This window comes from Panthera onca, chromosome E2 (assembly GCF_046562875.1).
Source record: "Panthera onca isolate mPanOnc1 chromosome E2, mPanOnc1 haplotype 2, whole genome shotgun sequence".
Lineage (NCBI taxonomy): Eukaryota > Metazoa > Chordata > Mammalia > Carnivora > Felidae > Panthera > Panthera onca.
In genome coordinates this window covers 14385671-14497266 of record NC_138353.1, presented here as the reverse complement: position 1 = coordinate 14497266, position 111596 = coordinate 14385671, and the positions used below count along the sequence as shown (strand labels likewise).

Genomic DNA, 111596 nt, shown 5'->3' with positions numbered 1-111596 from the left:
TAAGTATGAAAGATACTTATAGGCTCACGTAACTGAAACGGGTTAAGTTTGCCGTGGACCCGGGGCCAAGGAGGTAGGTGGTCTGGATTCTCTCTTACTCTCTCCAGCCCTCACTCTGCCTTCCTGTGTTGTCTTCATTTGCAGGCGAGCTTGCCTCTCACACTGGCGCCCAGCTGCTCTAGCCTTAGATTCCACAGCAGGGAACCACATCACAAAAGGAGATAGATCCCCTTTCTTCCTATCTCAGCCCCCCCGGGCTCTCACCGGCCAGGCCAGGGCCACCAACCCACTGCTGAACAATCATTGTGGGCAGGGAGGTGGAAGATTCTCACGATCAGGCCTGGGTTACGGGCTCGTCCCCAGAGAGATGGGCTCAGCTGCATCCAAAACATAGACCGACAGCGTGTGTGTGTGTGTGTGTGTGTGTGTGTGTGTGTGTCTATGAGAATTCGGGGTAACCAGAAAAGGGAATGGAGGCTGGACAGACCAATATAACCAATGTCTACTATACCACCCTCAAAGGACAGGGTGCCGGAAAGCCAAAATGTGTACCTACTCCTTAAAACTCCCTTAAGATGGGCCCAAGCACAGAGATCGTGGTAAAAGAGAAAACCCAGAAGTTGATGCACTTTACTATTTCATTTATATAAAGAATCAGGCAAAAAAACAAAACAAAACAAAACAAAAAAACACCAAAAAACAAAAAAACCTATGATGTTAGCAATCAGCAGAGTGGTTATCGGTGGGGAGGGGGGGGTGTATCAGTTATTTTTCCTACATAACAAGCTTCCCTCAACTTAGTGACATAAGACAATGATAATGGATCACTGGTACCACTCATGTTTCTGGAAGTTAGCTGAGCTCAGCCAAGTAGTTTTTGCTTGGGGTTTCTCATGTGGTTATAGTCAGACGGTGGTCAGAGCTGGGGTCATCTTTTATTTTCTTTTTTTTTTTAAAGTTTATTTATTTTTGAGAAGGAGAAGGGGAGAGAGAGAGAGAGAGAGAGAGAGAGAGAGAGAGAGAGAGAGAGAATGAGCGGGGGAGGGGCAGAGAGAGAGGCAAACAGAGAATCTGAAGCAGGCTCCAGGCTCTGAGCTGTCAGCTCTGAGCCCGATGCAGGTCTCAAACCCACAAACTGTGAGATCATGACCTGAGCTGAAGTCGGACGCTTAACTGACTGAGCCACCCAGGCGCCCCAGAGCTGGGGTCATCTTGAAGGCTCCCTCATTCACAGGTTTGGCAGTTGATGCCGACTATTGGCCAGAAGGCTCCCACATTTGCCATCCACGTACCCTGGTCTCCCTCACATGCCGGCTGGGTTCCAAAGGTAAGCATTCCGAGAGAACCAGGCAGGAACTGCGCTGTTTTTTATGGCGTCAGATGTCACATAGTGTCATTTCTGCCATACTCTCTTGGTCATAAATGTCTGCCCAGGATCAAGAGGAGTGGTCATCTCTTCATGTGGCATGTTGTGCAAAGAGCATGTGGAGCAGGAGACGTGGGTATAAACATTTCTAGAAACTATAATATGCCACAGGGAGGTAAGGGCTGGGGGGGGGGGGCTTCTGGGACCTAGCTACACTGTTTCTTTTTGGGTTTTTTTTTTTTAAGTTTATTTTTATTTATTTTGAGAGAGGGAGAGCAAGTGGGGGAGGGGCAGAGAGGGAGACAGAATCCCAAGGAGGCTCCACCTCGCTGCCAGCACAGAACTCGACGGGGCTCGAACTCACAAACCATGAGATCATGACCTGAGCCCAAATCAAGAGTCGAACGCTTAACCGACTAAGCCACCCAGGTGCTCTACCCACACTGTTTCTTAATCTGGATGCTGTTGGGGCGCCTGGGTAGCTCAGTCGGTTAAGCGTCCGACTTTGGCTCGGCCATGATCTCACGGTCCGTGAGTTAGAGCCCGCGTGGGGCTCTGTGCTGACAGCTCAGAGCCTGGAGCCTGCTTCACATTCTGTGTCTCCCTCTCTCTCTGACCCTCCCCCATTCATGCTCCGTCTCTCTCTGTCTCAAAAATAAATAAACATTAAAAAAACCCCTGGATGCTGTTTACAACCAGTTGCATATTTTAAAATATCTTTTTTAAAAAGTTTATTTGTTGAGAGAGATAGAGAGAGAACGAGAGAGAGAGAGAGAGAGATCGTACGTAAGTGGGGTAAGGGCAGAGAGAGAGAATCCTAAGCAGGCTCTGCACTGCCAGCACGGAGCCCGATGCAGGGCTTGAACCCACGAACCATGAGAACATGACCTGAGCTGAAATCAAGAGTCAGACAGTCACCCACTTGAGCCACCCACTCACCCCAAGTTGCATTTTTTTTTTAACTGCACCACAATGTCATTTCTGGAGTCTCTGTGCATAAAGTTTGAGATTTTTCTCATCCTTCATATCTCAGCTTTACTGTCCTCTCCTCCAGAAAACCACCAACGACATCCCCCATCCCTCACCCCTTCCAATCCCCAGTCCTTTCAATGCCATGGGGGCTAGTGATGCCTCGACTATAATACCACCTTACCTTCAGTTGTCACGTTTGTGTCTCCCCCTAACTCTAGACCAGAAGACCTCTGACCTTCTGACCACATACCCCCCAGAAGTTTCCCGTTCGCATCTCCACTATATGTGTGTAATCGACAAGTTGCACTATACTAATATGTACCATATAAGACATGTACTAAAATACAAATATTTGAAGGAGGAGATAAAAGCAGTTCTGAATAGGCTTTCTGTTTTCCTACACCCAGAAGGTTTGTCTAGAAAACCCCCAGAGAACCAGACCGCTCCTCAGAGACCAGTAACTTGACCGTGAGTGTCACAAGGACAGGTGATGATCTGTCTCGCACACCTCAGTAGTCCCAGCCATGGAGCTGGATGTGGAAATGTATTCACCTACACTAAACTTAAGATTTGTGCACTTTATAGCATGTATTATTATGCTCTAGTAAAAAAAAAAAAAAACTTAACAATGAAAAGGTAAAATTTTCAAAGCTGAAGGACATCAGAGAAAAGTCCGATCGAGTGAAACCTTAAACCGCCTCTGGCCCTCCCAACAGAAGGCCTGATGCCAGGTGAAGGTTCTGGCTGGAAGCCCTGGAGATAGTGGCACCATGGAGAGAGAGGGAAGGAAGAAAGGATGCGGCTCAATGCTTGGCCATTCCTGGTGATGAGTCATAACAAACTGTAAAATGTCAATGTAAGCAGACACCTGGAGTGTCTTCTCCCATCAAGAGATGATTGGCGGGAGGCAGCGGGGGAAGGGGGGGTACCTGGGTGGCTCAGTCAGTTAAGCGTCTGACTTCGGCTCAGGTCAGGATTTTGTGGTTCATGAGTTCGAGCCCTGAATTGGGCTCTGCTATCAGCACAGAGCCCGCTTTGGATCCTCTGTCTCTCTGCCTCTCCCCTACTCTCTCTCTCTCAAAAATAAATCCACACTTAAAAAGAGAGAGAGAGAGAGGTGCACTTGGGTGGTTCAGTCAGTTAAGCGTCTGACTTTGGCTCAGGTCATGATCTCACAGTTTGTGAGTTCGAGCCCCGCATCGGGCTCTGTGCTGACAGCTTAGAGCCTGGAGCTTGCTGCAGATTCTGTGTCTTCCTTTCTCTCTGACCCTCTCCCACTTGCCCTCTGTCTCTGTCTCTCTCTCTCTCAAAAATGAATAAACATTTAGAGAAAGAGAGAGAAAGAGAGAGATGATCAGGTGCCCTCTCCCTGGATCCAGCCTGCCCTTCCTGATTTACCAAGCGAATACAGAGGAAATGACCCTCTGGGCCTCTGAGGCTAGATTGTAAGAAGCCTTCCAGTTTCTGATTGGGTCTTTTGGAAAGCTCACTCCTGGAATGCTGCCTCTTGGAGCCACCATGCTGAGAAGCCCAACAGAGCCACATATGGGCACTCCAGCCACAGCCCACGGCCACAGTCAATGTCAACTGCCAGCCATGTGAGCGAGCCATCTTGACATCCAGCCAGTCAGGACTCAGGTAACTGCAGACCCAGCTGATGTCCAACTGCAATGGCAGGAGTGTCCTTAAGCAAGAACTGCCCAGTGGAGCCCAGTCAACCCACAGAAGCAAGCGACATAATAATAAATTGTTTCAAGCCGCTAAGATTTGGGGTGGTTTGTTATGTTGTAGATAACGGGAACCACTGGGATGCCTCCAGTGGCTCTTATAAGGTGAATACAGAAAACTTTCCTTTGATCTTAAATATGTGACTGAAATATTAGAACTCCTTGAAGGTGATGGTGGGCACAGCAGTGTGTCTAGACGCAGGAGGCATCCAATGGATGGCAAGACCAAGCACGACCATCTGCAGTCCTTTTAGGACGCACTCAGTTAAATGGAGGACCCAAAACTAACCTCACAGGGGTGTTGTGAAAATTCAAAGAAGTCATGCAGGTAAAGCCCTCGACACAGTGCCTGACACATAGCAGGACCCCCTAAAATGTTAGCGGTAACTCATTCACCATGTGCGTCACCTGTTATGATGCATTTGGTTGCACGTAAGAGGACCCAAATCGAAAGGGCTTGAATCAGAAGGAAATGCATTATTTCACAGAGCAAGAAAGCCAGGGGTAAGGTGTCCCAGGGTTGTGAAATTCAATCATTTAAGATCAAATTTAATTAAATTATACTTCAATACAAATTTTACTTAAAATTGCACATTTATTGAATGCCAACTAATTGCCAGGCACCGTTCTAGAAGCTGGAGATAAAAAGCAAAGAGAGGGGCGCCTGGGTGGCTCAGTCGGTTAAGCGTCCGACTTCGGCTCAGGTCATGATCTCGCGGTCCGTGAGCTCGAGCCCCGCATCGGGCTCTGTGCTGACAGCTCAGAGCCTGGAGCCTGTTTCAGATTCTGTGTCTCCCTCTCTCTGACCCACCCCCATTCATGCTCTGTCTCTCTCTGTCTCAAAAATAAATAAACGTTTAAAAAATAAAAATAAAAAGCAAAGAGAGCAAAGTCCTCGGGAATGCAAGCTGGTGCAGCCACTCTGGAAAACAGTATGGAGGTTCCTCAAAAAACTAAAAATAGAACTACCCTATGACCCAGCAATTGCACTATTAGGTATCTATCCAAGGGATACATACAGGTGTGCTGTTTCGAAGGGACACATGAACCCCCATGTTTATAGCAGCACCATCAACAATAGCCAAAGTATGGAAAGAGCCCAAATGTCCATCGATGGATGAATGGATAAGGAAGATGTGGTATGTATACACAATGGAGTATTACTCGGGAATCAAAAAGAATGAAATCTTGCCATTTGCAACTACGTGGATGGAACTGGAGGGTATTATGCTAAGTGAAATTAGTCAGTCAGAGAAAGACAAATATCATATGACTTCACTCATATGAAGACTTTAAGAGACAAAACAGATGAACGTAAGGGAAGGGAAACTAATATAAAAACAGGGAGGGGGACAAAACATAAGATACTCTTAAATATGGAGCACAAACAGAGGGTTACTGGAGAGGTTGTGGGAGTGGGGATGGGCTAAATGGGTAAGGGGCACTAAGGAATCTACTCCTGAAATCATTGTTGCACTATGGGCTAACTAACTTGGATGTAAATTAAAAAAAAAAAAAAAAAAAAAAAAAAGCAAGCAAGCAAAGTTCTTTGGTGGGGGTCTATTCACTCAATGTTATCCTCATGCCTTTGTAGGTCTGTCCTGCTACATTATACTCTTCTGTGCGAATATACCACAATTCATCCATTCTCATGTATTTTATTAATTATTTATTCATTTATTCATTCTGAGAGAGAGAGAGAGAGAGAGAGAGAGAGAGAGAGAGAGAATCTCAAGCAGGCTCCATGCTTAGTGTGGAGTCTGACACGGGGTTCGATCTCACGACCATGAGATCATGACCTGAGCTGAAATCAAGAGTCGGACGCTTAACCAACTGGGCCACCCAGGCGCCCCTAACCATTCTCCTTTTAATGGACATCAGGTTTCCAATTTGCTGTTGGTGAATCACTACAAACATTGTTGGGACGCCTCACCCAGCGCGCACGCTCACGTTTCTTCTCGTTAAGCATCCAGGAATGGAGATGCTGAGTATAAGGGACTCAAAGCTTCAACATGGCTGAATTTTTCAAATACCAAATGATTGTCCAGATGGTTGCACTGACTTCCTCCTTCACCTGGAGTGCATGAGGTGCCCTGCTAATCCCCATTGTCACCTACAGTCATCTGAAGTTTTGCTCATTTGAAGACATAAAATGGAATCTCAGTGTGGCCCTCTCTTTTCCCCTCTAGGTGTTTCTACAATTACCGGCTGGCTTTGGTCAGCTGGGTGGGATCAAGATAGAGGAAGAAGGGAACTTAGTGATTATAATTTTTTAATTTTAATTTTTAAAAAATCTTTATTTGTTTTTGAGAGAGAGACAGAGACAGAGACAGAGGGCAGGCGGGGGAGGAACAGAGAGAGAGGGAGACACAGAATCTGAAGCAGGCTCCAGGCTCCGAGCCGTCAGCACAGAGCCCGACACGGGGCTTGAACTCACGGACCGTGAACCGTGGGGTCATGACCTGAGCTGAAGTCGGACGCCCAACCGACTGAGCCACCCAGGCACCCCATTAGTGATTATAATTTTGAGTCTAGGATGGGTAGGGACTTGGGCAGGGTGGGGATGACAAAGCAGGGATGTGATGCATGGGGGCGGGGAGAGTGTGGCAACCAAGTCCAGGGCGACGCTGACAGTGGGGGGCCTGCAGCGAGGACACATGAACAAGCAGGCTGGACTGGGAGGAAGATGACCTCAGTGCCATCTTTGTTGGTCTTCCTCTGATTACTGATGAAGTGGAGCATCTCTTTGTATCAAATTAATTACAAAACTACTGAAGCATAGAAGGGTCTCAAAGGAGAAGACCAACAAACTATTTCTTAATGACCACTTTTTAAAAGCAATGTTTCTTTTTTTTTAAGTTTATTTATTTTGAGAGGAAGAGAGAGAGGGAGAGGGAGAGGGAGGGAGGGAGGGAGGGAGGGAGGGAGAGAGAAAGAAAGTGTGCATACGAGCAGGAGAGGGGCAGACAGAGAGGGAGAGAGAGAGAATCCCAAGTAGGCTCTGTGCTGTCATTGCAGAGAGGCGGGGCTCAATCCCACAAATCGTGAGATCATGACCTGAGCCTAAATCAAGAGTCGGAAGCTTAACCGACTGAGCCACCCAGGCGCCCCTAAAAGCAATGTTTCTGTGCAAATAAGAGAAAAAGAAATCTCAGACTGGGGGAAATCGTTATCAAAATTTGTGTCGTACCAGCAACAGCTTGTGTGAATTAACAAAGGTGTCCTCATTCAGAGCTGTGCCACCAGCAGAGGACACACGCTAAGACGGGAGCCCCAGGCAGCTCAGGGGCAGAAGCAGGACAATTCTACGGAGGGACCGAGGAGACCCACCATGTGTCTACTGCACCCCCAGCGAAACCGGGAAAGCAGCGATGATGCTGTGCAGGTGGCGGGCACATCGAAACAAGACCTCTAAAGCTGGCTTCCCAGTGCGGTTCCAGAGCTGTAACATGAGGACGGCCCACTTCTTGTCACTTCTTCATTCCGTTAACAAATATTTAGTCATTCTGGGCCAGGTTCTGGAGATAAAATGGTGACCAGCACAGGCTTTGTCCGCATCCTCGTGGATTTATCGGTCTCGAGAGGGAGGCAGACATGAGACGCTGACATCACAGACGGTCAGGGCTGAGATGGGGGAAAGCCGGAGTTGTAGAAGCCCAGAAGGGGCACCTGACCCACCCTGGGGGTCAAGGAAGGCTTTCTGGAGGAGGAGACATCGAGACCCAAAAGCTGTACGGAGTTAGTTGTGAAGAGGCGATCAGGAGAAAGAGCGGTGCTCCAAAAGGTGGAAAGAGCATGTGCAAATGTTTAGAGGTGAGAGGGAGTGTGGAATGTTCTAGACCAGCACCATCCAACAGAAACATAATGAGAACCCCACCTGTGAGTCACAACGTAATTAAAAAATTTTTAGTAGCCACGTTAAAAAGAAACAGTTGAAATGAATTTTAATAATCTATTTTATTTAACCTGATATAGCCAAAATATTACCATATTAACATGTGATCAATATAAAAGTTATTAATGAGATATTTTACATTCTCTTTTTTTTTGTACTAAGTCTTTGAAATCTGGCGGGCATCTTACACTGCGGGTACATCTCAGTTCACACTGGCCACATTTCAAGTGCTCGACAGCCACGTGCTGCACTGAGCAGCACAGCTAGACCCTTGCTACCCAAAGCACTGGCGTCAGTGGGGAGCTCGCTAGAAGTACAGAATCGCAGGCCCTCCCTAGCCCCACTAACTCAGGATCTCCATTTTCACAGGATCCCAGGGGATTCGTACGCAGTTGAGTTTTGAGAAAAATGGGTCCAGTTCTGTCTGAAACACTTCCGTGGCTTCCTGTTGCCCTCGTGACAAACACTCAGCTACTGACCTTGGCAATCATTCATTCATTAGTGCATCACCACTCCTGAGCGCCTACTGCATCCCAGGCCCTGTGCTCGGTGATGCTGGGGACACAGCAGGGACAAGGACAGACCTGATTCCTGACCTCATGGAGCCCCTAGGCAATTAATAGAGAAGGACCCAAATCCCTGTTTCATTCTGACCATGGTAAGGATGCGTGCTTAAAGTGGGGTTACTGTGTACAAGTTCAGGAGGCCTGACCTGGGTTGAGTGGAGAGGGCATCCAGAAAATAACCCAAATAAGGGCAGAGGCCACTATCATGGCAAAACGCCACAAGCAGATTAAATGTCCCATTGCAGAGGCTGGGCAGGACAAACAACACCAGCATGTCCGTGGTCACTAAGAGGGATAGTTTTCAGGCTCGAGAAGCGCCTGGGGGGTAGGGTTACAGGAAAGGAGCCAGGGACAGAGCCTGGTGATAGTGGCACACCGCACACAGATCCGTCTGCATTTGGAAAACGAGGGGAAAGGGAACAGAGAATCGGGAAGGCGGTCAATTTGCCAAAGGGGGGAGGACTGGAGGCAAGGAATGGTAGGTGACCTTTTCTTTAAAAAAGGCCTTTTAATATGACATACTTGTATTTACTGTAGAGTAACTGAGCAGGGGAGAAAATGTGCAGGATATGGATGGAACAAGAATGGCCGTGACTGTTGAAGCTGAGAGATGGGACATTCATTAGACTTTTCCCTCCGCTTGTTTGTTTGAAATTTTCCTTAAAAGCGAAAAAACGTTCTTTATAAATAGTTGCGGATGTCAAAAAAGATTTTCGCAGATGGAGAAGCTCACTGAAGCCCTTCTTCCGAAAAGAAGAAATCGCATGATCAGAAATGTGGTCATCCTCTAAGAATGGAATCCGGGAGGAAGGTGGGTCAAGGCAGATTCCAACTCTTGGGTTCGAATCCTGGTGCTGTCACTTACTAGCTAGGGAACCTGAAGTCCCCGATGTCAACTCTCACACCTCATGGAAACCCAGGGATGACAACAGTAGCTGCCCGAGGGCTGAGGATCACTGAATTCATGCATGGAAAGGGCTTAGGAAGGCACCCGGCATGAAGAAGGCGCCAGGTAAATGCAGGCAGTTGTCATGATAAAGCACATGCCAGCCAGGTTCAAAACCACAGGGTGTCTCCATGCAGATGTGTTCCTACTTCCTTTACATGGAGTTCACTGTCCCAATAGTCCCTGGTATCAGAGTAAAGACAAGAATTCTCCCTAGGTCGATATACTTCAGTTGCCTTCCTTCACACCTATGAAACCCTGTTATATAGGACAGTTGTTCCAAACGCTTGCATCACACCATTTAGAGAAGTTACACAAGTTGTGTTTACAATCGCTGTGAAAATCAGTAGGAGAAAAATCCCCTTAGCTGGGTATTTGCAATTCCATTCTGGCCTGATGACAGAGAAAGACCGCGCTTTTCCTGCCGCTGCAGAATGTTTAAAGTTATAAGACGCTTCCTGAACGTTTTTTCCTCTTAAAATTCAAACATGATGGGATTTTCTCCCTTGCTAGCTTTTTCTCCCACAACTACTGTTGGTGTTATGTTGGTGTTCAATGAAAGCAGTCACTGCAAAAAATTTCTTAAAAGTAAAGGCCCTTGCCCCCTTCCGACACTCAGAAATGACCACTGGTTACATTTTGTTCATCGTCCTTATAGATGATGATGTCTGGGATCCTTTCAAAATTTATGCGTGGGAAGACCGTGGGTGGAGTGTGGGTTGGGCGGGATTGACTAGACTGGAGGGGGCGGGGCAGGGGGAGGGGCCACGCACAGGCCCAGGTGAGAGAGCTGGTGACTTCACGTTCTGTGTGTCTGGAGCTTAGACAGTTGGGGAGACAGGCAGAGTGATGGTCAGGGGCCACATCACACCAGGCCTTCAGGATCAGTTAGAACCTTGTCCTTAGGATGCTGGAGAAACACGGAAAGGCTTCAAGCAGGAACACGTGATCAGATTGGTGTTTTACCGAACTCCCTCTACCTGCCAAGCGGAGGTGGGTGAAAGTGAGAAAAAGGAGGCCAGGGGCCCAGGGAGGAGGCCAGGCGAGATGAGGTGGGAGAGGTGGGGTTGGACCAAGGCAGGGCCATGAAAGGGGAGAAGAGGGCAGGTGGGAGAGGTATCTAGGAGGCCTAGTGCACAAGCCATGGAGGCTGATGGGTCGGGCTGGGCGCGTGCGCACGCGCGTGTGCTGGGGAGGAAAGCATCAAGGATGAGGCCCAGGGTTCTTTGTGGAAACTTGGGATATGGAGGGGCCACCCCTGGAGGAGAAGGTTTGGAATTTGGGACACACTGAGTGTTAAGGGCCCAGGGGTCACTCAGGGCTGAGGGTGACGGGCCTTTATGAAGCCGCAGGATGCCCAAGTGTGGGGCTAAAGGTAGAGGTTGGGGCTAAGGACAGAGAACGGGCATCACCAGCACAGAGACAGGAAACAGACCATAAAAGTGGATAAGATGGCCCAGGGGCTGGGAGGAGAGAAGAGCCCCCAACACTTAAGGAATTGGTGGAATCAGAGGAACTTATTGCAAAGAAACAAGACAGAGGAGAAAAATCAGGGGACAGCAGCATCACAGAAACCAAGGGGAGAGTGTCCTTAGAGAAGGCAGGAATGGCCAAAACTGCTGATTTTTGCCACAGTGGCCAACAAGATGAGCACTAAAAGGCGCCCACTGAGCCAGGTTCTCATTGTCAGAGAAAGAAGTTACAAAGAAAGCAAGGGCGGGGCGGGGGGCGGGTAGGCAGGAGTGGACCTTCCAGGGCTAGAGTAGAGTCAGAGCTGGCCAGTGTGCACTCATCAGCATTGACACAGACATCCACCTGCACACACACGCTCAGAGATGCAGATGTGTATGTACACGTCGGTTTGTATACAGACATACATCTCCTAGCTTTGTCAGCTGAGAGCGACTGGAAGCAGTGACACCCGGCAATGAAAACACCCAGGGCGCAGACCTTGGTTCCTACTACCATTCTCCAGCAAAAGGACCAGGGAGAGTGCCAGATAAGCCTGGGGCTCCTTACAGTGCTGGAAAGTAAAGAGGTGCTTGAGGGAGAAAAAAAAAAGGAGTAAAGAACACAGGAGCCAACCTGACAGGGCCTCTAGGCCAAACCTGTAAAAATCTGAGTGAAAAAATTTTGATGGTATTGGGTTATACCGAAAGAATACAAAAAATATCCGTCAGTCCATACTGATATAAATCAATGACTGTACAAATAAAATAAATGGGGTGGAGTGGACAAATCTTCATACAGAAGAACTCCAAATAAAATACAGGGAAGAACTGAGGGAAACAGAAAAGCAGCGTCATTAGAACACCACAGTAGGGGTGCCTGGCTGGCATAGTCGGTAGAGCGTGCAGCTCTTGATCTCAGGGTCACGAGTTCAAACCCCATGTTGGGCGTTGAGCCTACTTAAAAAAAAAAAAAAAAAAAAAAAGACAACCACCATATTAACTGTCCCAGGCAAGATCCATTGATGGATGCCAATATCAGGGGGAGGAACTCTGAGGAGACCAGACATCTGCACAGCCTCAAAGTATCTTCCCACATTTATTAATTACTGTGGTGGTTTTTATATATGAAGACAATATCTGACATTTTTCCCTCAAGGAAACGGAATTTAAGTCACGCTGGATGCTGTGACTTGCTCCTAACACACGCATGGTAAGGAAAGGGTAGAACAGTAATACCGCGGGCAAGATACCTGGTGGATGCCACCTTCATGAAATGAGGTCACCTGAGTCTCAGTGGGATTCATCCCCAGCCTATAGTCTAACTGGGAGAACATGAAAAAAACCAGACTGAGGGACAGTCTACAAAATACCTGACCAATATGCCTCAAAACTGTCAAGATCATGAAAGACAGGGAAAGACTGAGAAACTGTCACAGATTGGAGGAGACCAAGGAGACAGGACGAGTAAATGCAACGGGGTATCCTGGATTGGATCCTGGAACAGAAAAAGAACATTAGTGGAACAACGGGGGGGGATATGAATAAAGTTCGGAGTTCTGTTAATCCAACACTAACCAATGTTAACGTCTTGGTTTTGACAAATGTAAAACTATTGTTATGTAAGATGTTAACGTGCGGGGGAGCTGGGTGTAGGATGTACGGGAAGTCTCTGTAGTATCTTTGCAATCTTTCTGTAAACCCAAAATTATTAAGTAAAAACATTTTAAAGTAGCCGTGGACTTGGCTATGAGTTGGCCCAGCAGAGTCCCTCGCTCCCTTCATCTGGCTCTTCAGATCTCACCTCCTGTGTTCTCTACTCTGGGGAGTCCTTCCTGACACCTTAGACCAGGTCACGTGCTTCCTCTGGGCTCCTCTGGGGAGGCCGCCGCGGCCGTGTGTCTCCCCAGGAGCGATGAGTGTCTCCCTGACTAGGAACTGTCAATGCTGATGGCGGCAGAAGCTGCACCAGATCCCCATGACTTCTCCCAACCTGACCCTTCCCCTTCTGAGCCCAGAGCCTGCCGGATTCCCATCTTCATGGTCTCCCCGACCCCATTCACCCGAGGCAGGGCACATCTGAGGCCACACGGATGGTCTGTCCCACCCACCTATCAAAACAGCACCAAATCATTCCCCTTGCCCACATGCCGGCCTTCCATACACTGAGCGCCAGAAACACTCCATGAGTGTGGACACTGAAGGTGACTGCCCAGTGCACACCCCTCCCAGAAGGAATCTTCCAGCTACAACAGGTTCAGCTGGGTTGGACACTGGACCCCAATTCGATTCTCATCTGGGGAATCTGGAATGGGGCCCGAGGGGCTGTAGGGCACTGCCCTGGAAGGTCACACAGAGTAGGGGCAAGAGTCTACTCTGGGCCAGCCTAGCTGCCTGCAGAATGCAAAGGGAGGCGGGGACCACAGGGCCCAGGGGAAAGAGGAAAGCAGAGTCACTGCCCCGTGTTCAGACTTGATCCTGCCCTCACCAGGCCCCAGTCCATTTCTCTCCATCATCACCCATGACCAATCTACTGTGGGCTCTGTCTTCCAGATGTTTCCAGAGCACTGCTCACTCCTGCCCCTGCCCTGGTGCAGGCCACTGTGATCTCTCACCTAGATTACTGCATTAACTCCTCATGGGCCCCCTGCTCTCCACCTCCACTCACCCTTAGCAACCTCATCCTGGGCCTTACAACTGCGAAAATGCCAGTGACTCCCACGTTTGTATCTCTAGCTCAGATCTAGCCCTGAATGCCAGACTCATACGTCCCACGTGCTCGGCCAGTCCACAGGGACATTCCACAGACCCGCAGCCTCTCCAGGTCTCCCCCAGGCAGTTCCTGGTACTACTTCCTCCCAAACTTAGAGCCGTTGGCTCCTCTTTCTCACCCCACACCTGTACCCCAAGTCCTGTCCACTCTTCCTTCAAATTATGTCCTAAATTCGGCCACACCCCTGGCCAAACCACCACCATCTCTCAGCTGGAGAGATGCAGCCTCTGCGCTGCTTCCACCCTGGTGCCCACGCAGTGGCCAAAGGAACCCTACAAAGATGGTAGATGGCATCGCTCTTGAGCCCCAAACGCACTGCATGTCTGCCCCCCTCACTGTGAACCGAATTCGAGTCCGCCAACCAAGCTCGTATGGCCTGGACCCTCATCCCCTTCCCGTCCACTGGTTCACTCTGGTCCAGTTCACTCTTTCCTGCTCCTCCAACACATCCCCGCATACCTGGGGCCTCTGAATTTGCTCTCTACTTTTACTTGGAATGTCCTTCCCAAAACACACGCACAGCTGGCTTCCTCCCTTTTGGCCAGGTCTCTCCTCCATTAACATTTCCACAAAACTTATTTAGGCCCCCTCCCCTCCCCCTGTGTGTCACTCTCCACCCCTCCTCTCCTCAACCCCCCTCCCCCCAACAATCTCCCAGGCTCTTATCCCCAACACTGATTTCCCGACCATCCACCTTCCCCAGGAGAATGGATGTTGCAACAAGGTCAGAGCTTGGGAGGACCTTGTTTACTACTATAACACCAGCACCTGAAACAGTGCCTGGAATGCAGTAGGTATTCAGTAGCTGATGAATCAAAAAATAAATGAATAAAACGCTAGAATCAGTTAGGATGCTGGTTCCAAGTAACGGAAAGCCAGCTCAACTTGGCGTAAATGATAGCCAGGTTTACTGGTTTCCCTAATGACAAAGTCCAGAAGGAACCCACTCCAGGTGAAGCCTGATGCAGCACTTCAACAATATCACCAATGACCTGTCTGTCTCTCCACTAGAACTTCCAAGAAATTGGCTTCCTCCTGTGGTCCTAAGGTCACTGTCTACAATAATCTTGGCTGTATGCTTCATAGTAATTATCCCTGCCATATGCTAGGCGCTTGCTAAGTCAGACCCTGAGACGAATATTGTTATAATCTCCGTTTTACAATGACAAAATTGAGCCTTGGAGAGAGGAAGTCACTTACCTAAAATCATACCACTAGTAAATGGGTTAATAATGCTTGTATCATCTTACTATCCCTTCTTTAACGATTATGAACATTTTCATGCTAACGACTAATAGCTATCACAAACTCAGCACTTACTACGTGCTAGATATCTTGCCAGTACTCCATTAACTTCTCTGTGCCCTCAGTTCCTCATCTGTGTAACGGGAATAACAATTATTACCACACAGGGTGACTGTGAGGCTTACGTGAGCTAATATACAAAATGATAAGATATCAGGAAGCTTGTTTCAGTGAGCTATCGCTGAGTAACAAATCATCCCATAACACAGTGGCTTAAAATAGCAGCCATTTATTTGCTCATGATTCTGGAATTTGAGCAAAGCGGGGAGGGCAAGGTGAGTCTCCATTCTACTTGGTGTCAGATGGGAACTTGGCTAGAACATCCAAGATGGCATCACTCTTGTCTTGCACATCAGCTAAAACAGCGGAACAGCTGGGGGGTGGCTGGGCCTCTCTCTGTACGCATCTCTCTCCAGTGGAGTAGCTGGACTTCTTTGTAAAGCAGCCCAGGGCCCAAGAAAGTGAAAGCAGTACTGCGGGCCTCTTGAGGCCCCCGACCAGCACAGCATCACTTCCACTGCACTCTACTGGTTAAGACAAATCATGGGCCAGCCTAGATTAGAGGGCAGAGAGACTCCACTTCTTGATGGGAGGAACAAAGATGTGTGGCCTTCGGTAGAGGAGGCTATTTTAATCTCAGGAGAGCAGCCTTTTCACAGGCTTTTCACTACTTCAATCTTTAACCCCCTTGTCAGTTCCCCCACACGACATGTCGCCAGAGGGATCTTGTAACATACAGAACTGACAGCACCTCCTCTCACTGCTTAAAGTTCTTTGAGAGTCTCCATTACGCATGGGGTTAAGGACCCAACTCCTTACAGGGTCCACATTACCAGGCTTCTTGCTCCCCATCAGCCTCTGGGCTCCGACCATCACACACCCACACCCACACCCACACCCCTTTTAATGGAGTGCCTAATGCCTACACCTTCATCACTTCAATCCCACTTCCTAGGATCTAGATTAGAGTTCTGGCCAAGTGCTCTTATGGCACTTTCTGCATTTCTTTGTAATTTCATATCTGTGTGATTAGCTGACGATTTGAACCTCTACCCCTGACACTGTGAATTCTCGGGGAACAGGGAAACCGTTTTGTTCTCTGCTGTATTCCTGATGCTGAGCACAAAGCAGAAGCAAGATGAAATCCTTGCTGAATGTCTGAGACCTCAGAAAATTTTAAGGCAGTCCTCTGAAGTTCTGTGGAAGAGGGATGGGCAGAGTCCCTGCGACACCGGGGTAAGGATCTACATTCTGAAATCACCCACTGACTCGTCCCTTCAATAAACTGTTACTGAGCCCCTACTATGTGCCAAGAGCTCTTCCAGATGTTAAAGATAAAATATGAAGTAGATAAAAGCCCCTGCCCTCATGAAGTTTATGGTCTGCTGTGGGTGCAGAGGAGAGACAGACAATAAACAAGATAACCTATACAGTGAGTCAAACAGTGATATGATTAATGCTACGGAACAGTTAAAGGGAAATTAATATATGAATGTTAGTAGTATAGTTCTAGAAGGGTGGCCAAAGAAGTTCTCAAGGAGGAGATGATATCTGAGTAAAAACTAAAGGAGATGAAGGTGAGCCTTGACATCTGGAGAAGAGTGTTCCAGGTAAAGAGAGGAAGTGCAAAGGCCCTGAGGCTAGTGTAGCTGGAGCAGAGTGAGCAGGGTAAAAGGACCAGGTGGAGAAGTAACAGGGACAGATCATGCAGGGATCAAGGGCCTTGCAAAGGCCATGGAAAGAACACTGGCATTTGCTGTGTGAGATAGCGCCACAGGAGGGTACTGAGCAAGAGAGAAATGTGACCTGATACAGGTATTCAGTGTCACCCTGCTGCATATAAGAAAGACTGTGGGGAGCACAGAGACCACTGAGGAGGCTGCCGTGATGGTCTAGGCAGGATATAGAGTGGACAGGACCAGGGTGACAAGAGTGGAAGTGGGAAGAAAGGATCAGGTTCTGAACACACTTTGAAGGAATTTGCTGATGGACCAGACACGAATATAAGACAATGAAGGAGGAGGCATTTACTGAGAATGTGGGAAGAACAGGTTTTGGTGAAAAGACCAGAGTTCAATTTGGTCAAGATACCTTGGTCTCCAGAGGACTACAGCTATCTTGAGAGAGGAGGTATCATGTGGGCAGTCAGCAGGTCAGGGAGAGGTTCTGGGCTGGATATTGAAATGTGGGATATACATTTCCACACTTATCCCAAATTCCTACATGACTGGATCCTGATGATGTCTCGAAGCTCATCTTGCACGTTGCTAAGTCAAAGGCGCACACATGCGCGAGCACACACACAATCTTGGGCCTTCCACTTGCTAACTATGTGATCTTGGTTAAATTACTTAACCTTCTCTGTGCTCAGCATCCTTGTTTGCAAAATGGAGATCATAATAGTCTCTGCCTCCTAGAACTGTCCATTAAATTTTTTTTTTCTTATTAAGCATCTATAATATGCCAGATACTGTTCTACCTGCTGGAGATACCCCTTTCCCGCCCCTCTCTGCCTCCCCCTTCCACACAGCCTGTAAAGCCATACATTCTGTCAACTCAGCCTTCTGGACGTCTCTCCCACCAACATCCTGTCTCCCCTCCCAGCCAAGACTCCTGCCCTGGTTCATCCCCAACATCTCTTGCCTCGGAACGTGCCACAGCCACCACCCTGGGCTCCCAGACCCTAGTCTCGTTCCCATCAACCTGTTCCTAGATGGCAGCAAACTGGGCCATGCCCCTTCCCTTCTAGAAATCCTCTCGTGGCTCCTCGATGTCTTTAGGACAAAATCCAAGCTACCTAATCAGGCCAACAAAATCTTCCACGATCAAATTCATACAGAACTTTCAATTAGCTCTCCAACACCTCATCACCCGCAGTTCATATTCACACAACAGGCTGTTTCTCGTCGCTGCGCTGCAAACCACCGCACCACCGCCACCCCAAACATCCGGTCTTCGGGTCTCAGCTCAAACAGCTCCTCCTCCTCCGGGAATGTTCCCTACCCGTGCCTCGTCTGGGGTCCCCTCAGCGTTCCACACTGCGCCCCCTCCCGAACACCCGCAGGTCCGTAACGGCGTCCACCCTTCTCTCCTACCGACCGGGGATTCCTGTGAGCTGGGCCAGACACCGCGGCTGGTGATGCTCTGTGCGATGGGGCCGCTTCAGGCCTCAGCGCCTCCCTCCTGCTCTGTGACCGCGGACGCCTAACCTGCTCAGTCTCGGGGAGCAGCACAGTGGCCCACCTTCCGCACGCCTGACAGAACTCAACACCGGCGAACAGCCTGACCAACGCCACCCAATCACGGTTTTTTCCTTCTCTACAGCCCGCCTCAAGCATCCGGGCCCCGTCCACCTCTGACTACCTATTGGCTGCCTGAGACTGGCCCTAACTCGTGAGCGAAAAGAATTCTGGTCTTTGTAGTCCCCTGACGAAAAGCGGCAAAAGGGATTGCAACGTATAACTCCATTTCCCAGGAAGCGCCGCGCCCCAATGGCGGGAGACGGTAGGTACCTTTGAATCAGGAGGCTCTTGACTGGCCGGTTGGGAGACTTAAGTTTCCAAATTGCTATGGAAACAGACCCACTTACCTGAAACCCCGGGAATATCTTTCTGCCAGAGAATCTCAAAATGCTTTGCTCCGTCACGGTTCCAAAGGGTAAGACCAGACATGGGGGTGGGGGTGGGGTAAAGTCTGTACTTTACACTACCTGCCTGCCATTCCCCAGATGGCATTAATAAGGCCTGCTGCAAGCATTCGGCACCTACTAGATGCCTGCCTGGCATAAGGAGCCACTCCTGTGCAGACTCTGTGGAAGCCCTGGCTTATTAGGGCAGATCCTGATGTTTTCCAGAGACAGGCCACAGCTGGGCGTGTACTCGTTCAGGGTCTGTGTTTACCACGTTAAAGACAAACATGGGCTAGGATCCTATCCAGGATCTCTCGTCTAGGATTCCGTAGCCCCAGACTTCCTGCAGCCCCGTGTCTGCGCCAATAGCCATAACTTCCCCAGGGATGCATCCCTCATGACAGAGCTTTTCTGGCACCCCCTCCCAAACACCGTTCCCCACCACGCCTCTGAGGGCCAGGTGAGGGGAGCCGAGGCCTTGCAAACTCTCAGGCAGGCGTGTGAGAAAGCTCTTTACTGGGGGGTACAGCAAGGAGGAGCAAGGCCATCTCCCCCTACCTGCCCCCACCCCCTCCTAGGGCCCTAGGGTGAAGGGGGTCTCCCCCCGACACCGGACCACCACTGTCTTTGGTACAATAAATAGAAAACAAGGGGGGGGGGGAGAGGGGGCCAAGGGTCCAGTCCTTAGTGAGGAGGGTGTGCCTAAACCCCTCTCCTTGACCCCCTGCCCCAGGCCCCAATCAGTGCAGGCCTCACCCACCCCAGCTGGGTAGCAGCAATTCCAGTCAAGGGGAGAGATGAGGATGGGAGCCCAGGGCCCCCAGATGGGGGGTATGGCTTCAGGAGGGGCCCCAGGGAGGGGGCTGGGTCATGAGCTGGCTGCCGTGCTCTGGGGTACACCACGGAGGCCCAAGCGAGGCCCCAGAGTGGCAGGGTCATCAGGGGGTGGGAGGGGTGGACGACCTCCTGTCATCCGAGTCCGGAGGGCTGAGGCAGCCGGGTGCTGGGGGGCAGGCGCCGGGTGAGGTGGGGAGCAGTCCGGAGGGCCGCCCACCAGGCTCACATCCATCAGCTCCGGGGGTGGTGGTGAGGTTGGTGATGGGGGACGGCCAAGGCATCGGGGTTGAGGGGGTAACTGGGCCCCGGCCCCTGGCAGTGACGAGGCGGAGGCAGGGGCCTGATGTGTCTTGTGGGGCACATCACCCCCTGCCCAGGGGCGCAGCGGCTGGGAGGGTGGGACCTAAAGGAGCAGAGGAATAGTGGGTGATGGAGACCCAGGTCCTGAAGCCCAGATAACCCACTATCCACCTCCCAGGTCCCCAAGGCCCCAGTACCTGGGGGCTGTTCATCTCACAGTCAGTGATGGGGGGCCCGGGGCCCCCACAATATCGGTTGCTGTATCGGTAGGTCCGGTTGTCACTGGAGGAGCCGCTGGAGCCTCCTGGAAGTGCCAGGGGAGGAAATGAGGAGAAGCCTTAGGGTGAGGAGAGGTGGTGGCTGGGTTTTCGGGTGGCTGAGTCTGGCTGGCGACTCAGGCCCACGCCTGGGCTTTGGGATCAGAGCCTATCTGAAGGATGGGCCCAATTCTGAGATTAAGGATCAGAGCTCAGTTTTGGCTTTCAGAGTCAGAAGCAGTTTCAGAGGTGTGAGCCCAAGCGCAATTTCAGAGATCAGGTCACAGCCAGGCAGAGCTCTCTTGCCCCACCCGTTCCAGAGTCCAGGATCCCACAATTTCAAAGCTCTAGATGAAGGCCCAGTGGCAAGGTCCCCCAGGTCAGGCCAAACCCATGTTGCCCACCCTCCTGTTCCAGCCCACCTGGCACTGGGCACCCACCAGAGCTGGAGATGGAGCTGGCGGTGCTGGAGGAGGGGCAGGTATCAAGGGGTGCGGGCGAGGTGGAGGCACTGCTGCCTGCCGGGCCCGTGTTGGTGGCCTCATCAGCCGTGCGGCGGAAGAAGCCGTGCTGCAGAGCCCCCAGTGGGCTGATGCGGGCGGCGGGCTCATACTCCAGCATGCGCAGCACCAGGTCCTGGAAGCGGAGGTAGTCGGCGGGGCTGTGGCCCGGCTCCCCCGCCCGCCGGCCCCCGGGCCCGCCCGTCTGCACGCCCAGCACCTCCTGCAGCCGCCGTGTCCCGGGGCCCTGGTAATCCTGGCAGGGAGGGGGTGGGAGGGGGGGCAAGAGAGTGGCCGTCAGTGGGCAGGAGGGGCAGGGAGACACACACGGGGAAACAGAGGCACAAGAGAGAAAGTGAAAGGAGAGAAGCTAAGAAGAGTTGTGGGGTGGGTAGGAGAGACGGGGGAGGGGGGGTGGGCTGGGACGAAGGAGAGGACAGGCAAGGGGGAGAGGAAGGAAGGGAAAGACACAAGGGAGAGGAAGCAGGGAGAGAGGAAGCCCCAAGTGTGAGAGAGTGAGGGGCCACCAGGGTGGGAGGAGCGGCGTGGGGCAGGGGCCGCACCTTCCTGAGTTCCTTTGTCCTTCGTAGGGTCCAGCCACCCCCAGGCAGCCGTTCAAAGTACTTGCGAGCCTTGGGTGCCTGGTCCAGCATGGGGGCTGGTGGGATGCCCAGCACCTCCACAATCCGGTTCATCTGGTCCACCTGTGGAGCAGTCAGGTGGGCAGTCAGGGTCATCAGGCCAACCAGGCCTCTGTCCCCTCCAGCACACCCCCTCCTCGGGAGCACACCTCATTGGAGCCACTGAAGAGGGGCTCTCCAGTGTGCATCTCCACCAGGATGCAGCCCAGGGACCACATATCAATGGCCAGGTCGTAGGGTGTGCCCAGAAGCACCTCAGGCGACCGATAGAAGCGGCTCTGGATGTACTGGTAGATCTGGGGGGCGGAGCAGGGAAGAAGGCAGCAGTCAGAGGTCCCAGCTCCCCTAGTGGTGCCATGGCCATACCCCAAGCTGAGACAAGCTTCCTTTCACCAAAACCGGGGACGGAGGTTCCAAACTTGGATGTTACCAGCACCCCTGCTTTCCAGGAGCCACTACCATCATCTTATTCACCAGCCTCAGAAGTCTCTGCTGACCTAGTCTCACCCTGATCTCCATCCCAAAGCCTGACCCTGGTCATCAGAGACTGGCAGTCTGCAAGCCCAGGCCCTTCCCACCCCCGCAATCCAGACCCTTTCCAAGCCATCTCAAATGTCTGCTCACATGAAGCTGCAAAACTAAAGCACCCGTCCCCTCTGAAGGGCACAGGGCAAACAACTTAGCAAAGCATCACTCCAAGCTCAAAGCCAACCCAACTTCACTCTACCCACATCTGGCAGCCTCAACACTGGCGCTGCCTCCTCAGGCCTCACGCTTCCTTTCCTACTGGGAACTACATCCTGTGGCACTTTTACCCCCCCCCCCCCCCCCCCCCCCACTCCGTACAGCCAACACCTCATCCCGATACTACCCTTCAGGCACCCGCCAGGCCACTTCAGGCTGGGCCCTGCAACCCCATCCCCAGCCTAGCTCCGCCCCTCGGGCTCCAGCCACCGGTGCCCCCGCCCCTGCCACACCCACGCCGCGAGCCCCGCCCCCGGGCCGTGCCGCGCCGCACCCGCTGGCCAAGCTGGCAGGAGCTGCCGAAGTCCACGATCTTGATGGCGCTACGCTTGGGATTGCAGAGCAGGATGTTCTCGGGCTTGAGGTCGCAGTGAATGATGCTGAGCTCAGGCGTGGCCAGGAAGAGCAGCGCTGTGCAGAGCTGCTGCGCCAGCTTCCGCGTCAGGTTCAACGAGACTCCGCGGAAGTGCGTGTTGCGCAGGAGGTCGTACAGGTTGTAGGAAAGCAGCTCGAACACCAGGCACAGGTGGTTCCGAAACATGAAGTGCCGCTTTAGGTGCACTGCGGGGAAGGAGGCAGAAATGGGCCGCTGGTGAAGCGGAGCCTCAGAGAGGGCCAGTGGCAGCCGGGGACACACAGTAATAGGGAGAGAGGCCACAAGCAGATCTGACTCTGCCGTGTGAGCACCGGACAGATAGTGGTGTGCCCACGGGAGGCAGCTGCTGGTCAGGGTGCTTCCATTCGGTCTGTAACTTGATTCACGTCAAGAAAAATATTTTCTTGATTAAGAGAAGTTCATTTTTTTCAAGTCTCTCTCCAACTTCCTGATAAATGAAAGAGAACGTTTCTCTTTGGTGCTGATGGGTCTTTAATACCCTTCGCCATGTCCTTAATTTTGTAACATTGTTTTAGTCTCAGTTCTGTTTATTTTTGTGGCAGAGGACACTCGCTTTCCATTTACTGTAACCATATGTATTTCAAGAAACACACTCTCTAATCTACTCTTGCTTTTTCTAAGAGGAATCAGTGTGGGAAAGAGGAAAAAGACTGACACAGACGTCAGGAGTAAAGGCCCTGGAGTCTACTGCCTGGTGACATTATAGCTCCACTGAGTACAAACTTGGTGGCCTTTGGCAAGTGATAGCGCCCGAATACTTCCTTTTCTACTCCAAGCTGTGGGCCATGATGCCCCTTCCCCCCAGGGCTGTGGTCATATGGAAACCAGTTGATTCAATGTGTGCTTGCAATAAGCCTGACCCTTAGTGAGCACCCAATAAATTCTGCACTATAAATTCCCAGCACTATGCTGGGAATAGGTCAGAAATCATGAAGGCGGCAAGAGAATCACTGATGTCAGGGAATTACAGACCAGAGCCTGCCCTGAAGACACTAGCCCCATCCTGTACCGGGTGTATGGCTGCCCCAGGCCTCACCTATGTAGTACTTCATCTCTGTGTCGTGCTGGTTCATCAGCTCTAGCAGCCGCAGCTCAATCTGGGCCTGGTTCAGGAAGGCCTTTTTGTTCTTGATGATCTTGATGGCCACCAGCTCCTGGGTCTGATGATCATAGGCTTTCACCACCTGCCAGGGCAGGACATGTCACAAAGTGAGGAATGGGGGTGGGGGATGGGGAGGAGGGGATGGGAAGGGGGATGGGGGACAGAACAAAGCACCACTTTTCTGTGGGTCAATACCAGTGGGTGCCCATGCCCCCCAATCCCTGGGTCAGGGTGTGCGTCCCACACCTGGCCGAAGGAGCCTTTGCCAATGAGTGAGTCAATCTCGTAGCGCTCCAGCCAGCGCTCGCCACTGCGCACAATGTAGTCGTGGTTGTCATCGTCATAACCATGGTTCAGGACCTTTTTCTCCTTCTTGGTGCTCGAGTCCTGAGGTGGCGCCTGCTGGGCCCGCCGCTTCTTCTTCGCATAGTATACCTGCCCAGCCGGCCAGCAGATAAGGACTGCTGAGTGACCTGTGCTGGCAGCCAGGACCCCTCAGCACCCAGCCGGGCCCCCGCCCACCTCATTGATGTGCTTGTAGGTCTTGATGAGGTCCACGGAGAGCTTGCGCAGCGGGGCTGAGGTCGCATCCCGAAAGGCCAAGGGCAGCCTCCGTGGCAACAGCCGCACATCAGGCAATACCTGCAGAGCAGGGCGAGGGGTGGGCACTGAGGACAGGCGTGCACTTCTGACCTCCAGAGGGAGAGCTGTATGGGTGGCTGGGTCATCATGGTTACACACGCACATAGTTACTCGGTCATCATGTGACAACCCCACTAGGATAGAAATTCCCCAAGGGCAGAGACTCTCTGGTTCTTGCTGCATTTCCGGTGCCTGGAGCAGGACCTGGCACATAGCGGACAGTCATTGGAGATTTGCCGAGTGAATGAATGGGGAACTGTTTACCCCTCACCTTCCATCCCACACCTTTACTCCTTTCCGAACCTCAGTGGGAGAGATCAGACAGAAAACGTGGGCTCTGCCCTTTGCGGTCCTTCGCCGAGAGACCCTCCATTCTGGGTGTCCCATCTTGAGGGCTCCCTTCTTGCCTTACCCTTGTCCCGTTGAGTCTTCTCATCCCTCACCCCCAACTCTGCACCATTTTTCCCAGTGTTTCAGGATCCAGCACCTTGATCTTCTACGCCGTCCCACTTTAAGCTCTACATTTCAGAGCCTTAAACAGTCTCTACCCCTGAATGTCTTTACTCTGCACCCTAAGGTGCTGCTGGCTCCAGGATCCTTTGGGTTCGACCTTCACCCACTTTCACCCCACCTCCCTCCCCCAACTTTCACTCTGGAACTTTTTTCCTTAGTGAACATTCATTGAGTGTTTTCGACGTGCCAGGCACTGTTCTCGGCATTTTATGTGCATTTCATTAACTTGTTTAATTCTCACAACACCCCTGTGAGGTAGGTATCATTACTCGCTCCATTTTACAGAATTCTAGAAAACTGAAGCAGGGAGAACCTAAGTAATTTAACCACCATGTCAGGATTTGAACCCAGGCTCTCTAAACAGATTCTGCCAGCAACTCCTCTATTATTTTCCACTCCAGATGGACCCTTCATGCCCCAAGGAAACTGTTTTGGGCAACCAAACTATCTTTCACCCCCCAGACCCTTCTGTCCCCAGCCTCCCCCTACCCCAGGCAGGTAAGGAGCCAGCTGAAAGCATACCTGCGTGTGCTCCTGGGGCCCTGGGAAGCCAGAGAAGGGACCATGGCCTGGTGGGACGGCCATGGTGGGCTCAGAGGGCCACAGGGGAGCGAGGCCTGGAGCGGGAGCCCGGCCGGGGGGCGCCTTCTCGCATCCTGCACCTCGGCTGCCACCGCCGCTGAGACCTGAGAGCAGGCAGGAGGCAGGGGAACAACATGGAACAAGGGGATGTATGGGACAGTACGAAGCAGGAAAGAGGTAGACATCAGAAAGAAGGCAGGGCACAGGGAGAGGAGAAAAAGAGCAACAGGTGGTAATGAGAAGGGACAGAGAGAAGCGGTGGGGGTGGGAGCACAGCGGAGTCCCTCAACAGATGATTACCAAATAAATGAAGTAGGTGGCACAAAGAGGGGAACATGTGAACGGGAATGATTGCAATCCAGGCAGGGATATAGACCATGACAAGAAAGAACAGAAAGACACCAATAATTGGGGGGAGGAAAAGAAAAAGATAGAAACCACAGACAGTATAGAGAGTAGGATTCACTGTTCGCTTCCCATTTCTACTTGTGGCCCTCCCCGACGCCCCCTCACACAAGATCTTGCCCTCCTGCAGTCTTCCCTGATCATCAGGATCTCCTCGTATCACAGCAAGGTCCCTCCACTTCAAGATCTACCCTTCCCGGTAGATCCCTCAATCCAGAGAGCTCTAGGATCCCCCCAAACCACATGAGACAACTCTGGGCCCCCTCCAAACCCACGACAGAGTCCTCTGCAGGCCCCTAAAACCACATCAGGGTCCTGGGGACCACACCAAGATTAACCTGTTATATAGGATTATCTCCATACAACAGAGTCCCACCCCATGGCATTCCCATCCACCAGCCCCCACCCCCCAGGGGACCCACCCCATATCATGCCAAGACCTCTTCCCTATAACATTTCCTCCCACACCAGGGACCACTGCTCCAGGTAGTTGCTCCCGTGGCACATCGGGGCTCTTCTCCGTATTTCTTCATGGTCCCCCTCAGAAGCAAGGCTCACTTTCCCTGATGGGAGCAAGGAGGCTTCTCTTCCCTCGCCCTTCTCTCCCCTACACTGGATCTTCCCCTCCTCCTCCCATCCAAGATTTCTACCAGGGCCCTTTCTCCAGTTACTCTTCTCTACACCAGGGTCAATACACAACTGTGCCAATTCCTAGAAGGCCCCCAGAACCAAATTCTCCAAATATCACATAGAGTTCTCCCCTCACAGAGTACCTGTCACACCAAAATCCTCTCCCCACAGGCCTTCTCCCATGGCATTCCCTTTCTTCTATGCCAAGCCTTGCCACTCCACGATCCCTCCTCTCTCTTGGAGCTCCCCCGCCCCTCGCCCGAAACAACCTCTTCCCCGGGGCCCTCCCACGGCAGGACCTTCTCTCCAAGCACCCACCCCCTACCCGGGTCAGGGCTGGCGCGGGGCCCACGGGGGGCTGGGGCGCGGTGGGGCCCCCAGTGGGGTGGGCGAGCAGCCAGCATGGCGGCGGCGGTGGCAGAGAGGAGACGGCCGCCTGTCCCGGCCCGGCCGGCCCGGCAAGCCCCGCGGCGGGGAGGGCAAGCGGGACAGGCGGCCCGGTGGGTGACAACAGCAGCAGCCGCCGCCGCCGGGGGTGGGGAGAGGAGGGAACGAGGGTCAGCCCGGGGCACGCGGGGGAAGGGGAAAGCAGGTGGACGGGGGAGGGGTGGGTTAACCCTCGCCCCGCCGGCCCCGCCCCGCGCAGCCACCCGCCCCTGGGGACCCAGGCGTCCCGCCCCCCACCCTGGAGGCCCGCCCCGGTCGGCGGAGCCCCGGCGGGCGGGGCCGGCTGAGCAGAGCTTGGCAGTCCGCACCTGCCATGGCAACAACCGTGCCATTGGCCGCTGCTGCCAAGAGCTCAGCCAATCGCAGTCCAGAACAGCTGTTGCTAGGCGACGACGATGCAGCCGGAGGAGTCGAGCCCAAACAAAGGGCGGGAGCGGGGCCCCGCTACCCCCTCCCAGCCTCACTCCCAAGACTGCTCCCTCGGGCTCGGCCCCTTCCAAGAATGCGACTATGAATAGCCAGGCACGGCCTGCACCTGCCCGCCGCCCCCCTGCCCTCCTCCCTCGGCCTCGTGCTAAGTCTCGCGGCGACGCGGGCAGGGCGGGTCCGTACTGCTCCCTCCCCGCGAGCTCGTGCTACCCCACCTGTAGCCGCGTTGTTACCTGAGGGCGCGGGCAAGGGGACTCAAGCTGCTCGGGAAGCCCGAGCTCAGACCTGCCCACTGGCTGAAAGTATCCGGCGGACGCGGCGAGCCAGGGCCCCGATTACCCAGTAATGCAACCAGCAAAATGGCGACCACAACAAACCGGCCCCCACCTCCCGCCTCGGGCTCCGCCCCCACTCCCCCCCCCCATTCGCTTCACCCACGTGACCCAAGGTAACACTCCGCGCCTGCGCGCAGCGGAGCTTACCGGTAGACGCGCACAGTAAGCTACCAACCCCGCCCAAACGCCGAAACCCGGGTTGCGACTGCGCAAAAGGCAGCCAAGAAAGGAACATGCGCACGTGTGACCGGATGAGCTCGTCCACCCCCACCACCGCGCCAGTTGACCAAGGGAGCATGCGCTCTGTTGAATGGAGGTCGCTGAGCAATCAGCAGACGGGAGCAATGGATGAGTCTTTTAATAGAAAAACACACGTGTAACAGTAGCAACACAATCTCTCGCAATCCAGATGGCGCTGGGGTTCAGTTCTTCACCTTGGGAGGTGGCCTGTGAGAGGAAGGAGAGAGGGGATTCAGAGCCTGTCACCATTTTCCGGCACTCCTACCAAGGGCTAAGGCGCAGGGCTGTCTTGGTGGCTTCCAGGGCCCCCTGCTCACCTGTACACGCCCACCACCACAGCGTGGTCTCTTTCGTAAGGCTCTAAGGTCAACTGTTCCTGGGGCTTCATGTTCTCCTGCTGCATCTTTTTCACTTCAGAGGCAAACACGGCCTCAGCAGAGGCTGTGGAGTCAATGCAGTTGGCCTGCAGAAGAGAGAACTTGGAAGTCTGCAGCAAGGCTTTGGGCTTCTTTTTTTTTCTTTTGCTCTTTAAACCACAGGTATTTGTTTTTTATTGGAAACTCAGTGAAACTCAGGTTTTGGGAGTGGAGGGAAAAGACTTCATCACAGAAATTTCTTCAAGTTGGTTTGGACTTACAACAGAAGACTTTAACAGAGACCTATTTATCTAAAAGCTAGTGTTTAAATTTTATACCCAGGGTTGTTTTTGTTTTTATTTTCTCTTTCTTTAACAATAGTAATGCTGAGAATACAAAAACAAATGTAACAAAAGGCCAACAAATGGTGAATCTGGCTGAGGATCTTTATTTTAAAATACAACGTTTTTGAAAACGCACCGAACATTTACCTAAAACTTATTTTCTACCATGCTGTTCTAAACACTTCATATATATTGATAAATTTAATCCTTACAGACAACACTGAAAGAGATATGACTAATGAAGAAACAGGTACCCAGGTTAGGTAACTTGCTCAAAGTCACAGAGCAAGCTGGAATTCAAACTCAAATGGTCAGACTCCACAATTATTCACTTGACCAGTACCTTCTATTGCCAAACCCAAAGCCTTTTCGTTTTGCAGACATTTTTCACCATGTGCTATACGACTGGGGCAGGGATAGAGCTGGCTGGATGAGGCATCCGAGAATGGAGGCCTCCTCGTTTTGACTGACTGCTTGGCAGTTACAGAGAAGACATGACCACCCCACCTTAGATTCCACCAAGCCCTGTACCTTAATGGAAATCACAAAGTGTCCTCCATTACGAAGGAAGGTGTGGGCATTCAGTGCTACAATCCGGGTCTGGTCTGGCTGGGCCACATCGGCAAAGATCACATCCACCATCGCTAGGGAGAAAGAAGTGGCAGTTACAAATTGGATGTTAGATCTTCTCGGCTCCTCCCATGAGGCCTGTGCCCTGTTACCAGCAGGTTCCTGGCAGTCTCCCCTGCTTCCAGTCTCACATCCCCACCACTGATCTCCCTCCCTCTGCAGTACCCCCAGGATGGGTCCAAGAAACCCAGTCACACCATCTATTCATTCCTCTTGTAAGTCACGATTGCCACCTACTCTGTGGCCAGCCCCGGGCCGGGTGTGGGGGACACAGAGATGAGTCAGACCCAGACCTGGTCCTCGAGATGCTCCCAGGTCTTGGGATGGGGGGTAAACAGACACTCATCAAAAAGGCAAGTAAAGGGGCGCCTGGGTGGCTCAGTCAGTTAAGCGTCTGACTGGCCTAGGTCATGATCTCACAAATTCTGAGTTTGAGCCCCACGTCGGGCTCTGTGCTGACAGCTTGGAGCCTGGAGCCTGCTGCAGATTCTGTGTCTCCCTCTCTCTCTCTGCCCCTCCCCTGTTCATGCTCTCTGTCTTTCGAAAATAAATAAATGCTAAAAAAATTCATTTAAGTAAAAGGCAAGTAAAGGAAAGCACTTACAGGCCAGAGTCCCTGCAGGATTGTCTAAATAAATAAATAAATAAATAAATAAATAAATAAGTAAGTTGCAGGACAAAGGGTATTGTATGAATGCATGGGGGAAAAAAAAACTCCAGAGAAAACCAGCGAAATGCAAAGTTTTGTGTGTGTGTGGGTTTTTTTTTTTTTTTTTGCAAAGTCTTATTTTTAAGCTGGTATGATTAGAAAAAAAAAAAAAAAAAGAGGGTATAATGAAAACTGACTTTTTGAAATTGGGAAAAGCAGCTTTTTAAATTGCTCCTATCAGTTACCTCTGAGGGTTGTTTATAAGGAGTTCCAGTTTTACATCATGCTTCCCAATTCTTTTTTTAAAACAAAGTAATATTCACAACGGCCCTCTCAGCCAAGGCCACACTCAGGTTGTGCTTTCTGGGTTATGATCTCACCAGACAACGAGGAGGATGGGGGCTTTTATACATAAGCCAGGGGGCAGCGTGAAAAGTACCATGTTCTGGAGGGAGGCAGGAAGTATGGGGGTGCCTAGGGAGAGGCGCAGGAGATTGAAGGAGGTTGGCCCTTCAGGCCTGCCAAACACCCAAATTCCACAACTTCACCTGCCTCCCCCTCCCCTTCCCCCCCTTCATTCCTGCAGACTCAGGAGGCCTGCTCATTCACTCTGCTTCCACTCAGATCGGGATTCTGGCCACCTTTCCCAGGAAACCTGGAGTGGCCTGGACTACACAATCCTGGACCCCTACCTATGAGCATGCGGTATTTGTGTGGGTGCCGAGCATCTTCAATAACAGGAATAATGTTGGTCCTCTTCTTGGCCAAGTTAATGAGGTCACGGCCAGAGCGGTGGGAGAACTCAACTGCATAGACTAGACCGTCCTACAATAAATCAAAAAATAGAAACACTGATACTGGTTCTTAGATGGAACACCCACTATGGGCCCAAACACTGCATGTGGCCATGCAAATCCCCATATCAAAACCCTACCATTTAACAACTATTGTTATGTCCATCTTACAGATGAATAAAGTGAGAGCCAGAGACATGAAGTCACCGGCCAACAGTGATTCAATCCTGCTTTGCTCGATTCAATCCCGCTTTGCTCATCTGAGAGCCGAGTCCCTCAATACGGCCTTAAAACGAAGAAGCTAGGGCACTGAGATGAAGTCTTAACAGCTAAGAACACTTACAATGGGCCAGGCACCGCTCTGTTATTTTACAGGAATTTACTCGTTTATCTTCACAGTAACCCTATTTTCCAGAGGGATAAACGGAGGCTCAGACAGGTTAAGTTATTAACTGCTGAAAGCCACCTCACTGTTAAATGCCACACCAGAGTCCGGGGTTTTTAACCACTAAATTATACAGCTCCTTTCCCTCCAGGCTAAGAACTCAGGAGTGAGGCTGAACAAGGCTTTGGAGACCAGGCGTTCAAGCTGCTCCTTCCACCCACAGGCACTTTGAAGACGGAGGGCCTAGCCCCAAGCTACACGGTACAGGGAGGCAGCCAAGGCCACTGCCTCCAGGCTGGCAGGGGCAGCCTCTCCCTTCCTTCCACCTCATCACCAGCCTTTACTCACCCCTCCATCCACTCACCGGGCCTACGATGTCAGACACGTGGGAGACAGTGGTGCCGGACGCAGCCCCGAGGTAGAGCACCTTGGCCCCTGGCTTGATGTGGATCTGGTCCACGCCGCCCAGGATTGCTGCTGCCAGCTTGGAGCGGAAGGGGTTCCAGGCACGGTACTCGATTTTGTCATCTCCCTCCTGGGCCGGGAGAGATGGGGATGGAAGTCAGTGCTGGGCTCTTGTGCTAGACCCCACTGCCCTCATCCCCAGGGCCCCAGGCGCTCATTCATTGTTCAAGAAATGAACACAGGTGGAAACCTGGGTGGCTCAGTCAGTTAAACATCTGACTTGGGCTCAGGTCATGATCTTATGGTTCCTGAGTTCAAGCCCCACATCGGGCAAGCACAAGCCCTGCTTCTCTCTCTCTCTCAAGAGAGAAGAGAGAGAGAAATGAACACAGGTACACATCAATGACCACAACACATGCAGGACCTGCCCACTCATGGAGGTTACTGATTCAGGTAGAAGGGGCAGGGACAGACGATCAACACAGAGATAAGATCATACGAGACAACAGCAGGACCTGTGCGATCAATCAACAACCATTCACTGTGCCGGCACGCCCAGTGTGCCAGACTCTACGCCAGGCATCGGGGATGCACAGAGAATGAGACAACGACCCTTGTCCTCAAGGACTAAGTACGCACAGAACTAACACATATGGTACAGGAACCAGTGACAGGTGCTAAGGTGAAAAGATCAAGCCAGGAAAGAGGACATGAAGTATGGGGTGTGGGCTAAGGAGCAGGTGAAAACGAGAAAGGGTGGCCAGGGAAGAGCCCAGGAGACATCTGCAGTAGACCCTGAGGGAGGCAGGGACTGTGCAACTCGTCTGGAGAAGTACATTCTAGGCAGCAGGAGAGGACACAGAAAGGCCCTGAGCAGGAGTGGGCCTGGCCATTAAGAAAATGGGATAACAGGGCAGAGGGTGGGCAGTGAGGACTGCTTCTGACAGACTGGGTGGTGCAAGGTGGCATTGTGAGAAAGACAAGGTGACATCCGACCAGAGACACTGGGGGTGAAAGGAACCAGCCACACACACAACTGGGGGATGAGCAAGGAGGTCCGTGTGGCTGGAAGATGCGAGGTGAGGGAGTAGGGAGGGGGAGCTGGAATGCACACAGTCCTCTGGGCCACACTGAGGACCTGGGACTTTGACCTGAAGGCCACAGGGATCGGACTCGGGTATTAAGATGACCCTCTGGCTGGCCTGCACAGGATGCACAGTGGGGCGGGAGGGAGACCAGACGGCTGGCTACCCCATCAGCTAGGGCCCTGGTCTCACCAAAATGGAGACTCTCTTCTCTCCATAAACTGACTCTCCAGGGACCAGATTCTTGGTGACAAGCGCATCTTCCTTTCCTCGACAAATGAAGACACCTAAGTGAGGGGACCAGTGCAGGGTGAAGACTCCGGGCTGCACCCCACCGCACCCCACCCTCAGCAGCTCCCCGCCTTCCTCACTCACCTTCATGCCGATGGGGTTCGACCATCACATTCTTCCCCGACTGGTTTCCTCTTTTTCCTCCCCGGCCACGACCCCGGTTGCCACCAGACTGGAACCCTCCACCTACAAGGCAGAGATGCAGTGACACAGGGACATCCCATCTCTTCCTTCCTGAGCCCCAAGCCCAGGCACTGCCTCCAGACTGCATCCCCCCTACAAGGTCACTCACCACCTCGTCCTCCTCCTCCTCCTCCTCCTCGGCCACGGCCCCTGAAGCCTCCACCACGACCTCTGCCCCCACCAAAGCCTCCTCGACCTCCACCACGTCCACCACGGTCACCAAAGCCTCCTCGGCCACCGAAGCCGCCCCCACGGGGGCTGAAACCTGTCGTGGCAACAGAAACAGGAATCAGGGCAACGAAGTTTGAGATGTTATTATTCCTATATCTGGTAATTCCACTGGAGGGTGTCCACAAATATCCACAGTAGCCAAAAAATCGGGCCCAACCCAGATGTCCATCGGCAGAATGGGCAAATAAAACGGGCACATTCATAATCAACAATGACGGGATCTACAGTTACACACAACAGATAGATTATGAAAATCTTAGGGTCATAATGTTAAGTGAAAAAGCAAGTTGAAGAAAACCACACCCAACATAGTATCTTTTATAAAGTTCAGCAACAATTAAAATTAAACAATGCCATGCCGTGTTGATATATGTGGTAATCCACGCCCCATGCCCCCTCCCCCCACCAAAATAGAGGCCAAGGGGATAAATGCAAAACTCATACAATACTGAGTATCGAAAGGGAGAAAAATTACAGGGTGCGGGTAGGGGAGATGTAGGTTACTGTTAACATCCTGCTTTTCTCCGTTGGGTAGCAGATTGGCAGGATCCATTGTATTTTCCCTTCCTTCCTTCCTTCCTCCCTCCCAACCTCCCTCCCTTCCTTCCTTAAAGCGGGCTCTGCGCTGCCAGCAGTGAGCCCGATGCAGGGCTCGAACTCACGAACCATGGGATCACGACCTGAGCCGAAGTCAGACACTTAACCGACTAAGTCACTAGGTGCTCCTCCATTCTATTTTCAGTATTAGTCTGGAGAAGCGCAAATACCCGCCTGTGCGCATGCACCGTGGCAGCAAGGTCCCTCAGACCTTGGAAACATTTCCATGCCCTCCCTCGTCTGGAAGAAAAGTGCCAACCCCCAAACAGAGGGGAGGTCGGCATGATGTATCCTTTCTGCTATCTGACCCCCCTGCTTGCAAACTTGCAGAAGTCCCTCCCAGCTCAGGGGTAAAAAAAACAAAGAGAAAAACTCTTGAATTGTCCTTTATGGATGGGCGACAGTGCCTAAGCAGTGTAGGGCTTGTGGACGTCATGCAAAGTCAGGAGGAAAAAAAAAGAGATTCAGAGAGGCTTTATTTTCACAAGCTCAGGTCAGGGCAAACTCGTTCCCTTCACTGAGCACAAAACAACGGCAGAGGCGGACGGAATTCGGGTACTAACAGATTCAGTATTTTCCTGTGGCGGTTCCCTAAGCTCTGCCGTACTTTCAGCCAATCACACAAGTTATAAAATAATAGTGCGAAAATTAGTGATGCTTTAAAAAATAATCTCACTTGATATAAAACTGTTTAGTAGTAAGCTTGCTAGGGTTTTGGGAAAGGCACATCATATTCACCTCTATGAAAGCTTCATGCCTCGTAATGGCGTTAAAGATGAAAACGCAGAACTTTTCAGCGCCATTCCTGATTGAAGTGTTAAAAATGGACAGTTTCAGAACTCCCCAGACACGACTCAGAGGTGCCTACCTTTCTCCTCCCTCTACTCCTGCAGTCTCCTGTCCACATGGCAGCTAGCGACTGACCTTTTTCAAACTGCAAATTGGATCTCTTCATGCCCCTGCCCAAATCCCTTCAACGGTTTTCCATCCCATTGAAAATGAAACCCAGGGGCACCTGGGTGGCTCAGTCAGTTAAGTGTCCGACTTCGGTTCAGGTCATGATCTTGCAGTTTGCGAGTTTGAGCCCAGCATCGGGCTCACTGCTGGCAGCGCAGAGCCCACTTTGGACCCTGTCTCCCTCTCTCTCTATCCCTCCCCCACTCTCTCAAAAATAAATAAACATGGAAGGAAGGAAGGAAGGAAGGAAGGAAGGAAGGAAGGAAGGAAGGAAGGAAGGGAAAAAATACAATGGATCCTGCCAATCTGCTACCCAACCGAGAAAAGCAGGATGTTAACAGTAACCTACATCAACCCCATGTCAGGCTGTGCTGACAGCTCAGAGCCTTGAGCCTGCTTCGGATTCCGTGTCTGTCTCTCTCTGCCCCTCCCCTGCTTGTGCTCTCTTTTTCTCTCAAAAGCAAAAATAAACATTGAAAAAAAGAAAAGAAAAAAAAAAAAAAAGGAAAATGAAACCCAAATTCCTTTCTCTGGCTTCCAAAGCCCCAGATCAGTGGGCCTCACCTTTGGCTAATCCCTGGGACTTAGAGTGATTCTGATTAGTTGTCCAGTGTAGGGGCCTGACCATAGGGCTTTTTAAAGTTCCTCAGGGGGCGCCTGGGTGGCTCAGTCGGTTGAGTATCCGACTTCGGCTCAGGTCATGATCTCACAGTTTGTGAGTTCGAGCCCCGCATCGGGCTCTGTGCTGACAGCTCAGAGCCTGGAGCCTGCTTCGGATTCTGTGTCCCCCTCTCTCTCCACCTCACCCCTGCTTGTGCTCTGTCTCTCTCTTTCAAAAATGAATAAACATTAAAAAAATTAAAAATAAATAAATAAATAAATAAAGTTCCTCAGGAGATTCTAAACGTGCAGCCCAAACTAAGAACCGCCGTCACCAGGCTCCGGCCTCGGCTGACTTTTCTGACCTCACTCTTTCTATGCTGGGCCTCACGCTCTTCCTCCTCATGCTCGTCCTCCAGCTTCTAAACCTTTAACATTTGCTGTTCCCACTTCCTGGCTCCTGCAGACATTTGCTGGGCTCACCCACTTCTTCACTGCACTCGAGTCTCTGGTGAAACATTCCTTCCTCAGAAGGGTCTTTGGGCTCCCTACCTTGACCTGGCTTTCTTGTTCTTCCTGGCAATTATCATACGTGGCAGTTTTTACGTTATTACTGCCTGACTCCTGCACCAGAATCAAGGCCAAAAGGAACGGGGATGTTTTAACTGTTTCGGTCACACTGCACCCCCCAGCACCGTGCACACACTTGGCACAAAGTGTGGCGGGCTTGGTAAGCATTTAATCAACTGTCTGGTCTGCTGAAGACTCCTAAACCCCCAGGTTCTGCCTCCAGGAAAAAGCACCCTCTCCGTTCATTCAGGAAGCGGGTGATGACATGGTGACCAGAGTGCCCTGGTCCCCTCCCCTCAAGCAGTTCGTGTATCCCCTACAGGGCGATGGCCATGCCATTCACGGCCCTAGAGAGTAGGGAAGGTTCATGGGGATCTTGAAAACCTCATCTTTAAGACGGAGATACAGCTGTAACACAGTGCCCGCCTCGCAGAGCTGTAAAGAATAAGCAAATGGCTTAATATACACAAATCGCTTCCTCTCAATACACAGCCTGGCACACAGTTTGAGTATTCAGTGAGGGGACAGTGAGTCCCCCTTCCTCCTACTTAGGGGAGAAACCACCAGGCCTAAGAGACTCAACCCAGGCCTGATGGAACTGAGACCTGAGAAGTGTGGGCATGGCATGGGGTGCAGTGGGCAGGAGTCTCAAAACCTAGCCTAATCCATTTCAGCTCCAGGAGCCCAGAGAAATGTACTAGGAGTACCGGTTCCTCGGGAAAACACACGTTCACACACACTTTCCCAGAAGTTTGGGGGGGGCGGGGAGAGGGGCCAACGGACCCCAAGTTTAAAACCTGCTCTCCTCTCCTCCCACAACCTTCCCCCATCTCAAAACCGGACACTCCATCCTTCCAGTTACACATGCCCAAACCCTTAGTTATCCTTGACCCCTCTCTTAGACCCACATACAAGCTGCTGGCTCCATCTTCAAAACAGATTTCCAAACTGTGACAATTTGTCAGGCTACCACCCTGGGCCACACCCCATCATCTCCTACTAGATCACGGCAACAGACTTCCCACTGATGTGCCCGCTTCCACTTCTGCTATCCTGACGTCCTTCACACACAGAAGCCAGAAGCTGATCCTTTTAAAGCTGTGTATCAGACTGCATCCCGTCCCTGCTCAAAACCCCCCAAAGGATTCTTCTCTCAATCAGACTCAAATCCTTAGTGAAGGGCCGACTCTAGACAACTTCGGCAACTTGAAATCCTAACACAATGAGGGAAGGGTTGGGAGGAAGGTGTATCGGATCACAGGGTCAGAGGTACACAGCCCAGCAGCCTCCACACCATTTCATCAGGAGATCCCCAAATGCTGAAGAGAAGGGGAGCTTGGGAGGGGGCATGGATCCACAAACCCTCCCCCCTCCCACCAGATGACCCCATCTCTCCACACATGGAATAAAGAAAAAAAAGAAAAAAAAGAAAAAAACAAACGAGGAAAACCTGCACTAGGAAATACCTTCTGGGTCACAGTGGAAGATTCCCCTAAACTCTAGTGGAGCAAATTGGGGGAGGGGCACAGCCTGATTTAAGAAGATCTGAGACACCAGGGAGAGGAACCTTTGTTCCTCTTGAGAAGAAACATACAGATAACAATGAGAGGCAATACTATTATGTCAAGCACTGTGCTATTTTTCCTCAGCTTTACTGGGATGTAATTGACATACAACATCGTGTGAGGTTACCACGTACAACCTGTTGATCTGTACACTTAGCACTGCAAATGATTACTGCAGTATGCTAGTTTTCTCTTAACACGATCTTGCTAAATTATAACTGGGCGCCATTTTACTGATGAGATAACCGACTCAGAGAGGTAAAGCCACTTGCCCAAGGCCACACAGTAGCTTCAGAAGAAAAGAACTGAATTAAATTGACACCTTTCTGCTGTCAAAGCCAGCACTCCTCAATCTGCCACGAGGGAAGGAGGGGTGGGTTCATCAGAGTCTCGGGGAATATCAAATGAATAAAATCACTCCTCTCCTGTGACTATCTCTCCCCCGCCACCCCACACGAATCGTATCTTGGGCTTGTGAAAGTTCTCACCGCGGATTATTCTGATCACTCAAACCTCAGGGATCCGCCCCCTCGTGAGAGTAGAGAGCGGGAAAGTGGGACAGAGAAGGCCACAAACTATCAAGCCGGGAGTCCTCATTCACCACGGCCCTCTCGGAGAAGCCAGGCTGGGGGCTAAGGGGACGATCGTTGCGGCGGGGATACAGAAGGCTAAGGGGGTTGGTTTTCCCCGAGCCCAAATCGGGACTCTCCACTTCTGAACCAAGACATTATCCCCAAATCTCAAGGCTAGAGATCCAAGACACCAGATGCCTGGATCCAGACTCTGGATCAGCACCCCCGACTGCCACCCCCTGTCCAATTCCCAAGACCCCTAATGATGGCCTCAGTGAGATGAATCTTAGTTCAGGAACCCCCATTTCAGGCCCAGGACCCTCGACTCACGACCGTGACCTCCGAAGCCAGTCACACATCTCCAGACCAGGAACCCGACCCCCCGGCTCAGTGTCGGTCACAAGGCTGAACCAAGACCCCCTCGCCACAGAAGACCGGAACTAGGATCCCCCTCCCCACAAGAGACCGGATCCCCTGCCCCTAGGCCCCGCCCCTCCGATTCCGGTCTGGCCCCTCGATTCGTGCCGGCTCCAGTCCCAGACCCCGGACCCCACACCCGGCCTGCACCTGGCTTCATGGAGAGAGTTCAGCTCGGCGGGTCAGGACTCTGGAGCGTCCCAGACTACACGAGTCCGCTGCTTTCGCACGTGGAAAGGAACGCATGCGCGGCGACGTACGGCGTGTGACGCAGCCTCGCAGCCCCGCCCCTCGGAGCCCCAGCCGGGGCCGGGGCCGGGGCCGGGAGCGCGCTGTGGGCGGGGCTTCGCCAGTCTCTCAGGGCCCCGCCTTGTCGGTGGCTTAACGCGCTGCTTGTTGAGAGATCGCTTCCTTGAATGCGCTTCTTGCTTCTTCTTAACCCACCCCACCTCCAATCCCGTAATCAGGGCTCACCCCAGGCTTTGCCCTCTGTCCCTCTTCTCTATTTCCAATTAACTCCTTAAGGATCCTTCTACACCCAAAAGCCTTCCCTGACCTATATCCACCCCTAAGAACAGGGACCATACTGGGCTCCCGTTCATGCACTGGTAAAAGCATTTAGGCACTGTTGTAGGCACTGAATACAGCAATGAACAAGACATACAAATCCCCACCCTCCTGGAGTTCATCTTCTAGTGGGAGTTATTAGAAGGCAGTAAGTGCTTTGGAGAAAATAACAGAAGGAAAGGAAAATAGAACTGTGGTGGGGGGGGGGGGGGGGCGGTGACATTTCTTAATCAGTGGTCAAGGAATGCATCAGGTGATTTGAGCAAAGAGCTTAAAGGTGAGGAGTGAGGCATGCACCTACGTGGGGGGAAAAGAATTCTAGGTAGAGAGGATTATAGGTGCAAAGGCCCTGAGGCAGGAAGGGCATGGAGGGTTGGAGACGCAGAGAGGGGTGTGATTGGGGCAGAGTTAGCAGGGAGAGTGGAAGGAGAGGAGAGCAGGGAGGTAACATGGGAAGTTGCGCTGGGCCTTCTGTGCCATGACGAGGACTTTGCCCTTTACTCGGAGTGACATGGAGCTATGGAAGTTTCCTGAACTGAGAAGGGATGTGATCTGACAGGGGATCACAGTGCATGTGGGAAACAGTGTGGAAGTAGCCATGAGAGCAGGAAGACCAAGGAGGGGCCTAAGGCAGTGGATCAGGCAGCAGATGAGGATAGACGACATCAGGGTGCAGGCAGAGGAAGGAGTGAGGAGTGAGCAGAGTCTACATAAGCGTGGGGGAATTTTGTACTTTGTAATTTAATGATGTTAATATTCATCCCGCAAAGCCAAACAAGTGCTACTATGAGAAATTACTAAAAACCTGCAAGAGAATGCACCAGTCTGTTCCATTCATTGCTGTATCGCTCTGTGCCTAGAACTGGGCCTGGCACAGAGAAGGTCCTCAGTAAATGTTACCAAGTGAATGAAAAAACCCATGCTGTTTTGCGTTCTATGTGCGGGGTGTTCCAGCCACACAGAAGCATTTCTGAAAATCTGTTTAAATATTAAGATGGAGAATCTGCTAAGTTCATTCGGCATTTCTGGAGGCTGTGTAATAATCAGATGGCTCCAGTTGGGGATCATGTCACCTACTTCTTATGGATTTTTACTATTTCCCTTCCAATTAACAGGATCTTTTTTTAAAGGACGAAAATACTGAGAGGACAGGGCAGATTTAGGGTTGCCAGCCCTATTTTCTGGAATCCTGGCACCATCTCCTGGCTCTGAGGTGTTTCACCTGCCAGCTTGCTCCGCAGCCCTGAAATTGGCAATTCCGGTGAGTAGTCAGTGGGCGCCTTCTGGTCTGGTGCCGGGGACACAATGGTGGCTGCAAGAGTCCTAGGCCCCGCCCTCTTGGAGCAGACAGGTGCCCTGACAGTGTCAGCCCAGAGTGGTCGGGGCCAGGATGGGGACAGTACAGAACACCCGGGGCTGAGAAGGGGGGAGCACCGAGGGCTTTCCCCAGTTTTCTCCTATGCCCAACTCCCTCTGAACCTACCTTTTAGCTTCCTGCTCTGACCGCAACACAGTTCTGCCCGGAAGGCATGCCCTCCGTCCAGCCCTTCCAGGAAGGGGCTGTTTTCTTCAACTCAGCCCTCAAGCCACCAGGCCTGCAGATGGGGTGAGACCCTCCTAGCTCCTCATTGCCTAGCTCCCAGAACTCCAGAATAAACTCTCCTCTGCATCTTCCTACCGTGTCCTCTCTGCCTCCTCCCTAAGCCTCTGACTTTGAAGTCTGTGCACTCACACTGTAGCCCCAGCTCCCATTCCTGTTGCCTGTTCTCCAAAGTCACCGGGGCTCACCTCATAACTTTTGCTCCGGGCCTGCTGTCAATAAGGCTCCTCTTACCGTGATTCTTGGTGATTTCAACTGTTCTGGCCCCTCAGTGCCTTGACCTTCTCTCCTCTAGTGATCTTGTCCTCCACCCAACCCTTCCTTCCCATGCTCACACCCCAGGTGGGGTGGGGACACAGTGGTGACTGTGGCAGCCCAGAGGTCCTAGCCCAGTGGGGGAGAAAGACCCCTCCCCAGAGAGCGATACCCCCGCCCAAACCACAGCCCCTTCAGAATCGAGTTCCATGCGTCTCAGTGTCTGCCCATCGCGTCAGGTCTCTCCAACTCACGCCCTCTAAAACTACTGTTCCAATGACCCTTTGGCCATCAATCCGTTAAACTAACCTCTTCCCTGTCCCTCACCCCCTTCATGATCACACCATTCCCACCGCCCAGGATGATTCCTCATCCATCCTTACTACCACTCCGTGGCTCACACCCTCACGCTTTGTACTTGTTTCTTTTCTTTTTTTTTTACCCAACTGAGTCTACCCTCTCTCTCCTCTGCACTTGCATCCTGGCAGCTGAATGTGGATAGAGAAAAACCCACACTCTGGCTGGCTGGTCTCACTTTGGATTCATGATGACAAACCCAAGTGGGCCCTAATACTGCCCAGCCAATCCTACCACGTGCCCTGAATCCATTCATTCTCCCATTTTCTTTCTTTTTCTTTCTTTCTTCTTTCTTTCTTTCTCTTTCTTTCTTTCTTTCCTTCCTTCCTTCCTTCCTTCCTTCCTTCCTTCCTTCCTTCTCTCTTTCTTTTTCTTTTTTTAAATACTTATTTATTTGTTTTTGAGGGAGAGAGAGCGAGCGTGCGAGCATGACTGGGGGAGAGCAGAGAGAGAGGAAGGCAGAGAGAATCCCAAGCAGGCTCCGCACTGTCAGGGCACAGCCTGACGTGGGGCTGGAACCCACAAATCGTGAGATCACGACCTGAGCCGAGATCATAGAGACTGATGCTTCACTAACTGAGCCACCCAGACGCCCCTCCCATTTTCTTATTTTCCCTATTAGTAGTATCGGCAACATGTTAATTTTTAAATGATATGTCAAAGCATAATTTACATATCATAAAATCCGTAAGTATATGTATGGTTCAGTGAATTTTAGGAAATTTATGTAATTGTACAACCATCACCTGACCCAGTTTCAGAATACTTCCGTCTTCCCATTTCCTACAGATGGAATCACACAATGATGGGCATTTGAGTTGTTTCCAGTTTTTGGTTATTACGAATAATGCCGCTAGGTACATTCATGTACAGATAGTTGTGTGGAAATATGCTTTCTTTTTTTTTTTTTTTGGTAAAGAGTTCTAGGAGTCAAGTGACTGAGTCCTATTGTAAGAGTATGCTTACCTTTGAAAGGACCTATTTTATTAAAAAATTTTTTTAAATGTTTTATTTTTTTGAGAGACAGCGAGAGATAGAGAGCAAACAGGGGAAGCGCAGAAAGAGAGGGAAACACAAAATCCAAAGCAGTCTCCAGGCTCAAAGCTGTCAGCACAGAGCCTGATGCGAGGCTCGAACTCACAGACCACGAGATCATGACCCGAGCTGAAAGTCAGACGCTTAACTGATTGAGCCTCCCAGGAGCCCCTCTCTTTCCCTTTTTGACCCTTCCCTCCATCCAATTGTTCATCTTCTCTTCATCCACTCTTTTAATCATCCATTTCCTCCTCTTCCCATTTCTCCACCCCTCATTCACCCATTCATGTCCCCTTCCTCCCTCCCTCCCTTCCCCCTCCTTTTCACCCATCCACCCATCCTTTCACCCCCCAATAAATATTCATTGTGTGCCAGATGCCCCAGGCATCTGACAGCTGCTGTGCAAGAAGGAGAGTCATGGAGGAGAAGGCATAAGGCACACACATCAGCATGCAGGTTAGCCCAAGATATTTATTCAGTGCTTTCACAGTTGGCCTCAGTGGCTCATCAAAGGGGTAGAACAGGGTAGGGGCACACAGGGACACTGTGCACTCTCCAATTATTTCAGTCTCCAGGAGGGTCAGGTCCTGAAGTCCTCATTCCTGGTGGATGGCTGATCAGCTGTGACTGTAAAAGACAGACTCTTAGCACTTCCTCTTGCAGACTGAGCACCTACCCCGACCTTCTGCTTCCCACGAGGGCCCCAGTGCCCCTGCCCCAAGTGGCCTGGCTTCCATGCTACATCCCTCACCATGCGGAGAAGTCCTGTGCTCTCCAGCTCTCCAATGTTGTCTTCTGGGAGTCATGCCCATCATTGGTCTGGTCCCCGTCAAAGTTTCCGCAGGCCCCACACAGCTTCCCAGCATGGTCACTGCTGACCATCACGGCCAGCTGCCCGTTGGTGCCAAGCCACACCTGGACCCCTGCCTTCTGCTGGACTAGCACAGAGCCATCGGGGTTCTGACGCACGGACACAGATGTTAATACCTCAGCTGGGAGAGCCACTTGGAGACCATTGACCTGGTGGTGGTTGAGGAAAACACAGAGTGTTACCAGGATGGAGACTCCAAGCAAGACAAGAAGTTCAAGGAGCAAAAAAAAGAGACGCAGGTGCTGAAAGCAATGAAGATGTGGATGGATGCACTGAATGGAGAGATGCATACACAGCTAGCTGGGGATTTGGGCAGAGGTTCAAAGGACAGAGGACAGATGGACAAAGAGACGCATCAGTGGATAAATGGTCATGCACAAAGCATTCTAAGGGCAGCCAGGATGGTGGGGAGCACTTTATACCAGACAGATAAATACATGATCAAACCCCAGCATCATCCTGTTCTACTTTTCAAAATAAAAGAAGCTTTAAGCATGTCCTGTAAGTTATTGGTTCTCTAACAAAAGCAATTGCATGACTTAATTTTTCAATGCTGATGTCTAAAGACAAATAATGACCTGGAAAGTATCACAGTTATGTGAGAAAATTCCTGTTTCTCTATCATAAGCTGTGGACTCAGTAACCTTGGTAACCCTATCTGAGTTTTTCCTTGAAATAACTGTTGTCTCTTTTCACTGATGAGTTAATCCTTATAAAGTTAGATGCTCTGGAAAACCTTCTTTGAAAGAAAAGTTCTTTTTTTCTAAATGTTTTGGGTCTGGGTCTTCCTCTGGCAGATGATTGGAAAGATAGGTAGATATACCTGGATAGATGGATAGGTGGATGGATGGATGGATGGATGGATGGATGGATGGATGGATGTGTGGATGGATGGATGGATGGATGTGTGGATGGATGGATGGATGGATGTGTGGATGGATGGATGGATGGATGGATGGATGCATGGATGGATGGATGGATGTGTGGATGGATGGATGGATGGATGGATGGATGTGTGGATGGATGGATGGATGGATGGATGACTGGATGTGTGGATGGATGGATGGATGTGTGGATGGATGGATGGATGTGTGGATGGATGGATGGATGTGTGGATGGATGGGTGGATGGATGGATGGATGGATGGATGGATGTGTGGATGGATGGATGGATGGATGGATGGATGACTGGATGTGTGGATGGATGGATGGATGGATGGATGGATGGATGGATGACTGGATGTGTGGATGGATGGATGGATGTGTGGATGGATGGATGGATGGATGTGTGGATGGATGGATGGATGTGTGGATGGATGGATGGATGGATGGATGGATGGATGGATGGATGACTGGATGTGTGGATGGATGGATGGATGACTGGATGTGTGGATGGATGGATGGATGTGTGGATGGATGGATGGATGGATGTGTGGATGGATGGATGGATGGATGGATGGATGGATGGATGGATGTGTGGATGGATGGATGGATGGATGTGTGGATGGATGGATGTGTGGATGGATGGATGGATGGATGGCTGGCTAGAAGATAGGAAAGAACATCTGTGTCACTCGGCACCTAGCCTGTTGTAGAGGGAACAGGGCCGAATGTATTCACAAAACCAAATTTTTCCTGGGAATCATCTGCTGGGGACAAAGTGGTGATCAAGACAGATGGGACCATTGTCCACCTGTGGATTATATTCTAGTGATGGAGAAAGGCAATAAACACAAATAATGGATAACTTCAGATATCGAGAAGTATGTTGAAGGAAGTAAGAGAGAGTAATAGCATTGAGACTGGGATGGAGAGGGAGAGCTTCTGTAGCTGGTCAGAAAAGGCCTTACTGTAGAAGGAGTACTGGAACTGAGACCTGGAGGGTGAGAGGAGTCAATGCATACAATCTGGGCAAAGAGCCCTGTAGCGGCGGGAATAGCCAATGTGAAGTCCCAAGGCGGGAACAAGCTTGGTCTGCTGTACAAAAAGCAGAAAGGCCAGTGTGGCCAATCATTAGCATGGCTAATGAGGGAAGGAATTACAGGAAGTGGGGCTGGAGGCCAGCAGGAGTCAGATCACACAAAGTCTTGTAGGCCAAGGAAGGCAGGTGGCTTGAGTTTGGAATGCTGCTCTGGGAAGCCACCGTAGAGTTCTACCCCTGATCTGATTCACATTTCTAGAGCATCTGTCTGCCATATAGAGAACTGTTTCTTGATAGAGGAGCAAGGGAAGGTCAGGGGTAGGTGTCTGTTAACCTGAATTATGTATCAGGCAGATGGCCAGAGAAAAGGAATAATTGGTCCTGATTACCCTAAAGAGAGAACTCAAGCCTCCCTGCTTCCAGCAGGGCTGAGTCTTGGACCATCTCCGTGTGTTGGTGGGAGGACACAGACCATCCACTGAGGGAGGCGTGCATGGATCATGGCTGTATCTCTCCCCTGAATCCAGAGAACCCCGGTGGATGTCTCTGCAATCAACAAACAGGTCATGGAAATAGGGACGTGCTCCTCTAGGGACTTTAGTGTGGCCTGACATCCATGCTTGGGTCAGGGTCTCTGTCACGTGGGCCATGAATGATTAGACCGTAAGCCGGCATCAGCTCTGTTTGGCCAAACAGATCCTCTCTCAGAAATTTGAAATTGGTGTCGTGAGAGCTATGGAGTTTGGTAAATGCAAGGCAGCTCTAAGTGAGAGGAAGTCAAGGGGCAGAAGGGAGGGGGCAACGGGGCTGGAGCAGACTCCTGGAGGCAAACAATGACAGGCCTGAGGGGGTCCCGAAGAGCAAGATGAAGGGCAGGTGAGGGAAGGATCAGTGGCCCAGTTTTGTCAGAGTCCAGAGCAAGTTCCCACTGAGCACCTGGAAACCATCTTGGTCCCTTGTAGCCACGGTTACCACCAGCATCTTGTTCCCATCAAAGTCGTTGGGAACAGAGCCTGGTGCTGATGGGTTCAAAACTGGTGGGATCCCAGGCACTGTCTGAATTACTTAAATAAATGATTTCACCTTCTTAGGCCCTTGTTTATCCTCTGTGTTAAATGTCGATAATAGCAGTCCCTGTCTTGTGGGTATGTTGTGGGGAACCACAGAGAATGAAATGGATTTGGTGAACAGCAAGTCTAAAAGACAGAGGCATAAATCCAGATAATACTGCCAGGGCACCTGGATCCAGCCACTCCTGAGGCTCTCTCCCTGGATTTTCCAGTTATGTGGGCTAGTAAATTCCTTTTTGCACAAGGCGATCTGAATTCCTTTTCTGTTACTTGCGACCAATAGAGTTTCAATGAACACTATTATCAAAACTACTAATTCGCTTGAGCGTGTTTTTGCTCCTCGAGAACTCAGCCAGAACAGAGGGACTAGGTTTGAAATACTGAGACCAACACAAATCCAGAGACTAAACTGCGGAGATCTGGACAAAGAAAATGCAAGACAGATGGGCAGCCAGGACTGTGGGGACACTGCAACAGGAAGAACAAAAACCCAGGGGAGACAGTCCCCCGCCCCCTCATGCCCCGGCTTACCCACACGCCCTTCTTTGGGCTCACAGTCACGAGCCCATCCTGGAAGAAGATGTGAGCCTGGCCCACAGTTTCAACTCCGCCACGGCAAGTCTGGACATCAGCGACCACACGGTACCAGGGGATGGTTTTCTGTCGTCCCGGGCAGCGGTAAGACATGTCATAGATGCCAGGGGAGGTGACTGCTCTGCGGATCCCATCAAAGGTGGTGAGGTTGGAACCCACCAAGAGGGAACAGAGACCTTGGGGGACCCAGCAGTCCCGGGCCTCAGCCTGGACTTCACATATGCGGCCTGGCGGGCAGCTGGATGCCTGGCACGTCAGGCCGGTGCTCGAGGAGCAGGAACAGCGCTTGCTGCAGTCTGAGCTCAGCAGTGAGGAGTTCACCTGTGCACAGAGAGAGGGGCCAGGTTACTGCGGTGTGATGGATCGGAACCTCCGACACAATCCTCCAGCCCTCTGGACCCATGCAGAATGATTTTGCAGCAACTTCCTTTAAGAGATGAAATTTACGGGGCGCCTGGGTGGCTCAGTCGGTTAAATGTCTGACTTCAGCCCAGGTCATGATCTCACAGTTCGTGAATTCAAGCCCCACATTGGGCTCTGTGCTGACAGCTCAGAGCCTGGACCCTGCTTCAGATTCTGGGTCTGCCTCTCTCTCTCTGCCCCTCTCCAGCTCGTGCTCTCTCTCTCTCTCTCACTCAAAAAAAAAAATTAAAAAAAAAAGACAAGAGATGAAATTTACTTCCACTTCCCCCACGAATCTGGGCTCACCTTACAACTATACTTTGGTTATTATAATGCAGCAGAAGCAATGCTTGTACCAAATTCAAGCTTGCACCTCAGGGACCTTACAGCTTTCTCTCTCTCTCTTTCTTGGAACCCTGCCCAGCCACCATAGGAATAAGCATGGGCAAGTCTGCTGGAGGATGAGACCCCATGGGAGAGAGACAATGATCCCAGCTGATGCCACTGTACTCCAGCTGGCTCTCAGCTGACCCACCTTCTCTATGTTCACTACCTGATGGCCTCATCAGATTTCATAAAAACCGAAAGCAACGTCTGATCCTCATTTGGACTCTGGCGCAGGGGAGCAGGTAGTCGTTGTAGAGGACATTATGAGGACAACCAGTAAAATTCAAATACAATCTTTTAGAGTATTGCATCAGTGTTCATTTCCTGATTTGGAAGTTAATCCCATCATAACCCTGTAAATGAACTTCCGTCTTGGGGAGTGCATGCTAAAGTACTTAGGGGCGAAGGGACACTGGGTCAGCATCATACTCTCAAATGCTTCAGAAGAAATGTGCATATAAACTTACACAGAGAGGTTGCGAAAGCAAACGTGTCAAAAGGTCAACAAGAAACTTAAACGACAGGTATCTGGGAGTGCTTTGTACGATTCTTGCAAGTTTTCTTAAGTTTGGATTCTTTAAAAATAAAAGTCTGGGTGGCTCAGTCGTTAAGCATCTGACTTTGGCTCAGGTCATGATCTCACAGTTCATGAGTTTGAGTCTCACATCAGGTGAGCTCGTGCCCCACTTCAGGTGAGCTTGAGCCCTGCTTTGGGTAAAACATGAGCCCTGGGTGAGCCAGGCTTCTCTTTCTCTCTCTCTCTCTCTCTCTCTCTCTCTCTCTCTATCTATCTGTCTCTCTCTCTCTCTCCGACTCTCTGCCCCTCCTGGGATTCTCCCTTCTCTCTCTCTCCATCCCTTGCTCACTTGCACACTCTCTCAAATAAATTAAATAAATAAATAAATAAATAAATAAATAAATAAATAAATGTCTGAAAACATTAAAAGAACAGATGTAACAAAAGAGATAAATACCATCTCTCTACGGATGGTTCCCCAGCCCAGACTTCTCTGGTGAATGCCAGACTCACGAATCTAGGAAACCTGGCACAGGCAGAGCTGTCAGGGCTGGGATGGGGGAAGCACAGGGGTAACCCAGCCTAGGGGATCAGGGAGGGCTTCCTGGAGGCAGTGAGACCTGGAGGAAGGAGAAGTTTGGCATGTCCTTCCCCAGAAGGCTTGAACTTCCAGGCCTTCTAGCCTATCTTACCGGCATTAATAAAATGGGGATGAGCGAGTATGGAATGTGGTCATTCATCTTTCCTTTATTTGGTAAATAGGCTTGTGAGGGGGCAGGGTGCCTGGTAGTTCAGAAGGTGGGTCCAGGCTGCTGGGGTGTCGGTCCAGGCTGCTGGGGTGTCAATCCCAGCACCCCCGCTTGCTAACGGACAGCCTTGGGCTGACTTCTCTTTGTTGCGATAGTGCCTGGTGCATAAGATCATTAAATGAATTCGGGGCGCCTGGGAGGCTCAGTTGGTTAAGCGTCTGATTTCGGCTCAGGTCATGATCTCACGGTTTGTGGGTTTGAGCCCCGCATTGGGCTCTGTACTGTGAGCGCAGAGCCTGCTTCGGATCCTCTGCCCACCCCACCCCACCCCCCAATGCCTCTGCCCTTCCCCTGCTTGTGCTTGCTCTCTCTGTTCTCAAAAATAAATATTAAAAAAAAAGGATCATTCAATGAATTAATATCTGTTACAAACTTGGCGCACAGCAAGAGCTCAGAAAACATCAAGCACAAAAATTAATCAAATTTTCAACTTCTATCATGAAACGATTGCCAGCCTCACTACCTGCTGCACCATGTGTATGTTGCTGGCATTTGTACCGTATGATGAAGGTGGAGGCTGAGGCCCGGTGCCCGGCAGGGACCTTTCAGGCACAATGACACCGGATCCTCAGATACCCATGGTGCATGGATGATGATTAACCCCGTGTTCTAGATGAAGAAAGGCTCAGATGAGGGGACTGTAGGAGGCGGGGTAACAGCCCCCCAAATATAACAGGTTTCAATTCCTGGGACCAGTCGATGTTACCTTACGTGAAAAAAGGGGTGTTTGCAGATGTGAGAAATTAAGGATCTTGAGATGAACAGACTGCCCTGGGTTATCTGGGTGGGCCTTAAATGCAATCACATGTATCCTTATAAGAGGGAGGTTTTGTGACACACACAAGGAGGCAAGGAGGAAGGGAAATGGGACACAGAGGCAGAAATTGGGGTCAGGTGGCCACAAGACAAGAAAGGCCTGCAGCCACCAAAAATGGGGGGAGGAAAGGAGTGGATTCTCTCCTGGGGCCTCTGGAGGGAGTGCTGTCCTGCCCGCACCTCGATTTTGCCCCACTGACCCTGATTTCTGACGCTGGCCTCCAGAACTGTGAGAGAGAAAATTTCCCTGGTTTGAAGCCACCAAGGTTGCTTGCGGACCTTTGTCTCAGCAGCCTCAGGAAACTAAGACACTTTACCAGCATTGAGTCACCCCACTGGGAAATGGAGGTGGCTTCTCTGTCCCCTCCTTGAGGGGGTCGGCAGAGAAGCTCTGAGTCTCCCTCGGGCTCCTCTACCCTCCCTGCCCACCTCCAGCCCGGGCTCACCGGCAAGTAGTGGCCGTCATGGGTGCAGCCGCAGTCCTGCACGGGGACGCAGGTGCCCTGCGAGAGCAGGAAGCGGTCGTCACACTCGCAGCCCTCAAAGCAGCGGCTGGTGCAGCCCGTGAGGCCGGAGAGAGCGGCACAGGAGCCCTGGCAGGAGCGCGTGCAGGTGGAGTAGTGGCTGTGGGCAGGGCACTGGAGCGCTGCGGAGGGAGGAGAGAGGGCGGGGTCAGGCCTGTGGGTGTCGGGCCCTGCCCTTGGCATCCCACATACCGGATCTGGGCTGGCATGCTGGGGACACCAGCTATGAAGACAGTCTCATGCCCTGCCCCATGGAGCTCATATCAGTGGAAAAGATAGTCCCAGTGCAGTGTGTGATCAGGGCTGCAGGCGGAGGCGTGGACAGAAAGGTCAGGGCCCGGATGAGGCCAAAACAGGGAGTTGTGAGGACCCCCCTGGGCTCTGCCTGAGCAATCGATGGATGGTGCGGCTGTCCGGAGATGCAGACTTGGGGTCAGAGAATCGGAGGGTCAGGTTTGGGGTGAGATGCTGATGTCATATGGGAACACAGCAGGTGTGAGGGACCCGAAGGACACCCAGGGGAAAGTGTCCAGGAAACCACTGGACCCCCGAGGCTGGCAGTCAGGAGCGAGGTCAGGGCCGAAGACAGTGTCCCCTGTCAGCACTGAGGACAAATCTAAGGCCACAGGGGTGGATGACGGCCCCCGATATGGGTGCTGTCCTGCGGAGAATGAAGGAGACACAGCCCTGCCCTGGGAGTTTGAAGGAAATGTACCCCCATCCTGGGGGGCCCAGGTGAGTCACAGACTCAGGCTGTATTATGTGAGCTCCTGGTCTGTCTGACCACCCCTCCCAGGGCCCCACAGAAAGGGTTCAGGATGAGTCCTGAGAAAGAGCTCTGTCTGTGGTTTCAGGAGCGTGGGCCCCTGCAGGGAGCCTGAGAAAGAGTCAGAGGGGCAGGGGGGGAGCAGACAGGGAGTGCTGTGGGAGAAGCTGGGGGCGGGGGGTGTGGGAGGGGCATGCTTCAAGAGGGAGGCACTGCTCCTGAGAGGCAGACAGGACAGGAGCAGGTCAGGAGGAGTCCCTGAGCCTGGTCTGGAGTCTTCCGAGGGGCTCCCCTGGACACTTACGGCAGAAGCTGTCTGTCCTCCAGGGTTTCACGGCCCCACCGGACGCCTGGCAGTCCGCCATGTAAGCGGCCAGGCTGCGGCAGAGGAAGGTGGTGTTGCCCTTGTGGACACACAGGTCGTACACGCACTGGCGGAAGTACTCAGAGGGGTTCAGCACTGCGTGGCAGCCCGCGAAAGGGCCCTGGGGGTCCCGGACCCGACCGCAGGCCTGGATATTCTCATAGGGCGCCGTCTCCTCCGCTGAGCACACGGGGCAGCCGCCCGGCCCACAGCCCTCGCCACAGCCCTGGGAGGAGCTGGGCGCCCGCCACCCGGCTCCAAAGGCGTCCACGCTGGGGGCCACGGCGCCACTGGGCAGGACAAAGTCGTCGCTCCAGTTGCCGTTGAAGTTCCCACAGAGGCCACAGAGCCGGCCATGGAAGGGGCTGGGGATAGATATGAGGACATGGGCATCGCCGTCAAAGAGAAGCCGCAGTCCCTTGGTTGTCTGCAGAACCATGTTCCGGCCCTCAGCGGTCACCCGCACACGACCTACAGCCACAGGCAGGGCCACAGCCTCGCCATCCACGGTGACCTGGGTGGAAAGGCCACGGGGGGGTCAGGGACTCACAGTACCACAGGTGAGACAGACCCCTCAGACTCCTGGCATGGAGCTATGTCCCTCTCAGGCCCTTTGGGGTTGTACCATGTCCTTGGACTGCCCAAGGGTGGGACTGTGTCACCTTCAGACCTCCAGATCTGTGTCACCCTTAGTCCCCTTGGACTGGGGTCATATCTCCCTCAAGCCCTCAGGGTGGGCCCTGTCCCACTCAGAACCTGCCTCCCCGCCCCCCCCCCAGAGTGGGGCCACGTCCCCTTCAGACCCCCAGGGTAAGGCCACGTCCGCTTACTTACCCTCAGCCCCCGTGCCAGTACCACCACCTGGCCAGCCACAGTAACCACCAGCTGTTGGGGATCTCCAGCCGCGTTCTTCTCAAGCACAATGACAAAGTCCTCGTCCCCAGGCTGTGGGCGGCAGACTTGGGCCAAGATGTAGGAGCAGGAGCCGTGCAGGTCATAAACACGCCCATCAAGGGTGACATAGTGGATGCCACCGTTGGCCAGGCAGCGGCCACAGCCTGTAGGGTGACAGGCCTGGACACCGTCCTCCACTCGGCACTCCTCGTAGGGTCCGCAGGCCGCGCCCTGCTGGCAAGTGACTTGGCCACCCGGCCTGCACTCGCAGCGCCGCTCACACTCAGGGCCTGGGTAGAAGGACTCGCCCAGAGGGTAGTAGCGGCCCTCGTGGAGGCATCCGCACTGGCCCACAGGCACACAGGTGTCACCACTGAGCACGAAGCCGGCATCACAGACACAGCCCTCCCGGCAGGTGTGCACGCAGCCGTCGGGCACAGAGAGGCTTGGGCAGCTCACGGGGCAGGAGTCACCGCAGAGCTTGTAGTGGCTGTGGGGAGGGCACTGGAGGGCTGTGGGGACAAAAGGGGAATGAGCCGGGAGGGCAGAGGGAGGGCCCCGGGGGGGGGGGGGAGGGTGACAGAGTGGGAGAACCGGCCCAGGGGAATCTGCATGTTCTGCCTGAGAATATTTCATGAGCGAATCCATCCAGGGATCTGAGCAGAGTGTCTGATCCAGTACATCTAACTGGGGTATTCGGTGTGGGGACGTGGAGACCAAGTCTCTCTGACCACGTCGTGGGTCGGCCTGATCAAAAATTTCTATAGATGAAGTGAATTTGACCACCTACATCCGACCAAGATATGCGGGATTGGAACCAAACGTGTGGGTATCTTGGGGGGTGGCTCTGACCGGGCTGCGGGACCAAATGTATCCCGTATCTCTGGTGTGAATACACCTGACTGTGGATGTCTGGCCTGGAGCCTCTGATGGAGTGTCTCGGACAAGGTTGGTGTCAGTGGGACTCTGACCACGTATATCTGATTGGGTGAAGCTGACAGGATAAATCTGACCAAATGTGCCTGAGGGGGGAATTGCCCTGGACTCTCTGACCGTGAGCCTGTGGATATCTACCTGGGGCTCTGTCAGGGTCACGATTCTACCTGGGAGTATCTGCCCGAGTGTCTCTAACCGGAAGGGTCCCTGGCTGAGGTTATCAGACCAATTCTGTCTGACCTTGTGGATTTCAGTGTTTGAAACAGGGTAGGTGCATCTGACCAGGTGTAACTCTCTAGGTCTCTCTGACCAAGGGCACCTCGCTGAATAGCTGTCTGTGACAGGGTCAACCACCCCAGTCTATCTGACTAGGATATCTGAGCACACGAATCCCGGAGAGGATCCAGCACCTAGGGTTTCTGACCAGGTGTGCCTGAGTGTCTGCCATTGCAGTATGTGACCTGGTGCATTTCCGTGGGTAAATGCCACGGTGTACTTTTGACAGGACCCACGGAGGAGAAGACTCTTGTCTAAGAGCCGTGTGAAGAGGGCAGGCGGGAAGACGCCCACTGTGTGGACCACGCGTGGATCCGTACTCACGACAGAAATCCGGCCGCCTCCACTCGCCGAGCGTGGCCCCCGCGGCCTGGCAGGCTGCCACGTAGGCCTCCACGGCAGGGCAGAGGCCTCCCGGATGGCCCTGGGCTTGGCAGGCATCCAGCAAGCAGGCCTTGAAGTAGTGCTCCGGTGGCAAGAGGCGGTGGCAGGGCGCCAACGGGCCGTCGGGGGCCGAGATCACGCCGCAAGCGTCCGGGCCGCCGAAGGGCTCCTGCTGCTCGGGCGTGCACTGAGGCGGGCACGGCCCGGGGACGCACTCCCCGCAGCCCTCCGCGCCGCCCACCTGCCAGCCTGCGGGGTTCCCGCCCACCGCCTGCAGTTCGTCGGCTGGGTCCCGGTTGTAGTTCCCGCACAGGCCACAAAGGGCGCCCGCGTACGCCGCCGGCACGCGCAGGCGCACGAAGCTTTTCCCGTCGAAAGCCAGAGAGAGCCCGGTGGCGGCGGTCACCACCACGTCGGCGCCACTCAGGTAAGCGCGCAGGCGCGAGTCCAGCTGATAGGGCAGTGCTACGAGCTCGCCGTCCACCTGTGGGTACCGGGTAGGGGTGGGGGTGAACGGCGCGGGCACAGGTTCGAATTTTGACTCCACTACCTACGGGGGGTGGGGGGGGGGTGGGGAATGGGGTGGAACCCTGAGCATGTGATCTACACTGTGTGATAATAAGGATGGTAGTAGTAGGAGGAGGAGCCTCTATAGACACGACGCCACTGCCTCCTCACAGGACCCTCTGAGGCAGGTACTATTATTAGACCCATTTTATAGTGGAGTAAACTAAGGTTAAACTAAAAGAATAAACTAACTTTATTAGTTTAAATGGGGAAGACCTGCTGCTCCAAGGCCTATACTCTGAACCCCCTCCCCCCATCACGTCCCACTAACCTGTGAAAGGTAATCAGGGGACTGGCAGACCCCTAACTGTCCCAGACAACCCCAGGACTCGTCTCTGGCCCCAGACCCCTCACCTGCAGCTGTCGGGGCCAGCGGGCACTGAGGGTCAGTCTGTGGTTGTACATGTGCAGGGTGACGCTGCGAGTGTAGCTGACGGCCTGGCTGCCCCGGTGCTCATTGACTACGGTGACCGTGAAGTTCTCGACACCCTTGGGTGGTGCAGAGCAAGGCGCACTCAGCAGGTACTCGCAGGTGCCTTGGAAGTCGAATCGGTGCCCATCCAGGGTGATGTAATGGGGGTCACCCCAGGCCTGACACTGAGCTGTGCTGACAGGGTGGCAGCCGTGCTGGCCAGAGGGCAGCAGGGCACATTCTTCACCCGGCCCACACTTGGCAGCCTTGCAGACCAATGAGCCATCCCCAGGCCCGCAGTGGCACCTCTGGGAGCAGGTGGCATCGGCCCAGAACTCACTGCCAGCTTCGTGGTAGGTGCCATTGGCCCAGCAGCCACAGCCACCGTCCAGGGGAACGCAACGGTCAGCACTCAACACGAAGCCCGGATCACACTGGCAGCCTTCGGCACAGGGGCCCTCACATGGCGTTGGGGTCGTGGGGGGCGCGGGGGACGGGCAGCTGGCTGGGCAGGGTGGGCCACAGAGCTCGTAGTGGCTGTTCTCGGGGCAGGACATCTCTATAGGAGTGGATGGAGGAGTGGGAGGGAGAGAAAGAGAGAAAATGCTGTCGGGGGGTGGGGTCAGAGGAAGGGGAGGAGACAGAGGCAGAGAGAGACAAAGAGGGACAGACGGAGGGACTGAGAGAAGCAGCAAGAGGCACCGACAGACAGAGAGAGGGACACAGAGGAAGACTCGAACGGAGACCAGGAGAGACGGCATGAGAAACGGAGAGACAGAGAGACAATCAAAGGGAGACACAGAGATAAGCGCCAAGAGACTGAGAGGCAAAAACAGACAGAGAGAAACAGACACAAAGATCCAGAAAGACTGGGACCCCCTCCCCCCTCAGCTCCTGCTCTGCTCCCCCGGACACTCACCACAGCCGGCCTGCTCCCTCCAGTCCTTAATGACGATCCCGGCGGCCTGGCAGGCAGCAGCATAGGCGGCCAGGGCCTGGCAGAGGATGTCATGGGCCCCACCGCCTAGACAGACATCCAGAATGCAGCCCTTGAAGAAGCTGTCAGGAGCCACTTGGGCATGGCAGGCAGCAAAGGGGCCTCCCGCGCCAGGGGCCAGGGGCCCACAGAAGCCAGGGCCCTTGTACTCCTCCAGCTGGTCCCCAGAGCACGTTGGACAGGGCCCCTGACACTCATCCCAGCACAGCGGGTCCCAGCCTGGAGCTCGCCAGCTGCCGCCCCAGACCGGTATGGAGGGGGCCACGGTGCCATTCGGGAAGACCCGGTCGTTGCTGGGGTTGCGGTCCATGTTCCCGCAGAGCCCACACACGGCGCCGTGATAGCTACTAGGCAGCGTCACCTCCACTCGCCAGTCCCAGTCATAGGTGACCCGAAGCCCGAAGTCGGCTGCCAGCACCGCTTTCGACGCGCCCTGGGTCACTGAGAGCCGTCCTTCGGCCACAGAGAGAGGCAGCGCTGTCAGCACACCGTTCACCTGGGGGTTGAGGGGGGAAGGAGGCAAACAGAGCCCACTGGAGGCGGGGAGGCTCCAGCTCTGGCCCCCTGCCTCCCTCCCTCACGGCGCCGTGGCTGGGAGCTGCCAAGGCCTTCCTCACGAGCCACGGGTGTAGGTCACTTGACGTTGTGGGCGTTGCTAAAACCCTGCTCTGCTGCCTTTTCTGGGTCTCCCTATCTCCATCTCCCTCCCTTCCTCTCTCTCTGTTGTCTCTCACTCTCTCTACATCTACACCTATTTCTCTTTCTGGATCTCTCTTTCTCTGAGTTTCTTTCTTACTCTGTATCTCTTGTTCTCTCTGGGTCTCCCTTCCCTCTCTGTGTCTCTCTCACACGTGCACTGACTCTCTCTGCATCTCTGTGTGTGTACGTTTTCTCTTTCCTGTGCATCTCCGAGTGTCTGGACATCTCTTCGGCACACTCACCCTCATTCATTGAGCGCCTACCCTGTTCCATACCTCTCTCTCTCCCTGTGAACTGCCGTTAATCTCCAATTCCATTGCCATGGGCAAGAAGCGTGGCCCGTCTCCCCCCACCGCCTCCCCTCTCTCCCTCATCTCCTTGAATTTCACTCCACGTTGGAGGCTCTGGGCCGCTCCCTTATTCCCTCACAAACATTCATGGCCTCTCACCCGGGTCAGACCGTCAGCTGAGCACTTATCATGTGCCATTGGATCCCCCTGTCACAGGTGAGGAAACTGAGGACCACCAGGAAAAGTCACTTGCCCAACATCACACGGCTCATAGGGAGAGACTGGATTCCAGCCTAGGTCTCTAAAAAGGCTAATGCTGAAGTCCTACATCAAAACCCTTAGCAAAGGGCTAGACTCCTTTAATACCCCACAGAGAGGTGATGTTTGCGGCTGTTATTGTTGCTTTTTGCTGTCCTTTTCTTTCAGGCCTAGGTGAAGAGAGAGCCTTCAGCTCCTAACTGTGGCTGGCAGGACCCCTCTCCCCAACTAGGGGGCTCAAGAGACCATCCTGCAGGACTTACCCGGACTTTGCCGATCTCGCCTTTGTGGATGGAGATGTTGACGCTGAGGGCAGACACGGTGACGAGCCTCACAAAGGACACAGCAGGGTTGCCCCGGTTCTCATTCTTGGTAGTGACGGTGAAGGGGGTCAGGCCCTGGGCGCTGACCCCTGGGCAGCCGGCGGCCGCCAGCACATAGTCGCAGGTGCCCTGGAAGTCGAAGTCCCAGCCATCGAAGGAGTGGTAGTGCGGGTCGCCCCACAGCCAGCACGTGGCCTCGTAGTTGGGTACACACACACCCTGCCCATCCTTCTCCTGGCACGTCTCCTGTGGCCGACAGGTCACACCGTGACACGGGTCTGGAGACAGGGAGAGAGGAACTTGTGGGGCTGCCCAGCACAGGCCGGCTGCTCCCCAGCCTCAGCCCCGGTCTGCCCCAGGGATTCTGCCCCGGGGCTAAGGGCTCCTGAAGGTGAGGACAGACACCAGGGGCTTCCCATCTGAGACCAAGCCCTGGGGGTCCCCCATGTTTGAAATCCAGGTCCTGTGGTGGACTGTGTCTAAGACCCCATCAAAGGCTCCCACATCCAAGGCCAAGGCCCTGCAGTTTGCTGTCTGAGACCCACGCCCCGAGTACCTGACTGCCAAGACCTAAACTCTGGGTCCCTACATCAGAACCCAGCCCCAGGGGTCCCAGTATCTGTGATGCCAGCCCCGAGGGCATCCATGAGGGCATCCACAGCCCCAGAGTTTTCCATGTTCAAGACCTGGGTCCCTATTATCCTGTCCAGTGGCACCAAGGGTCTCAGTTCTGGAGGCCCCATTCTTTTATCTATTTATAAGGAGTTATTCTCTGTCCTTCACCCTAAGAAACCAGTCCTGGGGGGGCAGCTCTGTGACTTAGACTTAATCGGGGGGGGGCCCATGTCTGAGATTGTTTCCCTATAAATCCCGATCCTCTTCTGGAGGGGGGTCCTGTATCTAAGACCCCAGCCTTCATGGGGTCTCTACCTGAGACCTCAGGACTATGCTTTCTGTCTCTGTCCCTGGGGGTCCTGATTTCCCCTACCGTGAAGGGGAGATGGTGTTAGAAGCCCTGAGCCTAATCCTGCATACCAGTGGTCAGTAAACTATGGCATAGCCAGCTGCCTGTTTTTATAAATACCAGAGGGTTTTATTGGAGCCCCACCCCCTCACTTACATAGCCTACGACTGATTTCATGCCACAGTGGCAGAGTTGAGTAGTTATGACTGAGACTATAAGGCCTGCAAGTTCAAATATTTACCATCTGTCCCTTTAGGGAAAAAGTTTGCCTGTCCTTGCCTTATGCCAAGGGTCTCTGACATCTGCCCTAGGGAACCTAGCCCTGAGGGTCCCCAAAGCCTGCATTCTACCATAAGGTAGAACTCCACCTCCCAGCCTGGAGGGCCTGTGCCCCTAGCCCTGGGAATCCCAGCCCTGGGGGCCCCAGATTGGAGACCTCAATCCTTAGTCCTTTGTGCCACCCACTGTGAAAATCTAGGTTCACACCTCCCGCTGCTCCAGAGTCCCCATCCTCTGTTCCCAGCCCCAGCCCAGCACCTTTGGTGACGCAGCTCAGGACACCTCCTGCGGGCTCGCACACCTGCCCTGGCTTGCAGCTGTGGGCCTGGCATTCCAGGCCTTTTCCGGCGTGGCACACACACTGTTGCTGGCACCTGTCGATGAGGACCACCTGGTTCGGCTGTGAGGACAGAGGACACGGCCATCAGGGTGGGAGCTGAACTGGTATCTCCAGTGTCCCGGGGACAGAGGGTCCAGAGGACATCAAGGGAACATCTTTCAGCAGAGTGGCCCCTTGTCTGTGCAACTAGGGCACCACATGGCCTTGGGGTCCAATTCATTCATTCACTCACTCACTCACTCACTCACTCGTTTTTCCAAAATATCCACTTAATGTCTGCTGTATATGAGAAACGGTGTAACATGAATTAAGAGCAAAGGCCCTGGAGCAAATTGCCTGGGTCTGAAGCCTCATTCTGCTATTTCCAAATTGTATCACTGTGTAAATTGCTTAACCTTTTATGCCTCAGTTTCTTCATCTGTAAGCAGTCGATAATCATAGCACCTAACTATGGTAGTATAACTTGGTTAATACATATAAGGTACAGGGGAAATGAAAAGGGAGTTCCTTTATTATTATTATTTTTTTTTACTTTGAGAGAGAGAGAGTGTGTGAGCAGGGGAGTGGGGCAGAGGGAAAAATAGCGAGAATCTCAAGCAGGCCGCATGCTCAGCACGGAGCCTGACGCAGGGCTCAATACCACAACCCTGAGATCCTGACCGGGGCTGAAATCAAGAGTCAGATGCTCAACCAACTGAGCCACGCTGGTGCCCTGGGAATTCCTTTAAATAATCCAGATTAGAGAGGAAACGGGGATAAGAGACAAAACAAGATCAGGAAAATGTGGTTATCGCTAAAGCTGAGTGAGGGGTACATGGAGAGTTACACTGTTCTCTTAACGTTTGCATGTTTGAAAATTTTCCTAATAAGTAAAAAGTTCATATGTACGTGTAATGCACATATGCTGTGGATTTGGCACTGAAAGCAGTAACCGGCATGTAGGAAGCACCATCTACCTATTTGCTTTTATCATCACTATCATTTGTTTGAGGAGAGCAGCAGAGAGGGGCCCTGCCCTCACAGAGCTCGCGGTCTTCTGAGGGACACAGACAGACGCACACACAGTCAAGTCAAAGAAAGAGTAACCGGGTGAGGGTTGGAGAGGGAAGCAGACGGAGTTATCTACTGTGTCACAGAGACAGTCTAGACCCGGGGAGCCAGGGGATGGTTTAAAGTTGCAGGACCCATGGCTGTTTTGAGAAAGGTCTTCCCACTGCCATCAGGGAGGTGACCCAGAGGGAGCAAAAGTGAGGGCATGGAGGGAACATGTGGGAGATGACAAACTGGACCACGGTGGGGCCATGATGGGGGGAGGGGACAGGTGGGAGAGACATTCAGGAGGCCGAGTGGACAGGCTGTGGAGCGACGGGCCGTGGGAGGGGGTCCAGCGTGAGGCCCTGGGCTCTGACCACAATGACCGGCTTCCTACCTCGTAGTAGATGCCGTTTTGGTAGCAGCCGCATTGCTGGATGGGCACGCAGGCCTGGCCGTTACTGAGGAAGCCGGAGTCACATTGGCAGCCCTCGGCACAGCTCTCCGGGCACAGTGGGGAGGCGCTGAGTGCCGAGCAGCTCAGGGAGCAGGTATCTGCGCAGAGCTCATAATGGCTGTTGGGGGGGCACTTCATCGCTGCAAAGAGGGGGTACTGGTCAGAGCTCCCTCCCAGGGGCTCTGAGGGAGGGGCTGCAGGGCCCAGTGTCCTGCCCCTTCTGTGCCTCAGTCTCCCCACCCTCTGCCCCTTGTTCTTCCCTTCTCTGCCCTCTACTCACGACAGAACGATTCGGTCCTCCAGGACTCAACGTGGCCTCCGGCCGCCTGGCAAGCACTCACGTAGGCATGGATGTTGCTGCAGAGAATGCTCTCGTTCCCACCGCCCAAGCAGAGGTCAAAGACGCAGTCTTGCAAGGGACCCTGGGGATCGACCAGCTTGTGGCAGGCGGCCAGCGGCCCAGTGGGGCTGGTGAGGAGCCCACAGAACTTCTCCTGCTGGTACTTCTCCTGCAGCTCAGGTCTACACTCCAGGTCCGAGTTACAGTCCCCGCCGGGCTTGCAGGTGGGTGGCGGCAGGCAGGGAGAGCCTGGCACCGCCTCCTCCCATGAGTTGCCGAACTCGGTGGGGTTGCCTGCCTGTGAGCCGTCTGGCTTCCGGAAGTCATCCTTGGGGTCACCATTGTAGTCCCCACACAGGCCACACAGCTGCCGGTAGTAGTTGCCTGGGATGGTGACCCGCACGTTGTATACGAGGTCGTAGGCCACACGCAGGCCAAAGTCGGTCTCGATCACAGCGTCCGAGCCGTGCTGGAAGGCACGGACCCGGCCCTGGGCCAGCGTCACGGGAAACCTCATGTCCACACCGTTCACCTGGGAGGCGGGATAGTCCACGCGTCAGGGGCACACTCTGAGAGGGCAGACCCTCGTCGAGCCCCTGCCTGACACTGGAGATCCGTGTGACCTCACCTCTCTGGGCCTTAGTTTCCATATTTGTAAAATGGGGAGCATGGTCGAGTCTTTGTAGTGGGTGGAGTGGTGGTCTCCAAAGGATATGCCCCCCCAGAAGCCCTGAATATGACCTCATTTGGACTAAGAGTCTTTGCAGATGTACTTAGGGTCATGATCTCAGGATCATCCTGGATTAGGGTGGGCCCTACGTCCAGTGACGAGTTTCCTTATGTAATGATAAGAACCAGAAGAGGAGATAGAGAGGAGAGGCCACGTGGAGACAAAGACAGGGAAGGTGGCTGTGAGCCAAGGAGCACCTGGGACCTCCAGAAGCCGGAAGAGGCAAGGAAGGATCCTCCTCTAGAGCCTTGCCAATACCTTGAATTTGGACTTCGGGCCTCCACAACAGTGAGAAAACACATTTCCGTTGTTCTAAGCCACCGTGCTTGTGGTCACTTGTTACAGCAGCCACAGGGGAAGCTCGTACAGGTCTCGAAGGAGTAACATGCTCACCAGCTACCCCTAAATTCACCACTTACTGATCAAGAACGCAGCGATGGACTCCAGAGCCACTGGCCTGGGTTCCAACACAGCTCTGCCCTTTACTCTTTCTGTAACTTTGTGCAGGTGAGGACCCCTCGCTGGGTTTCTGCTTCCTTATCTACAGAGTGGGGTCCAGAGGGTTGCTGTGGGGATTAGATAAATTGATATTTGTACTTTACAAATTCTGGCACAGAATGGGTGCTCTGGGAGCATCTGCTACTGTGACGAGCTACGGTCGGAAGATTTTATTTTGACAAGTAAGTGGGTGCTGAGGCTTTTTGCTTTAAGCATCAGTGGGTGGAACATTAGGCTAATGGGAAATGAACATCAGACCCCCGAGCCAAGAACCAGTGGTTTTAACTGAAGGCTGCTGGGCACCAACAAAACCTCATAAATCCACCCCTGATTAACATGCTTGCTCATCCTTCCTTAATACAGACATGATGAGCATCGGATTCTTTTGGAAGTATAAGGAACCAGAGGAGAAGGCAGAAGACACAATCCTGTCTGAGGCTCCCCAAAACATAGTCACCTGCCATACTTCCCAAGCAGGGACAGGGAGCAGTTAAGGACAAGTGACCTATTCTGTGCCTCAGTTTTCTCATCTGTAAAGCGGGTATAATAATAGTTTCCACCTCAAGGAGAAGCTGGGGGATTCAGTGAGATGCAAATAACACCAACCACTCATGTGTATTCACAGCCAACTATATGTCAGGTGCTATCCTAGGAGCCTGTGCTACCTCAGGGACTCGATTAAAGCATCTAATGCACGGCCAGTGCATACGGGCACCTGAAAAAGTCAGCTATTTTTCAGCATCCTCATTGCCCATACTGCATGAGCACAAGGGTCATGTGCCTGCCTTTTAGTGAGATCTCTGGGGCGGCGGGGGTGGGGGTGGGGCGTGGAATCCCTCCAGCTTCCATAGGAGACCAAGTGCTTCTCAGTCAGAGAAGCACCATGGTGTGCCCACGGTCCAGCGTGCAGTCTCCTGGCATGCTGTCCTGGATTCAAGTTGTGTCTTTGCTGGTGGACTTTGGGCCAATGATGGGACCTCCCCTTCTAAAGAATAAAGCAAATCATGGTACTTCTGGCAGCAAGGACGAAATGACACCGTGGATGTGAAGTGTTCAGCGGCCAACAAAGTCAGGGATCAGCCGAGTAAAAACCGTAGCTACTGTTACTGTTGTTGTGGTGGTCGGCGAGGGGTGAGGGGGTCACCCCCAGATTGTCCTGTGTCCTTGAACCTTTCCCATCCCTGAACTTGCCCAGCCTCTGATTGCATCATGTCGCTGGCCAGGATACCAGGGAGGTGGCTAGGGCAGGAACAGAGAAGGTGCAGGGGAAGGGAAGAGAGGGTGGGAGAGATGCTCAGAGGGGACAGTCAGAGGCAGGGAGAGGAGAGACTAAGGAGCAGACAGAGGGTAAAACTGAGCCACGTGGGAGCAGGTCCCAGGTCCCCAAAGCCTCCTCGCTCCTTGGCTTCCCACTCAGGGCTCTGACCGGCACCTCCTCTCCTCGGGAACCCTGTGCCTTCCACATCCACTCCCAGATGTGAGCGCCGCCCCTGGACCAAGTGCTGCCCATGTCCCACCCACCCAGCGCCCTCTACCCCAGGACCCCTCCCCTTCATGATCCGCCCCTGCTCTTACCGTGACCTTCCACTGATTTTGCTCCAGCCGTAGGGTGAAGTTAGCCACCTGGACAGTGATCACCCTGGTCACGCTGACTCTCCCATTGCCCCAGGCCACATTCTCCTGCAGGACGGCAAACGACTCCAGGCCCGGCCGGGTCCCGCAGGTCCGAGCCAGCACGTACACGCAGGTGCCCATGAAGTCAAAGCGGCGGCCGTCGAAGGTGGTGTAATGGGGGTCTCCCGATGCTTGGCAGGTGGCAGAGCCCACGGCCACGCAGCCCAGAATGCCACCGGACGGCTGGCAGGCCTCATGTGGGCCACAGGTGGAGGGCTCACAGGTCACCAGGCCGCCCTCCTGGCAGCGGCACAGGGAATCACACCCTGGGCCGGGGTGGAAGGTCTGGCCTGGCGGGTGGTAGGCGCCCTGGTATATGCAGCCACACGAGGGCAGGGGCACGCAGGACTCACCACTGAGTGCGAAGCCCTCATCACACACACAGCCTTCGTGGCAGTCGGAGCCGCAGCCCCCAGGCACTGGGAGGTCTCCGCAGGACAGCGGGCAGCCACGGGAACATGCCTCGTAGTGGCTGTGGGGCGGGCAGCTCAGAGCTGTGGGGAGAGCAGCCGTGAGCATCCAGGGTCCCTGCTCCCTGGGGACACACACGCAGGCACACGCATGCTCCCGCGCTCACACGTAAGCCGGCCAGCTGCAAGGAACCCTCTGTATAATCTATGATATGATCTTCCTGGGGGGGCAGATGATATCACAATTAACCTGGTCCTGATAAATAAGATTCAACTCCAAATTAACTGTGGTTTGTGGTTATCTGTAATGTCTTCAATGACATATTTTAAACACATACGTGCAGGTACAGTGTGTGTTTAATCTATGCAATGTACTCGTGAATGCAGTGGTTTTGACTTCTTCCTTCTCTAGTAGAGATATAGTAGTAGCAAATTAAAATATTTGGCCCGTGTTGTGAAGAGGAAAAGAATAATAATTCCTAGTCCTATCTCCAAACTCCAGTCACTCCAAATTATAAGACAGGTGGTTTCCTTGAAACAAAATAAAAAAAACTAAAACTGAGCCAAATAAAGCCTCTGTGTTGTTATGATAGTCACTTGTGGCCATTTAAGTGTAAGTTAATTAAAATTTAAAAAATAGAAGATTGGGGCAACTGGGTGCCTCAGTAAGTTGAGCGTCCTACTCTTGATTTCGGCTCAGGTCATGATCCCAGGGTTGTGGAATTGACCCTGGCATCGGGATCTCCCTCTCTGTCTCTCCCTCTCTCTCTCTCTCCCTCTCTCCCAAGCTTGTTCACAAGCTCTCTTTCTCTCTCTAAAATTAAAAACAAAACAAAACAAAACAAAACATTCAGTTCCTTGGTCACACTAGCCCCAGTTCAAGTGCTCAATACATGACTGGTGGCAACCATACAGGACAGCTCAGGGACAGAATACTTCCATCATCACCAAAGTTCTATTGGAGCACTGTTCTACATCTCATAACCAGCTTATAAGAGAATCAGGGAATAGAGGGACAAGTTAAATAACACTACAAAGAAGCAACTAGCCAAATTCAGAAAATAGGAAATTCTGCAGGACAAATGACTTTTTTTCCCCCCCAATAGATAAATGGTACAAACAAAATGGATAGAGGGACAGATATATGATAAATCAAGTACGGTAAAATGGTCGACTATAGAATCTAGCTAGTAAGTGTATGAGTATTCACTGCAAAATTCTTTCAATCTTCCTATACATTTGAAAAACTTCATAATATTATGTAGGCAGAAAATGGAAAAGAGCTATTATAGGATACAAATGATTTAAGAAAGGGGCACTTGGGTGGGACAGGCAGCTGAGTGTCTGACTTTGGTTCAGGTCATGATCTCATGGGTTCGAGCCCCACATTGGGCTCTGGCCCCCAAACCCAAACCCCACTCATGCTCTGTCTCTGTCTCTCTCTCAAAAATAAACATTAGAAAAAAAAATTTTTTTAAATCACGTAAGAAAAACCAACCCAATGCAGTGTGTATCGATCCAGATTCAAATAAACTGAAAAAAAAACCCACACTTTTTTTTGTTTTTATTTAGACAATTGGGGAAATTTGAACCTAGGCTGAATTTTAGATGATGTTAAGGAATTAGTGTTATTTTCATTACTGGTAATAACAGCATTGTGGCGTGTTTCTTAAAAAGTGCTATCTGTTGCAGATGTTTACTGAAGTATTTATGGGAAAATTCGTATGTCTAGAATTTGCTTTAAAATATTTCAGCAAGTGGTGCCTGGCTGGCTCAGTTGGTAGAGCATGGGACTCTTGGTCTCAGTGTTTTAAGTTTGAACTCCACACTGAGTGTAGAGATTGCTTAAAAATAAAATCTTAGAATTTTTTTTAAATCTTCCAATCCATGAACATGTGACGTCTTTCCATTTATTAAAAAATAAAATCTTAGGATTTTTAAAATACAAAAATAAAAATAAATAAAATATTTCAGCAAAATAAAAAAATAAAGGGAACTATTGGGTGGAAAGCTGAATCCATCTCACTAAGAGATGCCTTTCCAATACATTCTGTTTTTTATGTTTAATATTTTTATATGTTTTAATATATTTATATAGACATTAATACATTAGTGTTTTATATGTTTTATTAGTTGTGTACTAATGATATTTGCAATGATAACTCATTCTATCTTTTTTTTTTAACACTTAGAGTCTGATGGTCTTAAGAATTTCTAAAAATAATGAAATGTCGTTCACACGTGTGTATGTTTGTGGCAGAGAAGTATGATGGGGATTGGGACAGACTGATGACAGCCGCCCCTTCTTCTTGGCTTGGCCATGGTGCTGGTTTTGGCCAATGGGATAACAGCAAATGTGACGCCAAGCAGAGGCCTGAAGTGTGCTTGCCTACTGGGGCTTGTCCACTCTCGCTGTTCTTTGGAACACTGAGACCACTGTGTGAAGAAGCCTGTGCTCGCTGGCTGGAAGATAAAACCAAGTGGAGCAGGGGTAAGCCGTCCTGGATGAGGTCCCCCAAACCAACCAGCCTAACAACTGCCAGCTGTGTAAAATCAGGCCATTGTAGACCCTCCAGCCCCCATAGAACTGTCAGTAGGACTGCAGTGATAAACCATGCTGGCCCAGATTAGGAGAATAGCCCAGCCCACAGACTCATGAGAAATAATAAATATTTGTTGTAATCCACTTTTAGCTTTGGGGATGTTTGTTACACAGCAAAAACTAACCCATGCAATGATTTAAAAAGAGACTTTCTGGAGCACGTGGGTGGCTCAGTCAGTTAAGCATCTGACTTTGGCTCAGGTCATGATCTCACGGTTTGTGGGTTCAAGTCCCACATCAGGCTCTGTGCTGACAGCTCAGAGCCTGGAGCCTGCTTTGGATTCTGGGTCTCCCTCTCTCTGCCCTTCCCCTGCTCTCACTCTTTCTCTTTCTCTCTCTCAAAAGTAACATTAAAAAAAAATAAAAAGAGACTTTCTGGGGCACCTGAGTGGCTCAGTTGGTTAAGCATCCAACTCTTGATTTTGGCTTAGGTTAGGATCTCTTGGTTCATGAGATTGAGCCCCATGTCGGACTCTATGCTGACAGCCCTAAGCCTGCTTGGGACTCTCTCTCTCTCTCTTTCTCTACCCACCCCCCACTCATGCACATGCACACACTCTCTCTCAAAATTAATAAGACATTTTTTTTTAAAAGAGACTTCCATGTATATAAGTATATTACATTAGGTTATATTCTGCTGGAACTAAAAACCATTAGATGGTCACTTTGGGAAAGCAAGAATTTTTTTCCTGTTTTCTCCCCCATTATATCTTCAGTGCCCGGAATATAGTAGGTGTTCAACAAATATTTGTTGAATGAATGAATGAATGAATGAATGATTATAAGTTGAAGGAGAAAAAGAAATGATGTAACATTCATGTATTTATCATGTGTATTTCAACAGATGATGTGATGTGTACCATCCAGGCAGATACTGTAAATGAGTGAAGTAGGCCAGATGGTGACCAAGAAAAACTGGAGAGGGGACCAGAACCAGGCTTCTTCTAAAGGCAGCATTGCTACTCATCTCTGAATGACAGCTGCCATATGGGAATTAGATGCAAGGCCACCAGATATTTTTGGTCATCTTACAAATATTTACTGCAACTGTGCCTTTCTAGCTGTACGTGATCCTGGGCATGTAACTAACTCTTTCTAAGCCCCTATTTCCTCATCTGTTAAATGGGTATCACCACAGTCCCCACCTCATAATACTTTTGTCAGAGTTACGTGAATTAATGATACTTATAGATCATCCTATCTATAGGTATCCTAGAGACCCCCCAATACTCTTTACAAGGCTGAGCCCCCCCAGTTGTCACTCCTGGTACTCACGGCAAAGTTCCTCACTCCTCCAGGGGTGCACGGTGGCCCCAGCAGCCTGGCATGCAGCAGCATACGTGGCCAGTGCATCACACAATGGCCCAGACTGGCCTGGCAGCAGGCAGCGGTCATAGACGCAGTCACGCACAGTGTCCTGTGGGTCCAGCTTGCTGTGGCACTCCCGGAAGGGCCCCTCAGGGTCGGCAAGGATCCCACACTCCTTCTTGCTCTGCAGCTGCTGGGCCACTAGGGAGTCCAGCTTGGGACAGTCACCCGGCTCGGTTGCCCCACAGCCTGGCCTCGTCTCCTCCTGCCAGCTGTTCCCGAAGGCCAGCGCGTTGGCAGCTTGGCCTCCACCGCGCAGGGCCAGATCATCACCTGGGTTCCCGTTGAAGTTCCCGCAGAGCCCGCAAAGGGCCCCAGCATAGCTGCCGGGAACCTTGGCAATCACACGGTTGTTCCAGTTGTAGGTGACAGTCAGGCCAAAGTCTGTGCGCACAACGGCATCTTGGCCCTGGCGGAACACCTGCACCTGGCCATCTGCGGCCTGGAAGGGCAAGTACTGAAGGACGCCATCCACCTGGGTGGAGATGAAGGAGGTCCACGGGGTCAGGGTATTCATGGTTCTGTGTCCCACCCTTCACTTTACTTCACTTGGCTCCAAATATTCTCAACTCCTTGCTGTTCTCTTGAGCACGTTCTGCTTCGTTCCACCTCAGGGCCCTTGCACTTGCTATCCCTCTGTCTGGCACACCATCTACCTCTCTTCGACCTTCAACTATCGGCTCAAATCCAAATCCGATTTGGCCTTCAGAGCCTTCAGAGGCCTTCAGAGCCTACAGGCCTTCAGAGCCTACAGCATCTGTCTCCTCATTACCTCCCTGATCTTCCTGCCTCCTACTCCCTCCCTCCGTCCTGCTCAGTATGTTCCAGGCACACTGGCTTTCTTGCTATTCCTCCACTTGTCTCAATTTAGTCCAACTTCAGGGTCTTTTCGCTTGGCCGAGAACATCACTGACCACTTTGCTCCTGGCTGCGTGTCCTGCAGCCTTCAGGACGGCGCAAATCCAAGCCCCTTCCCTACAAGGTCTCGTTTAACCTTGGCTCTATCCACCTTTGTACCCGCATCACCTACCACATTGCGCACTCAGCCTCCTTGCTGTCTCCCTGAACACATCGAGTGCGCTGTCACCTCATGGCCTTTGCACTTGCCTCCTCCTAGATACCCCCCCAGTACTCTTTCCTTGGCCAACGCTACTTCATCTGTTAGGTGTTAGCTTTGATCCAAATCCCTTATGGTGGCTTAAAAGGCCCCAGGTGACCTGAGCCTCACTACTCTCCAATCTCTTCTCCAGTACTGCCCCATTCCCCAGGCCTGCGACGCCAGCCACGAAGCCATTTTGACCTCCTGAAGTCAGCAAGCTCAGCCCAGCTTCAGGGCCTTTGCTGTACCTTCTCCTTGCGACATTCCTACCCTCTTCCCCGTCCCCATTCTCTGCCTGGTTGCCTCCCCATCACCCTTTACGTCTCCACTTAAAACAGAACCCCTCTCCCACCAGGCCCTGCTTGTTCCCACTTTTCTGACCTCATCTCCTACCACCCTCTCTGCCCCGTCTCTCCAGCCTCGCTCTCCGGTGCAGCCACACTGGCTCCACGCTGTTCTCCTGAGTCTTCAAAATCCGTCCAGCCTCAACCTTTGCACCTGCTGCTCCCTCCTCCTCGGAACCACCACCCTTCACTCTTCCTTGTCCTTCAGGTTTTGTTTTAAATCAAGACCTCTATCGCAGCTGTCCCCTACATCATCCCCCTGCCCCCATTCCAGCCCCACGGACCTCCAGGCTGTTCCTCTACCCCTCATGTTTGTTCCTGCCTCAGGGCCTTTGCACTCACTGTTCCTTCTGCCTGGAGTACTCTTTCATCTACTTCTGTCCCTATCTGTTCCATCCCTTTCCTCAAGAGCAGCAGTAGGATGTAGTGGTTAAGAGTATGGTCTCTGGAGCCAAACAGCCTGGCTACAAATTGTGGCTCTGTGACTCATTAGCTGTGTGACCTTGAATAGATGACTTAGCCTTTCCATGCCTCAGTTTTCTCATCTAACTATTTCACAGAGTTGTAGAGATTCAATGAGTTACTATATGTCAAGCATTTAACACCTAGGAGTAATGTCATATATTGGCTATTATTATTCCAGACTCAGAGAGGTGGGAACATAAATATCAATCATTTGTTTATCCAGAAGTTTCTCTATGCCAAACACTCGGCTTTATGGGCAAAACTTCCTTTAATGCAAGGCCGTTCTGAGGACTACGACTTAAGGCCTGTAAAGGGTTTAGGGGTGGTGCCTGCCACATGGAAATTTCTTTCAGTTTTCCATCCATTTCCAATTCATCCTCCTCTCCAGGGCACAGGCCACTGTCTAAAACTGTTCAATGACTATTTACTAGAGTTGTGAATCTTACAACCCCACCTCTGGACTTTTATCTTCTTTTTTTTTTTTTTTAAAGAGAAAATCACTGGTTCTTGACTTCTGCTGCATGGTGGACACGCTGACAGAAGACAAAACTAAGACAAAACCTGGAGACAGTCATTTGGAGACACAGTCACACAGCCAAGGAGAGGCAGCACCGCCTGGCTCGGGGGCCCAGGACTTAACCACTGGCCACAGGACCTTTTAACAGATCCCCAGCCCTACCGGGGGTTCAGAGCCCCACTCCTGAAGGGGGATTTCCTGCCCGCCTCCCAACCACCCCGACCCGCGTCGCTCACCAGCACTTTCCCCGGGTACTCCCGGCGCACCGCCACCTTCACTCCGCGGGCCTCCACGCGCACGGCACGCGTGTAGCTCACGGTCTGGCTGCCCCGGTGCTCGTTTTCCACCAGCACCCGGAAGGCGGGCAGCCCCGCGGCCTGGCTGCACGAACCGGCCAGCAGGTAGGTGCAGGTGCCCATGAAGTCGAAGCGCCGGCCGTCGAAGCTCACGTAGTGCGGGTCCCCGGACGCCTGGCAGCTCCCGAAGCGGTCGGGGTAGCAACCCAGGAGGCCGTCCTGGACGCGGCAGCGCTCGCCCGCCGGGCAGCCCTGTGTGTCGCTGCAGCGCACCTGCTGGGTGGCGCCGTCGCAAGTGCAGCGCCGCCGGCACAGCTCGTCGGCCCATATCTGCTGGCCCGGGGCGAGCGGGCGGCCCTGGAAGATGCAGCCGCATGAGGAGGCCGCTACGCAGCCGCCACCGCTGGCCACGAAGCCCGGGAGGCACACGCAGCCCTCCACGCACGGGCGCCCGGAGCAGTTGGACGGCGTCGCCTCGGAGTTGCAGGTGGCCGGGCAGGCGGGGCCGCACCGCTCATAGCGGCTGTTGGGGGGACAGGACAGGGCTGCGGGGAGACGGAGACGGGGGAGGATGCGTCAGGCCAGCGCAAGGGTGTTGCATTGATGCATTGGCGGCTCCGTTTCCTGGCGGGGCGCCCTGCCCAAAGCGCTCTACGGGACTTCCCTCCCCACATTCTGCTCCTTCCCCAGAGCTCCGCGTGGCACTTCCATCCCTCCAGGTGCTGGGACCCCAAACCTCAGAGACACAGTTGACTCCTTTCCCTCTTCATTCACAGACAACCAATCTGTCAGGAAGTCCTGTGAGCTCCATATTCAAAAATCTATCTGGAATCTGCCCCCTTCTCTCACCACCCCCCACCCTGGTCCAGTCCCTTCCAAGCAACCTTCTTCTGGTCTCCCCCGGCCCCCATGCTACCCCCACAGGCTGCTCCTCACAGACAGCCAGAGGGACCCTGTGAATGCCTGTGACGCCCCTCTCCTGCTCAGAGCCCCCTTGTGGTGCCATCTCAGGGGGAAGGCTAGAACCCTCCTGGTGGCCCATGAAGCTCCCCATCACCCACACCCATCACCTCCCTCCTCATCTCCTCTCCCTCTCCCTTTGGCTCACTCTGTCCCAGCCACAGAGGCTTCCTCACAGGTCTTCACTCTCCCACCTCAGGGCCTTTGCACTGGCTGGCTGTTTCTGATGCCTGTACTGGCCTTTCCTCCGAAGGCAGTGCAGCATGTGGTTAAGAGAAAGCTGCTGGAGCCCGGATAGCCTGGGTTCAAATCCCAGTCTTCCCTTCCTAAGCTGTGTGATTGTGGACCAATGACTCCATTCGCTCCCTGCCTCAGTTTGCCCATCAGTAAAATGAGATGATAATAGCACCAACCTCACAGGGTGGTGAGGGGTAAATAAGTTAACCTATGCAGAGACACCCCACAGCATCATTGTTACTCAGCTCACTCTATTGCCCTTTGCTGCTCTCAGCAGTGATGTCACCTGTCCAGAAAGGCCTTCCCTGAGCACCCTCGTCATGAGCCTCCCGTTTCCTCTTCTTACACGAATGCCATTTCTTTTGCTCTTTGAAGACGTTCCATAGTTTACTGCTTACTGTCTGTCTCCCCCACTGGAATATGAACTCTGAGAGCAGGGGTCTGATCTGCCTCAATCCCAGAGCACAAAGGACAGGGTCTGGTCCACAGGAGATGCCCGCTCATTCAGAAATGAATGCATGGGTCAAAGAACTCACTGGTTCCTCCTCTGCACCAGGCATTGGGGAGCTCGGGAGGGCGGGCGTTTACTGGGCAGTGAGGACATATAGGAGTGACCACGATAAACCCCACATGGCCACAGTGTCTCCCCCAGACTTGCTCCTCCTCCGGAGTCTCTGTCTCAAGCCCTAGGCCTGGGTCTGGGCACCTCCCCTTTCCTGCACACTAGACTTTCTGTCTCCAGAAAGATTCCTTGGGAGCCTCCCAAGGGCAGGGACGGGTGTGTGCTGGCCCCCACTGTGCCCATCGCCCGCGGAGGGATGGGGCCACGGAGGGGCTCAGGGAATGCCTGTCGAGTAAATGAGTGAGTGAATGAATCATTAAGTGGATGGACGCCCGGACTTTACCCAGAGGGCATCGGGGAGCCTCGAAAGGAATGCAAACGAAGAGATGTTCACATTTCTGCTTCGGGACTCTGAGGACTACGTCTCATGCCGGCTTCTGCACATGCCCCTCTCTCATTCCCAAACCCACTTCCTGCTCCCCCTTCATCTGCCTAGTTGAGTTCCTCCCACAGGCTTCCGATCGGGCATCCCTTCCTCTGGGAAATCCTCCTTGACCCTGCCAGGCTGAGTTGAGAAGCTTTCCTGGTCTCCCGTGCCCACCCTGGAATTCCCCCGTGCTGGCCCTGGCCACTCTGCCTGTGCCTCCCCGAGCCCAGCAGGGACCGCTTGGGACTGTCACCGGCTAGTGATGTGTCTGCCCCAACCTCGGGCTCACCGCGGGCACCGTCTGGCCATCTCGGCCATCCCTGTGCTCCTGGCATGGTCCGGCTTCAGGCTGAGCCACACGAAGTGCTCAGACATTGAACAGATGCAAAGAGACCCCTGCCTTCCCACCACGTGCTCCCAGTCCGCCCCGGGGCATCACTCACGACAGTTGGCTGGTGACCTCCAGTCGCCGACAGAGATGCCGTGCTCCAGACAGGCCTGGGCGTAGGCGCTGAGGCTACGGCACAGGCTGGACCGGTCCCCGTTGAGCACACACAGGTCATACACACACTCCTCCAGGAAGGGCCGGGGCGGCAGTGCGCTGTGGCAGGCAGCAAAGGGGCCGTCGGCCTGGGTCAGCATGCCGCAGAGCCGGTTGCCCTCGTAGTGCTGGGCCTGGCCCGGGGTGCACGAGGGACAGTTGTTTTGGCAGCCGTCGTCACACAGGTAGTCCCCGTCGTCCAGCTTCCAGCTGTTGGCGAACTCCACGGCGTCCGGCGCCTGCTCCGAGTCGGGCGTGAGGAAGTCATCGGTGGGGTCGCTGTTGTAGTTGCCACACAGTCCGCACACCTGGTCTCGGAAGCGCTCTGGCAGGCTCAGGGCCAGCTGGCAGTCCCAGTCGTAGGTGACCACCAGCCCGAAGTCCAGCTCCACCACGGCCCGTGTCCCACTCTGGTACACGCGCAGGCGACCCTCGGCCAGGGATACGGGCAGGCGCGAGCGCTGGTTGTCGATCTGTGGGGGGAGGGGTGGGTGGTCAGATCCCGTGTGGTCCGGCCCTCGCCCCTTCCACCCTCTCTCTCGCTTCCCCTGCTCCAGCTGGGATTCCTTCCTCCTGCTGCTTAGAACGGCGCCTGGTAGGATCGCAAGTGCTCAGGACGTGAAGGCACTGCTGCATTAAATGACCATTCACTGGGCACTCCCTCTATGCCTGGTCCTGGCCGGGAGATCACTGAGACACCCCAGAGCCTGCTCTCGTGGGGCTCCCAGTCCAATGAGGGAGACAGAACTGTCACGAGATCAGAGCGACAGATCAGGGTGATCAGGACTGGGATGGTGAACGCACAGGAGGCTGTGGGAGTCTAGAAGAAGAGCCAGACCCAATCTTGCAGGTCAGGGGAGGCTTCCTGGAGGCAGGGACAGCTGAGCTGAGCTGAGCTGAGCTGAGCTGAGCTGTAAAGGATCAGTGAGGGAGAGCCACGGAGACAAGGGGAAGGGGATTCCTTCGCAAATATGCTAAGCGGAGAGAGAGTCTGGCCAGTCCCTTGGGCCCAGTTTCCTCTTTCTGCGTGTTTCTTCTTAATTCCTTCTTCCCATATGCTTGTCTTAGTCAGGAGGATGGGGTATGGAAAAAAAAAAAAAAAAAAAAAAAAGGAACAAGAGGCAGAGGGAGACTGCAGGAGAAAGGTCCAAAGGTAAGATAGATCTTCATTTGGTCAGTGGGTCAGCAAGGCCTCTGTGAGCCCTCCTGTGTGTCTGCGTCCGTGGGCAGTGCTGTGGATGCAGCCGTGACTGAGACACTTACAAGCTCTCAGCCCAGGGAACCTAGTCACCTCCATTTTTCAATGATACAAGTAATATTTGTTCATTACAGAAAACTTACAAAATGCTCATGAGCAAAAATCGGGAGAGGGAAATCACTCATATTGCTGTGGACACACACAGGTGCATTTATAAATCCTGCCTGCCAGGGTTTTTTTCTACCTTTTAATTTATGTAATTTTTTTCCTTTTAAATAATGAGGCCATGTTGAAGTCCCCATTTTATGAAGCCCTCATTTCTCCTAGCAATGTTTTGGGGACATCCTATCATGATTCTTTTTAAAAAAAAAAAAACTTTTTTTTAGTTTGTTTGTTTATTTATTTATTTAGAGCACAAGTAGGGAAGGGGCAGAGAGAGGGAAAGAGAGGATTGCAAGCAGGCTCTGCACGGTCATTGTGATAACACATTGTGAGCCCAACGTGGGGTTTGATCCTATGAACTGCAAGATCATGACCTGAGCCGAGATCAAGTTGGACGCTTAACTGACTAAGCCACCCAGGTGCCCCTAATGTTTATTTTTTAATTTGTTATTTTGGGAGAGAGAGAGATAGTGTGGGCAGGGGAGGGGCAGAGAGAGAAGCAGAGAGAGAATCCCAAGCAGGCTCCATGATCAGCACGGAGCCTGACTCGGGGCTTGATCTCAAGATCAAGAGATCATAACCTGAGCTGAAATCCAGAGTCAGACGCTTCACCGACTGAGCCACGCCGGGGCTCCTATCATGATTCTATCAGGAGCTCTAAACCTCTGTCAAGTCACTGACCTCTGTAAGGATCTGACCAACGGAATAGGCCCTCTCTCTCTGAAAAACTGCCCAGCATGTGCACAATTCCTCACGTAAATTCAGGAATTTGAACTCCCTCTGCACTTGTGCTCAATCCCTCTAGATCTGGAGCACACCTACTTGAATCTGCTTACTTATTCATCTCACAGAATCACCGGCACACTCGCAAAACGAGGGAGGTACCAGACTATTCAGTGCTGTGCTGTTTGCCATCATGAAAAAAAGCATCCATCCGCGGGGGATTGAGTTGAATGAATGAGGAGGCATCCATCCAATGGAGAACCGTGCAGATGTAAAAGAGAGAGAGAGAGAGAGAGCGCAGAGGCTCCCTTTATGCTGATACGGAAACAGCTCTAAAAGGCACCACTCAGTGCACAGCAAAGTGCAGAACAGAGCAGAGGGTACAGTGCTCTTTGCTAAGAAAGGGGAAAGGTAAGAACGTATTGTTTACATTGCTTGCATTGTCATAAAGGAACCCTAGGTGAACCCTCAGGAAATCAGTAAAACTAGCTACCTGGGGGGAGCAGGGGCAAAGCAGATGAAGATGGGAATGAAAGCCAGACCTAGGGGCACCTGGGTGCCTCAGTCGGTTAAGCATCTGATGACTATTGATTTCGGCTCAGGTCATGATCTCATAGTTCATGGGTTTGAGCCCCATGTAGGGCTCTGCTCTGACAGCTTGGAGCCTGCTTGGGATTCTCTCTCTCTCTCTCTCTCTCTCTCTCTCTCTCTCTCTCAAAAATAAATAAATAAACATTAAAAGAAAGAAAGAAAGAAAGAAAGAGAAAGAAAGAGAGAGAGAGAGAGAAAGAAAGAAAGAAAGAAAGAAAGAAAGAAAGAAAGAAAGAAAGGGAGCCGGGGCACCTGGATGGTTCAGTCAGTTAAGCATCTGACTTCAGCTCAGGTCATGATCTCTCAGTCTGTGAGTTTGAGCCCGGCCTCAGGCTCTGATTCAGATTCCGTCTCCTTCTCTCTGTCCCTCCCCCACTCACACTCTGTCTCTCTTTATCTCTCTCTCAAAAAGTAAATAAACATTAAAAAATTTAAAAAAAAAGCCAGACCTTTTGCAACAAGCCCTGTTTGTTCTGAGCTACGTGAATGCTTTACCTATTAACAAAAAATTAATCGCAGCATCATGGAAGAAACTCACAAATATTGTGCAGAGCAAAAGAGGTTTTACACAAAAGTCTTCTTACCCTGTGTGATTCCATTCATGTGAATTTCTTAAACACACACACGCAAGTTCTTGAACAGGCAAAACTAATCCATGGTGGGGGGAAAAAATCAGAACTGTGGTTGCCTCTGGGGGTGGGTTGGAATTGTTTGCAAAGGGGAATTAGAGAATGTTCCAGAATGATGAAAATATTCTGTTTGCTAATGGAGGTGTGCATTGCACATTTGTCAAAACTCCGTGACTTGAGATTTATGGATTTTATTACGTGCATATTTGGTATCAAAAGTGAACACAACAGTGTAAAAATATTGTATAAGGCAGAATGGTGAAGAGGCTAAGCATAGTGACTCAGAAGCCAGACTGCATCTGAGCCCTTGGGAAGTCCGTCATCTCCCTGGACCTCAGTTTCCTTGTCTAGAAGTGTTAATAAGAATAATAATGTGGGGGGCGTCTCGGTGGCTCAGTCGGTTGAGCGTCTGACTATTGATTTTGGCTCAGGCCGTGATCCCAGGATGATGGGGTAGAGCCCTGTGGTCCGGCTTGGCGCCGGGCATGGAGCCTGTTTGGGATTCTTTCTCTCCCTCTCCCTCTCTCTCTCTGCCCCTCCCCTGCTCATGCTCATGAGTGCTCTCTCTCTCACTCTCTCTCAAAAAAAAAAAAAAAAATGCCTACCCCCACAGATCGCTGTGAGCACTCAATGCATTCATACATGGAAATCACTAAGAAACAAATCCAGGATATAATAGGTGCTCACTAAATTTAGTGTTTGGTCGCTTAAGAAATTTCCCATTGTTGGACATTTTGTAGCCTTTTTTTTTTCCTGTTGCTATTACAAGCGACATTGGCATAGACTTTTTTTTTTCTAAACCATATTTCTGAGTATCCTTTAATTTTCTACAGGTAGAATTGCTGGACAAAGGGGATTTAACACTCGGCCACAGATTTTCAAACTCCCCCCCACCCCGTCTCCACGTGCTCCGCCCCAGCCTTTGCCTCCTCCTTCTGACTGGAGGCTCACAGGTATTCAATCTGAAGCTTCTGGGTACTCACTCGGACGAAGCCAACCTCCCCGCGGACCACCGACACTGAGTGGCTGTAGGCGCGCACGGTGACCAGGCCCACATAAGAGACGCGGCGGCTGCCTCGGTGCTCGTTCTTGGCTTCCACACTGAAAGCGGGCAGGCTCTGGTCCTCGCTGCACAGCTCCACCATGGTGTACAGGCACGTGCCCATCATGTCGTAGCGACGGCCGTCGAAGGTGGTGTAGTGCGGGTCACCCTGGGCGCGGCAGGTGGCCATGGGGACCGCCACACACTGGGCCTGCCCGTCCACCACCTGGCACTGCTGCTGAGGAGTGCACTGCACATCTTGGCAAGAGGGCTCCTGAGGCAGCACGGCTGGGGGCGGGGGGCGGCAGAGAAAGAGTCAGGAGTATCCTAGCAGGTGGGAACCGTGGAGCTCTCCTGCTGCGGGGAGTTTGGGCAGTGGGCCCACGACTACCCATTTTAGAAGTGGGGAAACTGAGGTCTGGAAACTTACAGGGAGAGAGCCGCCCAGGGATGACCCAACCCCATGTATTCTGATCCCCTGGTTTGACACAGCTCAGCCCAGAGGAACTGGAAGGTAGTGGAGAAGGATCATCATGGAAAGGTTAATTGGTGGGTTTTCTGTCCCCATTTCCCCCTCCCGTGCATCCCCACTCAGGTCAGAAGGCTAAGGCATCTTTATTTTTTTAATTAAAAAATTGTTTTTAATGTTTATTTTTGAGAGAAAGAGACGGAGACAGAATGTGAGCGGGGGAGGGGCAGAGAGAACAGGAGACAGAATCCAAAGCAGGCTCCAGGCTCTGGGCTGTCGGCACAGAGCCTGACACAGGGCTCGAACTCACAAACTATGAGATCATGACCTGAGTGGAAGTCGGACGCTTAACCGATTGAGCCGTCCAGGTGCCCCCTAAAGAGTTGTTTTTTTTTTTGTTTTTTTTTTTTAAAGGAAGACAGAGACTGTTCATCACAACAGAAATGACTAGGGATCTGGCTGCCGGTGTTAGAATCCTGGTTCCACCAATGATATGTGCGGGCACTGGTTGAGTAATTTTAAACTCTCTGTGCCTCAGTCTCCTCATTTGTAACAAGGGAGTGATAACAGTACGTTCTTCACGGGGATGTTTGGGAAGGAGGGTGTTGCCAGGCTCAAATAAGCTACAACATAAGTAGGGGTTGGCCCCGACGTTAACTGAGTGTTCCCTGTTATGATTAATCACCCACCCTTCCCCATTTCTACTATTCAAGCCCAAAGTGACTCTTTAAAGTTGAGGGACTTCCATGCCCAGGGTCCGAGGGGGCATTTTTGCCAGTGCAGGGAATCCTAATGTCCAGGGTCCTAGCTTGAGGCAGGGGGTCCACACAGGAAGAAATAGCTCTTCCCTGCCTCCCTGCCTTCAAAAGTTCTTGTTTTCTGTCCGCTCATAATAACTTACTAGATACCCCCTAAGAACTTTACAAATGTTAACTTATAACCCCCTCACTACAGTCCTGTGACAGTTATTACCCCTGTTTTACAGACGTGGAAACTGAGGCCACAGAGGTGAGGTCACACGCCCAAGGTCACACAAGCAGAGGTGGGATTTGAACCTGGGAAGTCTGAGTTTAGCATGTGTGACCTCAGATACCACACTGTACTGTCTGGGGGCCGTTCCTCCATGCGCTGAGCCTAAGGTTACACGTAGGGCCGGGTCCTAAAGATTAACTATGTTAATACATGCAAGGCACCTAGAATGGTCTCTGGTATATTGAGAGGTAACTCCCCCCAACACGGTAGCCATTGTTATTATTATACTTCCAGACCTCTTGAGCTGGGGTATAAACATTCCTATAGGAAGTGGGGGAGCGGTAGTTAGCAATTGGTATAGTTGCTAAAATATCAAAATATTCCTGGGGTGCCTGGGTGGCTCAGACGGTTAAGTACCGGGCTTCTGATTTCAGCCTCAGGTCATGATCTCAGGGTTCGTGAATTCGAGCCCGGCATCGGGCTCTGTGCTGACAATGCGGACCCTGCTTGGGATTCTCTGTGTCTCTCTCTCTCTTCCCCTCCCCTTCTCGCTCTCTATCTCTCCCCCCCCCCCCCGCCCACACACACACAGGTCCCTCCCTCCAGGCACCTTGGCTCTTCCCTAGGACCCTATCTCTAAGCCCCTGGACACCATGGTGGCTTCTAAGACCCTGCTGCAGTGGTCTGGCCAGCACCAGCATCTCTTCTGACTGGTTGGGACCTTGGATCTTACTGGTCGCTAAATATTTAGCAGTTCCTGGTAGGAGAGGGAGGAGCTGGGAAGCCTTAGGGAAGGGAAGGACGGCAGAGGATGGAGGTGAGGTGGGGACAGCCCAGGGGAGCCAGGAATCCACAGGGGAGCAGGTGGGTGGGAAAAGGGAGGAGGCGAGAGAGCCCACAAAGGGGCCCCAGGCTCATTTCCCATCACTCACTTCGACCGCAGACACCTGCTGTCCCGTAGCTGATGGCGTGGGCCAGCCCGAAGGTGAGCAACCCGAAGTCGGTAGTGGCCTCAATCACGTGGGTCCTGTCAGTCGTGCCGAGGTCCACTTCCGCGAATGAGAACTCACTGCCTGGCACAGCTGTCCACGAGAGATCGGTCCCCAGCCTGCGCCCCTCCATGGTCAGCTCGTTAACAGCCTTCGTCCGGGCCACCACCACTGCCACGCCCTTAGTGCCTGGCACGCTCTTCACCACGTAGGCAGGGCAGTAGGCCGCCATGTCTGGGATCAAAGCCAGGTGGGGGTCATAGGTGACTCCATCCCTCACGGCACCTGTGCCAAACTGCAGGACCTGGATGCCCACATCTGCGGACAGGTAGAGGGGCAGGGATGGCCGGACCTCAAACTCAGCCACGTCGCCTGCCCCGAGCCCGCGGGAGCCGGTGGTGCCCCCCTGCTGGTAGGTCAGCCTCGTGGTCTGGCTGGCCACGACGTAGACCAGATCGTAGCGGCTCTGGGAGGACAGGGTGGGCACCACGTAGCGGGTGCCCCAGGCGGACGTGGGCAGCAGCTGCTCCACCACGTGGTTGCAGTTGGTGTGTCTCTGGACACAGCTGTGGCCGGAGAACACAGCCACGGGGCTCCTGGCCGTGATCTTTGAGCCCGACAATTCAGCTGTGCCCTGCACCTGGGCCACCTGGTAGGGCTTCAGAGTCAGGCTCAGGACACTGCCCACTGCGTAGAACTTGCTCTGGAATGTCACTGCCCCCTCCAGCTGAACGCTGACCGAGGCTCCCGCTGGCCCAGCCACCACAGCGAACTCCTTAACATGCTTGGAGGAGACGCCGGGAGGCGTGACCACAAAATACTCTGTGCCCAGAGCCCGGACGGGCCACAGCCGCGTCAGCTCTGCCGTGTCGGGCTTAGTGTTTACGGCCTGTGCGGAGATGGCGCGGTCCGAGCGGATCACCACCGCGCTTTGGAAGGTGTTACTGCCGACCATCTCGGCTTTGGCGCTGATGTTGACCGTGACCGACTGGCCGGGCTTCACCGTGACGTTCTGGGAGGTGCCGTCTGCCTGGCTGAGAACGGAGACTGAGGCAGGGCTGTCCGACAGACTGGAGAGGAGGAGTTGGAGATAGGCGCGCCTGTACTCCGGTACGTAGTTCTGTAGGAAGGCTGCGAGGAATTCCACCTCCCTGGGGTCCTGGGGGTCCACTGACACCCCCTGGGTCAGCCCTGAGGGGGAGAGAATGAGTTATGGGTCTGCTTATCCAATCCTCCCCAGCGGACAAGTAACTGTTTGCACTGTGCTTAGATGCCATATTGAAATAGTGACTGGAGCATTCCACACCGCCCCCCTCACCCCATCTCTCCTCTCCCCCCCCCCCCCCCCCCACCTTCTCTCTTTCCTTTCTCCTTATTCACCTACCGGTCTTTGTGGCTTTGGTTTCCTAAAAGCCTGAACACTTTCAAAGGGGATCTCAAACTCCAAGGCTGATGGGGCCAGGCGAACAATGTGAATGTGGGAAACGATCTGGCTGGTGAGTGTGCAAACCAGAGCATTCATATACCAAGGAAAGCGCGGCGTTGCTACTGGGTTCAGCCTGTTATTATGATGGTTTATGGGCTTTTCTTTTCTTTTCTTTTTATGCCAGATCTTACCATTTTTTCAAGAGAAGCTGGCTCTTTGAATTTCCATGAAAAATTTTCAAATTGGTTTAAGTACTGTGGGGCTCAAACTGCCTGGATTCAGGTGCCTGTTTGATTTCTGTCTTAATAAAACTTGGGGGTCAGTAAAGGGGATAAAGGGAAGAAGATTATGGAAGTGAGGACAATGTGTCTCCTAGAAATAGAGAGGAGTGGGTGCTTTCCAACACCCCTAACTAGGAAGAGATTCTCCAGGGCTGGGAAGAGAAGGGAGAGCAGGGAGAAAGAGGGGGAGGATATCTACAGGGTCCTGGAGAGAGTATAGGGGTTATAGAAGGACTGTCTGTTGAATAAGGAGAGCTGGAAGGATGTCCCAATGTCCACGGGGCCAGAGAATCAGGGATAATGAAGGCTTCAAAAGTAACTTAGGCAGATGCTGACTGATTCCCATCTTTTCCCCAGTACCCTGGTTTTACCTGAGACTCTAGGTCCTGGGCATAACCCTGGGGAATCCGGCACTAAGCCCTCCAAGAATGACTGTAGTAAAAATTACCATCACCTCCGCAGAATGAGGCTCAGAGTCAAAACGTTGTTTGAGTTACAGAAGACAGAGAAAGTGGTAGTTCTCACATACTTAAATTTGGGGACCGCGTTTTTTCTTTGCTTCCTTCTGGGACAGAGAGACAATGGGCAAATTCCACATTTTTCTGTAGAACCCACGGGACCTCTCTCCATCTTGGCTAGCCTGGGGTGGCATTGGGAGATAGGCTCATGGAGGGCGTACGGATGGAGGGTGCTGACCCCGGCAGGCAGCGTGCCCCAGACCAGAACAAGGACATCGATGGGATCTCTGCCCGACTTACCCCACAGGAGGGTTGCTCCGGTCCAGAGCGTCCACCAGCTCAGCAGGGACCCCATGTCTGCAGTGAGGAAAGAGAGGGGGTCATAGGAAGCTAGTCTGGCCCCACTGGCTGGACACTGTTCTGGAGAGGACAGAAGGGCCCAGTTTCAGGACAGGGGCTACCTGGGCACCAGGAAGGCTGAGGCAGGTTGGATCCAAGGGCCAGTGTGTGTATATATAGGGGACTCAGATGTTCATTGGATCTGGTTGGGGGTGGGGAGAGGGCAGAACAGGGCAAGGATGGGGAGTTGGGTGTCCAGTGGTCTGGGGTTGGGGTGAGGAAGCCTGGAGCCAGGGGCCAGAGTAGGGGACCTGATGTCCCACTTCTAAAGGGGACCCCAGCCTATCTCACCTGCAGGTCCCTGGAGCTGTGGGGCTAGCCCCTGGGCTGGGCTATATAGCAGAGTTTCTTGCCTCCTCGGGCCACACCCTGGGCCATCTGCCAGGAAGATGGTGTCAACTTCCTGGAGGAGGTTGGTGATCCCAGAGCCAGGTGGAATGGGGACCCTGAAGGCCTGGAAAGGGTGGAGGGCCAGCTCAGACACCTGGGTCCTGAGAGGGGTGTGAGAACAGCTGGTGGCTGTGGCCTGGGAACCGGCTGGAAACTTCAGAACTGGAAGGGTGGTGTCCCTGAGGGAAACAGCTGGGGAGCAGGGTGCTGAAGGTCTGGGTCTCCGGGGAAGGGGGGTGGGGAGTAGGGGCGGAAGGTGGTATTTGATCTTGTTTGCTGGGCCGATGGTTGGATTTCTTCCTTTCCCTCCTGCCAGGAACAAGAGCAAAGGGCCTACATCCGGGTTCTGGCTGCTCCCTAGTCCCGCAAGCTGATTCCTGGGCCCCAGCCATCCACATCCTGCATCCAGGCCGTGCTTCGGGGGGTGGGGACAGGTGTCTGGGGTGGGCAGGAATTTGGGCACCTGACCCAGGCTGGTGGGTACCTCCACCCCCAGGTTAGCAGGGCCTCCTAGGTACATTGTCTGCAAAATGGGAACATCAAAACTAGCCTCACTGGGCTTATCTCCCAGACAGCACTCTGTACACTCTTGAGGACTGTAGGGTGGGAGGCAGGTTCTTCTGGTGGGCTTCCCCCTGGGAAGAGTGGGGTGGGAACTGGGGAGCTGGGAGCTGTGTGTGAAGAAGGATGGAGGTCTCTGTTTCCTGGTTCCACGCAGACACTGGGTTCTACTTCCTGGAGAATTATTTGTTTTCTGGGAGGTCGTTTTGCCCTGAGAAGGGACTGGCTGAACAGGCTTTGGGGAACTCTATGCTCCCCATCACCCCAGGATCTACCTGGGATGGGAAATGGGGGCCTACGTTGCACATGGGGAGCAGAAGAAGGGGCCGCTGAGAGGTGGTGTGGGCTTTCTGAGATGGGGTCTGTTCCTCCGGAGGAGCTGGCCATGCTCAGGTCTTGCTCCCCTCCTCCCAACATCAAGACTCATTGTTTGCTGGGGAGTCTCCCCTGGAAACAGCAGCTGCAAGGCCTGGGAGCCCTCTCGGACAACACCCCAGCAGCTGCTGCCCCCAGGACTCCTCCTCTCTTATCACCAAAGCCTGGGCCTTGGGTGGCCAGGGTGGGTGAGGGCTCTGGCATTCCCCACGAAGGGCAGGTTCCCAGAGGGATAGATAAAGGCTTGGAGTTGAACGGCACCCAAAGTCAACCAGGAAAATGAAGTGAGTAAACAGGGGACTGGATGAGAGCCAGGGATGTCAAGAAACAGGTGGGGGGCGGGGGGCTCATGGGAGTAGGAGCTTTGAAGGGAGCAGTGCCTGGGTCCCTGTGGGGTCTGGGGGTGGGCGAGGGAGCAGAGAATTAGGGTGAGCCTTGGGGGCGACTGATGAGGGAAACAAAGACAAGAAAAATTCAGCCTGCAGCCCATTGATAGGTGTCAGAGACCCCCAGCGTATAACGGTCCCCCAGACGTTTATGGCTGCCTTAATGTCTCCATTTTTACACTTCCCTGAAAACTAAAAGCAACCTTATTTTGACAATAGCTAAATCTTTAGGGTCCTGTGAGACCCTGCTTTCAGCATCCAGAAATTCCTTGGAGACCCATGTTATCTATACCTCCTCTCCCTCCACAAACTTGAAAGTATATAATTAGTCACTCCTCACAACCCCAGTGCAGCTCTTTCTGCCCACGGGTCCTGTCCCCGTGCTTTAATGAAATCACCTTTTTGCACCAAAGATGTCTTCAAGAAGTCTTTTTTGCCATTGGCTCGCAAACCCCACTTCAAATTTCATCAGTGACCATGCCTCCCAATCTCCTCTAAGCCTTGAGGTCTCCCCTAGTTTGACCCCAGAGAGGAGGCTTTGTCCCCTCAAAATCCATTGCTGCCCTTCATAGTCAGAGTCCCTTAGAAATGGGTTGGTAGTGGGGAACCTCACGATTTAATATTTTGGATTTGACACCTACTGGGACCTTCTTCTCACTTCTTTCAGGACCCAAGGGGTGTGTGTGTGTGTGTGTGTGGTACAACACAAACTGTGGTTTACTCCGTATCACGTCTATTCTCAGAACCCCCTTATCTATTCTTGGAAAACCCCTGGAGATAACTTGTGGGGACCCTTCCTTATGGTCAGAGAAACACATCCATCCCTCCCCGCACCCCCAATCCTCATTCAGAGCCCAAATGGGTGTTTGAATCTGAGCCTTCTGGCCTCTCCCTGCTCCAGGATTTGCAGGGGGCAGGTTTGTGCTAATAAGACCGCTAGAGACCCTTGAAACCCTCTGGTTGCCTGGGCTTTACAGAAAGGGCACAGCTAGAGAGAATTTACTCTCTGCAGCTAAATGCAGATTTATTATTATGTTATTTTATTACATTAATTATTATTATAATTGAGAGATATGTCTCTTTGGTGGAACGATCCTTCCCCGTAATTCCCCTCCTTGTTCTTAGCAATTTTTTTTTGCTCTGAAGTCTACTTAATTTGATCTTAATGTAGTGACTTTTGGCTTTTTAGAGTTCTTGTTTGCACAGCACATCTTTTCCCACCCTTTTTACCTGTAACCTGCCAATATTGTTATATTTCAAGTGAGTTTTTTGGGGACAGATTACAGTTGAATCATGGTTTTTAAATTCACTCTACCAATTTCTGTTTTTGATTTTGTGTAATTTGGATAACTTACATCTAAAGTAACTATTGATGCTTGGGCTTAAGTTTGACATCTTATTATTCATTTTCCATTTGTTCCCTCTGTTTCTCATCGCTCTGGCTTTTTGCTTTTACATTCCTGTGGATTACATGAGCATTTTTTTTAGAATTCCATTTTGATTTATATTCTTTATGAGCGCATTCCTTTGGACAGTTTTCTTACCATTTGATCTAGGAATTACAATATGAACATATAATGTATCACATAAGTCTAGCATCAATATTTTACCACTTGGACTGAAGTACTGAAACTTTACTTCAATGTCTATCCATTTACCTCCTTCGCTTAAAAAAATATAATTGTGTTGAGTACTTCTGCCATCTACATTGAACAGCACATCAGACGATGCCATAGTTGTCTTGTACTTGGAGAGGGGTATGGAGAAATAAGTCTCTGCCATCTTGTCTGGAACTGGAAGTCACCGCTTCTTTTTTTAAAGAATGTTTATTTATTTAATTTTGAGAGAGAGGGGAGAGAGAGAGAGAGAGAGAGAGAGGGAGAGAGAGAGAATCTTAAGCAGGCTCCACACTCAGCAGGAAGCCCGACTCAATCCCATGAACCATGAGATCATGACCTGAGTCGAAATCGAGAGTCAGATGGACACTCAACTGACTGAGCCACCCAGGTGCCCCTACCAGTGTACTTTTAAAATCCATTCATCTCAATCTTAGTCCTGACTGCACATAAAATTCTTTTTGGAAGCTTTCCCTTCATAAACCTTCCACAACTTTTCCATTCAGATTTTGACTTAGGCCTTTTCTCTCCAAACAACCAGTCTCGTTTTAGGACAAAATTACTTTCCTTTTCCTCAACACAATGTATTCCCCTTCCTTAGATCTTTCTTGTATATCTCCTGCTTTCCTACATAGAGAGTTGCTACCCTCATTCCCACCAGTCTTAATTACATTTAGCCAAGTTTTAACTCCTAAAAACCATAGTCTCCAGTGAAAACTAAGTAGTAACCAATTGTGAACTGTTATATCAGACTTCTTTAGATCTGAAATTTATAAATACATTTCACAATTTTATTTTATTAATGTTTATTTTTGAGAGAGAGACAGAGAGAGAGAGAGAAAGAGAGAGAGAGACAGAGCGTGAGTGGGGGAGGGGCAGAGAGAGAGAGAGACACAGACACAGAATCTGAAGCAGGCTCCGGGCTCTGAGCTGTCAGCACAGAGCCTGATGCAGGGCTTGAACCCACAAACCATGAAATCACGACCTGAGCCAAAGTCAGATGCTTAACCAACTGAGCCACCCAGGTGTCCCAAATACATTTCACAATTCTAAAAACACGTTTTTCCATAGTTCAATTCTTCTAATAAAGTGCAAAGCATATTTACCAAAAGACCCAAGTAATCCTCAGCTTATCTGCAATAGGAAACCAAAAGCAGATAAACCTCACATTCAGTAATCAATGCTTCAGTATCTTACCTCATTTAGAAAATACTTAGATGCCCAATGAATTCAATCCAATTTGCCATCTCCAAGCAAAATTTTAAGGTTTCGGGTTACCAAAGACTTTGAAAGCTATCTTAACAATTACCCATGAAAACTTTGAGGCAGACAAAAGTAACCACCAGTTGAAATCTTTTTGCTAACACGGGCTTATTTGACCTTTAGTCATCCTTGGTAGTATATAAAAGTTTTATATTAATGCTGATAACTCTAAATTTTTTTTTAACGTTTATTTATTTTTGAGACAGAGACAGAGCATGAACAGAGAGGGTCAGAGAGAGGGAGACAGAATCTGAAACAGGCTCCAGGCTCTGAGCTGTCAGCACAGAGCCCGACGTGGGGCTCGAACTCACAGACCGCGAGATCATGACCCGAGCCGAAGTCGGCCGCTTAACTGACTGAGCCACCCAGGCGCCCCTAATGCTGATAACTCTAAAGACATGTCTATCTTAATTAAACTAAGAAACTTAAATTAATTTAAATACTGAATATGGGAGCACCTGGGTGGCTCAGTTGGTTGAGGGTCCAACTCCTGATTTTGGCTCAGGATGAACTCATGGCTCGTGGGTTTGAGCCCTATGTCAGGCTCCATGCTGGCAGTGCAGAGTCTGTTTGGGATTCTCTCTCTGTCACTCTCTGTCTGTCCTTCCCTTGCTCTCTCTCTCTCTCTCTCTCAAAATAAATAAATTAAATTAAATTAAAAAACCAAATATGCTCCATCTGGGTCCACTTAAAACATAACCAATTTGTTCCCCATTGTCAAATTTTTAGCTGGGGCACTAGTGGGGAAATCTGAAGTGGCTGGTGTAAGTCCGGAGGGGTGCTCTTTGCTCCTGGACAGAGAGGGTGGAAGGAGGAGACAGTGGTGCCAGGAGCCAGTTATGCAGGCCGCACCCAAGGTGGTGCAGAAACAGGAATGAAAGGAGGAAGCAGAAGAGGTGAGCTGCTGCCAGACAGCTGGAGGTGGGCAAAAGCCCAGAAGACAGAGAGAGAGGCTCCTGGCTCTGAAGCTCATGAGTTTGGACAGTGAGCAGACGCTTGTTTTTTTCTCACCGATAAGTAGAAATGGGCAGTCCATGTAGAGCCAGAGAAGACCGGGAACTTCCCTGAAACAAAAGGAGTTTTGGCAGCTGCTCCATCCTGAGGTTGACTAGCCAGAGACAATTGATTACAATTATCATAGCCATTAATCTGGGTCTGTTAAGTTCTATAGCCTGTGTTTACTCCAATAACCTGGGTTAATTAGGAGGAGCCCTATTTATATAATCATCAACCAAAATGTTGGGAGGGGGTTTATTAGCCTGGTTAGTGGCCAAACACAGTCTGCAAGAGGTCCTTGGGTCAAGGTCCTGATTTAGTGCCACGTAGACCTGGAAACAGGGTACCTCAGTCCATTTGCCCCATTTCCTGCAGAAGAGATCTGATAGATCCTACTGAATCTTAATGTCCCATTAATGGGCCATTTTCCCTTGTCTCCTAAGGAGTACTGACATCATGCAATGTTACAGAAGACCACACTTTTTTTTTCCCCTGACATTTTGCAGCCTGAATTGTTTCCAGTGGGTTAAAAGCCATCCCAATGGAGAGTCCTTGGGAACTGAAGAAGATCCCATGCTCCTAGAAAAGTAGAGAGGGTCCATTACCAAGAAAATCACCCTCCCCGCCCCCCCCCCCCCCCGCCAACGACTCCCAGGTGGCATCCCACACAGGATATGTCAGAGGTTCTCCTAGTGTCAAAGCCACCAAGAGATGGCCCTTGAGTGAAATCACTGTAATCACTGCCCTGCCAGCATCCACCCCCCCAACCCCACTGCTTCCCCATCATCCTGGGCTACAAATAGGTGCTGGTGATGCCGGTGGACTTCATGCCGGTGCCATGAAGGCTGTGAAGAACACGCCATTTTTAACCCAATGGAAAACACTAGGAAACTTTTACAAGGGGATATTACTCAATGTTGTAATTTAAGTAGTTAATAGGGGACATTGATGGAAAACAGTAAAGATAGAAATCCATCATGATCTAAACGACATTCCAGCACATGTAGTTTTTACAGCCTACTTCCCTAGGAAAAAATGGTCCCTGGTTAGATTTTAATTCAATCAGATACTGGTTTCAGCTGCCTTGGGGCCAGAAGCAGCTAGACCAGAGATGTGGAGCAGATCACATTAGACCAATAAGGAGGAAACATCACATGGGAGTCTTAAGATTGGCAGCTGTCCTGGTGACCTAAGTGGCTGTCCTGTGCCCAAGAAAGACAACTTTGTATAAGGACAGGAAGAAAGAGAGGGCATCAAGTTTCTGGGTCTTGTTTAACATTCTTCTCAGGGTGCTAACTTCCAGCCAAAAGGCAGGCTTTCTCCTCCTCATAGAGCAGCTGCAGGCTAGAGGATTGCAGCCTGAGCAATCGACAAGAAAGTGTTCCAATAAGACCATACTCCTCAAAAAGCCTCTGAAATGAAAGTAAAGAAAGAGAAGAGGAATTACTTGCCAAGTTTGCACCGAGGCTCGGAGTCCAGATGAGAAGACTCAGGCCGCATGTTCAGGCACCAAAATGATGTGGTTTGCTGTTTTGGGGTTCAGAGCCGACGGCCAAGAAAGAATTCTTGAGATGTTTTTGGTGCAAAAAGGTGGTTTTATTAAAGCACAGGGACAGGACCCGTGGGGAAGAAAGAGCTGCACTGAGGTTGTGAGGAACGATGGATTATATACTTCTAAGTTGGGGGTGGGAATGGATAAAGGAAGTTTCCAAGAGGATTTTCTTTTCTAATTTTTAAATCTTTATTTATTTTTAAGAGAGAAAGAGAGAGAGAGAGAGAGAGAGAGAGAGAGAGAGAGAGAGAGAATGAGTGGGAGAGGAGCAGAGAGAGAGGGAGACACAGAATCCAAAGCAGGTTCCAGGCTCTGAGCTGTCAGCACAGAGCTGGATGCAGGGCTCGAACTCATTAACTGTGAGATCATGACCTGAGCTGAAGTCGGATGCTTAACTGACTGAGCCACCCAGGCATCCCCTAAGAGTATTTTCATATATTAAAGAAACCTACAGGATCCTGGAGGCCTGGCTGATGTCAAGGTAAGGTTGCTTTTTGCCTCTAGCAGCACATTAACATTAAGGCAGTTAGTTGTGAACTCCTTGAGCATTGTCATACTCCACCTGTCTTTTGTCAATGGGCTGCAAGTTGTAAGGAAATTTAATTTTATGTATATTTCTTTTGCTTTTGTTCCCCACATCACAATGTATCCATCTTTTCTTTCGCTGTTTCTACACTTTGCACAATTTTGCCCACTTTAAGGTTATAAAGGAATTCATCAGGTTTTGTTTTAGTTCTAGGATAGTGTCACTTAATTTCTTTTTAACGTTTTATTTATTTTTGAGAGACAGACAGAGCCTGAATGGGGGAGGGTCAGAGAGAGAGGGAGACACAGAATCCAAAGGAGGCTCCAGGTTCTGAGCTGTCAGCACAGAGCCTGATGCAGGGCTTGAACTACTGAACCAGGAGATCATAACCTGAGCCAAAGTCAGACACTTGACTGACTGAGCCACCCAGGTGGCCCTCACTTTTAACAATTTAGATCTCTTGGCCCTTTTCAAATTTATCCCTATGCATGTTGTGAGGAACAGATCTAATCTGAACTTTTTCCATATAGTTACCCACTTACTCTGGTACCGCTTATTAAAAACATCCTTCTTTTCTCCAGTGGTTTGAGATGCAACCTTCACTATATGCTAAATTTCTACATACATTTGCTTCTCTTCCTGAATTTTCTATCCTGTTTCTTTGGTCTATCCATGTGCCAATATTGATGAGGTTTTGGGGTGATGGTGGGGTTCAGAACTGATGGCCAAGAAAGAACTTTTGAAGACATCTTTGGTGCAAAAAGGTGATTTTATTAAAGCACAGGGACAGGACCTGTGAGCAGGAAGAGCTGCACTGCGGCAGTGAAGAGTGGCTGGTTATATACTATGGGGTGGGGGAGATAAAGTCAAGAGGAAGTTTCTTAAAGGGATTTTCCATATGCTAAGGACTCAGAGCTTACTGGAGGCCTAGCTATTGTCAAGCTAAGGTATTTTTCCCTCTAGCAAAGCATTACCATTAAGACTGTAGGGAGTGCCTGGAGATTAGGCTACTGATAATATTGTCCTTTTCTTGTAATATTACTAAGATGTTCGTGAACTGCTGGAGACTCTTATCAGTTTAACCATTTGTTTTCTGTCCTTTCTTTTATCCTTGGGCAGCCAGGAGTGCCTGAGGAGTGTCACACATATCCCACCTGGGGGGGATGTGTGTGTGCTGGCTTGTGCTTGGCCCTCAGCTTGCCTTATAGTCCCTCATTAACACCACAGTGTTATAATTACAGGAGTTTTATATGTTTTAATATCTGGTACAGCCAGTGGTGCTCTCTTACCATGGTCTTCTTAGAGTTTTCCTGGATGTTCTTATTTGCTTATTCTTTCAAATAAGTTTTATAACCAACCTTTTTCTAATTCTAGATCAAATGATGGCATTTGGGAGGAAGGTTGCACTACATAAATTAACTTCGAAAGAATTGATATCTTTATTACAGGAGACTTCTGCCCAAAAACATTGTCCTTCCATCTGTTCATGTTTACTTTTGTGTCTTTCAGGAGTATTTATAGTTTTCCTCATAAATTTTACACATTTCTTGTTAAGCTAATGCCTAGATATTTTATTATTATTACTAGTTGTTCTTATGACTAGGGTTTGCCTTTCTGTTCTTTCTTCTAACTGGATACTATTGAAGACTGCTGATTTCTATGTATTAATTTTAATGTCATGCTACTTAACTAAGTTCTATTTGTAGTTGCTTTTCCATTGATTCTTTTATAATCATGTTACCATCAAATAGAGGTTTTTTTCTAATTCTTTTTTTTTTTTAGAGAGAGAGTGTGTGTGTGAGTGGTGGAGAGGGGCAAAGGGAGAGAGAGAGAATCTGAAGCAGGCTCCATGCTCCATGCAGAGTCCGACACAGGGCTTGATCCCACGACCCTGGGATCATGACCTGAGCTGAAATCAAGAGTCAGCACAGAACCTGACATGGGGCTCAAACTCATGAACCATAAGATCATGATCCGAACTGAAACCAAGAGTCGGACACTCAACCGACTGGGCCACCCAGGTGCCCCTGTTAGTTTCCAATTCTTATGTCTCTAACTGGTGTTAGAGCTCATGGCTCCAACATAAAGTTCAAGAGACTGAAGATGAAGGGCACCCCCATCAGAATACTATTCCTCTCAGTACACTGCTGATTTCAACTTCTTTCCACCTCCTTCCCCATGCTAGCTTCCACCCCACCACTGCTCTGAGTTGATGCCAGCCAAGGCTGCCAATAACCTCCTTGTAATTAAGTCCTGAGGACATTTCCTGCTTTCAGAGAATAAGCACCTCTTTTTAAAATTTTCTCCATTGGCTTTTCTGGTAGCACATACTTATGTACACACACACATACACACACACACACACACACACACACACACACACACACACACACATCCCGACCTGATCTCCCACCAACCCCTCCGACTGCAACTTTCAAGCTCCTTATCTTCTGTCACCTCTCATTCTCAAGCCTCTTCTTACATTCTACAATCTTCCTAAGCTTTCTCAAACTCTTTCCTGGCTTCAGAAACCACTGACTCCTGCTGACTCCTGCCCCATGATCGTTCTAAATGACTTTCTGCTTTTGTTTTATTTCTTATTGTAAACAAGACATCCTTTCCCATCCCTGCACATGCACAGTAAGTTACAAAAATTCATTTATCATCACATAGTCGTTGAGATAGAAGGATTGAGTCTGCTGGTGCTAGGTCACATAAACAACAGTGACAAGGAACATGAAATGGTAACTCTTGATAACTCATGTACAAGTTCAGAAGAAAACTGTGACTCTATACCAAGTGAGGATTCTGAAAATCTTAAGAGCAGACACAACTCTCCTGTGGGTTCCAGATGGTGTGTGTCACTGCCTACTTGATACCGACTGAATGTCTCAAAGTCACCTCAGACTCAGTAGATCCGGAACCTCATGGTCTCCCCCCACCTACACTGTCATTCTCTTGTTTTGAATGATTAGCACCAGTTCTACAAGTCAGAGAATAGTTTTCCCAAGAGTACTTTCTTTTTTAAATTAATACGCAATAAAATTGACATGTATGGATTTATGTTACCACTACCACAGGATACGGGATAGTTCCATCATCCAAAATCCTCCCTTGTGCCATCCCCTTCAGTCACACCTTCCCTCTCCCCCTAACCCCTGGCAACCACTACTCTGTTCTATGTTTCTGTAGTTTTGCCTTTTTCAAGAATGTCTCTTTACTTTAAAGATTTTATTATATTTAAAAAATGTTTATTTATTTTTAGAGAGAGTGTGAGCAGGGGAGGGGCAGAGAGAGGGGGGAGAGAGAATCCCAATCAGGCTCTGCACTGTCAGCACAGAGCCTGAAGCAGGACTTGATCTCACAAACCAGGAGATCATTACCTGAGTTGAAATCAAGAGTCGGACACTTAATTGACTGAGCCACCGAGATGCCCCAGAATCCAATTCCTTTCTGTTAAGCTGGAGATTAAAAAGATTTGCAAAAACTCAAAACAATATCACTCTTTTCAAAAGATGTGTGTGTGTGTGTGTGTGTGTGTGTGTGTGTGTGTGTGTGTGTGTATTTGTGCTTATGGTTGTCATTAAGATTGATCAAGCCTACTATATGTAATCCCTCATGGATTACAACTAAAATCTCTGGCCAGAATACATAAATTAACTACCCAAGGACACTGAAAAGTAATTGAGAGTAGGCAGATTGCAGAGGGAAGTCAAAGTTTGAAAAACAACTGACATAGTGGTAAGGTTTCTATAGGTTTTTTTCCCTCCTGTACCTCCCTACTTTAACCAGAGCATGATCCAAATCCCAGATCTGGGCAGCAGATGCAGACAGAAAAATTCTGAGAAATGCTCTCTTTCTGGTCAGACGACTGGGAAGGGTGACCTATAAACAGAAAGTATGTGGGGGCAAAGTGGAGGGCTAAAGGAAAAATTAAAAGAAAACAAATTCAAATCCAAAAGAAGGCAGAAAGGAGGAAGGAGAGAACAAACAAAACAATAAAATGATAGACCTAAATCCAATGTATCAATATTACATTACATGTAAATAATCAAAGTATACCGAATAAAAGACAAAGATTCTCATTAAATTTAGACTATATGCCATCTACAAGAAACTCACTTTAAATAAAAAGATGTGGACAGGTTAAAAGTAAAAGGATGGAAAAAGATATACCACTCAAATACTAATCAAAATAAAGCAAGAGTCACCCTATTCATATCAGAAAAAAAGTATACTTCACAACAAGAAAAATTACCAGGGTCATTATATAATGATACAAAAATAAATTCACCAAGAAAGTTTAACAACCCTAAATGTGCTTGCACCTAACAACAGAGCTTCAAAATACATCAAGCAAAAACAGAACTGAAAGAAGTAGACAAATCTATGTTTATAGTTGGCAACTTCAACACCCATCTCTCAGTAATCAATAGTAAAAATAGATAAGAAATCAGCCAAAATAGAAAAGATATAAACAATACTATCAGCTAAGCTGACCTAATTGATATTTCCAAAACACTGCACCCAACAATAGCAGAAAACACATTCTTTTCAAGTGCACATAGTGGGCGCCTGGGTGGCTTAGATGATTAAGTGTCCGACTTTGGCTCAGGTCATGATCTTGTGGTCTGTGAGGTTGAGCTCCCTGTCAGGCTTTGCCTGAGCCTGCTTTGGATTCTGTGTCTCCCTTTCTCTCTGCCCCTCTCCCTCTCATGCTCTGTCTCTGTCTCTGTCCCTTTCTCAAAAATAAAATAAGTATCAAGTGCACATAGAACATTTACTAGGATAGACCATATCCTGGGACACCTGGGTGGCTCAGTCAGTTAAGCATCTGGCTTTTGATTTTGGCTCAGGTCATAATCTCATGGTTCAAGAGATCGAGCCCCAAGATCAAGCCTTACATCAGGCTCTGCACTGACAGCACAGTGTCGGCTTGGGATTCTCTCTCTCCCTCTCTGTCTGCCCCTTCCCTGCTCCCCACTCTCTCAAAATAAATAAATACATTTTTAAAAAGATACACTTTATCCTGTGTTAGAAAATGAACACCGTAACAAATTTTTAAAAATTGAAATCATACAAAATATGCATATACAAGTTATGTCCTCTGGCCACAGTGGAATTAAAGTAGAAATCAATAATAGAAAGATAGCTGGAATATTCCCAAATATTTGGAAATTAATCACACACTTCTAAATAATCCATGAGTCAAAGAAGTAGTGTTAAGAGGAAATAGAAAATAAAAAATATTTTTTAATGTTAATTTATTTTTGAGAGAGAGACAGAGAACAAGCAGGGGAGGGGCAAAGAAAGAGACACCCACACAGAATCCAAAGCAGGGTCCAATCTCTGAGCTGTCAGCACAGAGCCTGATGCAGAGTTCGAATTCATGAATGGTAAAATCATGACCTGAGCTGAAGTCAGATGCTCAACCAACTGAGCCACCCAGGCCCCCTAAAAAAAACCTTTTAATTAAATCTAAAAATATCAAAATTTGTGGGAGCAATTAAAGCAGTTTTGAGAGATAAATTTATTGCTGTAAACACATACATTACAAAAGAAGCTCTCAAATCTAACTCTCTATCTTAAGATCCTAGAAAAAGAAGAGCAAATGAAACCCAGAGCACTGAAGGAAAAAATAGCAAAGAGCAGAAATCAATAAAATTGAAAAAATTGGAAAAATCAATAAAATTGAAAAAAATCAATGAAACGAAAAGCGATCTCTGATAGATCAATAGAGTTGATAAACTTATAACCAGACTGACCAAGAGAAAAAGAGAGTAAACAAAATCACCTATGTTGTGAATGAAAGAGGACTATCACTACAGAACCAACATGAATTAAAAGGTAATTAGGTAATACTACAGAAGATTCAATGCCCATATTTGACAACTTCCATGAAATGTATCAATTCCTTGAAATATACCAACTACCCAAATTCACCAAAGATGAAAAAGATAACCTGAGAGGTTCTATAACTATTAAAGAAATTGAATTTATAGCTAAATATCTGCCAAAAAAATAAATCTCTAGGCCAATGGTTTTACTGGAGAATTCCATCAAATATTCACACATTTATTCTATCAAATAAAATAACATGAATTCTGAAAAATCTCATCCAGAAAATAGAAGAGGAAGGAACACATTCCAACTAATTTTGAGACTAATATTACCTTGATACCAGAGACCAGATAAAGACATTACAAGAAAACTATAAATCAATATTCCCCAGAACACAGACACAAAAATCCTTAACAAAATATTAGTAACTTAAATCCATCAATACATAAAAATTATAGTATATAAAAAGGCCAACTGGAGTTTATTCTGGGAATACAAGATTCATTCAACATTAAAAAAGCAATCAATGAAATTCATCATATTAACAAACTAAAGAATAAACTCTGTGTGGTCATCTCAATAGGTAAAGAAAAAACATTCAACAAAATTGACTTTTAAGTCAGTAAACAAGGAATAGAAAGAAACTTCCTTAACCTGTCAAAGGGCATTTAGAAAGATAGATGATGTTAAAAGTTTGAATAGTTTCTATTTAAAATTGGGAGCAAGAGAAGAATGTTTGCTTTCAACACCCCTATTCAATATTGTACTGAGTCCGGGCTATTGCAAGCTGTCAAGAAAAAAAATAAAAGGCATACAGATTGAAAAGGGAAAAATAGGGGCTCCAGGTTGGCTTAGCTAATTAAGCATCTGACTCTTTATTTTGGCTCAGGTCATGATCTCATGGTTTGTGGGTTTGAGCCCCACATCGGGCTCTGCACTGACAGCATGAAGCCTGCTTGGGGTTCTCTGTTTCCCTCTCTCTCTGCCCCTCCTGCATATTCTCTCTCTCCATCTCTCTCTCTCTCTCTCAAAAATAAATAAAAATTTTTAAAAAGATAATAAAGATATGAACTATATAGGGATAAATCTGAAGAAAGGTGTGCAATATCTGTACACTACAAACTTAAAAAAACATTCTGGAAGACATTAAGGAATACCTAAATAAATGGAGAAATATACGGGGTTCATAGATTGGAAAATTTAGTGCAGAGGTGTCAATTTCCTCCAGATGAGTCCGTGGATCCAAGATATTGTCACATATAATTTTTACAAAAATCGAAAAGCTGATTCCAAAATTCTTATAGAAATGCTAAGTACCTAGAATAGTCAAAATAACTTTGAAAAAGAAGGATAAAGTTGGAAGACTTCTACTACCAAATTTCAAGATTTGTAAAACTACAATAATTAAGACGATGTAGTATTGGTGTCAAGATAGAAAAATAGATCAAGAGAACAGTCTACAAGTAGAGCCACGCCTGCACAGTCAACTGAATTTTGACAAAGTTGCAAGACAATTCAGTGGGAAAAGATCATATTTTCAACAAATGGTGCCAGAACAACAGAGTATCCATAGAAGAAAAGAGGAACTTTGAGCACTGCTTTGTACCACATACCAAAAAACCAAAACCAAAACCAAAACCAAACAAAACACACACACACGCACAACCCCACAACCTCAAAATGAATTATAGATCTAAATGTAAAACATGATATTACAAAACTTTTCGAAGAAAATCTTTGTGAATTTCCATTCGGCAAGGATTCTTTTAGATAACAACATTGACAAATGATCCATTTTTTAAAAATTGATAAAACTGGACTTAAAATCAAGAATTGCTGCTCTTCAGACATTTTTTTTTTTTTTTAATTTTTTTTTTTTCAACGTTTTTTATTTATTTTTGGGACAGAGAGAGACAGAGCATGAACGGGGGAGGGGCAGAGAGAGAGGGAGACACACAGAATTGGAAACAGGCTCCAGGCTCCGAGCCATCAGCCCAGAGCCCGACGCGGGGCTCGAACTCACAGACCGCGAGATCGTGACCTGGCTGAAGTCGGACGCTTAACCGACTGCGCCACCCAGGCGCCCCTCTTCAGACATTATTAAGAGGATGAAAAGGGAAGCCGCACACTGGGAAGGTATTTGTAAATAACATCTCTGATGAAGGACTTGTGTAAGTCTTATGGACTGAATATGTTCCCCCCCCCCCCAAAACTTGTAGTTGATGCCCTAACTCTCAATGTTACTGTATCTTGAGATAGGTCCTGTGAGGAGGTGATAAAGGTTTAATGAGGCCCTAAGCATGGAGTCCTAATCCTATAGAGATGATACCCTTATTAGAAGAGGAAGACATTCCACAGCTCTCTTCCTGCATTATGTGAGGCCACAGTAAAAAGGCAGCCATCTGGGTACTTGGGTGGCTCAGGTGGTTGAGGGCCCAACTCTTGATTTTGGCTCACGTCATGATCCCAGGGTCATGGGATTAAGCCCCATATTGGGCTCTGTGCTTAGCATGGAGCCTGCTTAAGATTCTCTCCCTCTCTCTGTCTCTCTCTCTGTCTCTCTCTCTTGGCACTTGGGTGGCTCAGTCGGTTAGGCGTCTGACTCCTGACTTTGTTATGGAGGTCATGATCTCGTGGTTTGTGAGTTCAAGCCCTGTGTTGGGCTCTGTGCTGACTACTCAGAGCCTGCTTGGGATTCTCTTTCTCCCCCTCTGCCCCTACCCTGGTTGCATTCTCGCTCTCAAAATACATATATATACGTATATATATACATGTATATATATACATGTATATATATACGTATATATATACATGTATATATATATGTATATATATATATATAAATTTTTTTAAACGTTTATTCATTTTTGAGAGACAGAGACAGAGTGTGAATGAGGAAGGGGCAGAGAGAGAGGGAGACACAGAATCCAAAGCAGGCTCCAGGCTCCCAGCTGTCAGCACAGAACCCGACGTGGGGCTCAAACCCACAGATCATGAGACCATGACCTGAGCCGAAGTTGGACGCGTAACCAACTAAGCCACCCAGGTGCCCCTAAATATATTTTTTTTAAAAAGATTCTTTCTCTCTCTCCCTCTGCTCCTCTCCCCAACTCATGTGTGTGCTCTCTCTCCCTCTCAAAAAAAGGCAGCCATATACAAGATCTATAAGCTAGGAATAGAGCCCTCACCAAGACCCAAAACAGCTAGCACGTTGATCTTGAACTTCCCAGCCTCCAGAACTGTGAGAAATAAATTGCTTCTGTTTGAGCTACTCAGTCCATGATTTTGCCCAACCCAAGTCAGACACCAAAATAAATAAAGAACTGTTGAAACACCATTAACGAGGAAAAGCAACACAATTAAAAATGGGCAAAATATTTAAACAGACACCCCACCCAAGGAAATAAATGGATAGTAAATAAGCACATGAAAAAAGGCTCAGTACTATTAGTCATTAGGTAAATTCAGGTGAAAATCACATCTACTAGAATGTCTAAAATTCAGGAGCACCTGGGTGGCTCAGTTAGTTGAGCTTGAGACTCGTGATTTCAGCTCAGGTCATTATCTCATGGTTGTGAGACAGAGCCCTAAATCAGGCTCTGCACTGGGTGTGGAACCAGCTTAAGAGTCTCGCTTTCCCTTTCCTTCTGCCTCTCTCCTGCTCACCCTCTCTTTCTCAGAACAAAAACAAACCAGTTTTAATAACATGTCTAAAACTGAAAGACTCATTTGAAAGTCAGGGGGTATTTGGCGAGGATGTGGAACAATTAGAATTCTCATGCTGCTGATGGGAATGTACTATGGTACCACCACGCCAGGAGGCAGTGTGGAGGCTTTTTAAAAAGTTAAACTTGGGGCGCCTGGGTGGCTCAGTCGGTTAAGCGTCCGACTTCGGCTCAGGTCACGATCTCACAGTCCATGGGTTCGAGCCCCGGGTCGGGCTCTGGGCTGATGATGGCCCAGAGCCTGGAGCCTGCTTCGGATTCTGTGTCTCCCTCTCTCTCTGACCCTCCCCCATTCATGCTCTGTCTCTCTCTGTCTCAAAAATAAATAAACGTTAAAAAAAAAAAAAAAAAAGTTAAACTTACACCTAGCATAGGACCCGGCCATTCCACTCCTAGGTATTTATCCAAGAGAAATAAAAGCACGTGTCCAACTTGTACATGAATGTTCATAGCAACTATACTTGTCATTGCCGAAGACTATTAATCAGTAGAGTGCCCTCGGCAATGCAAGAGAACGAGCTGTGATACACACAATACCATGCATAAATCTGAGAATACTTAGGCAGAATGAAAGAGTATATACTGTAAGATCCCATTTACATAAAATTCTAAAAACTGCAAATGAATTGGAGTTTCCCGGGATAGAGGCACGGAGAGCCTGAAGGAAGAGTACAAAAGGACCCAAAATGATGTTGGAGGGCAACACACGGGTTCATTATCTTGATTCTAATGATGGTTTCTTGTGTGCATGCATATACTGAAACTCACCAAATTGTATACTGTAAATATGTGCAATTTATTATATATTAATTATCCCTGTTTTTAGAAAGATACTATTTTATTTTATTTTTAATGTTTATTTTTGAGAGAGAGAGAGAGAGCGCGCGAGCAGGGGAGGAGCAGAGAGAGAGGGAGACACAGAATCCAAAGCAGGCTCCAGGCTCCGAGCTGTCAGCACAGAGCCCGACGTGGGGCTCGAACCCACGAACTGCGAGATCATGACCTGAGCCAAAGTTGGACACCCAAATGGCTGAGCCACCGAGATGCCCCTAGGAAGATACTATTTTAAATAGCTTGAAAAAAATGATATAGGTAAGGGCATACCTGGTTTTATTGCATCCTCTTTATTGTGCTTCACAAATATTGTGTTTTTTACAAATTGAAGGTTTTGGACGACCCTGCACTGAACAAATCCATTATTGGCACCATGTTTCCAAAGCATTTGCTCACTTTGTGTTTCTGTGTCACATTTTGGTAAAGCTTGCAATATTTAAAATGTTTCCATTATCATATCTGTTTCGGTGGTCTCGGATCAGGTCCTTTGATGTTACTATTATAATTGTTTGGGGTCACCGTGAACCCTGCCCACATAAGAAAGAGACCTTAATTGATAGATGTGTATGTTCTGACTGCTCCACTGACCAGCTGATCCCCTGTCTGTCTCCTCTCCCCAGGCCTCCCTATTCCCTGACACAATATAGAAATTAAGCCAATTAATAACCCTACAGTGGCTTCTAAGAGTTCAAGTGAAAGGGAGAATCTCATGTCTCTCCCTTTAAATCAAAAGCTAGAAATAATCAAGCTCAGTGAGGAAGGCATGTCAAAAGCCAACATAGGGAGAAAACTCAGCTTCTTGTGCCAAAGAATTAGCCACGTTGTAATTGCAGAGGAAAAAGTCCTTGAGAAAAATGAAAAGTGCTACTCCAGTGAACATACGAATGGTAAGAAAGCAAAACGGCCTTGTTGCTGATATGGAGAAAGTTTTAGTGGTCTGGAGAGAAGATCAAACCAGCTACAGAATTCCCTTAAGCCAAAGTCCAATCCAGAGCAAGGCCCTAACTCTCTTCAGTTTGATGAAGGTTGAGAGAGGGCAGGAAGCGCAGGAGAAGAGTTTGAAGCTAGCAGAGGTTGGTTCATGAGGTTTAAGGAAAGGACCCATCTCCATAGTATAAAAACGCAAGGTGAATCTGCAAGTGTAAGTTATCCAGATCTAGTTAAAATAATCACCATGAAGGTGGCCGTCAGAAACAAATTTTCAATGTCGACGAAACAGCCTTATATTGGAAGAAGATGCCATCCGAGACCTTCACGGGTAGAGAGGAAAAGTCAATGCCTGACTTCAAAGGACGGGCTGACTCTCTTGTTAGGAGTAATGTGGCTGGTGACTTTAAGTTGAAGCTAGCGCTCACTGACCATTCTGAAAATGCTTTGGCCTTTAAGAATTATGCTAAACTAGTCTGCCTGTAAAAAAGCCTGAATGACAGCACATCTGTTTACAACATGGTTTACTGAATATTATAATTTTTTAAATGTTTATTTATTTTTGAGAGAGAGAGAGAGACAGACAGACAGAGGGACACAGAGAGAGAGAGGGAGACATAGAATCTGAAACAGGCTCCAAGCTCCGAGCTGTCAGCACAGAGCCTGACGTGGGGCTCGAACTTAGGAACCGTGAGATCATGACCTGGGCTGAAGTCGGACGCTCAACCAACTGAACCACCCAGGCACCGCAGTTTACTGAATATCTTAAGCCCACTGTTGAGACCTACTGCTCAGAAAAAAAGATTCCTTTCAGAATATTACTGCTCACTGACAGTGCACCTGGTCACCCAATAGCTCTGATGGAGATGGACAAGGAGATTCATGCTGTTTTCACGCCTGCTGACACAACGTCCATTCTGCAGCCCACAGATCGAGGAGTCATTTCAACTCTCAAGTCTTAATACTTAAGAAATGCATTTCATAAGGTGACATCTGCCATCCATAATGATGCCTCTGACGGATCTGCGTAAAGCAAACTGGAAACTTTCTGGAAAGGATTCACCATGCTAGATGCCATCAACAACATTTGTGATTCCTGGGAAGAAGCCAAAATATTTAAATGAACAGGAGTTTGAAGATGTTGATTCCAACCCTCATGGATGAATTTGAGAGATCCAAGACTTCGGTGGAGGAAGTCACTGCGGATGTGGTGGAAACAGCAAGAGAACTCGGATTAGAAGGGGAGCCTGGCGATGGGACTGAATTGCTGCGATCTCATGATGAAACTTTAATGGATGAGCAGCGACTTCTTATGATGGAGACAGGAAGAGGTTTCTTGGGATGGAGTCTACTCCAGGTGAAGATGCTGTGAAGATTGTTGAAATGAAAACAAAGGATTTAGAATGTTACATAGACTTGGTTGATAAAGCAGTAACAGGCTTTGAGAAGATTCTTTTTTATTTATTTATTTATTTATTTATTTATTTATTTATTTTTTTTTTTTTTATTTTTATTTTTAAAATTTACATCCAAGTTAGTTAGCATATAGTGCAACAACGATTTCAGGAGTAGATTCTTTAGTGCCCCTTACCCATTTAGCCCATCCCCCCTCCCACAACCCCTCCAGGAACCCTCTGTTTGTTCTCCATATTTAAGAGTCTCTTATGTTTTGTTCCCCTCCCTGTTTTTGTATTATTTTTGCTTGCCTTCCCTTGTGTTCATCTGTTCTGTGTCTTAAAGTCCTCATATGAGTGACATCATATGATATTTGTCTTTCTCTGACTAATTTCACTTAGCATAATACCCTCCAGTTCCATCCACGTAGCTACAAATGGCAAGATTTCATTCTTTTTTATTGCCATGTAATACTCCATTGTATATATATACCACATCTTTTTTTTAATTTAAATTTTTTTAGTGTTTATTTTTGAGACAGAGAGAGACAGAGCATGAGCGGGGAAGGGGCAGAGACAGAGACACACACAGAATCCGAAGCAGGCTCCAGGCTCTGAGCTGTCAGCACAGAGCCTGATGCGGGGCTTGAACTCATGAACCTGTGAGATCAAGACCTGAGCTGAAGTCGGACACTTAACCGACTGAGCCACTCAGATACCCCTACCACATCTTTATCCATTCATCCATCAATGGACATTTGGGCTCTTTCCATACTTTGGCTATTGTCGATAGTGCTGCTATAAACATTGGGGTGCATGTGCCCCTTCGAAACAGCATACCTGTATCCCTTGCATAAATACCTAGTCATGCAATTTCTGGGTCATAGGGTAGTTCTATTTTTAATTTTTTGAGGAACCTCCATACTGTTTTCCGGAGTGGCTGCACCAGCTTCATTCCCACTAACAATGCAAAATAGATCCTCTTTCTCTGCATCCTCGCCAACATCTGTTGTTTCCTGAGTTGTTAATTTGAGTCATTCTGACAGGTGTAGGGTGGTATCTCATTGTGGTTTTGATCTGTATTTCCCTGATGATGAGTGATGTGGAGCATTTTTTCATGTGTCGGTTGGCCATCTGGATGTCTTCTTTGGAGAAGTGTCTATTCATATCTTTTGCCCATTTCTTCACTGGATTATTTGCTTTTTGGGTTTGAGTTGGTAAGTTCTTTATAGATTTTGTATAGTAACCTTGTATCTGATACGTCCTTTGCAAATATCTTCTCCCATTCTGTCGGTTGCCTTTTAGTTTTGCTGACTGTTTCCTTCACTTTGCAGAAACTTTTTATTTTGATGAGGTCCCAATAGTTCATTTTTGCTTTTGTTTCCCTTATCTCTGGAGACATGTTGAGCAACAAGTTGCTGCAGCCAAGACCAAAGAGGTTTTTGCCTGCTTTCTCCTCAAGGGTTTTGATGGCTTCCTGTCTTACATTTAGGTCTTTCATCCATTTTGAGTTTATTTTTGTGTCTGGTGTAAGAAAGTGGTCCAGGTTCATTCTTCTGCATGTCGCTGTCCAGTTTTCCCAGCACCATTTGCTGAAGAGACTGTGTTTTTTCCATTGGATATTCTTTCCTGCTTTGTCAAAGAAGTTTGTGGGTCCATTTCTGGGTTCTCTATTCTGTCCTATTGATCTGAGTGTCTGTTCTTGTGCGGTACCATACTGTCTTGGTGATTACAAGAAGCCTGTCTTTTCTAAAAAGCAGTTCTCCTGTGGGTAAAATGCTATGAAACATCATTGCATGCTACACAGTAATCATTCACGAAAGGAAGACTCAATCAATGTAGCTAACTTCACTGTTGTCTTAGTTTTCAAAATTGCCACAGCCACACCAGCCTTCAGCAACAGCCACCCTGCTGAGTCAGCAGCCCTCGACATTGAGACGAGACGCTCCACCAGCAAAAAGATTGTGATCCACTGAAAGCTCAGTTAACGTTTTTCATCAAGAAAGTATTTTTGAATTATGGTATGCACATTTTTAAGACATACTACTATTGCACACGCAATGAACTACAGTATAGTCTACACATAATTTTTTTAAGCCTGGACATTTTAAAGTTTATTTATTTATTTATTTTGAGAGAGAGAGAGAGAGAGAGAGAGAATCCCAAGCAGGCTCCACACCATCGGTGCAGAGCCCAATGCAGGGATCAAACTCATGAACCATGAGATCACGACCTGAGCCAAAGTTGGATACTTAACCAACTGAACCACACAGGTACCCCTGTAAACATAACTTTTATATGCACTGGGAAACCAAAAATTTAATTTGATTCACATTATTGCAATATTTGCTTTATTGCAATGGTCTGGAACCAAACTTGCAATATCTCCAAAGTATACCTGTATAAATCTACCATAGTAGAATCTGTATGCTATGTGGAGACATACTATATTCATGGATGGGAAGCCTCGGTGTGGTTAACATGCCAGTTCTTACCAAATCAGTCTATAAATTTAATGCAATCCAAATAAAAATCCCAGTAGTAGTTTTAGAAAAATACATACATATGGCAAGATATATGTGTAATATGTATCTGTATACAGACACACAAATAAGAATGCATATACAGAGAAAAAGACAATGATAAGGCATATGTGTTAAATGGTAACATTTGGGGAATCTGGGCAAACACTATGCACCATTCTTACAAATCTTCTGGAACTGAAATTTCAAAATAAAAAGATTTTTTAAAAGGGTTTATATTTTATCACTTTGTCATCTATGTTTTTCTTTTAGGTATTATATATTCTGTGAACATATGGTGTATTAAATATTCTATACCACCTTTTTAAAGTTTATTTATTTTGAGAGAGAGAGAGAGAGAGAGAGAGAGAGAGAGAGAGAGAGAGAAAGAGCAGGGGAGGGGCAGAGAGAGGGAGAGACAGAATCCCAAGCAGGCTCCATACCATCAACAAGGAACCTGACACAGGCTCAAACTCACAAACCCTGAGATAGTGACCTAAGCTGAGATCAAGAGTCAGATGCTTAACCAACTGAGCCACCCAGGGCCCCCTCTATACCACTTTTAAAAACTGTGTCATAGTCCATAATAGATAGATGTTAAATTTTTTTTAACATTTATTCATTTTTGAGAGACAGAGAGAGACAGAGTGTGAGTGGGGAGGGGCAGAGAGAGAGAGAGGGAGACACAGAATCTGAAGCTGACAGCACAGAGCCCAGTGTGGGGCTCAAACTCACGAACTGAGAGATCATGATCTGAGCCAAAGTCGGATGTTCAACTGACTGAACCACCCAGATGCTCCAAAATTTAAAAAGATCATTCAGTTTATTTAACAAATCAGCTATTGTTAGATATCTACTTTTGCTTTTCCCTGAAAATTGTTTTTAATTTTTAATGTTTACTCATTTTTGAGAGAGACAGGGTGCAAGCTGGGGAGGGGCAGAGAGAGAGGCAGACACAGAATCTGAAGCAGGCTCCAGGCTCCGAGCTGTCAGCACAGTCCCTGATGCAGGGCTCAAGCTCACAAACTGTGAGACCATGACCTGAGCAGAAGTCAGATGCTTAACTGACTGAACCACCTAGGCGCCCCTGCTTTTCCCTGAATATAATCCTTATTCATCCTTGACCTCGTATTTTTGCGGCCTTCTGAATGTTTCAGACCCCTCCCTCCACTTCCACCCTGGGACTGAGTAAAGCCCTTGATTCCTGGGCCTGTGATGGCCATACTGGGGACAAGATGAGCCTAGACCAGGGGTCATCTATCCATTGTATGAAGCCCACAGATGGTTTTGTTTGGCCTGTATGGTGTTTTTTTTTTTTTTTAAGATTTAAAAAATGTTTATTTATTTATTCTGAGAGAGAGAGAGAGAACACAAGCAGGGGAGGAGCAGAGAGAAAGGGAGAGAGAGAAGCTTGATGCAGGGCTCAATCTTATGAATCATGAGACATGACCTGAACCGAAATCAGGAGTCCATCGCTCAGCCGACTGAACACCCAGGCACCCCTGCATGGTGTTTCTAAGTGTTTGAATTTATCATCAACATTTAAAAATTAGAAGATTTCACTTGAAAATCTGGATTCTTGGGGCACCTGAGTGACTCAGGAGCATCTGAGTTTGGCTCAGGTCATGATCTCACAGTTCGTGGGTTCAAGCCCCGCATCTGGCTCTGTGCTGACAGTTCAGAGCCTGGAGCCTGCTTTGGATTCTGCATCTCCCTCTCTCTCTGTCCCTCCCCTGCTCACACCCTGTGTCTCTCGCACGCACTCAAAAATAAATAAACATTAAAAAAAATTTTTTAATTAAAAAAAGAAAAGAAAATCTGGATTCTTGACTTCTCTCAAAACATCAGATCTGGTAACAATGGGCCCACATTTTGGCATGGCTATCATGGCTGGAGTTCGGCCACTCTCTGTCAATGAGGAATAGGTTCTCTGCCAGTCCAGCTGTCTTTACCTTCTGGTCTGCTGGCTCCTGTATGCACCCAGCCACATGCAGAGCTCTAAAACACAGATCTGGAAACACCCTCACAGAACACAAGAGCTGCTCAGGACTTCTGTTAGAAGGCAGTGTAGTCTAGAGGAAGAAAGCCCTCGGCTTCAACCAGGAGGGAGAAATTTTAGTCAGCTGGGCTGATCCTGGCTCCAGTTTGCCCATTGTTAAACGATCTAGATGCGTGGTTCTTAACTAGAAGATAGGAGGAAGGATCTTAACATTAAAATAAGGTAAAGGTGCATCTAGCTTGAAAAAAATTCCCTAAATGATTCAGTGTCCTCCTCCTTGAGAATGACTAGCTCACTTTTTGAAGGTCATCTGCAAATCCAAATGATAACTATCATGGGAGGGTAAAAGCCCAGGTCCTGGATTTGAATAGCATCTCTACCATTTACTTCCTGCATGATCTTGGCCAACAAGTGACTTCACCTCTCTGAGCCTGGTGACTTTTGTTGGACCTGAGAGAGTAGGAAGTAAGACAACTGTTCCCATTTCAAATCCCACATAAATATGAGATTTAAATCAGATCACGTGTATAAAACACTTGAACTTCCCTGGCAGAAGGCAAAATGTTGGTTACTTCTACTACCTGCTTTGGAAGGCTGTTGTGAGGGTTGCATGAGATAATACGGTAAAGTGCTTAGCAAAGAGCCAGGCACACAGTCAGCGTTTAGGAAATGGTTACAATTATTATCCATAACTATTACAATTATTATCCATAAAATTATTATCCATAAAAATGCCAAAGGGATTCATTGATTTATCATTGCCAAAGACAGCAGAGAGATTTCAGAGATGGGTTGACAGGATTTGGGGAATAAAAGCAAGGCTCTTACATAGTTTGAGTCTGAAATCTGGAAACTAGGAGATAGGGAACAGGAGGCAAGGAAGGAGATGATGAATCCTGTTTTAGGTGATGGATTCCAAGACTCAAGTAGAAATTGGGATGCCTTTTGGGGGAGGCAGAGGTAAGGAAGACAGAACTATGAACTGTCAATGCAGAGAGAAAAAAGGAGGATTTGTTGTCCTCATTGTTTTCCTTTTTTGTGTGGAAATAAAAGTGCTGGGGGGGGGCATCTGGGTGGCTCAATCATCTTGTGGTAGGGTCCCCTCCCTAAAAGAGAAAAAAAAACAAAACAAAACTCAAGGCAACTTGGTTATGCCACATGACAACATTCCTCATGACCTTGTAACATGAGACCACTTAATCAGACTGCATGTTTGTGTGTTACCATAAATGGGAAACAGAAAACGTATAAAAAAACTATGCCACGTGGCGTTCGGGGCTGAGTTCTTTGGGTACAAACCCAACTGAATAGTGCCAACAGTTGCTTCCTGGAAAGAAAAGCCTCAGTGTCACAACTCTGTGCGAGAATCCTGCTACTAGTTGAGCATCTGACTCTTGGTTTTGGCTCAGGTCATGATCTTATGGTTTGTACCATTGAGCTCCACATAGGGCTCTGCACTGACAGTGTGGAGCCTGCTTGGGATTCCCCCTCCCCCTCTGCCCCTCCCCATATGCCCAGATGTGCTCGCGCTCTCTCTCTCTCTCTCTCTCTCTCTCTCTCTCAAAACAAATAAGAAAAAAAAAAAAGTACTGGGGTCTTAAACAAGGAAGGCAGGGACCAGATCTGATTGATTTCTAATTCCCCTAGCATAGGGCTGGCATTGATCAGGAGCCACAAATTCTCTTTGTGACTTAGCGGGCGTGACTTTCCCTTGTCTGAGCCTCAGTTTCCTCACCCATAAAATGAGGAAGAGCAAACCTACCTCTGAGGGTATTGTAAGGATTCAGAGTTTGGAACTTGCCCAGTTAAAAGGAAATGCACAAATGGTGCCTGGTGTGACAACCCACAATATACCGACCAGAATGGAAAAAAAATTCAGAGAGACAATATCAAGTGTGTGCACAAGGGATGTGAGTGTAAGTTATTGTAGCTTGACAGTGTTGACTAAAGCCAACCTCACACTTGCCCTTTGACCAGTGATTCCACTCCTTAGCATATTCCCATAAGTTTATGGAGGAAATGTACAAGAATAGTGGTAGCACCAGGATAACCCCAGGCTGGAAAATACCCAGTTTTAGGCATATCCACAGGGACCGAAAGCATACAGAAGTGAAAATGAAAGAACTATTCCTATGTGCAATATGAATGTCACAAACATGATGTTAAGTAAAAAGCCAAATACACAGTACACACTGTGGGGGTTGAGACGGACAGAAGTAATCCGCACTGTTAGAACTCAGGTAAAGGATAACTTTAAGAAGGGATAGGATGGCAGAAAGAGAGCATGTGGGGGGCTCTTGGGGGTGGCTACTGTTTGGTCTCTTGATCTGAGTACTGGTTATAGGTGTGTTCACTTAGTGGAAAGTCATTGAACTGCACAGTAATGATCTGTACACTTCGCTGTATTTATATTTCAATAAAACAATTTACTTAACAAACACTGTGTGAGTGTATCCCCACTGGCCAGTGTGTATCCCCTGTCTGGGGACAGACAGATCTGAGGACTCTTGTGACCGGCAAGCAGCTTCATAGCTCTGAGCCTATTTCCTTCTCTGTAAAAGGGAACATAATGCCTGTTCAGATTCAACGAGTTGAGGCACCCAGGACTTAGGCACAGGGCCTCGCACAGGTCTGCAAGTGTCCCACGGGACGCAACTCCCGCACTGCTGCCTCATCCTCTCCAGCCCAGATGCCTGCGTCGTTTCTACCTGATTCGCTAAGGGTAATGCGGGCTTGGGGCTCCTCACCTCGCACTGGAGTAAAAAGAAACAAAGGCCAGACTTTGCGGAGGCTCGCAGTCTCCAAGCAGAATTCCCGAGGCTCACAGATAGTAACATTCCTCCAGCTCTCTCAAGGACTTCCTTTACCAAAGCTGTGTTACAATTTTGCTCGTTAGTGTCACTTTCCCTGATAGCTTTAAGCACTCCCCAAGATCTATGTGCAATTAGATCCTGAGAATATGGCCCACTGATACACAACTGAAGGGCCTCAAGACTGATGTTTTACTAGAGGGTAGTAAACAGCCTTATCTTAGCAGCAGCTAGCGCCCTGAACGCTTTACTTCCAAATTCCTTACCGACTTACTCTATCCTTAGCACCACCATCCCGCCCCAAACTATAAAGTATTTAATCAGTCATTTCTCACAAACACAAGTGCAGCTCTTCCCGTACGGGTCCTGGCACTGTGCTTTAAATAAAGCACCCTTCCCACTGAAAACGTCTCAAGAATTCTTTCTCCACCCTTTGCTCCCGGCCCACGTCACATCAACTCCCAGGGTGGATCCCAGTGAGGAGTCGCTCTGGGGGTCGGGAGGGGGGGGGGGTGGAATCCTCTGGCGCAGCTCACGTTGAGACACCTAAAGGAACCCCTCTGGGGAACGCCGCCCAAAACATCTCCAGCCCTTTCACTAAATGAGATCGAGGAGACAGATCTGCGAGTTCCTTGATTGATAAAGCAATGAAGCAGCGCCGCCTACTGCCGAGAAAACCCCAGCGCAGATGCCGCCCGAAATGGTGCCACCACGCGCTACTGCGCACGCGCACCGCCCTAAACCCCTGTCCCGAGAGCGCGCGGTGCAAGCCTTGGGGGCGGAGCTCAGGACGAAATCTTCCCTTCCCTCCATCCTTTGCGGCCTATCCAGCCCGCTCTAGCGAAGTCTTAAACTACGTTTCCCAGAATCCACTGAGGTCCTAGTCTTCCGGTAGCGTCAGCGGAAGCGGTGACTAGATCTGGCTGGGCCGCACAGAGGCCGGCTTGGTCACTATGGAGGAGATAGGCATCTTGGTAGAGAAAGCTCAGGTCTGGTGGGGCCTGGCTCGCGGGGAGAGGGTGAGGCCGACCTGAGTGGGGTGCTGAGTGACTTCGGGAATTCCGGCCCGGGTCAGGGTGATTTGGGATCCTTCGGTGGAGAGCTCTGTGCTGCCCCGAGGCCTGGCTCGGTGACTGAATGATGTTAGGGGGGCAGTAAGGCGCAGAAAGCGCGGCTACAGGAATGAGTGACGTTAGAGGTTCCTTGGCACGGAATGATTTCGAGGACTAGCTAGAAGTGCTTAGTGACCG

The 111596-nt window shown here is 50.1% G+C and overlaps 4 protein-coding genes across 9 annotated transcripts in view; 1 reads left to right on the top strand and 3 right to left on the bottom strand.

Annotated features, from left to right (window-relative positions):
- Positions 1 to 19125: 19125 nt before the first annotated feature.
- On the bottom strand, positions 19126 to 27426 carry DYRK1B (dual specificity tyrosine phosphorylation regulated kinase 1B). 5 transcript variants are annotated; one of them, XM_060651109.2, is made up of 12 exons: positions 26502 to 26827; positions 25082 to 25245; positions 23927 to 24046; positions 23651 to 23839; positions 23339 to 23486; positions 22180 to 22466; positions 21311 to 21457; positions 21084 to 21224; positions 20741 to 20776; positions 20461 to 20656; positions 19961 to 20067; positions 19126 to 19866 (listed from the first exon to the last, which is right to left on the bottom strand). In XM_060651109.2, exons 1-12 carry the CDS (start codon positions 26578 to 26580, stop codon positions 19495 to 19497), a joined length of 1986 nt encoding a protein of 661 aa, XP_060507092.2. In that variant the 5' UTR covers positions 26581 to 26827; the 3' UTR covers positions 19126 to 19494. The 5 variants fall into 5 exon arrangements, with proteins under 5 accessions (XP_060507092.2, XP_060507095.2, XP_060507091.2 ...); XM_060651112.2 differs by lacking the exon at positions 26502 to 26827 and adding an exon at positions 27286 to 27426 and having other exon boundaries at positions 20461 to 20776; XM_060651108.2 differs by having other exon boundaries at positions 20461 to 20776.
- Positions 27427 to 27729: 303 nt separating this feature from the next.
- On the bottom strand, positions 27730 to 38541 carry FBL (fibrillarin rRNA 2'-O-methyltransferase). 2 transcript variants are annotated; one of them, XM_060651114.3, is made up of 9 exons: positions 38409 to 38541; positions 32859 to 33014; positions 32651 to 32752; positions 32468 to 32562; positions 31150 to 31320; positions 30299 to 30431; positions 28859 to 28971; positions 27945 to 28090; positions 27730 to 27834 (listed from the first exon to the last, which is right to left on the bottom strand). In XM_060651114.3, the coding sequence occupies exons 1-9, from the start codon at positions 38416 to 38418 to the stop codon at positions 27810 to 27812; spliced, it is 951 nt and encodes a 316-aa protein (XP_060507097.3). In that variant the 5' UTR covers positions 38419 to 38541; the 3' UTR covers positions 27730 to 27809. The 2 variants fall into 2 exon arrangements, with proteins under 2 accessions (XP_060507097.3, XP_081647656.1); XM_081791530.1 differs by having other exon boundaries at positions 32862 to 33014.
- A 3982-nt stretch (positions 38542 to 42523) lies between these two features.
- FCGBP (Fc gamma binding protein) lies at positions 42524 to 82660 on the bottom strand. Its single transcript, XM_078438433.2, has 20 exons — positions 82531 to 82660; positions 80009 to 81256; positions 77577 to 77923; positions 73193 to 73763; positions 70504 to 71108; positions 67750 to 68317; positions 63364 to 63956; positions 60501 to 61092; positions 60161 to 60360; positions 58650 to 58791; positions 57089 to 57426; positions 55501 to 56074; positions 54524 to 55140; positions 53543 to 54086; positions 51947 to 52518; positions 51053 to 51626; positions 49905 to 50104; positions 46465 to 46848; positions 42824 to 43092; positions 42524 to 42699 (listed from the first exon to the last, which is right to left on the bottom strand). Exons 1-20 carry the CDS (start codon positions 82583 to 82585, stop codon positions 42690 to 42692), a joined length of 9003 nt encoding a protein of 3000 aa, XP_078294559.2. The 5' UTR covers positions 82586 to 82660; the 3' UTR covers positions 42524 to 42689.
- A 28546-nt stretch (positions 82661 to 111206) lies between these two features.
- Positions 111207 to 111596, top strand: part of PSMC4 (proteasome 26S subunit, ATPase 4) — an 8887-nt gene continuing 8497 nt past the window's right edge. The window contains exon 1 of the mRNA XM_060651135.2: positions 111207 to 111335. Within this exon, the coding sequence (XP_060507118.1) occupies positions 111300 to 111335 (36 nt within the window). The 5' untranslated portion in view covers positions 111207 to 111299. The remainder of the gene's footprint in view (positions 111336 to 111596) is intronic.

Bases quoted from the DNA above. Each gene is read 5' to 3' on its own strand.
- FCGBP (XM_078438433.2), bottom strand. From the start codon at position 82,585: ATGGGGTCCCTGCTGAGCTGGTGGACGCTCTGGACCGGAGCAACCCTC. The intron at 71,109-73,192 runs GTGAGTGATGCC...GTCTCCCCGCAG, and splicing joins GAGGTCACCAGCCAACTGTC to CCCTGTCCTGTCCCCCCAAC. The intron at 51,627-51,946 runs GTAAGTAAGCGG...CTTTCCACCCAG, and splicing joins TACTGGCACGGGGGCTGAGG to GTCACCGTGGATGGCGAGGC.
- FBL (XM_060651114.3), bottom strand. The intron at 32,563-32,650 runs GTGAGTGAGGAA...CCCCTCACTTAG, and splicing joins CGAACCCCATCGGCATGAAG to GTGTCTTCATTTGTCGAGGA. The intron at 31,321-32,467 runs GTGAGACCAGGG...CTCCCGGCCCAG, and splicing joins AGAAGAGAGTCTCCATTTTG to GAGGGAGATGACAAAATCGA.
- DYRK1B (XM_060651108.2), bottom strand. From the start codon at position 26,580: ATGCTGGCTGCTCGCCCACCCCACTGGGGGCCCCACCGCGCCCCAGCC. The intron at 21,225-21,310 runs GTGTGCTCCCGA...ACTGCTCCACAG, and splicing joins TCTTCAGTGGCTCCAATGAG to GTGGACCAGATGAACCGGAT. The intron at 19,867-19,960 runs GTACTGGGGCCT...CTGCTCCTTTAG, and splicing joins GTGAGATGAACAGCCCCCAG to GTCCCACCCTCCCAGCCGCT.